This window comes from Callospermophilus lateralis, chromosome X (genome assembly GCF_048772815.1).
Source record: "Callospermophilus lateralis isolate mCalLat2 chromosome X, mCalLat2.hap1, whole genome shotgun sequence".
Lineage (NCBI taxonomy): Eukaryota > Metazoa > Chordata > Mammalia > Rodentia > Sciuridae > Callospermophilus > Callospermophilus lateralis.
The window spans coordinates 88,411,395-88,555,573 of record NC_135325.1 but is presented as its reverse complement, the minus strand read 5'-3'; the positions used below and the strand labels follow the sequence as shown (position 1 = coordinate 88,555,573).

At 34.8% G+C, this 144,179-nt stretch overlaps 1 protein-coding gene across 1 annotated transcript; it reads left to right on the top strand.

Annotated features, from left to right (window-relative positions):
• The first annotated feature begins 29,623 nt into the window (after positions 1 to 29,623).
• On the top strand, positions 29,624 to 142,649 carry Ammecr1 (AMMECR nuclear protein 1). The gene is made up of 6 exons (XM_077106706.1): positions 29,624 to 30,093; positions 85,315 to 85,425; positions 119,973 to 120,087; positions 134,463 to 134,553; positions 135,939 to 136,035; positions 138,317 to 142,649. Exons 1-6 carry the CDS (start codon positions 29,624 to 29,626, stop codon positions 138,429 to 138,431), a joined length of 999 nt encoding a protein of 332 aa, XP_076962821.1. The 3' UTR covers positions 138,432 to 142,649.
• Positions 142,650 to 144,179: the final 1,530 nt, after the last annotated feature.

Sequence of the window (144,179 nt, the reverse complement as noted above, 5' to 3'; positions counted from 1 at the left end):
TCTTTGACATCTTTCCAAAGAGAAGGGAGGAGGATGGGAAAAGGAAAGTGGAATGAATCTGACCTAACTTTCCTATGTACATGTATGAATATACCACAGTGAATCTCACCATTGTGTACATCCATTAGAACATGATATATTCCATGCTTTTATTATTATATTAAAATGGATTCTACTGTCATGTATATCTAAACAAAACAATAAAATGTGCATAAAAATTTAAAAAATAAATGTTAAAGAAATAAGACCATTCTTCTCAATGAATATTCACCAATCTGTGGGATGGATACATCAGTAATTTGCCTTTCAAAAATCTACAATCATGGGGCTGGGGCTGTAGTTCAGTGATAGAGCACTCACCTAGCACGTGTGAGGCACTGGGTTTGATCTTCAGCATCACATAAAAATAAATTAATAAAATAAAAGTATTGTGTCCATCTACAACTAAAAAATATCAACAATCATATTCTCAGCATAGTATCATGACACTCTAATTACACTGTGATTTTCCCCTAAAACCCAGATTTAGCAATACAGTATGTAAATTGCAGCTTAAAGCAAATTCATAGTTGGCAGAGATCATGATTGTTTTGTTGGATTCTAGGTTATAGGGGTGGAAAGGAAAGCTGAGTGCTCAGGCAGAAAGGGACTTCTTCAGATAGGTCAGAAGAAAAAGTAAGTCACCTAAATTATTACCAGCTTTTTAATTTTGTTTTCCTGATGGGTTATAGTATTAAAAGTCTAAATGAATAAGAGAACTGGAAGGGAAATCAGTTCCACAAAGACCTTGGGCCATGGTTTTACTAAATAAAAAAGTAACTTTGGATCTGGTGCATAATATACTGAACTTACTTTAATAATTAATCTTTTGTACTGAGATGCTACTATAATAATCATTTATTCTGAGAAGTTACTACAAAATTACTCTTTTGGATGATAAACTGGCCCAAATAAATGAGAAATGCCAAAAATGGTATCTATGTATTCAAAATTATTATATGCACACAAATAATCTATAAAGGAGAAATTAAATATAATACTTCCAGATTAAACAAAATACAATGTGTCAGTTTTCAATGGCCCAAATTTTATATGTGCTTCTGATAGAGGTGGCAGAATTCTGGGCAAGTATTCACAAAGTTCAAAAGTCATAACACTGAAGCATTGTGGTTCTAAGGGAAGAAAATGTGTATCAATGGAATTATGTGGTATAGATGGAAATGTCACTCACTGTAATATCTGAGCAGGAGGTTGTAATCAAAGCAGTTAGCAATTAGAAAGCACAGGGCCCTTACTCCCACAGAATTTTTGGTACAAGCAGCTGACAGCACACAGAACTGTTGTAAGATACTTTTTGAGAAAGCTTTGTCAGTGGTAATGCTGGCTTTAATGACATCTGGAAACAGCTACTTTTCTCCAAAAGACAGCAATATGTTTAAACCTGCCAAATACAGATAATAAGGTGCTTACCTATCATTAACAAAATTATGCTTTCCTTATTGATAGAAAAGATCTGTTCACATTGTGAGAATAATACATTACAGAACTAGTGAAGAGCTATTGAAAAGTATCATACAGATGGCTACAAAGCAGTGATTCCCAGCCCTAAATTTGCCACCCTCTAGGGTAGCTACAATTATCCTGAGGATCATCATGAGCTTTTTGAAAACTTCTCAAAACAAAATTAAATATAAGTCACTTTAATTTAAAAAAATATATGCCATCCAAGCATTTTGAAGAAAAGGGAGAGATGGCATAAAAGCAAGCTAATAATAGCAGGGTATTATAAACTCCCAGAAGGTTGGGAGCCAATGATAGTAGGGCTGTTACATTATATGGATTCAGTGGTAGTTTTTATGAATTCAGAGCATTGTACCAAGGCATATCATCAAAACAGTAATAATGAATTGCATGAGTTTTCTATGTGTTTCAAAACTGGGCACTCACAAAAATAGCAATCCATGAATTCTGTCTTCAAGTTTTGGACACATTTTGTAGTTAAGACTTTTATGAATGTCTAAAAGTGTATACCAATGCCAGAAAACATATTTATTCATTGAAGAAATATTTATTGATAACATACTATATACCAGGTACTGACATATACTTTCCTGCTGAAAAATTTGTATCAACATTGTATAGTTTTTCTTATCCATTTAACAGCATATTTTAAAATATCTTTAGCAATCTAATATTAGTGAAAATAGTATCTTATTATGGTATATTATTTCTTTGAGTGCCTGTAAGATTGGGTACTTTTGCATATGTTTATTGACTATATGGTAGTTTATAATTGTATATCAAATAATCTGCTCACCTTATGTGTACTTTTCTACTAGTCATTCTATTATTGATTTGCAACAGCTCTTTATATATTATTGTGCTACCTATCTGAAAATATTATATTCAAGTAGGCGCTTCTAGAGACAGATAAGTTTGTTCTGTAACTGTCAGAATAGAAGTAAAGTTAATATTAAATATTTTTTATATTTTTTTTTAGTTGTAGTTGGACACAATACCGTTATTTATTTATTTTTATGTGGTGCTGAGGATCGAACCCAGGGCATCACGCATGCTAGGCAAGTGCTCTATCACTGAGCCAAAACCCAAGCCCTAATGTTAAATATTTTTTAAGGCTTATGAATATACTGGAATTATTTTGATGCTGTTTATATGTTCTGTCAATACATTAAATCTAATTTTATGTACACCAAACTAGTTCATGCTATAGTCAAACAGATTCTGGGAGTGTTCAATATTGTTAAAAAATCAACAGAGAATGAACTGAACTATAATATTGCCAATTATTGAAAATAAAACATAATAAAAACATAAAAGATATTACTATAGTTGCCATCATCAACTTCTTCATCATTCTTTTTAAAAAATATTTAGTTTTTAGTTATAGGTGGACACAATATCTTTATTTTATTTATGTGGTGCTGAGGATTGAATCCAGTGCTTCACACATGCTAGGCGAGCGCTCTACCTCTGAGCCACAATGCCAGCCCCTCCATCATTCTTGAAGTTGATAGTAATAGTAGCATCTTCAGAATGTCAGCATTTTTTTCCATACTATATATAATTAGAAAGGTCTACACTGGCATCTAAGCCAAACTTTAACACTCTGCTTTACAAAATCTTAGCAGGCATATACAATTAGGTCCTAGAGCTTTGTGGATATGACAGCAATACTGACCTTTTCACAAGAAATGGCAGAAGCTAATTTGAGGCAATACCTGTGTGGCTCAGCAACTTCCGCCCTCATTCTCAGTGAGAGATAAGTATTAAAATCTCCATAGAATTATTTTCTCTCTGTGATTCAGAGTCAACAAACATTCAGTGAATGCCTAACATGTGCCAGATGCTGTAACATATAACTTTCTTCCATTCCTTACCACTGACTTATGACATAAGTATCCTCATTTCCATAGGAGGGAATTTTAACTCAGAGAAGTTACATGATTTGTAAACAGTCACAATAATACACTAGTAGCTATTAAGAGGGAGATATGGAACTTAAAGACAGCTTTTCCAACTCTAAAAATGTACTGTTCTTTTGATTTTGCCAGTACTATCCTTCTCAGCAACACTGATTAAACACGTGGATACTCCAAGTAGACTTGTGTTTTGGTGCCTCTTCAATTTTACATATCTACAATATTTGCTCAACATTTATTTAATGAGAGTAGGGAAAGACTGTGGATCTATTAATAGAAATGTAGACCTCTTACTTTACATTCAAAATAGAGAATTCATATACTTATAATAACAGACAGCTACCCTTTATTGAGTTCTTGCCATGTGTTGGGAGCTGTGCTAATAACCACTTTTTTCATGCATTCTCTCATGTATTCCTGAGAAGTTGACAGCATTATCATCATGGTTCCCATTTCATGTGTGAAGATCAAAAGTTTAAGTGACTTAACCAATATCATATAATTAGTGGCAGAACCAGTATTTAAGCTCAGGTAGGCTGACACCTGAGTCTATGGGCTTAAACCCTATGTTTGATTGCCTTCAATCACAGAAAAATCCTAAATTGGCATGTTAACCTACTGATTTCTTATTTTTATTTGTTTTGTTTTGTCACTCAAAACTAAATATGATGGTGGTAACTTAGAGGAATATAATTATAAAATCAGTTAAGTTTTAAGGATAGTTTGTTTATAAATCCACATTTAAAAGATTTTAGAATTCCCATCCTTTTTTTGGTTATATTTTCTTGACAAAAACAAAACAAAACTATTTTCCACTTTTCTCTAGTCATCGTTCTATCTTCAGTTTGTTTTTGCAATTTTCCAAACCAGGAGACTTGTGGGGAGGTGTATCAAAAAATTTAAAATTTAGATTAGAAACCCCTTGTTCCTGATAAACAGCACTGTGGCACACAATATTTTATTTCCTAATCTTAGCTGATTGTAGAGAGTTGTTTACTTTAAGCAACTCCTCAGCTTGCTAATCTCACCATTCTTGGCACACCCTCTGACTTGCACATGTTCATCACAAAAATGTTGTGGATGGCATCAGTGAGAGCTGCCTTGTATTTGCTTTTAATTTTTTACTCAAGAGCCCTAGCTTCTTTAGTGAGAAAGAAGGCCAATTTCCACCTCACCAATTACTTTAGTAAGGAATGACAGAAACCCAAATTAGTTAGCACCATATTTATGAATTATCCCAGAGATTTTTAAACACCCATTTTAAATTGACACCCCCAGACAATTCCCTTGCTAGCCCATTGCTTAATCCTCTTCTTTGTCTCAGAAAGGCTGTGGAGGAGTTGATGGGTCTAATGGCTTTCACAATTGTATGCAGAACACATGAATTGATAAAGCATTGAGAGTATACACTGGATAATAATATTAAAAGACTTTCTGTGCATTCTGGCTGAGCCTAGTGGGCATATAGATTCCAGGACAAAACCTATTGGGTGGATTTACCCATGCTGCCATTTGTAAACTAGTGAAACCCAATTATAATGAATGTCAGAGGGCAGCTGTAGCCTGCAGGTTGAATACTGATGTTGTTGGTAATGTAATTACAATGCAACTTTAATACAGAACATTTTATGCATATATTGATAATGAGGTTTGGATAATTCAGAAAAAGGAGTGTGAACAATGTCAGACCAACTACAATGTGAGCTTCACCTTTGTGTTAATTAAAGAAAACCTTTCAACTAAACTGGAAATGAAAGTTTACACCCAGTGAAAGGATTCCCACATTCTGGCTTCTAGTCTATCCCTGCATATGTACTTCTTTGGAAAACTCAAAATTTTACTAAGTATTCCCAGGATCAACATCACCCCTCTTCTTCTCTTCATTCTTTTTTTTTAAATGTTCATATTTTTAGTTGTAGATGGACACAATACCTTTATTTTATTTATTTATTTTTATGTGGTGCTGAGGATCAAACCCAGAACCTCACACTTCCTAGGTGAGCACTCTACCACTAAGCCACATCCTCAGCCCTCTTCATTCTTAATACATACAAATCTTCCTTAGGTCTTTTTTTCCCTCAAAATATTCTAATATGTTAAAATATGCACAAGTAAAATTTACCATCTTAACAAATTTTAAGAGTACAGTTCAGTGATAAATACATTGATACTGTTGTACAATTACCATGCCATTCATCTGTAGAACTCTTTAACCTTGTAAAATTAAAACTGTGTTACCCATTCAACAGTAACTGCCATTCCTCACTCTGTCCTCTTCCAAAGCCCCTAGCAACCACCATTCTACTCTCTGTCTTTATGAATTTGACTGCTCTAAGTACCTCATATAAGTGGAATCAAACAATAGTTGCCTTTTGGGGACTGGCTTATTTCACTTAACATAATGTCCTCAGGGTTCATCCGTGTTGTAGCATATTGCAAGATTTCTTTCTTTTTAAAGTTTGAATAATAAGTCACATTTTCTTTATCTGTCCATAAAAACTTGGGTAGCTTCTACATTTTAGCTATTGTGAGTAATGCAGCAATGAATATGGAAGTGTAGATTATTAATTAAAGATCCTGATTTCAATTCTTTTGGATATATACCCAGAAGTAGAACTGCTGGGATTACATGTGTAATTCTATTTTAAAAATTTTAAGGAATCACCATACTGTTTTTTAAAAATTTTTTTAGTTGTCAGTGAACCTTTATTTTATTTATTTTTATGTGGTGCTTAAAATAAAACCCAGCACCTCACATGTGAAGCCAGTGCTCTACCACTGAGCTACAGCCCCAGCCCACCATATTATTTTCCACAGCAGCTGTACCATTTCATATTCCCACTGCCAGAGTACAAGTGTTCCAAATTCTCTATATCCTTGACAACACTTGTTATTTTCTATTTATTGATATAGTCATCCTCTGCTTTGGGTCTTAATAAAATGTTTCTGACTAGGATTGAGGTTTTCAAACCATGTTTAGGGAGTTAAAGCAGTTTTATGTCTTGACACTTGAAAAAACAAAGTCTCCTTCAAATACTGAAGAGAAATGCACAGTGATCACATTTTGGAATTTCAAATGAGAACAAATAGTCTGAAAATGGCACAGAATATTTCAAATCAGGACTGCCCCAGAAAACTTGGATAATTATAGCTATAATGTATTTTGAGTACTTACTATGTGACGGGCATTGGGAAAGATACTTTCCATGTATAGTATCTCATTTAATTCTTTCAACAATCCTAAGAAGTTCTAGAAACCCTATCCCTGAAGGTGAGAAAACTAAAGTGAAGCAAGGTTGAGATTACTTTCCCAAGATCACATAACAATTACATGGCAGAGCTGGGATTCAAATCCAGGTCTGACTAACTTTGAGGGCCTTTCTCTAAATCACCAAAGGGTTGTGATATTCCTTTAGATGTTTATAGACTCAAAATAATTTCTTTGCCGAAGGGATTAAAAGGCAGGAATCAAATCAATATTTCCATTTGTGTACAAACTACACAAATGTTGCCATATCCAAATACAGTGTGGGGGTATGTTGTCTCTCATTCTATAGAACTGGAGATGGCAGCCTTCCCACTTTGGGAACCTATGAACCTAACCAGTATCCATTCTTAGTAAAGTTGGTCTCTGGAAAGTGAACTCCAATGGCCCTACTCTAACCTCATTTCAAGCAATAATAATAATGAAATCATGGGTTCGATATTAGATGTACTTTAAAATACATATCAAAATAAATATTGTACATCTGTGAGCACCTACAAAGTCATCTCATGCACCATGAGGAGTACACATACCATCTATAGGAAAGCACTGATATGGATGATATCTAAGTGAATTTCTAACCTGGACATTCAATGAAATAACCTCTAAAAATAATTCAGAAAGTTGGAGACTGGTTTGGGCAGGATGATAATTTGCCAACCCTTGCTCATTTTTCCCTCCTGCAGTCTCCAGTCTCTGCTTTCACTGTTCTCCATTTTATGGGAGATTTTTCACAGTTTTTCAGAAGAAACTGGGTACTTGCAAGACAGCAAGCTATTTCTATTTCCACAATTACTGATCTTCAAACTCTGGCTCAGGTGTCATATCCTTAGGGAAGCTTTTTCTGACCACTCAGTCTAAAGTGACCCCCCATAATGTTATCCTGTTTTATTTTTCTCACAGCACTCACTTATCACTATTTGAAACTGTCATGTCTGTTGACTTGTACACTGCCTGACTCCCCCACTAAATAATAAGCTTCAGGAGGTTTCTGGGAGCTAGCATAGCATAATGCCTAAAATGTAGTAAATTATCAGAGTCAAGTGAATGCACAGCATGAACTATGGATTCTAAAGTTGGGGTAGGGACATAGACAGAATAAAACAGGCAACACAAAGAAATATGAACTAAGGTAAACCAACTAAGGTAAAATGGGTACTGGAAGGTATAAAACTATCTGATGTATTTGCACCATTCATTTAGCATTTACTGTGTTTGGGACATTGTGTTTAGTTGTGCATTTGTGGACTGGCTGCTATTGAGTTCTGTAGCCTATGCCATTAATAATCTCCAGTTTGTTTTATTTAACATATGTTTACTGATTGCTACTATATGTCAAGCACTGTTCTACACTGAAATAAAGCAATAATCAGGACAAAGTTTTTGCCCTCTAATAAGGATCAAATCAAGACCAGGCAAGTAAATTTTACATCCTTTTTTTTTTCCATACATGGCGAATTCTAATGATCCTTTGACTTTCTGACAAAATCAGATCTTTGCTCTGAACATGGTCTTGGAATTATCCCCCCAACATTCTTATATTGATGATAGCTACCATTTTTGAAATAGGTATTATGTCAGCCACTGTGATGAGGCTTCACATGCATTATATAATGAATCTTCCCATTAACTCCACAAAGAAGATATTATTATTATACCCATTTTTCTAAGTGACCAAAGCCCACTTAGATCAAATTATTTGCCTAATATCATGTAATTGTCATGGTAGTATGGATTTGTGTAATGGTATCACTATCCAGGATCATTGTCCTTAACCATGACTATGCAATGGCACCTCTTATGTATTACATATATTGTCCCTTCTCTGAGGAAATGTAACTTTGCAGACACTCTCAGGTTGTAGCATTTGCCAGAGAATGGCAGTGAGGTAGGCAGAAGTTTCCAAACCCTTTGTGGTCTAGAACAGGAGATACCAGCAGATACAAGTTATGGAGCAGTTGGTATAGTTCATTAAACCCTAGAAATAACACTGTCCTCAGTAAAATTCTAATTATAGTAATTCCTTTTATCTGTAGAGGATATTCTTAGTGCATACCTGAAACTGTAGATAGTACCAAACTCTATGTTTTTTTTTCCTATATATACATACCTGATAAAGTTTAATTTATAAATTAAACACTGTAAGAAGTTGACAACAATTACTATTAATAAAATAGAACAAGTACCATATTGAGTAAAATAAGGATTATGTGAACACAAGCACTATGATATTTTGACCATCATTCTGATAACCAAATAGCTATTAAATGACTAATGGATTGGTAGTGTACACAGCATGGATATACTAGAAAAAGGGATGATTCATGTTCTAGTTAGGGTAGCATGAGATTTAATCATGCTACTTATTACAGTAAGCAATTTAACATTTAAGAGTTTTTTATCTTTAGGGTTTTTCATTTAATATTTTCAGACTTTAATTGACCTCAAGAAACTGAAATCATGGACAGAGCAAACTTGGTTAAAAGGAACAACTATAGTCAAAATGCGGTTTAAGAGGAAACAGTATATATTTGTACTTCTTTCATTTGACAATGATTAAACACAAAGCAATTAAAGAAAAGCTGAGGAAAACAACTACTGCATTTGTAGAGAAATATCAAAAACATATCTCAATATAGGAAACTCAGATTAAGATAATAAATATATATTTTGCTACCAGTTTTATCATAACATATCCTTTAGGTTCAATATAGAACTCAAAATTATAAAATATGTGTTGTTCTTATACTGATTCTGCATTTTACTGAATGTATTTATTTGTTAGTGACATTTCAAAGCAATTTTTCTTACCTTATTTCATTTTTGTTTCATAAAAATCTTGTAAGGTAGAGGAGGGAAGGTATTATCTTTGTTTTACAAAAGTATAAATTTAAGGTACAAAGTGAGCAAGTAAGTTGCCAAGAACACCAAATTAGAACTGTAGCAGTGAAACTTGCCCATACCACCAGGGTGCAAAAATGTCATTTTTCTTTATATCCTTACAACAAATTCAATCTGCTCTGTGTCTTTCACCTTCCCAGCTGAATAAAAATTCAATCTCACTCACAGTTATTAGAAGCCCTCCCTCTGCCAAGATTATGTGAAGGCCCTAGGAAAACCATACCAGGACCGGAAATTTCTGGGTAGGCTTTCTGCCCTTTTGTCTATACATGTCATTGCTGATCTGTTTGTCATGCAAATCCCCTTGAAGGTAGATGAATCAGCTGCTTTTGTCCATGCTTGCAAATTGTTAGTCATTGTGGAGTTTGTTTTTTTTTTTTTTTTTTTTTTTTTTTTTTTGCTGAGGTTAGCAGCCTCCTGGCCTAGTATCTAGCCTCCTTTACATGTGCCATGCTTCAATTCTCCTTTGAGAACTTGTCTCTTTGGGCATTAAAAAGAAACAAGGGTAGTCCTTGATGTTCATGGAATCTTCCATTACTCCCATTTCCTCTCTGGTTCTGGAGAAGCTAAATTTCTATGACAGGCACCCTCTGCCACTTCTACTCAAAAATACTTACCTATTAATTCTCTGGGACAAATCAGTATAATTTCCCTCAATAAACCTAGGATTTTGAAACCAAAAACTCTGGGTTCAGGTGATTTTTTAGGTGCTTGACAACTTTTGCTTCTGCATTGTAAAACAAAGGCTCCCAAGAAAATGAGACAGAAACATATGGCTATATTTTGATTTGATAGAGGGAAAAACTACAATGGGAACAAATTATTAAAATTAATATTGCAATATATAATCATGTCACAAATATTGTTACAATTTTTGCTGCATTTTTAAATTTTCAGAATGTTCCTCATAAGTCTGCAGTAACTATGGATCTACATTTTCATAGTTGATTTCAATTCTGCATGTATTAATAAATATACACAATGCTCCTACTACTGTATAATGTATTGTATGGTACATGTAAGAAGACAAGGTTGTGATCTTTGTGTATGAGATGTAAAGAAATGATCCATACAGTGTTCTTTGACAATCTGTTGGTGCTAAATTTCATATACCTCTACCTAGGATTTTCTTTCTTTCTTTTTTAAGTATTAAAGAAATAAATACTTTTTTTTTTGGTACCAGAGATTGAACAAGGGATGTTTAACTACTGAGCCACACCCCCAGTCCGTTTTGTATTTTATTTAGAGACAGGGTCTCACTAAGTTGGTTAGGACCTCATTAAGTTGCTGAGTATGACTTTGACCTCATGATCCTCCTGCCTCAGCCTCCTGAGCCCTGGGATTATCAGTGTACACCACCACACCTGGATAGAATTGTTTTTCTTTAAAGCATGCCTTTTATGGAGGATATCTTTCTTTTTTCTTTTCTCCTTCTTTTATTCACTCAATAAACATATGCTGGTCTTGGGGCCAAGAATATAAAGATGGATAACACTGGTCTTGCTTCAAGAAATGGAAAGTAGGGTTGGGGATGTAGTTCAGTTGGCAGAGTACCAGAGAAAGAAAGAAAGAAAGAAAGAAAGAAAGAAAGAAAGAAAGAAAGAAAGAAAGAAAGAAAGAAAGAAAGAAAGAAAGAAAGGAGGGAGGGAGGGAGGGAGGGAGGGAGGAAGGAAGGAAGGAAGGAAGGAAAGAAGGAAAGAAAGAAAGAAGAAAGGAAGGAAGGAAGGAAGGAAGGAAGGAAGGAAGGAAGAAAAGATAAGAGAAATAGAAACTAGGTGGAGGAAGCAAACATGTATAACATTATAGGGATCTGTTAAAGGAGTTAAGGTTTAACTTAGGACTTAAAGGATGACTTGTAGTTTACTAAAAAAGAAGTGGGAGGAACATTCCAGAAAGAGGAAACAGCATGGCCAAGGAAGGGAATCAAATAAATCCCTAAAATCAAAGTAGAGAAGTAAATGCACATAGCTGCTCACGAAACTGTCAAAAATCTGCTGGTGTACAAGGTAAGTGTGGAGACAATGGTGAGAGACAAGGCTAGATATTTTAGTCTGGGGTGTGTTTATAAATATTCCTATATGAAACGCTATAGCATTTGGGATTTCTATAGGCAATGGAAGAATCACCAAAGGTTTTTCAAGCAGAAAAATGACAATTTCTAAATAGTATTTTTTGAGTGTTTGATAGAAGTGCCAATGATGGACTAGAGGAAAGTGAGACAGCATACAGAGAAAGTAAGACATGTGGCTTTTGGTGGGAGTTGATGAAATAAAGCCAAGGAAATGTAATGCATTTGAGGTAATATTGGTAAGAGTAAGTACAAGAAGTGACAGACAAGAGTTAAAAATGATTCCCAGTCCTGTAAAATATAATAGACTTTAGCTAAAATAGAGAATACCCAAAGAGAGACAGGGTTGTGTAATACGGGTTTGTGTTTCAGTTATATTGAATTTCAGGTGTCTTGGAGATATCCTTGTGAAACTATCTAAAAAGCTATCTGAAAAATCAGCCTGCAGCTTAGCTATAGAAGTCAGGTTAGAGTTAAGGTATTTGGGAGTCATCATACAGGTATTAAGTAATCTGATGATGATACATGTAGATTAAAAATAAAAGGTTAAGGATAGAGGCCTGAAGGACAAGTAATTGGAATAAGAAAATACTCTAAAAGATAGGGAAGAAACCATCAGATGAGGGTTAGAAGAGAAACACAGGAAAAGTGATATCCTGGAAATTTTATCTGAAAAACAAATTCAGAGTGGATGTCAGATAGAATGAGGACTGGAATGGTCACTGTGAATTAAGAAATTTGGACTTCATTTATGACTTGTGTTGGAGCAGCAGTAGAGCATAAGGCAGATTGCTGTGGTTTCAGGGCTAAAGAGGAGATGATAAAGGGAAAACAAATATGTGAAGATTATTCTTTCAAAAAAGCTGATAGTAAACAGAAAGTAAGATATAAGATGTCAGCATGGCCAAGGCCGGTGGTGTATACCTGTAATTCCAGTAACTTGGGAGACTGAGGCAGGAGGATTGCAAGTTTGAGGCCAACCTCAGCAAATTAGTAAGACCCTGTCTCAAAATTAAAAATAAAAATGGCTGAGGGTGTAGCTCAGTTGTTAAGTGCCCATGGATTCAGTTCCACCTCAACACACACAAGATGGCAGCACAAAAGGCAGAGTTAAAAGAAAGATTGCTTAATATGGGTGAATGCCTATACAGAGTGAGAGGAGAGGCTAATATGTATGTGGAGTCTAGTCTCAGATAAGTTAGCAAAGGATGGGTTTTAGTCCACTACTTCTCAAATTATTTGTAGTGAAGAATCAACTTTCTAAATTTCTAATCTGTCACAGACTGGTGCTTCTGTAAAATATAATAGAAATTAATTGCTAGAAAAAATGCTGTGCAAAAACAAAGACATTCAAAATATAAGCCCCAATTTTTCATTATAAAATCCAGTGAACATAAAATTACTTTATTGAGTTGCTATAGAAGATTCTAAATTCTTATTCTCAATTTCAGTGCTTATATTGTTGTGGAACAGTATCGAACAGTTTGAGGTTCGGAAAGGACCCAAGACCATACTTTGAATAGCACTGTTTAAGTCCACAGGTAGAAGGCCCTGGAAAGAAGGAAAGAAAGAACTCCAAGAAAAGGGGAAAGTAGGGAAGGTTTGGAGAATAGAGAAAAACCCTTGGAGTGGATGAAGGGCTGTTGTGGGGATTCCCACCTGAATGTAATTTTTGATAGTGAAATAGGAAGCTTGATTTTCTGAAATGAGTAAGGATGAAGGGGTTGGGGTGAGAGGCTTGGAGGAGTGTAGTAAAACGTTGAAACAGCTGCTGTGGGAAAAGAGAAATGGAACTAAATAAAGAGGAATAAAAGAGTTGTAAAACAATATAGAAGGCTCAGCTAAGGCTGGAAAGCATAAACTTGTTATGGAGCCAATCAGTTCAATTTTGTGATTTTCCCTAGCAGTTTTGCAGCCTCAGAGCAGGGGGTGGAGAAAACAGATGGTGGGGTTCTAGTAAAGTAGTGGGCTAGGTATGCAAACTTACTCTCCCACAGAAAACAACTAAAAATGTTGGATAAAGTGCAACAAGCATCTTCTTAAAGGTATCTAAGGGCTAGAAAGACAGTAAGAAATCTTAAGCCCAGATCTAAAAGAAGGCAGAGATATGAAGTTACTTCTCTGAAAACATTCACCGAACCTATTTTAAGCTTCAGGGAACAAGCCATAAGAGACACAGAGCCAAGTGTCTATCCAAGGTGGGAAGTCTAATAAGATTCCTCCCCAGATAAAACTAGAGTGACTAAGAGCTAAACCATCAACACACTGATGAATCAGATATAACCCCCTACACACTCATCTAACACACGGGGTCCTTGAGGAAAGTAGCGTTGGTTCTAAATGAGTGGGAGGAGGTAGCTACCCTGAGAATTTGCAAACACAGTTTCATCTAATAAAGATTTGTAGCCTAAATTTATATTACCTATGTGCTCCCAAGTACCTCAAGCTCTGAATGTAGTCTAAAGTAGACTCAGATTGGCAGTATTACTAGGCACCTGGAAGAATGTAAATCCTCACTGCTGGTACTTATCCTCACGAGAGAATTGAAATAAGTTTCCAAAGAAATAAGGAGATCTAATTAAAAATTCACTAAGCATGCAATGAAATAAGGCACCATATATAAGACAAATATAAATTACAACATAAGATAAATTAAAATCCAAATATATAAGCAATTATATATAAATACAAATTCATTGAATGCTTGTGTTAAAAGATAAACTGTCATCTGCATGCTCATGTTTACTGTAGCACTATTCACAATGGCCAAGAGATAGAAACAACCTAAGTTGCAACTGATGAATGCATAAAGAAAATGTGATATTATGTATTATATATATACACACACATATACACACACATATATACATACATACTGGAATACTATTCAGCCTTTAAAAAGAATAAGATCCTGGGGCTGGGATTGTGGCTCAGTGGCAGAGCACTTGCCTAGCATGTGTGAGGGACTGGGTTTGAGCCTCAGCACCACATAAAAATAAATACATAAAGGCATTGTGTCCATCTACAATTAAAAATTTTTTTAAAAGAATGAAATCCTATCATTTGCAACAACATGGATGGAACTGGAGATCATTATGTTAAGTGAAATAAGGAAGACGCCAAAAGACAAGTAGCCCATAATTTCACTTAATGTGGAATCTCAAAAAATGTTGATCAAAGAAGTTGAAAGTGGAATGGTGATTACCAGAGACTGAGGAGAGTGGGGGAGGATGAGGAAAAGGTTGATCAATGAGCACTTACAGTTAGGAGCAAAATGTTCGAGTATGCAATTGTACAGTAAGGTGATTACAGATACAGTTTGTGTACTATATATTTCAAAAACCTAGAAAAAAGGTTTTTAAATGTTTTTGCCATAAAAAATTGATAAATGTTTGCAGAGGTAATGTTTAACCTGATTACATGATGGACACATGATTGAAACATCACATGGTACCCAATTAATATGTACAATTTTTGTGTTTCCATGTAGTAGTTAATTAACTAAATTAATTCATTTGGGCACAGTGGCCTGTAATCCCAGAAGCTCTGGGAACTGAGGCAAGAGGATCACAAGTTCAAAGCCAGCCTCAGCAACTTAGCAAGACCCTGTGTCACTTAGCAAGACCCTATGCCATTTAGCAAGACCCTACCTTGCTAAATGGGGGGAGGCTGGGATGTGGTTCAGAGGGTAAGCACTCCTGGATTCGGTCCCTGGTACCTAAAAATATATTCTAAAAACATAAGTCAGACTAAATTTTAAAAATCCTACCACATACGCCAGGGCACGGTGGTGCATGCCTGTTAACCCAGTGACTTGGGAGGCAGAGGCAGGAGGATCATGAGTTCAAACCCAGCCTCAACAACTTAGTAAGACCCTAAGCAACTCATCAAGACCCTGTCTCAAAAAAAAAAAAAAAAAAAAACAGGCTGGGGATTTGCCTCAGTGGTTAAGTGGCCCTGGGTTCAATCCCTGATGCAAAAAAAAAAAAAAAAAAAAAAAAAATTCCAATCATATACTCTTTATAATACTTACATTTGAAACATAAAAATATAGAGTAAAACAATGAAAATAGACATCACATGAATACTAACCAGGAGAAAGCTGGTACTGCTATGTTAATTCAGACAGAATAGCTTTTGAGGCAAAAACAAGTACCACTAAAGATACAAAAATATTAAATTGAATGAACCTAATAATAACCTCAGAATAAAGTGAAAATCAACAAATCTTACAAGGAGAAATGGAAAAGTTCACAATCATGAGAGATTTTAATACATCTCTCTCAGATAAGATAAAACAGTAGACCCCCCCAGAATCAATAATTATATAAAAGATTTGAATAACACAATTTGCAAAATCGATCATAGGGTATAGAACATGGAACCAAACAATTACAGGATACATATTCTTTTCAAGCCCACAGAGAACAGTCACCAAAACTGACTATAGATGGGGTCATAAAACAAAACACTGAAATAGTACAAATGACATCCTATGATCACAATGCAATAAAGCCAGATGACAGCAAAATAATAACTTGATAAACCACATATCCTTGAACATTTAAAATACATATTTCCAAGTAAACCATGAGTCAAAGAAGAAATTATATTGGAAATATAAAATACTTTGAATTGAATATGAAAATGCCACCTACCAAAACATGTGTGATGTAATTAAACAGATACTTAGGGTAAAACTATATCAGAAAATGTTTCTATTTTATAATAATTTAAGGATGTAAATAAAAGAGCTAGGCATCCATATTAAGGGACTACCAAAAAACAATAAAATAAATCAAAAGAAAATATATGGCAAAGTTGATTCAAGATTAGGGTTTATTTGGGTAGATGTGGTCAAAACTATGACTATTAGGAATTGAGGAATCTAGTGAAAATGTGTTCAGAAGGATTGGTAATGGGGATCAAGCTGAGCAGAAAAGGGGAGTGAAGTGGAGGTGGGGCAAGGAAGGAATATCAAGAAGATTGGAGACAGCAATGTGTCTAGGGACTTGAGGTCAAAAATCAGTTTAAGGGTAATGAGGGAATCAGGGTAGATAGAAGTCTTTGATCAACATGGAATTTTTCAGCTGAAGAGTTTAAACAGTTCTAAACAAACACATTTAGGGTGTGACCATGTGTGTGGCTGAAATGTGTGGAGTCCTCTTAATTATCTGTTTGTAAGTCATTTTACTGTATACTAGTGTGTAAGACCTTACAGGACAGGGAACCACCTTACTTATCTCTACATCCCTATTATGGGGTCTGGTACACAAGTGGATGGTAAGCAAATGCTTGTTGAATTGTATGAACTAAAGATGTTGCAATAGGTCAAGGAACTTGTGTCAAGATGCAGAAGAGTCATCCACAAGAATGTTCAAAATTTTCAGGGTTATAAGAGTCATTGCAGACACTAAGTTAGGTGCAAGATTCCCTCATAAATGGGGAAGACTAGTCTAGAGGTCAGGAGAAAACAGTAAGAAATTGGAAAAAGGTAGCATAACCCCATGGTGTGCCCTCCAAAGCAAGAGGGATTTCCAAAAAAGGTACAGTAGAATGAAATTGACCAAACTATCCTGTGTATGTATATGAATATACCACACAATTATGTATATATGTATATATGTATGCATATATGTGTGTATATATATGTATATACATATATATATATATATATATATATATATATATATATATATATGAAGCACAAGTTTTAAAAACTATAGATAAACAGAAGAAATATCAGTAGAGTCGAGGAAAGGGGTCAGGGAGGGGAAAGAAGGTGAGAAAGAGGAAGTACTGGGGATTCAATCAGAGAAAATTATATTCCATGCTGATACAATTATGTCAAAATGAACCCCAATATTTTATATAGCTATAACGCTCTAATAAAAATTTAAAAAAAAATAAAAGGAAGCTTCAGAACACTGTTGAGGATGACATGATAATATGGATCCTACCTCCTCACTGTAAGATGTTGGGATAATGTGTTTATAAGAAGCCTCTACTTAGAGAAGCTTGAAAGAAATAGACTTGTCAAGGTAAAATGAGATTTTATCAAGACAGTATTGAATGCAGTTAGAAACAAACAGCTTTGACAGAACAGGCATAACCAGCTCTATACTCACTATCTGTAAGATCTTGGACAACTATTTAGACTATCTGAGCCTTGGTTTTTTGTAAAACTGCAATGATGATAATTATAGCAATCTCAGAGAGCTATAATGAGAATAAAATAATATACTACACTAAAATCCTTAGCACATTGCCTTCCTGTTGAATATTAAGCACTCAATAAAGGTTAGTAAGAAAGGTTCCTTTGGTTGGGAACTTTGTCCAGACTTAAAGGTTCCAATAATAATAATAATGGCTAACATTTATTGAATTCCTACTCTGCGTCAGACACTGTGATAAAGATTCTATACATATGACCTTGTTCAATCCTTAAGATAGGGTTCTATGGGGAAAATATCATTATTTCCATTTAGTATGTCAGGAAACTAAGATACATAACACAGATTGCTTCATGACCTCCCTTCACCACCCCCATAATTTTCTCCCTTTCTTTGACTAGACAAACTGTAGATTGCATTTCCTACCCTTCTTTACAGTTAACATGTAGCCATAGGACTAATTTTTAGGCAATGTAAGTAAACACAAATAATATGTACCACTTGAACTAGGGCTTTTAAAAAGAGTACATCTCCATATTCTGCATTTCCTTCTGCCAGCTGGATGGCAATGGGGCTCACAGGGTGACAAAGCCACAAACTGGATCTACTCTGAGTCTTTGAATTACCCCATTGAGAGAGCCACCTGGCTGAGAAGAATACCCATTTAGGTTTGTTAGGTAAGAAGTAGACTTTCCCTTAATTGAGGCATTATATCTTTGGGTCTACTTGTTTGAGCATTTAGTCTACCTAATACAAACACCATGCTAAGCACTCTAAAACCATTCTTTAATTTTTTACAACCATATTATGAGGCACATACTGATATGCAGTTTAACAGACAAGAAAAGTGAGGCTAGGTAACTTCCTTGAAGTTGAGCAATGGATGATTGGGTGGTATGATCAAGGCTGAAGAATAGATGTTTGCTAAAACTCCAGCCAAGCTATGCCCAAAGCAATCACTAGACCCTGTTGTGATTCTGGGGAGAAAAAGTTTGAAAAAGAAGTAAAAACATCATGACATCAAAATTTTCACTGGAACCTCAAGGCCACTTGATAAAATTCATATACACATTCTTTGCTTTTCAGTTGTCTACTTCTCTGAGCCAAACACTTCAGAAACAGCACCAAACCAAAGCATCTTATTATCTGTCTTCTCCCTGTGCTCATTATTTCCATCTAGGTCAGGTCTCCTTTCCTAACTGGACCTATATTATTTATCTTCCCATTTATGAGATTAGAAAAGATAGATATTTTGAGATTTCAGTATTCATGCTTTTCAAGATAGAAGCGTTTCTGTCCAATAACTGCTTGTAAATATACTTCACTGAAGAATTTAATAATTACCATGAAAGAAATAGTACTAATAATGATAATAACAACTAGGTAAAATAGCTCTAGAAATTATCACTAGTTCAATAACAGCCCTTCTTTGATCCAGTGTTCCTCTCCAACCACAATCCTTTTTCTCTTTTTGGAGACAAATGTTTCAACAGAATTGTCTGTACACACTATCTGCAGTTCTTCAACTCCCCATTCACTTTTATTTTTTTTAATATTTATTTTTTAGTTGTAGTTGGATACAATGCCTTTATTTTACTTATTTTTATGTGATGCTGGGGATTGAACACAGGGCCTTGCGCATGCTAGGCAAGCGCTCTACCGCTGAGCCACATACTCCAGCCCCCTCATTCATTTTTCAATCCACTCCAGGCTGGTTTTTGGCCTCCAATGAAACTACTCATATCTAGCACATGTGAGGCCCTGGTTCAATCCTCAGCACCACATAAAAATGAAATGGAGATATTATGTCCACCTACAATGAAAAAATAAAAATTAAAAAAGAAACTACTCATATTATTGCAACCAGCAACCTCCATGTTGTCAAATCTAATAGATACTTTTCTATCTTCATTTTATTTAAACACCATGCAGCATTTTTCATTATTAACCACTCATTCCTTTAATACATTTTCTCTTTTGTATTTTGTGACACAATGCTCTACTGGCTTTCCTCTTAACTGACTGCCTATTCTTGTTCAGTCTTCTTGGGAAATTTGTCTTAATATTATTATGGTATCTTGGGGATCAATCCTGGTCTGTTCTTTTTTCTTTTTATTCCCTCTCTATGTCATCTCATTTAGACCAGGCCTTCTAAAACTATCTATATTATGATAACTCTCAAATTTATTTCTCTAGTCAAAGACTTGAATCTGAGCTCATGATATGCCTATTGTATATCTCCTTGATATCTCCAACTCCTTTTTCAATAGACACCTTAAACGTATTATGTCAAATATTCTTAATATTCCCCCTAAATGCTCCTGTCCTTGTGTTTCTATCTTTATGTCATTACTACTTACTCAATTACTTAAACTGGAAATGTACTCATGATTGTTAATTCTTCCCTTTTCCTCACCTCAACAACATATTTATCAGTAAGTCCTGCTGATTCTATCCAAAATTTACACAGAATCTCTCACTTCTTTTCATATTCACTGCTACCACCTAGACCCCAGGCCTCTACTAGATTATGGAAGTCCCTGACTTGTCTCCTTACTTCTGTTATGTTCTCCATCATTACATTCTACTCATAGTAGCAAAATTAATCTTAGAAATCCTCCAGTGTCTTCCCATTGCTCTTTGAATAAAGGACAAATTTATTGCCATGGCTATGCCTGATCCATTCTTGTTCCTCAATAAGAAAATGAAAGACTTGAAAAACACTATACACCAACCAGACCTAATATATACCTATGGAGCATTCTGCTCAATAAGAGCAGAAATAATTTTCTCAAGTACACATGAAACATTCTCCAGGATAAGACTATATGTTAAGCCATAACATAAGCTTCCAAACATTTAAAAGCATTAAAGTCATATAATAGGAAAAAGTAACAAAACCAAAAGTTGGCTCTTTGAAAAGATTAGTAAAATTGGCAAGCCTTTAGTTAGACTGATTAAAAATAGAAAAAGAATGAAGAACAAAATGACTAAAATAAGAAATGAATAAGGATATTACTAAAAACTTTTGAGGACATTACTATAAACTTTACAGAAATATAAAACATTATAAATGAGTAACTCAGATGAAATGGACAAATTCCTAGAAGCACACAAACTACCAAAGCTGACTCCAGAAGAAATAGAAATTTTCACAGACCAAACAGCAATAAAATTGAATCAATAATTTTCTAAAAACATCCCAACAAATAAAAGCTCAGAACCAGATGGTTTCACAAGTGAAGTGTACTACCATTTAAAGAAGAATTAACTTCCCAACTAATTTATGAAACAAGAATTATCCTGATACTAAAACCAGACAAAAACCCATAAGAAAAGTCAGAACATTAGCTCCTAGGAATATAGATATGAAAATCATCAAAAATTCTAGTAAATGGATTCAGCAACATGTAAGAAATGACTATACAACCATGACCAAGTAGGATTCATTCTCTGATTGGGAGATTAGTTTACTATCCCAAAATTAATCAATACAATACACCATATTAACAATATAAAGGACAAAAGCCACATGATTCTCTCAATAGATACAGAAAAGCATTTGCCAAAAAAATAAATAAATAAAGGAAAAAACCTGTCATGATTAAAATAAAAAAACCACTCAATAAAAGAGGAATGCAAAGGATGCAAAGGAACTTCTTTAAACTAACAAAAGACATCTATGACAAACCAACAACTAGCATCATAGTTAATGGTGACTTTTTAAAAAAATTTAGTCAGTTGTAGTTGGATACAATACTTTTATTTTTTATTTTTATGTGGTGCTGAGGATAAAACCCAAGGCCTCACGCATGCTAGGTGAGTGCTCTACTGCTGAGTCACAACCCCAGTCCTAATGGTGACTTTTTAACTTCAGCTTTCCTCCTTTAAGATCAGGAGAGCTGGGTGTGGTGGAGCACACCTGCAATCCCAGTAGTTCAGGAGGCGGAGGAAAGAGAATTGCAAGTTTGAGGGGCATTCCAGCAATTTAGCAAGGCCCTAAGCAACTTGGTGAGAACCTGCCTTAAAATAAAAAAATAAAAAGGGTAGGAGCGTGGCTCAGTGGAAAAGCACCCCTGGGTTCAATCCCTAGTACTACCTCCATCCCACCCCCCTAAAAAAAAAAAAAAAAAAAAAACCAGAAAAAAGATAGAGATGTCTGCTCTCACTCAATCTATTCAACATTTTATTGGAGGTTTTAGTGAAAGCAGTTGCACAAGAAAAAGAAACAAAAGGCATCCAGACTGGAAAGAATGAAGTTCAACTATCTATTTTCAGATAACGTGATTTTACATTCAGAAAAATCCTAAAGAATCTTATTTTTTTAAATTTTAGCACTAATAAATGATGACTTCAGCTAGGTTGAAAAATATAAGATCAATGTAAAAAAATCAGTTGTGTTTCTATACATCGAACCATCCCAAAGTGAAATTAATGAAACAATTCCACCTACAGTAGTATTAAAAAAAACACTTAAGAACAAAGAACAAAAGAAGCTAGCACAGTTACACACACCTGTAATCCCAGCTACTTGAGAGGCTGAGGCAGTCTGGACAATTTAAGTGAGACCCTGTCCCAAGATAAAATTTTAAATGCTGGAGATATAGCTCAGTGGTAAAGCACTTGCCTAGCAGGTAGAAGGCCCTGGGTTCAATCACCAGTACTGCAAAAAACCTGTGGGGAATTTTACTCTTATTCTAAAAACTGTAAAATATTGTTGAAAAAATTAAAGAAGACCTTTATAAGTGGGTTAGAGTTGTAGTGCTCAAATTGATCTACATTCAGTACAACTTCTGTCAAAATCCCTGTTGGCTGTTTTGCAGACAGTGACAAGATGACCCTGAAATTCATATGGAAATGCAAAGGTCCCAGAACAGCCAAAAACAATCTTGAAAGAGATGAACAAATTTGGAGATTGCCAACTTCCCAATTTTGAAACTTGCTGAAAAACTATAGTAATTAATAAGACAGTATGGTTCTAGCAAGAGGACAGACAACTAGATCAATAGAGCAGAATGGAGAGTCCTTAACAAATGGTGCTGGGACAACTGGATATTTGCATGTCAAAAAAATAAGTTTAGATACCTTCCTCATGCTATGCAAAAATAACTCAAAATGGATCAATTATCCAAATGTAAGCACCAGGAAACAGAGGTATAAATCTTCATGACCTCGTATTTGAGTGTAGTTTCTTACATATAGTGGCAGAATTATACACAACAAAATAAAGCACTGGAAATTGGACTATGTGATAAATAAACACTTTCTTTGTTTCAAAGAACACTGTTATAAAAGTGAAAAGACAACCCACAGAATGGAAGAAAATATTTGAAACTGATATGCCTAATTTAGGACTGCTAACCAAAATATATAAAGAACACTTACATTTAATAAGAAGACAACTCAATATAAAAATGCAGAAAGGATTTGAAGAGAAATTTCTCCAGAAAAGAAATACAAATAACCATAAGCACATGAAAAGATGTTCAACATTATTAGTCATCAATAAAATTCAAATAAAACCAGAATAAGACACTACTTTGTATCCACTAGGATGGCTGCAATGATAATAACAATATTTATAAAAGGTAAAAAAAAGTGTCAACCAGTTTAGAAAACAGTTTGGCAGTTCCTAAAAAGGTCAAACATGGAGATACCATATAACCCAGCCATTTTACAAGGTATATAACCAAGAGAAATGAAAGTATGCATCTATACAAAAACTGGTTCACAGAAATTCAATGCAGCATTATTCGCCAAAAAGTGTGAACACCTAAGTATCAATCAATTGATGAGTGAATAAACAAATGGGGCATATTCATATAATGAAACACAAATTATCCACAAAAAGGAAGTAAGTACTGGTAGACAGATGCTATAGTGAACTTGAAAACACTAAGTGAAGTAATACCTAAAAGAGAAAATATTTTATGGTTCCATTTATATGAAATGTTCAAAATAGGTAAATCTATACAGATAGTAAACTAGTGGTTGCCTGGGTTTGAGGAGAATGGGAAGGAATAGACAGTAACTTGTAATAAGTATAGAGTTTCATTTTGGGGTGATGAAAGTGTTCCAAAATTGATTATATTGATGGTTGCACAACTGAGTGAATATTCTAAAAAACAATGAATTGTAAAATATAAATGGGTGAATTATATACATTATGAGTTATATCTCAACAAGAAATAATGAGAAAACTTTGGGGATCCACAGGGCAGGTATTGCATGGGAAATTTTAAGCCCTTTAAAAAAAGCCATATATTACTATGAAACATTTGAAGTAGAAATGGCAGCTTGGGGGATTTAGTTAGAAAAATTCATGAAAGAAATCTAAAATCCCTTGTGGAATTCTGAGGAGGATGCAGAAGGCAGCTGAGGATTAAGTAGCAACCTACCCACCAGGCAGTTGCTGTGGTATAAGGAAACAGCCCCAAAGAAGAGTCTGTGGGGTGGATAGCCAAAGTAAGGGCCTGGATGGAGGATATGACTAAAGTTTAGAGGGTTAGCAGCAGCACTAGGAGTTGAGGTAGGAATGCTAGACAGTAAATGTGAAGAGATAGCAAAACTTCCTGACATGACCATTGTACATTAAATACGCTGAGAGAATGAGCCATAAATGATGGATATTTAAGTAGTGGAGAGTGTGAGACAAAATGAGCTACACTTCAGCTAATATCCAACAGAGGTTATGGGGCTCAGATTTTGCTCCTCAGCACCATGAGTGAGTTGGAAATTTAAATTGAATGTTTGCATAAAAGAGACTTTTAATTCAGAGCAGACTTTTACATTTTAATTAACAGTTTTAATCCTCACCCTTCCCAACCTGTGCCTCCAATCAACGGGAAGAGGTAGGTGTTCCAGAACATGATGAGATTAGTTGTAGGAAAACAACTATATTTTTATAATTAAATTTGGAGGTGGAGTATAATAGTATACACACCTCAATAGATGCATAGGGAATAGTAGATGAATTCTTTAATGAAAAGGGACAAGACAAAAACAATCAAGAAAAGATTTTCCAAACTATAGTTGACACTGTCATGTTTTTGTTGCTTACAACTCTTCCTTTGTATCATCTCCTCACTGAAAAGCTTTCTTTTCTAATGTACAACTAGCTAGCTCTGTTATATCTTTCACATTCAGTGAAGATATTAGCTTATGTAAATCTCATTAAAGAGTTTATAAAACTTTGTCTCAAGGAAACAGATAGCAAAACAACATTCAATTAGTTTGTATTCAAGTTGATGATAGAAGATGTAAATTAAACAACTAGAAAACCATTCAAGGCAGATCTTGGTGCTTTGGCTCATAAACGTGTTCATTAGATAAAGCAGGGGTTTAGAAAGGGAAGAACTGCTTCATATGAGGAAAACAAAAACTGATGCATCAATTTGAATTGAAAAGTAGGTAAAGAGTTTCAGAATTTACTCCAATATTCATTAAACATAAAGTGAGCTAATCACCACCTCTACCATCATAACTATTGGTCATATGTGTATAAGGTTAGATCAAAGTAGTAGTTAAGAATATTACATTCTGCGGTTGTTCATGGATGACAGTTGAGTAAGTTTGATGACAGAAGATAAAAATAACACTTGTTTGAACATAAATGGCAGATTTAAAAAAAATTTAAACTATGTGAACGTTTCTTATCTCACCTACACCCCCAGAAACTGAAGAAACTAATTTTACAACATTAATATGTTTACTATCTCATCAAATTATAATTATTCTTGTTTTCTGAAATTCAATTTTCAGTTTTACCACATAGTAAATAATGTGCATAACCTCTGATCAAGTAGCATTTCCACAGTTGTAAAAACAAAGACTTTGACAAGAGTTAATAGCAATTTAGAGGTAGATGCAAAAGCAGAAATGCTTACAATTTGAATGTGCTTTGTTGACAAAGAGACTATGGCCTATTTATGTTTTTATTTAAAAGAAATGTGGATTCTACTGTCATGTATAACTAAAAAGAACCAATTAAAAAAAAAAGAAATGTGGAATCTTCAGCTGCCAGCTTGACAGTTACAAAGAGCAGAAGGCACCTTAATGTCTCCTTTGGAGGGTATTATCACTGCACTCCAGTATCAGCAAAGGGTAGAAACACATGTGCTCTATCATACTTTGACCTTTATACTTCAATAGTATCCTGACAAGGTCAATTTTCCTATGTAGTATGCATGTTGTATAGTTGTTAGAAAACATTTTCACAGAATTTGTTCTGTGGATTTCATTTATGTTTAAATGAATGTTTGTTTCTATGCTGGAGACACTGCAAGAAAACAAGGCCGGGAGAGGCGTTTCCTCAAAGGCTAGAAAGAGGTATTACCACCACCACCACCACCACTGCCACTTCTTGCCAGGGGATTTATAAAGTTTCTTGAAACTCAAGGTTAGGATGGGAGATGAGCCAAGCTTAGGAGAAGTTAACATAGAGGAAAAGGCTAGTAGTTCCCATCCCCTGCCTTTTAGCCAATCTGTACAACAGAGCTTTTCAGATGAATAACCCCTAGCGGTCAGGTAATGATGTCTTTTCTGCAATGATTACATTTGGTTTGTCTATTTTCTTTATGCTAGTGAGGTTTGAAATCAGAATTAAAAATCCTTGGGAGAAAAGCTATTTTTGTAATTCAGCTGTAATGTCCTTGTCTTTGGGTTTCCCATTGCATCAGTCCCTTAGTCTGGTACCATAGCTATGATAGTGTTTTGTCTTTTAGATTAAATGCAGAACTAAGGACATGACTTCTGGTGCTTATTAAAGATTCCTTGCTATTTTCACTAGAGTAGGGGCGTTAGACTCTTGTCTACTGGCCAAATTCTAAATTGGGAGATTACATTCTGCTTTCTTAAATTCCCCTTGCAGAAGCAGCCATCCATGGTATCCTACTTTGCTTCCTGTGCTAAACTGCAGTGTGATGTCATTAAATGGCTCTGGTTTTCTGCTCTACAAGTGATCACTTTTTAGTGGGGTGGGGAGAAAATCGGTTCCTATTGTCTAATATTGTATTTGATCCAGTTTCTTTTTTTCTATCTTTATTGAGGTGCAATTGCCAAGTAAATTGTATATGTTTCATGTGTATGACTTGATGTTTTAATATATGTATATATACATTGTGAAATGATCACCATAACCAACCTAATTAAGGTACTCATCACTTCAGAATTAACATTTTCTTTTTCTTTCTTTTAAAAATTTATTTTTATTTTTAACTGATATGTAATATTTGAACTTATTTAAGGAGTACAGTATTGTATTTTGACACACATATACAGAATGTAATGTTGATCCAGTTTCAAACAAATTTAAGAAGTACATTGTGATAACTAAAGATAAATTACAGAACACCCTAAAAACATATCAGTTATTGTGAAAATTTTAATTTTTGAAACCAATTTGCTTTCTTTTCTGAAAAATCAACAAGAAAATAATGCATTGTTTACTCCAGTAGTAGTTGACAATGAATTGTTTGTTATTTGCCTCAAACATAAGGCTAATTCTAAAAGTGATGACAAGGTTTGAGGAGATGAAATCACATTTCACAAACCAGTTAAACCATCTTTATTTGTCTTTATGCTACATCTAATCATTCCAGACAGTTGATCTGTTTCATAAAATCTTTTTGGAAGGAGATTATTCATCTTGGCTTAATAACATATTTTAGTGTCTCTCACTCTTTTCATAAAAACTAGGTTCTTATTTTTGTTTAACCTCAGTTCCACCTACTATAGTTTAATGTCACTATCCTTTGCCCATCACTAAACTTGTTATTACATATTGCTATTGAGAGGCAGTTTAACATAAGGCATAATTTTTAGAATCAGACATGCCTGCATTCAGATCTCTAGTCTGTCAATTTCTAGGTGTGTAACACTGGACAACTTACTTCTGAGGTTTAAATGAGCAAATTCATTAATTTGAAGGACTGTGGAATAAGACAAAGCATGGTACTGGGCAACTAGAAAGCATTCAATAAATAGTTGCTATTTTTCTGATTATGTGCTTGAATCTGACAATTTATAAACTCCTCAAGAGTGGGAAGCATACTTCCTGTGTATGCCCTGGATTTCAACAGAAATGCAGTGTTGTGAACATAGTATGGTGCAGAGGCACAATATTTACTCAATGAACACGCTTTTTTTTTTTTCAGAGCAGAAAGAACAGTCCCCAGCTATTTGCAAGATCCCACACACTTAGATCAAAGATGTCAGAATTAATCAATCTTTTGCTCTGTAGAAATATGCAGATACCTGACTTTGTGGAGATGTTTTGGCATGGTATAGATAGACACAATGTAAATATACTTTCTGTCAAGTTTATTTCTATGAATTTTAACATTCAAGTTTTTTTGTAGTTGTAGATGAACAGCATACCTTTATTTTGTTTATTTTTATGTGGTGCTCAGGATCAAACCCAGTGCCTAACACATGCTAGGCAAGCTCTCTGCCGCCACTGAGCTACAGCCCCAGCCCTGAAATTTAACATTTTATTATTGTAATTTTAAACATTTTTTTAGTTGTATATGGACATAATACCTTTATTTTGTTTATTTTTTATGTGGTGCTGAGGATCCAACATATGCTAAAGTGCTCTACCACTGAGCTACAACCCCAGCACTTATTATTGTCATTTTAAAGCTGCATCGAGGTGTCCAGAATGGGATTGACTCATATGCCTTCTCATTCATCCAAGCATTTTTAAATTGAGAATAAAAAAATGAATATTAAGATTTATCTAATTAATACTTGAACAAAATCTTTGAACTGGTGACTAAATATATTGCCTTCTCTATTTACCTCTAAGATCTGTACACTACAGATATATTTCGAATTGCTTTGTTCCAAAGCCATCCCCCCCCCCCCCGCCAAAAAAAAAAAAAAACAGAAAGCCCACTGATACAAATCTCAAAGCTCAATTAACACCTTTGAACCAACGAGGTGTTGTTTAGGACTTTAATTTTTACTTTTGAACGCTTTCACAGGGCTAGGAGCAAAAATTGGGGGAACGAGGACAACACATATAGATTCACTGGGCTTTAATATTTGCCAATTAGGAAAGAGTATTGGTTTTTTTTACCACAAGCTAGGAAAACCCCTGGTGTACGCTTAGGTTGGTATTAAAGACACCACATTGTGGCTTTTCCCGGGTCTGCTTAGTATATACTCTACAGGGGCGGTCTCAGGTGTGGAGCTCTGAGGAGCACCTGCTTGCTCACACCCCAACAGGTCAGAAACCAGCGTATTTGAGGCCAGGTGGCTCAGGTTCCACGAAACTGGGCTCAAATGTCACTAGCACTATGGGCAGTAGGGTCAGCGAGCTGTGCTTTGGGACTTGGATGCTCACTTCGGACTTTCTCCTTTCTTCTCCCTCCCCCTCCACCATTAGTTTTCCTTTCCCTCTTTCCTCCCCCAGCGTGCCCACCTCCTCCCTTTGCTCCCACTCTCCACTGTCTTGCTCTCGTCTCCTTCACCTTCCTTTCTATCTGGTTTCCTGTCTTCCATCCTCTGTGGGCCCAAGGGCTTGGTCTCTGAGGAGGCGCAAGTCGGGCGGGACAGGCGTGAGGCACCGAGCCACGAAAGTGCGTGGCGCGCGCCGAGATGGGGGCGCGCGCGAGCAGCCGCGTGGCTCGGCAGCCAGGCCTGGGAGCGGCGCGCGCGCACCTCGCGAGCCCCCAGCGCGCCCCCGGCGGCCGGGGCCGCAGCGTGCTCGCCCCCGCCGCCAGCTCGCCTCACTTATGGGTCGGAAGCGCTGCGTGGGGGAGACTGTTCCAAGATGGCGGCGGGTTGCTGTGGGGTGAAGAAGCAGAAACTGTCCAGTTCGCCCCCCTCTGGCTCGGGTGGCGGTGGTGGCGCCTCCTCCTCCTCCCACTGCAGCGGAGAGAGCCAGTGTCGAGCTGGGGAGCTGGGACTAGGAGGCGCCGGTACGCGGCTCAACGGGCTGGGCGGTCTAACCGGAGGAGGTAGCGGCAGCGGCTGTACCCTCTCTCCCCCCCAGAGCTGCGGCGGCGGCGGGGGGATATCCCTGTCGCCACCTCTCAGCTGTGGAGTAGGGACCCTACTTTCTACCCCGGCCGCCGCCACCGCTTCTTCGCCCTCCTCATCGTCCGCCGCCTCGTCCTCATCTCCGGGCTCCCGGAAGATGGTGGTGTCAGCGGAGATGTGCTGCTTTTGCTTCGATGTGCTCTACTGTCACCTGTATGGATACCAGCAGCCCCGGACCCCCCGGTTCACCAACGAGCCCTAGTGAGTACCGTGCCCTCTGTCACCCTCTCTCTTGCGCTCGGGATGGGGCTCAGAGTTGAGGCAAAGTGCGAGTTCGCCTCCCTGCTGACGGCTGCCCCTACCCCTCTCGCTGCCCGGGTCCCCTGAGCCACTCGTCCTAAGTATGGGCACCCCGCGTTTTCTTCCCCATGAGGCAAGCACCCCACACTTGGAGCAGGTTGCTGCTACTAGAGATGGCCCCCTGGCTTCCAGAGGTGTATGCTTTCTCTTTGCGATAACTTCGAGGAGTTTTGACCCTTTTCTTCTCCCTCACTTCCCACTCTGCCCCGTTTTGGGAGATCTGGATTACTCAAGGTGCTGACCTCTCCTTACTTTGGTTTCCTTAACCCCATGTGAAAGCCTCGCCAGTCTTTCCACGCCGCGTACCTTGCACATGGAGAGCTACTATCCCAATGCAGGGAGAAAAATAGCTACCATCCAAACTTCCATTCTGCTAGTGATGGAACTTGGCTCTGAAGCTTGAGAGGGTTACCCTTCTTTTCCTGTAAGTTCCCTTGTGCCCTGGGAGCGGGGAGGTGTTTTTTTTTTTTTTTTAAACACATTTCCCCTTACTACCTATTTTTATCCGAACATAACCATTAAAATGTGTTTCTAGTGAAGTGAGGGCACCGCCGGCTTCCTCACATTTTAAGAGTGAGACCTTTTTTTTTTTTTTTTCCCTCCCTTCGTTCCACTGTCTGGGTAATAGCTCATTCAAAGAGAGCTGTCCCCACAGAGCCACTGTCAGTTTGTACATTTAGCGTGCATTCGCTTTTGTGTTGATTTCACTTTTAAGAAATCTATGTTATACTTAACGATTCGAGAAATAAACAGTCCAATAGTGAATGTGTAGGCATTTTTATGGTTTCCTTTGGTTTTGTATTTTACTTTACCCTTCAAGTGTGTGGTTGGAATTGTTTAAAATAGCACTCTTACCACTAAAAGCCAGGTTAATTCTAATCCCTGTCCATTTGGATGTGTGGGAGATGGGGCATATGTTTTTTTTTTTTTTTTTTTTTTTAATGTGTAAACTGAGCGTAAACTGACTTTTTGAGTTAAATGCTAGACAGAATGTAAAGACCAAGAGAGAGCAGGATGGGGAAAAGGACGATTGTTTTAATTATAAGTACTTAGCATCCACAAGAAAAATAAATGAAAAATTTTATTGGAACTTATATTGAAAAGCATTAACCCTTTTTCTAGTTAAGACAAGTGCCCCTTGTTTCCCATATCATAAATACCTAAATTGATGTTCTTTTTAAACTGCTTTTTTTTCATTTTGTGAGATTTGAGGATTGAACAACTACTGATAAGTATAAACACTTCTGCCTAAACTAAAAATATTAATATGTAAAGTGGAAATTGCAATAAAATGTCCTGGAAATTGTGCATTTGTATTTGTTTTCTTTGGCTTGGATACTTTAAATATCTTTAATTTCGTATGATTCCTCTGTGATCTGTGCACTTTCTTTTAGACTTGGTTCATCTTGGGGCATTATTCATGAGAAATGTATGAAAAAGGCATCCAGGTGGATACTTTTTTTCAAATAAATAAAATATCTTTATAAATTTCAGTGTTAATTCTAGGAACTTAAATGCTAACTCTACACCTTAGCCTATTTATTTTTTGGTTGAGAAGCAAAATTCATTTTGAAAAGACTGCCATGTAAAAGAATCTGTGAAATCTTTATTAGCTTGAGTCACTTATTTGTGACTTTTCTGTCGTCTCTTGGATGTCTGTGATGTATCAAAACTAGTCCTGGGATGATAACTTAGATTGACTATGCGAAGTCATGGGACTGTAAAAATTCACTCCTGTTTAGTTCTTGAGCTGTTACATGAGTTTGGCAAAGGCTGTTTTAATATTCACGCTCCATTGCTTCAAAGCATATGAGAACACACTTTCAGAAGGTGCTATTTTCACACGTTTTAAAGTGAGTTTGGGTTAACTGAATGAGTATAACAAAAATTTTAAGAGGAAAGTGAGCTTGACCAGTTCATACGGAAAATGATCTTTGAAAATATCATTATTTGCTTTTTTAAATTTTAAATACCCCAGCTGGTGAATTTATTTTTCAAGGGATTAAGCAGATAAAGAAAACACACTTTTGACCATTGTGTATATGTTGAAATGGTGCTGGGAGAATAACTATTATCATTCAGTAGATCTTGAGTGTGTAGTGTATTTTATAGAACAGCTAATTTTGAGTGGACCCTGAATATGCCCAAGCAGAGAAAGGTCACTTATGTGGAAAGAGGGCTGTGTCTTATTTTCATTTATCTTAAGCTTATTTTTGGTGTGAATTGTGTAAAATTCAGAAATATTTCTTGATTATGGGAGTTACATAACTAATCATTCGGCAATGTCTTAGAAACCACCACACATTTTTCTGTTTCACATACCTAATAGTATGGTATGCTTATTAATGTAACATTGTGCTAGGTGCTATAAGGCATGAATAGACATATTAGGCTTATTTCTCAGAGTTATTAGTATCACATCTTGAGTAGTGTGTTTCAGGTCCTCTCTCTGTCCACTAGAATATGTGTTTTTGGCAACTTCCAATTCTTATATGTAAAAGCACACTATTTTCATTCCTTCCCAGGACCTTTTTGTCAGAATATCTGTAACGGTGAAATCTGACTTTTATAGGTTTTGAAGTTATATAGATCCACTAGTTACCCTTCCATTCTGAAAGATTAGTAGAAATTTCAAGCCATCTATGTTTTTCAGGGTTGAAGGAGATGTAAGTATATAAACAGACTGTGTAAATACAAATTCTTCACTGTTGCTCTTTTTGAATGCATACCCTATTACAGAGAACATATTGGACCACAGAAATCAGGCTGCAGAATGAGAACAGCATAACTTTAGGTGCATTTTACTGTTCAAAAACCAGAGCTCTTGAATTTATATGTGAATGAGCTCAGTTAGCATTTGGAGGGAAGTCCTGGGGATTGAACTGAGGGGTGCTTTACCACTGAGCTACATTCCCAGCCCATTTCGTTTTTTTTTTTTTTTTTTTTAATTTTAAGACAGGGTCTCACTGAATTGCTAAGGCTGGCCTTGAACTTGTGATCCTCATGCCCCAGCCTCCCCAATCGCTGGGATTACAAGCTTGTGCCACCACGCCTGAGTGGATAGCCATTTCATAGGAACCTGTTTTTTACTAAAAAGAAATCCACTGTGCCAGGTGTTGAGCCAGTTAGATTCCATAGCAGTCATTCTCAATCTTGGCTGCACATTGGAATCACTGGGAAGTTAATATAAATATAGATGCCTGGGTTCCAGCCCTAGAGATTCTGATTTAATTATCTTGTGGATGGGCCTGGGAATCAGGATTACTAAGAGCTCCCCAAGTGATTTCATTGTGTAGCAAGGGCCGAGAACCTCTGGTTATCTTCTGTATCATTCTCTTGAGATTCAGATTAATTTGGCCTAGGGTAGTATCCTGGAAAGCTGTGTTTTATGAGCATCCTGGGTAATTTTGCTGAACAACTGATTTGTGTAACACTTGTAACTGGTCTGCGAAGATGTCACCTGGGAGCTTGTTAGAAAGGTAGGCTTTCAGGCCTCACCTCTGACCTGATGAATTAGAATCTGCATTTTAACAGGCTCCCCAGGTGATTCTTATGCTCATTAAAGTTTTAGGAGGACTGGCTCTCAAACTTTAGCATACATAGTAATCTCCTGTAGTGCCTGTTAAAACAAATTGCTGGGCCCTATTCCCAGAGTTTCAGATTCTGTTGGTGTGGGGTGGGACTATGAATTTGCATTTCTAACAACCTCTATGCTGATGCTACTGTTCCCAGGGCCACAGGTCAAGACCACTGGGCTAGAGAGAAGTGAAGGTCTGAATAAGTGTTTGAATAACTGGGAATGGCAGTTTGGGCTGCCAGTTTCCAATATAAAAGCTTCCATTTTCTATATCTTTATCCTTTGCCATGTTCATTCTCATCTATCATCTGGGAAGTTGAGTGCTGCCAAGAGCATAAGAGTCTGAGGTTCTGGGGATGGTTTCCATTGGGGGATGGAGGGTAGGATGACTCTTGGGAACCCTTGGTATGATTTTAGTTCCTTTTTCAGAAATCGTTATATGTGAGGAGTACATTTCAGTAGTTAAGAGCAACATAAATAGGATATCTTTAAATGAGTTGTGTTGATTTTGATAAGTAAAGCCCCCTCCTGTTCCTACAAACTAAATAACTCGATAATATGTTAAAAGTGTTTTATGTTTGCTAGGTTTCATTTTAAGAATTTTCCCTATTAGCAAAGAAATATAAAAGAATCTTGCTTAAGATTCAGTCTCCCCCCCACCCATCTTAATAGTTTATTTTTAAAATACTTCTGAGTGTGTCCTTTAGTAAGCCTCTTTCGCTCCATAGAAAGAAGATGGGCCATAAATGAATTAATTTAGCATTTATGCATAAAAAACATAAAAATATTATCTACTGAAATTCCACCATTAGAGAAAACCACTCTGGAGATTTGACAGTGTTCCTATTGCTCGATGAGTGCAAGAACCATCTTCAGGAGGGCGACACCACATGCCTTCAGTCTTATATTTTTGATGCTGTGTTGTGTGTCACATATCCCATGAACCTTTCATTTTAATCCTCTTACCACCTTTGAAATTAATGCAGTGCATCATTTCATGTAGACTATAGCACATAGAAGGTGCTTTACTGTTAAATACCAGGAAGTGTGGTTTACTATTGCAATGAATAAATCATTTTTAAAAAATATACTTAGGGACATGGAAATTTTGAGAGATTCAGATCAGATGTTTGAACAGTTAACTCTTTCTTGTCTTGCCACATTAGTCAAATTACTGTTTTCAGTGTGCTTGGGAGGAGTTGGGTTGTTAGGGGAATAGGCACTTTGTTTCACCAGAACAGTAGCCATCCTATTGCACTATCAAAAGATGATTTGATAATGCAGCTCAGGTTAAAGTAATATTAAATCAGCATCTTAAACAAGAGTTATTATATTCCTATTATGTCTTTTATTTTTTTTTTTGACGAAGACTGGCCAGAATAACTGGAAAATTTATCTTGTCAATTGCAGGTGATGCTACAAGGCCATGACAAATTTCCTTATCCACACTAACATAATGGTACTGACTTCTATTCTGTGGCCATAATGTATAGTTTCTCCTAATTTTTTTTTCTGAAAAATCATTGAGCCTTTTTGAAGGAATAATATAGGTGTTTTTAGCTATGGTGATTTACATTGGAAGACAATCTGATATCATCTCTTAGTGATAGAGAAGAAGACAGGCATGTCCCCAGTTATCATTTATGTCACAAAAACTGACAATGGCTGACATGGAAGGATGAATAAATACAAATTATAAAAATTATTTATATATCCATACATATAGGTGTATGTAGGACAAAGTATATTTACTTAAAAAGAAAAACCCAATGCTTATTTTACCTTCTCCCCCATGTGGCCAAAGGGAGTGATAATTTAGTGCATAATTCTTCCTGCTTATGAATTGTGTTTATGCTGTTCAGGTTCCAATTAATGGGTTGCAGCTAAGAGGGAATCTGATGGATCTCCTAGTCCAATGTGAAGAAAGACCACTACTGAAAAAGTAAAAATGTTTTGTTAACCCATGCATGAGTCTTTATTTCTAAGTATGTGTTTCTCAGAAACATAGTCCCTTTCACGTTGCTGTCTTTCAGAACCTGTACACTTTTTGAAATTGAATTTGTTATAAACACTGAAACATTTTTGCTGCAATGGATTGTTTTTGAAGTTAGTTGTACTTCTCATTTATAGATAATTTTACTTTGAGAATGTATATGCAGGAAGCACTAAAACTTGTGTTACAAGATTAGTCAAAGTTCCTAAGTTTTGTGATTTCAATGGGCATTATTCTGTTCTCTCCATGTCACCCAGGCTTGCCTGTTTTAAAGCAGCACAATGACCAGGGCTTTTACATTTAAATTTTCTTAAGTAGTCTCTTTTTCAAACTTGTGTAATAATGTCTCTTTTTGATACTGTTCTGAATCAATTAAGCTAAGTGAGGACCAGCAATAAAACCCAGTAGCTGCTGAGAATGGACCTTCAATGTGTAAGCTGTCTTTCCACAATCAGTAATTGGGTAGTTGCTCACAGGACATTGGAGACAGTGTGGGAAGCCAGTGGTTGTATAGGTGGAAGAGTAGATTCCCAACAGTAAATTTATTTAGACTTTAAATTCTGTAGTTAGTGTTACTAAGAGCAAAAATGACCTACAAGCTTATGTAGTATAAAGAAAAAAAAACAGAGGAAGAGAAGTATGGTATATAGTATAGTTGGTTGGGTGGAGCATGCTTTATGTTTGGTCCAACTATAAGTGGCATCTTTTATATCATGTGTGGGTGTGTTTTCTACAGCTCTTAATGTATCATACTTTCAAACTTGCTCAACCTTAAAAAAAATGTTAGTGTTGAATAGCTGAGTGGAAATTATATGTCACTGTAAAAAAAACCCTGTTTTTTAAAATATATACATTATGCTGAGTTGTATGGTTGGAAATTAGAGATATAAAAATGGTCCTCTTCTCATAGAGGTTACAGTCTTTCAAGCTATGACACCAATATAAGGTTGCTTAAAATACCTACAATGCAATATATACAGAATTATAGATTAATAAGATGTAGATAAAATGCGTAAGTATGGATGTGACATGGAATAAAAGAGTGGTAAAGAAGAAGGCCTTTGGTATGGGATAACTTGAGTCAAGTTTTTAAATGGAAAAGATACAGAGATTACTGGTTAAGATACTATGACCAGTAGTTCTTGAAATCTCGCTTGGTTGTTCTCAAACCGGTTGTTGTCACCACCACACCCCTTGCCACAGCACTTGGGGATTCCCAGCAGCTGTCTTCAGTCAGCAACTTGCACTTTCAGCATTCTTCACCCCACTCCCTTTTGCTTTGGTTTCTAGGATTGTAAAACTTCAAGGGAATTAAACATAGCCTTTGTCTTAGGAACCCTCTGAGAAGACTGGATGGGAGATTTTGCATCTGATTATTGTTTTTACTCAGAAGGGAATGGCACTTGCAGAAGAGTCCTCTAGAATGAAGGTAGATTGGAAGATTTTTAAGATAGATGAGACCAGCTAGGCTTCAGGTTATTAAGGTAGTAAGAAAATTGGCATTGGAAAGTGGGAAAACTGTCCTGGGACAGAGTTTGTGAATATAGGAATGTTGCAAAATTAAGAATTGGAAGAAGTTATCAGCATGTGTGGGGAATCCTGCTCCAGAGCCAGGTTTTGTGTAGGAGTGGAAAGATTGCAGCTCACCTGTTTTTTGGCTTCCATCATTGCCTTTTCTTTTCTTGGCTCTGTGCCTAGCTATTCTTGTGCTCAGGAAAAGTTTGTTAAACAACTCTGTTGGAATGGCTATGAAATTTGATCACCAGTATAAGAACCCTCCTCCCCACTCTTCACCTATTCCCAACTGCATCTAATTTGGGAGAAAGAAGAAGACATGTTGGCTTATAGAATTTGTATCAAGTATAAAGATAGTGGGGATAGCTTTTAGATGAGGGCCTACATGTAAGAGGCATTGCAGGAAAATGAGAAAAAAAAATCCCACTTTACCAAATTCCCATTGCTGGGGGGAAGTGAAAGAGAGGCCTTGAACGCAATTTCAGTTTATAAGGCAGGGGAACCAGGAGGGTGGTGGTGCCACTGAAGGAAAATGGAATAAAACAAATGGTTGGGCAGGTGAAATCAGAATTCTTAATATGAGCAGTTCCAAATGTTGGCAGATACTAAATGTCATTTCTTTTTAAATTAGCAGAACCTGAGAGCGGTAACAGAGCTATTGTGGTGTTTTGGTTGGTCTTTTGGGATCACCTCAGTTACTCTCCCTGCAACTAACATTGATTGAATTGCTCAGATGGGTAGAGAGTTTTCAGCTTATTACTGCTAATAAAAATAACTGGCTTATAAATTTGTAAAGCAGTCAGTGATTCTTATATTTCCTTATGTGTGTATCATAAAATAGCCTTCAGCAAAATAGAGCCTGGTGGAGGACCATCTTAGGAAATTTTTAAGTGCATTCTGGTACTAGATTCTAGGTTCTGTGGTTCTCAAGTTTAGAAATTAAGATAGATTGAATCACGCTTTATCTGTTTTGCAGCTTTGCTTGATAATGAAGGATGGATGTTATCAATAGATAGGATTAGCCATATTGCTTTATGGTCTTTGCGGTCATCAGTGGATGGGCAAATGTGAGTTCTGCTGGAGTCCAGGCCTTACCAATACTAGTTTTTTTTTTCAATAAGGTCTGTGATAGTCTTGATGATTCTTGCCTTTCCCCTATCTGTTTGATTTTACAGATAATCCACAATGTGACCCAAAGCCACATGCAATGCTGGGAGAGCACAGTTGACTGTTTTATGCACTATCCTGCCAGAAGATGCTGACCAGCTCTCTAGTAATGGAAAGTAGTGAGATTGATTTAACAGCCTATATAGTTTATCTTGCCGTTCCATATATTTTAATGTGATTTGTAAGCATTTGACACACAATTCTAGAAACATCTTCTCTTGGGATTTTGGATTACTGTAGGGTGGTAACATCTTTAAACAGCTATTCTGCTTTGCTTCTAGTGTTAGTGGATTTACAGAATGGACTCTGAAAAATTAATTTTGGTGCTATTGTCCTAGGGGGGTCTCACAGCACTCTATCTGGTCAAAGAAATGCTCATGTGCTAGTCACATTACTGTGCTTCTTTTCTGTGACATCATTATTGCTTAGCTACAGGCAATTATAGGTGGTTTGGGGTGCAAATTAAGTTAGGTAGCTGGTAAAAGTTGGACCTCAATACGCATCTCATTGTCATAATGCAAATATCCTGTGTGTGCTGATTTTGAATGGAGGTGAGCTAAGTGGTCAGATGATGGGTGCTCTTTTTTAATATATTTTTTAGTTGTCAGTGGATCTTTTATTTATTTATATGTGGTGCTGAGGATCGAACCTAGGGCCTCATGCATGCCAGGCAAGTGCTCTACCACTGAGCCAGAACTCCAGCCCCTGATGGTGCTTTTTTACATCATTTTTTAATGTGGTAAGTAGAAGATGGTATTAGTGATTTAGTGATTTATTCACCAAAGAAAAATCTCATGAAATCTTCTGACCTTTCTCCATAGTAGTGTTTTTAGTACATTCCATAAATTGTCCCATGATAAAAACAGAAAATAAAAAAATCTTGTGATGGCTTCTTTTGTATTAAAACAAACAAAAAACTTGCCACTACCTTGGCCAGGTACTTGATTTTGTGGAATAGCTCTTTGTAGTTAGGGCTAGATGTGGGGCAGTCAGTGGTTAACATTTTGTGTTCAGCTCAAGGATCCGTCTACTCCTACACTTTGCCACTTGTCAGCTCAAAAAACCCTCACAAGAACAAATGGGAATGATATGGCTTCTATTTCTCTGACACTAATGAGGTGATATGTGGTTTGTGGTGCGCTTTACTCCACAAACTCCTCCAGCTACTGCCCTGTCTAGTGAGTTGTTTTGCAGAAGTCTGCTCTTCTACACTAAAAGCATTGGCTAAGTAGAGAGAGTCACACAGGACTGGAGGCAGGAATAGAGGGCACCTGGGAATCAGGGAAGGACAACAATGAATTGTAGTTAAATGAGGTGAAACACAGATTCAGGGCAGAAAGGGATACTGAACATATGACCACGAGAGGAGTGCTCTAAGGAGCATGTTTTATATTATATACACCTAGATGTCCCTTCTTTAGGACCAGTGGCCATGACACACCTGTTACAAAAATAATTATTTCTAGCAAAAACGAATGTACAGCCTGAAGTTTAAAAACATAAAAGGGCTTGCTATGGTCCTTTGAGTACTTCCAACAGACCACCTTGAAAACCATTTATATGGTGTCATCAGAATGAGGCCTGTACACAAGTTTGGGAATTATGAGACAAATAAATTTAGTATACCTCAAACAGCATAAATATTACTGGTCATTATAATTTCTTATTTTTCTTAACTTGTCTATGAACAGAGTTATAAATTGTCAGTTATTCAGACATATCTAATTTTAGGCTGTTGTATTTATTTATTTATTTATTACTTATTTATATTTTTGGTACTGGGGATTAAACCCAGGGATGCTTTACCGCTGAGCTACATTCTCAGCCCTTTTTATTTTTTATTTTGAGACAGTCTCACAGAGTTGCTTACAGCCTCACTGATTTGCCAAGGCTGGTTAGAACCTTGCATCACCCTACCTCAGCCTCCTGAGTCATTAGGATTATGGTTGTGTGCTACAGTACATGACCTGTGCATCTATTATTAAGTTTATGTTATATAATTTGCTCCCATTTATTTGTAATAACCAAGATTATAGAACAGATAATATTAAAGGATAGCTCCACTTATAATTTCTTCTTCTTTCTTTTTTTTTCGGGGGGGGAGGGGTGTACTCAGGATTAAACCCAGGGCTGCCCAAATGTTAGGCACGCATCTACCGCTGAGCTATAGTCCCATCTCTCACCTGTTATTTCTAATTGGCTGTTGAATACAGTTACACAACGGCCCATATCTATATCTTCTGTATTTTGTCTCTAGTGTCTCTTAACAGGACTTGCCATTACAGATTACATTGCACACTACATTCTTATGAAAAATTAGAATTTCAGTCATTTTGATTAAGCAGTTTAATTATATACATGTATGCTGATTTTTGTTTATTTTTTTATTGTGGTAAAAAATATGAGATCTGCCCTCTTAAAGTGTACAGTGTTGTTAATTCTAAGCACAAAGCTTAGCTTACTTTTTAAAGGTACATGATATTGGCTTTACCCAAAGCAATTTATCTTTCGTATGAATTTTGGGAATTCTTTAAAAATTAGTCTCACAAACATGTACTAGAGATGCATAGAGCCTGCTTACAAGAAAGCCTAATTTAGGCTTTGAGGTATTTTTTCCAAACTTACTAAAATTATGAATAAACTAGATTAAAGGCATTAGAATCAGAAATTGCCATTTTTGAATGTGTTTCAAACTAGTAGCATTTCGATTAGTATTTACCCCACATTTATCATTTACTTTATTAGTATACTTAATAATAACTGCTTATATTTGAGAAGAACTTTTCTACCTTTTGTTCTCCTTATCCACTGTTCTTTAGGGCTTTCTGATGAATTTACTAATAATAATGTAAGGAAATATCTTTGACAGATAGAAGCTTTTGCCTTTGTTCACCTACTTTTAAAGGTGGAAGGACTAAGGCATTAAAGGAGAACATTATTTTTGACAGTTTCTGAGGAATATTTCTGAGCAAATGTACTTTCTAAAGGGATGGAAAATTGGAAGATAAACTGCATAATGGATATAATAGGTAAGACCTTTAAATCCTTGCGTGTGTACATAAACCACTTTAGTTAAGCACTTCTTGAAATTGCTGCTTATAGTCTACATACTTGTTTCTAATGAAAAGCTTCATCTATATATGACAGTGGCATATGTGAAAAAAATAGATGTGGTCAAGTCATGGATCTTGAAAGTTTTTTTTTTTTTTTTTTTTTTGGTCTTTTTGTCTGTATAACCAACACGAAGTTCTTTGTCATTAGCAGGGATGCACATATTTTTAAATATTACCAGTGAATTGTAATGCATCAATTTTGGTTTTGGAACATTTTTTAACTTCTTCCTTTCAGAGATGGCTTTACAGTTCTAAATAAGAAAGTAGAATTTCCACCACGATTGTTCCTGTGCTTATAGACTTTTAAAATGAACATTTATTCAAGCCAAACATTTATTTGCCAATATTATCTTAAGATGGTGTGTTTTACATCAGTACTTGCCTATTATTATAAGCTAATACTTTCTTCATATTATTTCTAGTTCAAATATTTTCAGCTCAAGTAATATAGTTGTTATGGGCAGAACACTCTGCTTGGCTCCCTTTTGGTTATAAGTGAGAGGCCTATAAAAGAAGCATAAACCATACTTCCTGTCCTTAAAAAAGCTTACAGATATGTTGAGGAGACAACATTCATTAAACAAATTATGAAATCATATATGATTCTATGGCTGAATGAGAGTGATAGAGACAATGAGTTCTGTAGGAGTTTGAACAGATGAATGTAGGCTGGGGTTACATCGAAGTGCTTCAGTGACAAAGTAGGAAGGATTCAGGCTGGGTAGAACTTTCATCGATGGAAAAGGATTTCTAGGCAGGGAAACAACAGAGGTCAGAATGAGCATTATACAATGGTCAGTGGGTACCAATCAAAGGTAGATTGAAGTGATGGAGAACCTAGCAAAAAAGGGCACCTGTCAGGAGTTAACTGTAATTCAGGCATTCGGAAGTGAAGTTCTACCAGTTGACAATTTTCAACTAGTAATGGCCTGTGAATCACCTCTTTCTTGGTAAAGTTTCCTTTTTGTTCAGTTAATTATGCTTCAGCAGTTCCTTTAATGTCATGAATGTTGTGAAGCCTGGACAAGAGACGGGGAAATAACACAAGCAGGAGTCTGCTATATAGACAGAGTTCTTTCATTCATCGGTACACATTCAGGACAAGTCAGTTAGAGTAACACTGGTTGTATCACACTTGCCTGAGTGCCTTCTATGTTCAGTGTTCTTTTTTTTTCTTCTAAACTCGGTGTCTCAAATATGAAGTTGGAAAAAATGACTAGCTACGAAGATTATGTAATTTAAAAAATTATTTTAGTTATTATAGACTTAATAGTTTCAACTACTTTTTTCTCCCTAAATTAATAAAGAAAATTTACTTGGATATTGAAAATTTAGCAACAAAATGTAGGTACTGGAAATTATAATAATTATGTTAGGATTGTGTACTAATTATTGAAAAATACAATTTATGAAATTAGTTGAAACATCAATTAGTGTAATGGGTATGTTCCTCCTGGTTCTTAGCATGCCCAATTTATGATTGCTACAACTCTCTCTCTCTCTTTTATTTTTGGTACCAGGGGATTGAACCCAAAATACTTAACCACTGAACTACATCCCAAGCCCTTTTTATTTTTTATTTTGAGACAGGGTCTTACAAAGTTTTGGAGGGCATCACTAAATTGCTGAGGCTGGCTTTAACTTGGATCCTTCTGCCTGATACACACTATATCTAAGCAAAATGTGTAAAGGTTTTATACTATTATTTAGGAACAAAATTCTAAAATAGTTATTGAATTATAATAAAACAACATTTTTATTTTGTATTGAGTAATGATTACTCTTTAAAGAGAAAAAGAACAAAATTCTGAGTCCATTAGCTAATGGTATATCTTTAATTATATTAAGACATAAGGTTAAGACCTAAAATTTTTTTCAGTTATGACTGTAAAATATTATTTTAGTAGCTCCTTTTTATTCCCCAGAATATGATTCAAAATATAAGGAAATTACTTCCTAAGTATGGAACTGATGATGGGTTCTAACCACATAAACATTAATGTTTTGTCAACATACTTAACAGTATTCTCTATAGTCTATGTTTATAAGTAAATGAACTCTTCTTCATGTCAAAGGCTAGAATTATGAATAATCTGTGATATGAATTATATAGTACTATAATGAGATGAAGAAATGATATGTATTGAGAAAAATAGTGAAAATACTTTTTAATAGAAGTTGATGAAGATATGGATACTGACCTAAGCAGTGATTCTGGATCCTTGCTATGTAATGGGATAGGAGGCCAAATGGAATCTAGCAGTTCTCAGTACAGACCATACAAAGGTTCCTGATAACTCTTATTAACTCTGGTTAATGCTGTATTAACAGAGGCGGTTGCCTCATCAGGGAAGAGGGAGGTAACTTTGTTTACACAGGGTTGAACCATTTAGATGTCAACTTCATTTTTCTCAGGCTTAAAACATTGTGCATTTTAATTTGGCAGTGACCTCCATAGAGTACAACACAATTGTTGAAAAAAGTCAGTGGCTTTCCATTTTGGCTGTGGCAACAGAACAAGTAAATCTTGTTTTAAAGTGGAAAGAAATGTATGTGGGTCCTCCCTCTATCAAGCTGCTACTATTAGAACCATAGTTTGTTTATTTCAATTCAGTCTAGAAAAATTCAAATCAGTTCTTACAAAGAGGAATGGTTTTAGTCTTGAAGCTTTCTTTCACTTTCATGAAGTTATAATTATTGAACGTCTCATAATAAGCCCCCATTAACTCTTTGCTAACTAATCATTTCCACTAGCCTAGTATGGTCTCTGGTGCTTTAATTTTCTCAGAATTGTGTGTGTGTGTGTGTGTGTGTGTGTGTTTATGTATTTTGTGGTGGGTACCAGGGATTGAACTCAGGGGCACTTGACCACTGAGCCACAAACCCAGCCCCATTTTGTATTTTATTTAGAGATAGCATCTCACTGAGTTGCTTAACACCTCACTTTTGTTTAGGCTGGCTTTGAACTTGGAGTCCTCCTGTCTCAGCCTCCTGAGCCACTGGGATTGCCACCACACCTGGCAGAATTGGTATATTTATTTTAATACTTTTCTCTCCCAATCTCTCCACCTCATATTTGAGGAATAAATGAAGGAAGAGCCTTCTCTTCCCCCCTTCTCAACATAATTTCTCTCTGGAACTTTGCCATTTTCAAGAGCAGTAGTATTGAATATCTGAAAGTCTGTTAGTAACTACATTATGGAATTTTTGCCACTTGAATTCTAACAGTGTTTACCATATTATATTACCTTGAAAGTTATTTACTGATTCTGCTTGTTTTCCATTTGGGGGAGGTAGTGGAATGGGGGTGGAGAGGTTGTAAATTTATGATTTCCAAGTGTTTTCAAATAATGCATTTTATTATCTAAAGGCGTATAGACATTGTTTAACTGGTTCAATTTTGAATTCAGGGAAACACAAGTCTGAAAAGTTTCTAGGATTTTTTTCTAGAAAATGAGTGATATGTTCCATTTTGCTCCTTCCTGTACCTTACCTGAAAGTGATTATCTCTTTCTGTGTGTTTAATTGAAACCATAACATCTTTTTGAATTTATTTGATATTTGGGTACTGACTTGGATATATGTAGCTGCATGCAGAGAGTAAGGGTATGTGTTTATGGACCTCTGTGAGATATAGGATAGGCTTTAATCATGCTTATTTTTAACTCTGATTCCATTTCTACAGAAAATTGAAATGCTTGGAAATTTATTGATACTATTACTTCTGCTTTTTCTATTGCTTGTTTTAAACTATATGTTCTCATAAGTTTAGATAAATGCTTCTTCCTTTCTTAATATGCCTACATCTTTTGTGTCTAAGAGTAGACTTTAGGGGTTTGGCAAATGTAATGATATTTTATGCAAAATTTTGAGGGTAAGAGCATTTTTCTGATATGAAGTTTTTATCTTTCATCAAGGTTTCATAGAAGCTTTCAGTAGTGCTGACTCTTAACACAATAAGTCCCAATTTTTTAATTCTACAAACAAAATAAATATTCCAACATTATTTCAAAGTTACCATAAGTGGTATATGTGATGTTCAATTTGAATTTTCATAGGTGTTTCACATCTGGGACAATGGAACAAAATGGGTTAAGGAATGAGTTAAGAATATTCCAAGATTATCAGCTGACACTGCCTGGGAAAATCAAGGTCTGCTTCTCAAACTGGGGCATTCCTGCAAACTCCTAAAATCTGCCCTTGGACTTCAAATGATGACTTCCTGACTGTGGATATCCTAGGGAAGAAAGAAGCATTTGTCTAAACATATTGGTGGTACCTATAAATACATGTGATGGTGTGCTAGAAGATAAATGAAAATACAGGGTAAATATGGTATCTTTCTATGGAATGCCAACTCAGAAATAAAGCTTAGAACATAAATTTGATATTAAAAGAAACACAAATATACTATGACATAGAATGTAAAAGTCACAAAGGTAAAGTATGAAACAACAAGAAATTTGTAATTTATGATGGGCCACTGCTATTGTTTGGAACTGGATTGTTCCTCAAAGCTCATGTATTAAATGCTTGATACTCCACTTGTCACTCTTAGGAGGTATTGGAACCTTTAGGAGGCAGGGCTTAGTAGGAGGGAGTTAGATCATTGGGACATTCCCTTAAAGGGGATCCTGAGATCCTCTCCCCTTCTTCTTTTTCTTGGCTTTCCATGAGGTGAACAGCTTTGCTCTCTACCACACACTCCCTGCCATAATATACTGTGGTGCCACAGGGCCAAAGCTATAGGGCCAAGTAGCCATGGATTGAAATCTTGAAAATCATCAGCCACTATAGAACTTTCCTCTTTTTAAGTTGAATATCTGAGGTATTTGTCACAGCAATGAAAAGCTGATGAACACAATCACTGATGGCAATTCCTACCCATATGTACTTTTAATCTTCTTTTCTTACATGGTACCTGAGTTTGAAAGCCTAATGAATCTGTTGGCTTAGTGATTGTGGACCACTGAGAATCAATCCTATGTTATAAACAAATGAGTATTTCACAGATAAAAATAACTGTAATAGAAAACTGATTTCCATGGTATACTTATTAATTCACTATTATGTTATTGTCACGTTGCAATACTCTACATGGTGGAAAAAAAAGGAGTACCTCTTCCCTTGAACAGACATCTCTCCAGGTAGGACATACAAATGGCCAATAGGTACATGAAAAATGGTGATTGATATCTCTAATAATCAGAAAAATGCAAAGCAAACCTCAGTGAAAAAAATCACCTCATACATGTTAAGATGGCTGTTAATCAGAAAGACAAATGGATAATAAGTGTTTCCAAGGATTGGAGAAAAAGAAACACTAGTACTCTATTGGGTGGAAAGTAAGTTGGTACACCCATTATGGAAAATAGTATTGAGATTCCTCAGAAAATTAAAAATAGGACTACCATTTAGCAGTCCCACATCTGGGTTTATATCCAAAGCAAATAGTATGTTGAAAAGATACCTGCAGTCCCATATTCATTACAACATTATTCAGAGCAGTCAAGATGATAACCCAAGGATCCACTGATAGGAAAGTGGATAAAGAAATTGGGATACACATGCACATACCTACACACATACCCAACAGGGATATAATTTAGCCATTAAAGAAGGAAATCCTGCCATTTGCAAAAATATGGATGAACCTGGAGAATATTATGCTAAGTGAAATAAGCCAGAGACAAAAAGATAAACACTGCATGATCTCATTTATATTTGGTGTCTTAAAAAATTCAAACTGATAGAAAAAGTAGAATGATAGTTGCCAGGGTCTGGGGGAGAGTGAGGGAAATCGGGAAATATTGATCAAGAGGTATAAACTTTCAATTATAATGTGAACAAATTTGGGGATCTAATATACAGCTTGGATGGTGATGGATATGTTAATTTCATCATGATAATCATTATACAGTGTATGTATATCAAATAATCTAATTGTATGCCTGGAATATTTACAATCTTTATTTTCAATTAAATATCTTCAAGAGGGAGTTCCAGTTCTTTGTTTTTATGGAAATTTTTGATGTGTCTGTTCTCACATTAATATAATTTAGATGAAGGAAAACAGATTTGAGGAAGTCTGACCCCAAGGGATTATAAGGTATCTTTGAAAGCACAAATAATATTTTAATATGTAATTTCCTTCATAAAATGTTTTATGGCAGACTTATTTATTTCGTTGGTCTGAGTTGAAGCTGAATTCAACACATTAGTTTTTAACTTGTCCAAAATTCATATATTTTGGCTGAGAACCAACTCTGCTTTACAATTCTTAAATCATTTCCTTATATTAATCACCAGCACTAGAAATTGGCTTTATTTGGAGGGGCCTTCTTTTAAAAACAAAAGTTTTATCATTTCTTGTGTTAATACATAGTTTACAATGTGAAGAAAATATTCAAGCCTAGTCAGATGATAGGATAGCCTTGCTAACCTAGTAGATCATTCGTACACATTAGCCTTAAAGTACATGAGACTCAAATTCTTTAATGTCTTAGTAAAATGAGAAATTATTTGATCAGTGACCTTAATGGTTGGCTATAAGTTCTTGAAATTGCATATTTCAAATCCATAGATTCTGAAGACATATAGTAATAAAAATTACCATGTTATATACCTTTATTATAATGCTTAGGCTATTTTTATAAAATACATATGATGGAATAGAATAGTGAAGATGTGAACAGATGACAGCATCATAAATACCACTGAGGCTATTGTTAGTGTTGTTTTATGAGTGATATGCTCAATATTAAGTATCTGCTCTATTTAAATTGGTTTCCCAGAAAAACCTTAATGACTTTGTAATTAGTCTTATATTCTCAACATTTTTTCCTCAACAAAACTTTATCCGCTGCAGCTTAAATCCCAAACTTAGACCTCATTACAATTCTAAGTGCTACGTTGAGAGTTGCAGAGGAAGTATGTGTTTTCATTTCCTCTCTCCCCCTCTCTTTCTTCTTTCTCTTTCTCTCTTGTGTGTGCTCTCTCTCTTCCCGTACAACCACACGTTATTATTTTGTTGTAATACCTGCAACCAAAATCATTCATCACCCCCCAGAACTCTCCAAGTGGCAAGTGACTTATACTAGGTTTGACATCTCCTAATTATTAGGAAAATACTACTATTGTTGTCAAATTTTTTCATAATTGAATTTGACTTGCCAACATTATGGTAAATAACCACTCAGGATAAAGTAGTAAATATTTAAATGAGTTAAAAATGTTTGTGATTCTTTTAAAAGTCAACACTTAGAGCTTATAGTTTCCATTTCCCTCATTTCATCAAAGAAATACATTGGAACCTTAACAACCTTTCATCTGTTTAGTTATGACTCTTAGGCATTGAACTAGATGCTGTGCCATCAATCCTACCATGACTAGGATTAGTTTCTCATCTTCTTTTATTTAAAATTAAAAAAATATGAATCTTTAAAAAGAAGCAGTTATTTTAAAAACATTTGAAATGCAGCCAAGTGTTGATAACAGTAAATGCATTTTTATTGCATCTGTTATCAAAAAACACATTATTTTCTTGTAGCCACCAAAGGTAAAAAGGAATGCAAATCAAAACCAATCATATTTCTTCTAATTTTATACTTCTTGAATACTTTAAAATAGCAGTTTATGTGGAGGTATCAGGGATCCCATGTATTTTGCTGGGCAATTTTAAAAGCTAAAGATTATAGTCATTTTTGGTTTGTTTGTTTTTAAAAAGACACCAATACAAGAATTATTTTCAAACTCAAGGAGGGGATTTCTGGAATAGTGGAGTAAAGACTTCAGAAAATAAATCTCTATAAATGCAATGTGGAACTAGCAAAAATTGTCAAAAACAAACTTTTTCATAGATCTAAAAAATTAACCAAAGGCTTCCAACAACCCAAGAAACATTTTTTTTTCCAGTAAGATAATTGATTTTTGCTAAGAATAGTGAGCTCTGTTGTGTTAAATCCTAATCTACTGCCTTAGTCCTACCTCCCTTTTCTCATTTCCACTTTAGCATCAAAAGCCATCAAGCTGACCACCATTGTAGCCACGAAAATATGCAGTTACTCGGGGGGGGGGGGCACCTCCCTGGGATATCCTTATCCCAAATAATTGTCACTATTTGAGCTATCTGGAAGCTCTCTGGAAAGTTTCTATTCACAAGAGTTGTCTTTATTTGATCTTACTCATCCTCACTCAGTGGAAAAGCCCAGAACATTTGTTGAAAACCATCAGGGACAATTGTTTAACCTTGTATCTGCCTGAGGTGTCTGACTTTGAGACCCTGGGCAAGCAGGAAGTAAAGGACAAGGCAGAATTATAAACTTCCAGAGCATTGAAGGCACACCCCAACACATGGGCCCCTTGGCAAAGGGTGAAAGGTCTTGATTCAAAAATTTTTCAGAAACCTGTCTAATCATTAGCTGATAACTAAGCTTAGGGAAGAAAGACTTCAGCAGCAATCCATGAAATGGAATATAAACTTTACAAAATTAATCCAGGAAAGTCACTAAACAGCACCAATAAAAAAAAAAAAAACCTGGGATGAAGAAATCTAATTTTCAAACTTGCCACATTATACCATATAAAATGTCTAGTTTTCAATGGAAAATCAATATATAGCTGAATAAATATGAAAGTATGGATAGTAAGTAGTCACTAGACACTGTCTCTCACGAAGCTGACATTGTACTTACTAGACAAAACTTTAATTCAAAGAACTAAAGGGGCCCATGTCCAGAGAATTAAGGGAAAGTATAGTAATTATGTCTTACCAAATATCAAGAGTCAGAAATTATGAAGAACCAAATAGAAAATCTGGAATTGACAGTTACAATAACTGAAATGGAAAAAATTTACTAAAATCTGACAGTAGAGGTGAGCTTCCAGAAGTAAGAGTCAAGAAATTTGAAGATATGTTAACTGAGATGATCATATTTAAGGAAAAGAAAAATGAAAAACAAGCAAATTTTAAGAGACTTGTGGGATAACATCAAGTATACCAGCATACAAATACTATCCCAGATTTGGGGACAAGGACAGAATATTTGAAGGAACAACAGCTAAAATCTTCTCAAATTGGTTGGGAAAAAACTGCAACCTCCAAGCTTAATGAACTCAAATTAGGACAGACCCAAAAGGATCTACATCTAGACACATGATAGTCAATTTGTTGAAAGAGTTTGAAACCAGCAAGTGAGAAGAGACTCAACATGAACAGGGTATCCTTAATAAGATTATAAGCTGATTTCTAATCAGAAATTATGGGACCAGAAGGGCAGTGGGGTGAAATATTTAAAGTGCTTGAAAGAAATGAACTTTCAACCAAGAAAGTTCATTTTATATATGCCCAAACTATCTTTCTTAAATGAAAGAATTAGAATATTCCCAAATACATAAAAACAGAATTTGTTGCTATTGACCTCCTAAATAAGAAATACTAAAGGGAATCCTTCAGGTTGAAATGAAATTACACATGGTCTCCAGCTTATGATGGTTCAATGTATGCTTTTTTTATGTTATGATAGTACCAAAGGGATAAACACTTAGTGCAAACCATACTTCAGATTTTGAATGTGGGTCTTTTCCCAGGCCAGTGATATGCAGTATGATGTCCTCTCATGATTCTGGGCAGTGGCAGTGAGCCACAGCTCCCTGTCAACCATATAATCATAAGTGTAAACAACTGAGATCCTATTTACAGTGTACTGTGTTGCTAAGCTATGATGTTTGGTAGGTTAGGTGTCTTGAATGCATTTCAACTTACATTTTCAATTTATTATGGGTTTATTGGGATATAACTCCATCATAAGTTGAGGAGCATTTGTAGATATTAAATTCACATGAAGAAATAAAGAGCAATGGTAAAGATAAGTGTATAAATATAAAAGACAGCATAAAGTTACTTTTGTTTACAACTTTTTCTCCTGATTTTTAAAAAATCAGCTTCATAAAGCATTAATTATAAAACTCTTGATAGGTTTATCACTTATAAATTTGTAATTTGAATGACAATAATAGCACAAAGGAGAAGAGAGGTAACAGCTGTGGTGTAGAAGTTTTTTTATACAATTGACATTGGTTGGTATTAATCTGAAATAGATTTTTAAAAGTTAAGATGTTAACTTTAAGTCCCAGGGCAGCCCTTAAGATAATGATTCAAAGTAAATAAAGAATTGATAGCTTTAGAAATCTCAATGCTTTGGCCAGTGTGCTCAGAATCTCAGATTGGATTGTGAGTGAGGTTATAGATTATTTCCAAAGCTAAGCTTTATTTAACAATTTTTTCATTTGTTGTGAGCAGGTACATTATATTGCTAAAACAGACTATTTACTCTCTAAAACTATTTTAAAACAATACATAATTATCAATTCTAAGAATATTCAAATGAATATGAGTTTGTTCTTGTTCCAATTTTTAAGATGATAAAACTGCTAAAGAGAATGTAAAGCTTTGCCTACTTTTTCCCAGTATGATTTTTAATGTTGTTGAAGTTGCAATACTCAAGCATTGGTTTAGTAACATATCCATTTTTCTCCTAAAACTGCTTAATGGCATATATTGGTTATCTGATATTAAAATTAACATTTAAGAATTTCATGATACCCCTAAAAATGATGACAAATATTTAAAATCTCTCTCTGAGCTTCCTCTTCTTTCAGAAGAATTTCAAAAGACTTTCAGTTTTATGTGAAGAATCTGTCACAGAATTTGTACATCTAAGACCCAGAAAGTTGTTTTTAGATCAGGTGGAATCTCTGAGGAAACCCTGGAAATGTTTGTTTCTGAAATAAGAATGTTACATCAATAAAACAATGTTTGAGTTTTTTTCCCCCAGTGCTTGGGATGTGATCAGGGGCTAAGAAGTGTTGGGCAAGTGCTCTACTACTTATCTACACCCCCAGTCCCAATGACAAGTATTTTTAACAGAGGTATCTGAATTTTAGAAGTGAGTTCTGTCAATGAATAGGTAAATGTATCCTTGGAATAGTTAATTCAAATACATATTTTCAAAGAATTTTCTGTATCCAAGGAAGTATGAGAGATTAAAAGATAGTTAAAATGTGGATTTTGCCCTCATCAAGACGTTATTAAAGACAAATATGGCCAGGTGCAGTGGCATATGCATGTAATACTAGCAACTCAAGGCTGAGGCAGGAGGATCTCAAGTTTGAGGCCAGCCTCAGCAACTCAGTGGGAACACTGTCTCAAGGTTAAAAAAATTGTCTGGGATGTAGCTCAGTGGTAGCATGTCTGCCTACATGTGAGTCCTTGGGTTCAATCCCCAAAACTATCAAAAAATAGAGATAAGTGTGAAGGGTTATAATGTGAAGAAAAGGGATTGTTTTATATAAATGCTTATTTTAAAAATCAAGAATTGTAATGGAGTTTTAGTATAACCTAACCTTTTTGAACTTATAACCTAACTCACTCAATGAATTACAAAATAGACTAACAAAGATCCATATCATAAATGCTCTTATAATTTGCATTATAACATTGTAGAGTTATTCTTATGAGGAGAAAAATCAGCTTTCCTTTGATTCTCTTTCTGTTTTGTTTATCTGAGAAAGAACTGATGTGATAGACAAAATGAATCAAAGCTCTGAACAGTTTTGAGTGTATCTTAAACCGTCTGTAAGTAGCATCAAGCAAGGATCTAATACTTCTGTTGCTGACTGTCAGGACCAGGGATATCCACCAGACAATTTCTTCTGAGTTGGAAGCTGTTGAACTGGTACTCTCAGAAGGGACTACCATCTTCTTCCCTCTCCCCCTAGGGATCTTGGTCTCCATATTTAGCATTTGTTTACCAAGTTTGGGGAAAGAGTAGCTTAGCAATTTTGTAGTAATATTTCAGCTTAGAGGGAGGCTATATGTGGTAGAAGGAGGGAGAAAGGAGCCAGTTTTAGTAAATAAATTGAATTCTGGTCTCGAGTCCATGAAATCAGAGCAACATCCTTAAGATGTGAGGCTTGTTATAATAGTATCATTTCTTTCTACAATATGTTTGTAAAAATATTTTCTTTACCTTGACAATATACCTGTACTATTTTAAGCAAATTCAGTTTAAAATTAAATTATAAAGTTATTTAATTTTTAAATTTGTGAAATGTTAATTAAATGAAATAACTTCAAAGATAATCGACCCAAATAATAGTTACTGAGAGAAATATGTGATATATAAGCTTCCCTGTCCTTAACAGGTTTATACTCTAGTAAGAGAACTTATGTTATGCACTCAGATAACTGAAATATGAATAAATAAGTGCCTTGTAGAGGTACAAAGCCTGGAGAAGTTAGAGGGTGATGACTGGATGGGAAATTTTAGCTAAGATGACTGATGAGTCATCTCATTCAGATACATTAAAATAAAAAGAAGATTGATAAATCATATTTCCGCAAAAATTCTGCCCTCACAAGAATAAGCCTACATCTTTTTCAGCATTAATGTTTAGGAATAGGCAATTATTGATCTGGGAATGAATTGTGCTAATGAGAAGTTAATATTTTAAACATCATTCTGTGGACAGTCACTGGTAAAGAGTCTTTCTAGGTTTGGAGTTGTAAGAGTAGGTCAAAAGGAATGATCAGAATAATAGGTCAAATTAAAAATTTGTGTTTATAACTGAGTCAGTCATTTTGACCAATAGGGCTAATAACAGTGGTCCCTTGCCCTTAATTAGTGCACAGTCTAACAGAACACACAATGCTGGATCAGTGGAAGAACTTATCCCCAAATCCCATCCCATGTTTCCTGGACCTTATAAGCTGGGTGAAAAGAATGGAAGGGATACTTAAAAACTTTTTGGCAGGGAAACTGTATGCCTGGAATGGACTTTTCTTTTGAAGAGTTAGTATAAGTTTATGATGTAAAAAATAGCCTGTTCAAATAACACGAGGACAATTGAGATGTAAATTTTCCTCCCACCAGTCCCTCCCCAGAGGCAACCAATGCTGCTACCAATTTCTTGCATATCTTTAGAGTGGTCTATGTATATACTAGCATTTAAGTTCACATACCTACCTTTTAGTTTTGCACAAAAGGTAGCATCCTATATATACATTTCTTTTTTTTAATTTGTTCTTATTAGTTATACATGACAGTAGAATGCATTTTGACACATCATACATAAATGGAATATAACTTATCATTCTTCTGGTTGTACATGATGTATGGTTATACAGGTCATGTAATCATATATACACATAAGGTAATAAATGTCCAGTTCATTCTACTATCATTCCTACCCCTATATCCCTTTCCCTCTTGTGATTTCCCTCTATCTAATCCAAAATAACTCTATTCTTCCCTAGCGCCCCCCTCCAATTTCTTTTTTTGCAAAAAACAGTCAATCCTGGAGTTACTTTTATAACATTTTATATTTTTAGAGCACTTTTAGTTCACAGAAAAAGTGAGAGGAAAGTACAGAAATATAACATATTCTCTGTCCCCATAGATGCATGGCCTCCCCCACTATCAGTATCTGTCGCTGCAATGGTTTATATGTTACAGTTGATGATCCTGACACATCATTATCACCCAAAACCAATAGTTGCATTGTGGCTCTTAGCATTGTACATTCTGTAGGCTTGAATAAATGTATAATGATATGTGTTCATCATTTTATCAGAATAGTTTCATTGTACTAAAAATCCTTTGTGATTTGCCTATTCATTTTTCCATCCTCCCAAATCTCTAGCAACCACTGATATTTTAAAATAAATTAGTTTTTCTTTCCTGGTACTGATAATTGAACCCAGGGACTTATGAATGATAGGCAAGGGCTCTGCCTCTGAGCTACCTCTCTGACCCTTCACTGATCTTTTTAATGTTTCTATCATTTTACCTTTTCAAGAATGTCATATAGTTGGAAGCATATGGTATTTAAGGCTTTTCAGATTGTCTTCTTTCAGTTATAATTTGTATTTAAGTTTCCTCTGTGTCTTTCCTTGGCTGCACATTTCTTTTTAGTGTCGAATACTACTTCATTATCTGGATAGATCAGAGTTTGTTTATCCATTTACCTACTGAAGGATATCTTGGCTGTTTCCAGGTTTTGACAGTTTTGAGTAAAGCTTCCATAAACATCAATGTGCAGGTTTTTGTGCAGACATAAGTTTTTTTTTTAAGTCATTTTGGGTAAATATCAAGGAGGTGTAATTTCTGGATCATACAGTAAGAGTGTATTTAGTTTTATAAGAGACCACAAACTGTCTGAAATGACTACCATTTTCTGTTTCTACCAGCAATAAATGAGAGTTCCTGTTGCTTCACATCCTTAGAGATACTTCAATATCAGTGCACCTACAGATACCTGGTCTTCTATTTTTTATTTTAACTTCTTATTTTGAAATAATTACAAGCTTACAAGAAGTTGCAAAAATAGTACAGAGAGATCTTATGAACCTGTCTCCCAGCTTCCCCTACTTGTGATATTGTAACTATAGTATGTTATCAGTACCAATCAATTGATTGGCAGAGTATAATAAACTACTAGAATACAGTGTTTTTTTTTTAATTTTTAGTGCCTACAAGATATTTCATTGCCTAGGTACACCATAGTTTTTTTTTTTATTAACCTGTTCTTTATTAATGGGCATTTACATTGTGGCATTGCTGATAGAGAAGGACAGGAAACAATGCAAATCTCTGTGGAGCCACTTCTAACATATACTTTGCCTTTGTGTGAATTAGAAAAATGATACTCCCTTTGGGTGGATGTAGCCCCATAGGCACATAGCTTAGAAAGCAGAATACAACCTGGATAACTGTATGTAGCACCTCTGTGTGTATATCTGTTTGCACCTATGTGGGAATTCACTTGCAGGATAATGGAGTGTATTCTGAATTCTGAAGCATGATATCATCGTTCCATCTTGAAACATTGAATTTGTCCCTTTCAGACTTGGCACATCCCTTCCCCTCTTGTAGCTTTGATGACCTCTCCTCAATACTTCATGCATTGTACATTTTCTATTTGTATATGTTTCTGTCTCTCACATTGGATTTTAAGCTCCTTTGACAGCAGAGACATCAGGGCTTCATCTTTATGTTTGCCTTTCTTTTCTTCCCTGCTCCTTTATCTATCTAGAATTTTGTTTTGTAAAAAGGTACAGTGAATTTTTGACCAATTTTTTCTTAAGGCAAAGAAATTAAGAACAATGAATGTAAAAATCTGCCTCTCAGTACTTCAAGAAGGTGTCTTGAAAATTTCAAACTCAAATTATTTTGAATTAAAATGCCCACACATATCACACTTGTAGGAGAGAAAAAGGGTGTGTTATGAAGTTAAGCAACTAATGATAGGATACTGCAATTTCAAAAATATTAAGCATTATAGTATTGAGAAGAAGAAAATAGAACAGCTGAACTCCTTGTGACATTGTAAGCAGGTTATTGGGCTTGGTTCCACTGAATTTTTAGACATGGGAATAAGAATAACCCTTTGTAAAGATGTTTTAAGGATTTAAAATGTGCAAAAGAAATGCATACTGGTTTGGATAAAATAAAGCATTTTGAAATGCAACTCAGAATTAAACTAAAATATTTTATATGTAGTATATGCATTTCTTCAGCAAATACAATTCTGAGAAGTTGCATAAATCTTGTACCCTAAAAATATCTAATTTCATCAGATCTTAACTTCTATATGCCATTGATTTAGGAGGGAAATTGTCCATTTTTAACACTGGCCTTTTTTATTACTGTTAAGCACTAGAAATGTTTTATGAATTTTTAATTATATTAAATATTTCATTAAAGCTTAAATCATTGGAACCATATGTGGTACATGTCAGAACTGCTACATACATACAAAGAATAATGAAAATGTACTGTTTTTTAATGCATCTTTTTATTGTGTAGACTTTATATTGGCAGTGTAACTAAATAAAATTGACAGGCCAACCATACAATCTAATCAGTATAAATTTTATACAAGTGAAAAGTATAGTTATAAAAATAGTTTGATCTGCAGATTAAGCCCATGATGAGGCAGTGAATGGCTTGATGTCCATATTGGGTAATTAGGTTTGCTTGTGTACAGTATTTAAGGAAGTACTGCGGGATCTGTGCTGAATAAAACTGTGGAGGAAAATGTTCTTTAGTTCTAATGTTCACAACGAATTACCAAGTGAGAATTACTTTGCTTAGAATCCCACAAGCATTTCTTCATTATAAGGAATGACTGTTACTCAAAGAGAATTGGAGAAAACATTTGTATTCCATGATTATTTGATGTAAATATTTTAGTAACAAAAGCAACAAAGTACTGTGGATTCACTATGAGACAGCATTGTTTTATAGAAGTTCTGTTTTTCTGGATGTTAACTATGATGTGTATTTATTTTAAGAAAGATGGGTTGATTCTAATAGCTTTTATTTTTCAATGTTAGTGCTAAAATCAGATTCTGTACAGCTCTGAATCATGGTTCTATAAATTCTTGGCTATACTAAGTAAATTACAGTATATCTTCCAGTACAATTATAAGAATGCTGTAAAATGCAGGTGCTTTTCTTTAGAGTTTTTATGATTGAAAATTAATTTCCTTCTGAATTTGGCTGATTGGATTTCCATTCTGCTAGTATTGAAGATCGCTATCAACTACCATTTGAGTGCCATTTATGCATTTAACAGTTCACTAGGGACTAACAGAAGTTTGAAGAATAGAACAGTGCCTCGTTGGTTTACCAAACTTTCTTACAGGGTTAAATAGGATAGACGCTATTACCTTGTGCATATGTGTGTTATGTACATGTATTTTTATATTTATCTTGAACTATGGACTTCCAATATATGTAATAATTCACCAACTTACTCTTTCACTGAAATATATTAAAGTAAGCTAGTTTTCTTTTCATTTTAACTAAGCAAGTATCTATTTCTATGACTGTGAGGTATATTTCAATTTTTAATATAAATTGTGGGGTTTTATATACACAAATCTAATTTCTATCAAATGTGTGCTTACACACACACGCGCATGGCATAATCCCTGCTTCTGTGAGGGACCCTAATGCAAATGGTACAAAATAGAAATATCCTTACCTCCTTTTTTTTTCACTTTCCCCTTTATTCCATGAACTGACTTTATATACCTTCTTTGCTCCATTTACTTCTCTGTAGTGGCCATACCATAAGTGGGCAACTGAAAGAGGGGAAGTGCTACATGTGGATAATTGGGAGTTGGGTATTTGCAATAATACATGGTAATGGAGAAGGCATAGTAATCATTTTTAAGTTAATTCTTATTTTTGAAGGAAGGACTCATTTTGAATTATGTTTTAAATCTTAAGTAATTAGAATTTGGTTTTGAGGAAAAGGTGTAGACATTCTAGTCAGTGAGGATCATAAACAGCTGGGTGATTGGTTTTGTTTGGGTAACTATCATGCAATGAATATTTGAGAATTCTTGAATCAGGAGAGGTTAGACTGGAGTGGTTTGAAATTAAAACATCAGCTCATTTTGACTTGATTTTCTCACTTATTGGGTAATACTATAAAAGTTATATAGTTGGATCACAGCAAGGAATGATCATATTTAAAACACACTCATTATTGAAGAGAACATAGGACTAGTTTGTCCCAGAAAGGACTCTGATCTACATAAGGATTAACTATGAAATTAGATTTGAGATGAAAGAATAAATACAAATAGTAGTACAGGAAAAACATGGCATGGTTTGCTATTTGACTGAATAATGTGGGCAGTGATCTAGAGGTTCCTGTTAGGCTAGCACTATTCATCCAAAGAGGACTGTGCTGTTACCAACTGGAGTTTGGAGAGTTTGGTCATCCAGACACTGATGAAGCTCTGCAGAATAGGGTTTCTACTTTTGCCTCCAGGAATATTTTTAGTAATCTCCAGTTTTCCAACAGTTCCTGGGAGTGCACAGTCTGACTCTTAGAATTCTGGTAGAGCTCATGGGGAGAAATCCGGAGAGATCAAGTTTGCTGAGAAACTATTATGTGGCATGTACTCTATTGTTTTACATACTTGCTTTTCTTCCTGTTTCCCCACCAAATAAGTTCTTCTGTATACATACTAGTGGGTGGGTGAGTGGACACTGTGCTGAGAGAAATCTCCCCACACTGTTGAAGCCTTTGTCACCTAAAAAAAGATCAGAAGCCACAGTGCTCCTTTGCTGGTTGACCAGGAGCTTTCTAGCCTTTCCACTTCCTTTTACTGCATTTTCATTTATACTACAATGACATAATACATTGACATAATGTAATTTATCCAGTCATGGGCCTCTTTTTTTGCTTTCCGGAACTTCCAAATTGGGTAAGTGGCTCTCCTCACACTCCTCATTCATGTTTTGCTTTGTATTAAATTCTCTTCATGTGTTTCTCTCCTTAAGAGAGACTACAAATTCCTGAAGAGGTAGGGATGATATTTCTCATTTCTGATCTCCAGTATATGGCACATAGTACAAAAGGTGCTTAATAATGCTTTCTTAAACTAAATTAACTGTGGTCTGGATTCTCATCTTGTCTGTCTGTCGAGAATGAAGGGGGCAAGGAAAAGTTTTTAGCTTTCTTTGTAGTTTTTCTTAATTTATTCAGCTCTATTCTCTGGAATACCTAGTTCTGACTGGCCTCCAGGTGACAGTCCTCCAATGGCATAGTGCCCACAAATGTTCCCTCTATTGGATAGTGCCATGTAGGTTATAACTTGAAAAATGGAAGTATAAGACATAATGGAAGTCAGAATTCTGAGCAGCAGTATACATACTAATTTCTCCTGCAGAATGATGAAACTCAGGAAACAAGGGAGTCCCTGGTCATCTAAGAAGTTTGTGAACTCCAGATAGAAATTAAAATGTCATGCTAATTACTGTCCTTGTGACTGAGACCTGATAGGCAGGCATCCTCTCTACAACAACAATAAGGTGGCCTCTCTCTTTCAGGATTGAAGAGGAAAACAGAACAACTTGAAAGTTCTTGCATAACTAGGTCTGGAAGCACAGCCATTTCTCTGAAGGCAAAGATCCTCTATTTCAGCAACTCCTTCTCAGTCTTAATCACTTTTTGTGACTGTACCACTTTGAACATCTCTGCACTTTGATTCTATTTGGGAAGGAAAAGTGACACAAAATTAAGAGATAGTTTATCCTTCTTCCCCTCTTTTGGTACCCTATTCTTGAATTCTAGTAAATGGAATTCTTGTGTCTTTCTCAAACCTGCTACCTTCACAAGAAGGTAAATTGTTTAAACTCACTTGTCTCTTATTGACTGGATAGCAGCAGGTTTCATAATTCACAGAAACATTGGCAGTAAGGTTAACCCTTCTTAACAGTCCCATTTTTCTGATGATTGAAAATTCTACTTAGCTGTCTGTCAGATCTCAAGAAACTATCAACTCATATACAAGATTCAGTGTTCAAGAACCTTGTGTCCCTCCTTGCAATCAAGGGTAACCAGATAGTCCTCAAGAACCCTTGAAATGATATTGAAGTTTAGTACATAGTAGCTAATCTATAATTCTAGGGATAAACCTGGTCCTTAAAAAAAAAAAAAGACTCTTCAGGTTATGATCAGTGAATTTGTGAAACCAGAAGAACCTGGTGAAACAGGAGGACAGAGATTACCTTAAGAAACTTTTCATACATGCTCTAATTTTTTAAGGGTCATGTGCCCATATAGTCTTCATTGTTCAGGGTGAGTTGTAGTAAGAGACTGTATGAGGATATCGTTGAAGCTTTTAGCTCTGCTGGTGTTGGCTTCTTTTAAAATTAGACCATTTCCAGACGGCAACTATATATTCTGGATTTCCCAAGATGGCCTTGATTTCATTTTGTCCCATTGTGTCCAGAAGTAACTTACATTCACAAGACTCAATGCCAGCTTTTGGTTTGGAAAATGTGGACCCCAGGTGTGTATACTTCCTTCTTGCCACCTGAGAAAAGAGTTCATCACAGCCTATAGCTTTGCTTGGAAAACTCTGCTGTTCTCACTGCTAGCAGTTCTCACCCACTGTCAGCAGTCTCTAATTTGCTCCCATCTTGTTTCCTTAACCTTCATGAGTTAACTAATCTCTTTTCTTTGGCATCTCCTTGCCTCTGGAGTCCAGTAAATAGTGTATCTTTTCACTCTCACAAAGCTGCTTGGATCCTAGCATTTTGGTGATAAGATATTGCCTTTTAAAAATAAGTATACTTCCTTTTTCCCAGAGTACCCTTGGAATTTGAAAATTGTTCCTGTGACGTAGTCATCTTCGGAGGCCTTGAAAAACAGATTCAGTAAGAAGCAGCACCATCACTATCACTTACTGAGTGTTTACTATGTATGAGAACTAGAGCAAAATGTTTTTTAACACTCATTTAATCCTAACTACCCTTCTTACAGATAGGAAACATACTTAGAGAGGTTGATTGTTCAAGATCCACTGGAGATAAAATATTAGCTGTGCACGTACTAACTTAGATTATGGATGACATGACCACTGGAATGCTTGGTCAGGTCATCCAAAATTCTAAGTCTGATTCCAACCCCATAATAGAAGTTTTACCTTTATACTTCCCACCACCAGGAAATACATATTTCTGCACAGTAGGTGGGTGAATTTTTGTACATCCTTATACACCAGTGTTCTTCAAAGTTGATCATGTGTGAAAATCATATGGAGGACTTAAAACACAGATTGCTGACCTCACAGTCATAATTTCTGATTCAGTAGGCCTGGGGTAGGGCCTGACACTTTAAATTTCTAGTAAGTTCCCAGTGGTGCCAATACTGCTGGTCTAGGGACACACTTTTAGAATCATTGCTACACTCCAATAATTTTTTCATTCAGCATACTTAAGGCATTACTTCATACTTAAAGCATTCCAGGCACTAAAGTTCAGTCACAATTTTTGTTCTCATAAAGCTTATAGTCTAGATAAACGACTGAACTAATTTTATTTGGGAGAAGTAAACAAAGTATTGATGGGTTGAGAAAAATATGCACCTAGGAACTGAGCTCATGAACCTGCCTTTGATGGCCACCTCTCTTACCTTATAACTATTTGTCTGTGATACCTTAAGATCTTGTCTTAATTGCCAGGTAGCACATTTGCCCAGAAAGGGGTATCTGTGTGGAAATCCATACAACTCCCTAGCTGTCCTAATGTTAGGTTTCTCCAAGAAAGATTCCCAAATTCTTGTAGTCTGATGATGCTTTCTGTTAGCAGAGCAACAGAAAACTTATCTTGCTATTAGTTTTGTTGACTAAAGTTCAAACAATTTCAGGCATTTTAAAAATAATAAATTAAAATATACCTCCTTGTAATTACTTTTTTCCTTTGATTTGTCATAAAGTCCAAACCCTGAGGCAATCATTTAGTTTTTTTCTTTTAATTTAAAAAATTTTATTACTGTTATTTTTGATTGTTAAATCACGATTGTATCATTGGATTGTGGGGTAAAACACAATGTTTTGATATATTTATACATTGCATCATGATTAAATAAAGCTAATTATCACCTGGTTTACCTATCATTTTTGATATTTAAAATTTACCCTCAGTTACTTGGAATAATAATAATTATTATTATTTTGCTAGGGATTGAACTCAGGGGAACTGTACCATTGAAGTACATATCCAGCCCCTTTTTATTTTTTATTTGGAGGCATGATGTCACTACTTTGCTTAGGCTAGCCTTGAACTTGCCTCCTAAGTTGCTGAGAATATAGGCGTGCACCATCATGCCTAGCATAATATATTGTAATTGACTATAGTCACCCTGATGTGCAGTAGATCTCAGAAACTACATCTTCTATCCAAAGTTTTGTACCTTTTGATCAAGAAGTCTCTATTCCCTCCCTTCTCCCTCTTCTACTCTCTGGTAACCATCATTGTTCTACTATTTACTTTTATGAGTTCAACTTTATTAGATTTCACATATGAGTGAGATCATGCAGTATTTGTCTTTCTATGTCTGGCTTATTTCACTTAGCATAATGTCCTTCAGATTTCTTCATGCTGTTGCAAATGACAGGATTTCCTTTTCCACCTTTTTAAGGTTAAATAATATTCTGTTATGTATATTATGTATATGTACTGCATTTTCTTTATATTTATCCATTGATGGACACTTAGATTGTTTCCGTATTGTGGCTGTAGTTCTACAATGAAAATTAGAGTTCAGATATCCTTTTAGCATACCAATTTCATCTCCTTTGGGTGATATACACAGATACACAGAAGTGGGATAACAGGGTTGAATGGTAGTTAATTTTTTTTTTGGGGGGGGGTGCTGGGGATGGAACCCAGGGCCTCTTTCATGTTTAGCAAGCACTTTACCACTGAGCAGCCCTGCATTGTAGGTTTTTTTTTTTTTTTGAGCCACCTCCATACTGTTTTCCATAATGGCTGTACTAACTTATATTCCCATCAACAATGAAGTTCTCATTTCTTTGCATCTTCTCCAAAAATTGTCTTTTCTCTTTTTGACAAAAACCACTCTAATAGATGTGAAGTAATAGTTCACTGTAGTTGTTGATGCACTTCCCTAATGATTAGTGATATCAATCATTTTTACATGTATCTCTTGGTCATTTATATGTCTTTTGAGAAATGTCTGTTTAGCTCCTTTGTTCATTTTAAAATCAGATTGTTTTCTTGATATTGAGTCAAGGTCCTTATATATTTCAGATATTAACCCCTTATCAGATATATAGTTTGCAAATATTTTCTCCCATTACATGGGTTGTCTCCTCACTTTGTTAATTGTTTTCTTTGCTTTACAGATGATTTTTGGTTTGATGACATCTTATTTGTCTCTTTTTACCTTTGTTGCCTGTGCTTTCAAGGGTCCTATCCAATTCATTTTTGCCCAGACCAATGTCATGGAGATTTTGCCCTGTGTTTTCTCCTCATAGTTTTATAGTGTGAGGTCTCATATTTCATTTTGTAGTTCTTTTGAATTTATTTTTGAATATTTTGTAAGATAAAGGTCTAATTTCATTCTTCTGCATGTGGATATCCAGTTTTCTTAAAACGATTTACTAAAGAGACTATCCGTTACCTTTTATTTGTTCTTTGAAACTTTGTCAAAAATTCTGGGATTTCTGTCTTCTTCCTTTGGTCCGTGTGCCTGCCTTTGTGCCAGTACCATGCTGTATTGATCACCTTTGCTTTATAATATGTTTTGAATTCAGGGAACATGATGCCTTCAACTTTGTTCTTTTTGCTCAAGGTTGCTCTTGGATATTCAGGTTTGTGGGTGCGTCTTTGTGTGCTGGTGTTATTCCATACAAATTTAAGGAGTTTTTTTTCAATTTTCTGTGAAAAATGACGTTGCTATTTTGGTAGAAATTTAATCGAATCTGTAGATTGCCTTAGTAGTATGAACATCCTCATATCAATTCTTCCAACCCATGAACGTAGGATATGTTTTCATTTATTTGTGTTTTTCAACTTCTGGTATCAGCATCTTAAAATTTCAGTGGAAATGTCTGTTACCTCCTTGGTTAAATTTACAATAGTATTTAATTTTTTATTGTCAGTGGGATTGTTTTGTTAATTTCCTTTTCAGATTGTTAATTGTAAATATATAGAAACACTACAGATTGATTTTATATTCTGTAACTGAATTCATTACTGATCTGTACTAATTTTTCAATTTCTTCTTTCTTGTAGGTTGTGAGTGTCTAGGAATTTATTGGTTTCTAGGCTATTCAGTTTGTAAGCATATAATTGCTATAGTAGTCTCTTAGGGTACTTTGTATTTTGGTGGCTTCAGTTTTAATGACTCCACTTTCATTTCTGATCTTATTTATTTAAGCAGTCTTTCTATTTTCCTAGTTAGTCTAGCTCAGGGTTTGTGTTTTGATAATCTTTAAAAAAAAGTAACTCTGGGTTTCATTGATTTTTTTTTTCCCCTCTATTATTTTTTGAGTGTCTATTTCATTTATTTCTGCTCTGATCTTTGTTATTTCTTTCCTTCTGCTAAGTTTGGCTTGATTTGTTCTTTTTTCTAGTTCCTTGAGGTGTAACATTAGATTGTTTATTCATGGTCTTTATTCTTTATTAATGTAGGCATTTATTGCTATTAATTTCCCTCCTTGGGCTGCTTTTGATGTGTTGTATAAATTTGCTATGTTGTGTTTCCATTTTTTTTTCTCAAAATATTTTTAAATGTTTTAAATTTTCTTTCTGTGACCCACTTGTTGTTTAATAGCATTTTGTTTAATTTCCACATATTGGTGTATCTCCCAAGATTTATCCTATTATTGGTTTTTTATTTCATGCCATAATGACCCAATTCAGAGACTTTCTATACAGCTGTCCTTATCTTTTGCTCTCAGATTGTTAGTCCCGAAGTTTGGTGACTTAATCTTTTTCACTCTGGGCCTTCCCTGCCTTTAGCTTTTGCTTAGAACCTTCCTGTATCTGGAACCATATTCTTGCTGTTCAGTTTTACTTTGTTTTCATTGAACATTTTCTTTGGTATTCTGATTCTATGGAGGAAAATGATCTTTTAATAGGTGTTATGATATAAATGTTAGTGTCTCCTCAAATTTCAAATAATGAATCCTAATTTCCTGTGTGATGATATTAAGAGGTAGGATCTTTGGAAGGCATTCAGATCATGAAGCAGAGCCCTCATGAATAGGATTAGTGCCCATATAAAAGATACCCAAGGACTGGAAATGTTGGTGCATGCCTGTAATCCCAGCTGAGGCAGGAGGTTTATAAATTCAAGGCCAGCCTGGGCAACTTAGTGAGCCCCTGTCTCAAAATTTGGGGATGTAGCTCAGTGGTAGAGTACTTGCCTAGGTTTAATCCTCAGCTTCCCCTCTCTTTTTCTCTCATGCATGCGTGCATGCACGTACACACACACACACACACCCCAAACCCAAATGCCTAAGCCCAAGAGAGCTCATTCATCCCTTTCACCATGTGAGGATACAGTGAGAAGGTGCTGTCTATAAGGAACAGGCCCTTTAATGATGCCTTTATTTTGGACTTTCCAGTCTCTAGAACTATGAGAAATAAAATTCTGTTGTTTATAAAATACCCAGTTTATGATATTCCATTGTAGCAGCCTGAACAGACTAGGACACCAGGTATTTCTCTAGGTTTATTCAGGTGAGCATTTTCTTTGGCTTAGGGACTTTTTTTGGATACCAGACTCCCTTAGTCACTTACCATAACTTTCAGAATCGAAGGATGTTTATCAGATGGGGAATAATGAAAATTGATTTTTCTGATTTGCAAAGATGACTTTGAGTTTCTTTGAGAAGTGTTTTGAACAGTCACCCAGTACATGCTTAACAGGGATGATATCTCCTACCCATCTACACCTAGGAGCCAGATTTAGATACTTTATCCAGCCTGGGAAGCACATTCCTTTGTGGATTCATAATTTTCTCCTTAATAATTTAGTTCCTGATGGTATTGAATGGACCAGCATATTTTGTCAACACATATAACTCATATAATCCACAAGAATGACTGAAATAACAAAAGAAATGATGTACAAGCTTATTCATATCTAGAAATTATACATTTTCTGAAGTTTTGGAGTCAGATAGCCCTGGTTAGTAGTATCATGTCTATCCCATACTAGCAGTGTTTTGGCAAGTAAACAAGGCTTTTTAAAATTTAAATGATTTTACACTGGTTTATAAAATCATAAAAAATTGCACATATAAGTAAACCAATCTTGCTGCTAAAATTGAATTCCATGTGAAAGTATCTAGTAGTGTTTGACTTGGTGTAATCTCACTGACTGTTAACTCTGACTTTCCTCCTTGATGTTCTTAACTTCTGGACCATTTGATTGGGCAAGGCAAAATCTCTCATAGTATATCCCATCAGCACCAGAATCTTGCATTTCCTAGGTATGGAATCCTTTCAAGAACCACCTATTGTTGATGGAACCACCTATTAATGCTTATTATGATAAATTATAATATGAAGAATATTCCTACATCTCCCAGGTATCCAAGGAAGGAAATTAACAGTTATTGAGAAGCTCCCCAGTAGAGATCTCACTGACTAAAAATTGTGATAACATTAATAATTACACTTTTATTGATAGGTATTCTAATTCTTGGAAGTTTTCAGGACAATTGTAATGGATAGTGTTCTTAGATTCCTATAGCAATCCATTGAGCATGCAGTTCCCATTTTGCATGTCTGAGGATGAAGATAATTGTGTGACTCCCTCACAGCCTTCTAACCGGATGGTGGAGTTGTTCCTTGGGCCTGTGTCTTCTGGCACTCCTCCACATCGTCTCCTTTTCTAACACTTTTACCTACTGGGACACATGGTTTGAACTCTAAGGTTCTGGTACATGATTTATTTAATAACTAGACTTTTATGAGCAAAGTATTTCTTAGGTTTCCCCTAATTTTATCACTGTTTATCTCCCTAAGAGACAGCTCTAAAATGTGGAAATTTTGAACTCTATCAAAGGGTCAGAGAAAATTGTTTATCCCTTTGATGTAAATTCTGTGTGCTTCTAAACACTAAACACTCAAAAACAGTTTTCTTAGGTGTAGACTTAGAACAAAACTCTTTTTGAATGTAACATATTCTCATTGTATCTTTTAGATTAAATTATTTCATTAATTTTTCCATTCAACAAACATATATTTAGCCCATAGTAAATGTGCCAGGGGCTGGGGATACAAATTGGTAGTGAGAGGTACTGTGAAGAAAAATAAAACACTTTTACATTTTTCTCCAAGCTTTGAGATTACTAAATTATAATAGATATCAATGACATCTGATAGACCCTTTTAAAATGTTAGCTGTTGGGAAGATGGCCTTAGACAAGGAACATTGTCTCTGATATCCCTCTGCTGTTCCTACCTTCTTTTCTATTATTTGGGCCAAGCCCTTGCTTCCTTGTATGGTTGTGACAACCTTGATCAGGATGGAGTGTAAGGGAATGGTGAAAGTCAGATTGTAAAAGAAGGCTGTTAGGAATAAAACACCTTTGGAGTAACAGTCTCACAACTAATCCTTTTAGAATTGTGTTTATCATCTTTTATCCTTTTGAATGTAATGTCTTGCCTTATAGTATGTTATATCAAGAACACTGAAAATAGATGTATTTTAAAATATCTACTTATGCTGTCTTTAACAAAACAAGATATAAAAAGCAACCTCCTCGGATGCTTCCAGTTTTATGGTGTTAAGACCATAGAGTAAGTTCTTTTTGACTTAAGTGTTTTATGAGTTTTGAAGAATAGGGAGTCTGCGAGTTGGAAAGAAGCCATTCTTACCATGAGGCAAATATATACTTGAGTTTAACTTTTAAACTATTACTGCCATTTGACCTTAAATTAAGACAGTCTGTTTCCATTGTATTTTACTGATTGAACAATGAGAATATTTAAAGCTGCTGCCACCAATTAAAATAATTCATAAATGCGGGTTATAAATAAATAATCTTGAAGCTTTAACTCAATGAAGTCAATCTTTTTAGTGGCACTATCTTTCTGGAAAACAACTTGGTAAAATTCATCAAGAGCTTTAAAATGTTTTATTCACTTTGATCTGGTCATTCTGTTTCCTGAAAGTCTATCCTTAGAAAATAAATTCAAGATCTGGATAAACCATAATGCACAGAGATGTTCCCCACAGTTTAACAAGAAGGAAATGATTATCTAAGTTTTGGTACACCCATATGATGAAATATCATGGAGCCATTAAAATACTTTTGAGGAATACTAACCAAATAGGAAAATATTTATACAGTTCAGCTAAAAAAATACAAAACCATATAGTATGATCTTAACTATGTGAAAATATTTCATAAAAAAGACTCAGTACACATTGTAAAATTTCATTTTCTTTGGGTTGTGGATTAAATGTGGTTTTTATTTTCTTTCTACTTGTCTGTATTTTCCAAATAGAATATAATAAGCTTGTATTAAATTCATAGTGAATAAAAATGTTATGTAAATGTTTTGATCTCTCAGTGAGATGCTTTTTAAAAAATATCTAGTCCATTTATTATGACTTATTTTTACCATATTTAACCTTAAAATACTTTTTTCTAGTGAATTTTCATATTTTAATCTTATAATGTTTATGTTTAATTTTTGATATATATATATGTCAACAGTTTGATGTCTGCTGCCTCTAATTTCTAAGTGTTTTTAAAAGCCAATATTTCTTTTTTTAATAATATACTTTTTTAGTTATGGATGGACACAATACCTTTAAATTTATTTATTTATTTTTATATGCTGCTGAGGATTGAACCTAGTGCCTTACACATGCTAGGCAAGTGCTCTATCACTGGGCCACAGCCCCTAGCCTTTAAAGCCAATATTTCAATTCCACATTGGGACTACTTTTTTCAGGTGGTTTATATTAAACAACACACAAATATTAATAATATATGATAAAGAGAGTTGGCTCAGGAGCTACAATATCTGATTTGGGCTCACCACTAGTAGTTATGTGATCACTGACAAATTAACTGTTCTTCCTGATCCTTGGTTTTCCTATCTTTAAAGTGGGATATAATAATAGTATCTACGTCATTGGGATTGTATGAGAATGTAAAAGAGGTAGTACATGTAAACATTGTTATAAAAAGGCCTGGTACATAGTAAATGGTCAGTAAAAGTTTAACTATGTTTAGTCTGTATTTATACACACACACACACACACACACACACACACAAACATATCATCATCATTTGCAAAATTGTCCTTTATATCTGTCTTTATTTTTTACATAATTGTAATTTTTATGTTTATACTGTGTTTATACTCACAAATATTGCTGTCATTTACAGAATTCTCCTTTATATCTGTCTTTATCTTTTATATAATTGTATTCTTTTCTTTTTATGGTGCTGGGACTCAAACCCAGGACCTTATACGTGTTAGACATACTGTCAGTCCCACAATTGTAATTTTAAAATGAAAATTTTTATTTAATTCTCAGAGTTAATTTCCTTTTATGCTTTAAAAGCATTTTTAAAATTTCCATATTTTTGGCAGTAGAAATTTTGTTGATTTGTTTTCTAATCATATATTCCTTTCCTTTATTGGAATTGATCATCATTCATGTGGAATGGATAGATTAAAGGCTGGCTTCATTCAAGGCATAAAAGAATTTATATTTAAATACAAAAGTTGATATTTTTATTTTCACCTATTATTTATTTTAATAAAGTACCACTTTAGTAGAGAAGGAGGGATTGGGCAGGTAAATGTCAGTGTATCTAAAAGTGATAAAACTACATTTGTTTCTTTTAAAACTCTAGAATTCACATTTAGCTAATTCAAACTGATCTTCCCAGACAGATTTGGGGTGAAAGAGCTGTCCTTTATTGAATCAGGCATTGGGCTAGACATTTAAATGTATTATATAATTTTATAGCCTAATATGAGAACTATTTTAAGTAAAACAATCATTTGAGGATTTTACCTTCTTACCTTAAAAAATCTACAAATGTGTTTCTATTAAAAAAAGCAATTTGGATTTAACTTATTACCTCTTCCTTTTAGACAATTACAATACTTTTACCATTGTTCAGCTTTACTGCATTGATGAGGTGCTTTTGTGGTATATTTGTGTTGGCAGAATAAGACCCTGGGCCACTTTGAAACCTAAGCAAAGATTTTTTTCATCACCCTTAGAAATATTTAACTGAGACGTATGTAGTTCATAAGTCTGCATCTTTGATTGGAACGGGTGGAAGAGGTGGTCCCTACAAGAGATTATGCTTCCCCTGGTCTTTGATTCTACAGCTGTATAGAGATCCTGGGTAGAGTATGAAGTTCCTTATGTGCATTTCTGATATAACGGTAGAGAGAATATAGGGAAATTGTTTAAAAAGGAATTTTTGGATATAATAATTTAATGGTAGATACCATATTGTTTTTTCTATTCCATTATAAAAGGACTTTGGATATCTGCTGTCATTATTGTACAGTTCTGTCCTTAAGTGACTACTATTCTGTAGATATGGCATTGTTATTGGAAGATTTGTACTAGTAAGACTACGTTAAATTCAGTGTTTAGGACAGCAAGTGAGGTAAATAGCTGTGTCATGAGAGTGTTTAAATTTTCATAGCTTAAAAAAAGGCCTTTAAAAATAGCAATAACAAAATATATACCTCAGACATAGTCCATGATTATCAAGTAATTCCTCAAGACTTTTTGAGTGTTGGTAAAAAGGTTGTTCAGATTGCATTTGCTTTTTTTTTTTTAACTCATGGAGGGAGAATAAGAGGAGTGAGTTATTTTTGGCATGGACTTAAAGAAGGAAATATCAGTGTGACTGTTAACTGACAATTTTGTCAAGTTCAGTTTCTACCTGACTGCTTTGATTTTTTTTTTTATTTCATTACTTTGGACGTTAGAGTTCTCGATATGAAATTTCTTAAGAGTGACATCTCTAACCTTTGGGTTTGAGTAGTGCGTTGCCCCTGAAATTGGTTGAGTCACTTCATATTCTAAGAGTTCACCACCTGTCAAAGCTGAAGAGATCTGTCCCTTTTGCCTTCTGCTTTCTGAACCATTTTCTTGCTGGCAATAGTCTTCTATTATTTGTGGCAGGTTTTTCCACATTTAAGCTGTGAAACCTACCATGGAGTTTGACCATTAAAGTGACTTAGGGTTAAAATAGGCTTTGAGACTTACAATTCAGTCCATGAAAGAGTAACTGGTTCAAGACTCTTGTTCACTTCTTTCCAACTCATATCTCTTACAAGCAACTAGAAACTGGGCAAAATTCAAGAAACTCAAGACTAGGGATATAGCTCAGTTGGTAGAGTGCTTGCCCTTGCATGCACAAGTCCTGGGTTCAATCCCCAGCACCACACACAAAAAATACATGAAACTTTTCAGACATTGGGCAGCAGGCAGCTTAGGCATGTGATTTCTGAGAGAAAAAGAACAAATGAAGTGAGCTCTATATTCATCCTAAATTTTTTTTTACTGTAGGCAGTTTTTAGATCACAGCCTTGTGAGAGGGAACCAAAGCAGAGGTACAGTTTTGCTGAATTGATGAGACAGAGAAGAGAACTCAAGGAGGTCTAAGTGGCAGGAATTAGTGGAGTAGCATACTGGACTTGGAAAAATAGCTCCAGAAATCTGTGTAGATGTTCCCCTTATCTTTTCCTGAATATGAATCTTTGCACTTGTCAAGTCATCAGGCTGGCAAAAAACAAACAAACAAAACAAAACAAAACAAAAAACCCAACTTATTAGGAACTGTAGGCTGAAAGCTACATAGATGATCCTCTTTGGCTGAATATGAGTCTGTACATTTGTCAAACCACATGCTTATTTGTATCTAGGAGACATTTGAGTTCCTACAGCAAGAGTTGTGAGACCTTGTTAAACACCCAGTGCATACAATAGAGACCTTAGAAAGGTCCCCACTTAGTCGTATGACTAAACTAATCCTAGACTGAATGCTACTCTAAATCAAAATTAACAAGCTACATCTTGAAAAATAGTCATCCACAAACAATTTAACTGCATGACAAAACTTCAATACTCTTTGAAGGAAGAGAGCAAAATTGACTGTCAACAATGTAATTATTATAATATTTGCATCCACAAAATCACTAAACATTCCAAGAAGCATTAAAATGTGACCTGTAACCAGGAGGAAGTCAGTCAATAGAAACAGAACCAGAAATGATGCTTATAGAATAACCAGACAAGGACTTTGAAGTAGCTATGAAAATATGTTGAAGTTTTAAAAGAAAGACAAAAATATGGTGAGCAAAGAAATGGAAGGCATATAAAGAACCAAATGGAACTTTTGCAACTGAACCATATGCTATATGAGATGGAAATTCTGTGGATAAGATAAATAGCAAATTAGACACTACAGAATGAAAAAATCAATAAAATTGGATGCTTATGAATATAAATTACCCAGTCACAAACAGAATGGACACAAAATGGAAAAGAAAAAAAAAAAAAAAACCGTCAGTGGATTGTGGTACAATACCAAGCAGATTTACATACACATAATTGGAGTCCCATAAGGAAAGGAGAAATAAGAATAATCAGAAAAAAATAGTTGAAGAAATAATGACCTAGAAATTTTCCAAATATGAAAACTATGAACCCATAGATCAAAAAATATCAATGAACCTCAAACAGGAAAAATACAATGAAAACTATACTAAGAGTATAATAAAATTGCTGAAAACCAGGAGTAGAGCATTTTAAAAAGCTACTTGGGGACTCGAGATGTGGCACAGTGGTAGAGTGCTTGCCTAACATGCATGAGGCCCTGAATTTGATTCCCAGAACCAAAAGGTGAAACATAACAAAACAGGAAAATCTGTTAGGGAGAGAAATAAGGACACATTACATGAGAACCATGTGTTTCTCAGCAGAAACGTTGAAAGCTAGAAGATAATGGAATTATATCTTTAAAGTGCTGAAAGTAAAAAAAAAAAAAAGAAAGAAGGAAGAATACTGCCAATTTCAAATCCCAAACAAATGAAAATATCTTTTAAAAATGAAGGTAGAAAAATGAGGTTCAAATATATTTTTCAGACAAAACCAAAATTGTTACCAGCATACCTGGACCACAAGAAAATTAAAGGTAGCTCTTTGGGCTGAAAGAAATGATACCAGATGGAAAATTGGCTCTCTACAATGTACTGAAGAGTACCAGATAAATAAGGAAAGTGTAGGGTAAATGTAAATGACTTGCCCCTCATTTGAAATTTTTTTTAAAAAGTTAAGTGATTGTTTGAGAGAAAAATTAATACTCTGTCATGGGATTTATAAGGTATGTATATGTAAAGGGTGTGAAGTCCCAAGGAACAGGAGGGATGAATTGGACGGATATTGTTAAGGTTCTTAAATTATATGTGTAGAGCTATAATATAGCTTGAAGGTAGATTGCAGTAAGTTAACAATGCATCCTGTAAATTCTACAGCAACTAGTAAAAAAGGCATAATAGTGAACAGCAATAATAAGATAAAATACTAAAATATACTCATATAACCCCAAAGAAGATGGAAGAGAGAAGTAGAGATTACATGGGAAATATCAAGAAAAACTATCAAAGATGGTAGATGTAAAACTAACCATTCCAATAGCTAAATTAAATATAAGTTATACAACCACTCTTATTAAAAAGCTGCATAAAAGTACAAGACCTAATTGTATATCATAGATAAGAAACTGACTTTAATGATAGGCACAGATAGGTTAAAAGTAAAAAATATGGAAATATATATGCAAATGGTATCATAAGCAACAGTGGCTGTGTCACTAAGATGAATTAGTCTTCAGAACAAGCAGTGTTGCCAGGAAGAAGAAGGACCTTTCCTTAATAATAAAGTGATCAATTCCTTAAGAAGGCAATATCCTACATATAAGAGTCTCAAAATGCATGAAAAAAGATATATCTGACGGCATAAATAGACAAAACCACAATTATATTTGGATATGCCAATATTCTTACTCAGCAGTTGATAGAACAAGCAGGAAAAAAAATCAGCAAGGAGATAGAAAACATGGTCAACACTACTAACTCGACCTAATTGACATTTACAAACACTGGATCTAACACTACCAGAATACATTTTCTCTTCAAATTAACATGTTACATTCACTGAGCTAGACCATATTCTGGGCCATAAAACAAGTCTTCAATAGATTTAGAATGACTGAAATAACATAAAATATATTCTCTGACCAAAATAGAATTAAAATAGAAGTAAATAGCAATAAATACCTGGAAAATCCCCCAATATTAGGAAATTATACAACATATCTTCTAAATGAATCATGGGTCCAAGCAGAAGTCATAAGAGAGATTAGAAAATATTTTAAATGAATGATAATGAAAATATGAAAATTTGCAAGATGAAACCAACAGTGTTTAAAGGGAAACATGGCTTGATAACAAGGAGGAATTAAGTTAAATACGCTTTCACTTTAAGAAGCTAGATAAAGAAGAGCAGATTATTCTCAGGTAAGTAAAAGAAATAATAGAAAAGTAGAAATCAGTAAAATAGAAAACCAAAAAGTCAATTAAAAAATCACCTTATAGAAAAAGTCAATGAAAATGATAAACCTATTGCTACACTGATAAAGAAAAAAAGAAAAGACACAAGTTAATGTGAATTTCCATTGTCAGGAATAAAAGAATAGATATCCACAGATACTATAAGCATTGAAAGGATAATAAAGGAGGGCTGGGGTTGTGGCTCAGTGGTAGAGCACTTGCCTAGCACAGGTGAGGTACAGGGTTCCATCCTCAGCACCACATAAAAAACAAATTAAAATAAAGGTTAAATTCTTTAAACAAGCATAATAAGGGAATATTCTAGAAGACTTTATGCCAGTGTATTCTACAACTTAGATACAATAGAGAAATTTCTTGAAAAAAAAACTATTTACCAAAATGGACTCAAAAAAGACTAGAGAATCTGAATAGCTTTACATCTATTAAAGAAATAAAATTTGTTATTAAAAACCATTCCACAATTAAAATTCTAGCCTACAAGGAATTCAGCGTTGAATTCTGTCAAATATTTAAGAAACAAATACCCAAAATTTATAGAAAATAGAGAATAGAATTCTTTCCAACTCATTCCATGATTCCAGCAAAATTGGAATCCTTGAACTGTGTTGGTGAGAATATGAAATGGTTCAGCAACTATGCAAAACAGTATGGAGATTCCTTTAAAAAATTAAAATAAAACTGCCATGTGATTCAGCAATCTCACTTTGGGGTCTATATCCAAAAAAAATGAAATCAGGATCTTGGGGAGATATCTCTACTCCAGTGTTCATTGCAGCATTTTTCATAAAGCCAAGATATGGAAAAACCCAAGTGTCCATCAGCTGATAAATAAAGAAAATATGGTATATACATACAATGAAATATCATTCAGCCTTTACTAAAGAGTAAATCTTGCTATTCACAATAACATGGATGAACCTGGAGAACATTATGTTTAAATGAAATAAGTAGTCACAGGACAAACACTGCACGATTCCACTTACACTGAGACACCTGTAATAGTTGAAGTAACAGAAGTAGATAATGCAATAGTGGTTACCAAGGGGTTGCAGAGGCCCCTGGAGAATTGTTCAGTAGATATAAAGTTTTTTTAATGCTAGATGAATAAATTCTAAAGATTGCTACACAACATATTATGTATAGTTAACAATATGGTATTGTGTGCCTCAAAATTTAAGAGGGTAGATAATCATGTTAAGTGTTCTTACCATAAAACACACAAAACCAAAGGAATAAAAAGACAACTTTTGTGAGGTATTGGATATGTCTGTTACCTTGATGATATCACAATTGTTTGCATATATCCAAACTCATTAAATTGTACACATTAAATGTGTGCGTTTCTTTGTATGTCAATTATACCTTAATAAAGCTATTTTAAAAACTTGAGCACAAATATTATCATAATGCAGATAGCCCCACACTGAAAGCAACCCAAATATTTATCAGCAGTTCAGTGGATAAAATATTGTGATATAGCCATTCAATGGAATACTAGTCAGCAATAACAGGACCACACAACATGAAAGAATACCAAAAGCACTATGCTGTGTGAAAGAAGACTGATGCAAGAGACTGCATATTGGGTCATTCTATTTATGTGAAATTCTAGAAAAGGCAAAACTATAGTGACAGAAAGCAGAGTAATGTTTTCCAGGGTCCAGAACTGGGGGGAGGGTGCAGGTTGATTGCAAAAAGGTATGAGGGAACTCTTTAGGGGAATAGAAATGTTCTATTGTTCCCAGATCCTCAGTTAGGTTACATGTATGTGTATATTTCTCAAAGTTAATTGACTTTGACACTTAAAGTGGTTGTTTTTATTATATATAAATTATACCTTAATAAAACTGACTTTTAGAAAAAGCAGCAGCATTTTGGAGATAAGGGTATCAATTCCATCTAAAAATACCTTGGACTGGTGGTATAGCGCAGTAGAATACTTGCCTAGCATATGTGAGGCCCTGGGTTTGATCCCCAAAACCACAAAATAATAAGAATGTCAAAATTAAAAAAAAAAAAAAAACACCTCAACCTCTTGGATATTTCATAGTAGACGTTTTTGAGAGATTGAACTATTTTCTGAAAGGTAAAAGAAGGAGAAGAAAAAAATCAAAAGTATATCCAAGCATCCTTAATAAAATCTCAGTTGACTACTTGTCCCTAGATTCTGTGGTTCTTTTTACTCCTAAAATAAGAAGGGCTTGCTGAATTCCTGCTCTAAAGCTGAGTCTGTTTGGCTCTTTTCTTCCATGGAAGCAAGTAGTACAATACAAGGACCTTAGAATCAAAACAATTACTTTTCTAAACCCAGAAAACATGTGAAAAACAAATATATCACAGTTTTATTGCAAGTCTTACTAAGTTGGCACATTGCATCAGATCTCCTTGTAATGGGAAAAAGATAAAAAATCTAGAATGAAGAAGCTGAATATTATTTTTCTAGCTCTTTTTACATTGGTATTTCAATCAACCCACATATTTATTTCCCATCTACTCCTTTTCTGCTAATTAAGTGGGCTCTGCGGGGAAGACAAGATAGTAGAAGATAGGTATTAGCTGAGAAGGTAAGATATAGGTACAAAAAACAAAACAGTACTCAGTTGTTTTCACTGTTTCATTTAAAGTGTTATGAATTTTCTGACCATCCTTTATAATCACATGGAAGTACCAAAAACTAAGTTCCATAAAAGTCTTTAATGACATACAATCCTAAGGCACAACTCTATCAATAAATATTCATTGTAAACCTACTTCTGTCTTTGCTAGTTTTATTTACGTTGAGTTTAGGCACCTTATCATTTCAATAAGAAGTCTTTTTAGGCTTAATCTTATTTTATATTAAAATAATTAATTCTTAAGTAAAAGCTGAGTGATGCCTTAAAGCTGTTTGAACAAATAGTTTAAGAATTCCAAGTAGAAATTATTTCATTTTTGAAATCTGTAGCAAATTGTTACTTAAAATTTGTTAGATTTTTAAGTAATAAAGATTTGTGGTGTACTCCTATTATCAGAAAAAAACAACTATTTAATAACTAAAATGTTACCATATATTAAATTAAGCACTCACTGAAGTATACATTAGGAAAACACATGCAAATATGATATTTTTTCATTTAAGATAGTTTTTATCTTTTAGGGATCTAAAAGAACAAAATTATAAGACAGATTATCTTTGTATATCAATTCTGTAACTGATTTTTTTTAAAAGTCTGCTGAAAACTGTTGCTTTATTCTTGCGAAGGGGGAGCAGTGGTACTTTCAGTTAAAAATTGGCAGAATCACTCTAATCCCTTAAAGTATGCTTGTGATTTGGGTGATTGTATGTCAGTGGTGATTACCCTTGATTTACAAAAAAAAAAAAAAAAAAAAATCCAGCATTCCAATCATCTGTTAGACTTTAGTCTGCTTCTCTTCGCTTCTCTTCCTCTGGCATTTACCAGTGAAATTAGAATTATAATAATGGGGAGAAAAAAAGAGTATAATGCCACTATGATTGAATTTCTGGGAACACAGGCGAGGAAAGGTATTGAAAGATGGTAATTCTTAATTCCCACTTTCTGATATTTGTGGTCTTCTATACTAATCCATGCTGTCTAAGCAGTGTCTTCTCAGTTTCCTGAGCCCCATGGGATATAGGATATTTACAAAGGTTGGAAGAAGTGTGATATAAGGCTATAGTGGTTTTTGAGTGTATTTTCTTCATATGTGGTAAAAGTATTTTGGTGATGAGAAAGCATCAAATGCATCTGAACTTTACCTTCTCCACCCTGATTCCCCAAGATTAGCTCCTTCCATTTTTTTCTTATTGATTTGGATTTCAAATTATCTGGAAGAGTTAAGCTTCATTCATTCCATAATATGAATAACTTAATCAAACAATCTGATCCCATACCTAGCTGAGTAAATGATAACCAATGTAAGTGGAAATTTTGATTTGGAGGACATTTATAGATAATAGAAGACCTGGGTTTGATGAAGCCTGGCTTAGTAATAGGAAGAGTGAAGCAAGAAGGCTGAGAGGGAGTAAGAAAGGGTGTTGGCAAGTCATTAAAGATAAAATGGTAGGTTTTGCTCTAAGCTTCTAATGGGAATAGTGTAGGACATTGTAAATTATAAATTGGGGCTAGCATTTCTAGACAGATCCGAAATTTCTGGTTTGTCCTTGATATCTTTTCAGCAAATCTTTCTTCTCTCTGCCCTCCTGAGAGGAGGAGGAGTAGGAGGAGAGCTTATTATGCTCATCTGTATGGTAACTGTAACATTTGTAGGATTTTCCTATTATTTGGTCTTTTAGATAATGGCTAGGTTTAATACTCACAACTTTTTCCTGTATCAGGGGAAAACCAAATTGAATCTGTAGTAAATTTGTAGAACTTGCCAGATTCTAACACTAACTAGCTTGGTTACTCTACTTGGTCTTCTTGGATTGCTTTTCTTTTTCCACATGTAAAATGAAAAGGAAATGGATCCTCTCTTAAAGGCTCTTTAGTAAATGGCTTTGTTACACATGTTGTCATGTAAACTTTAAACTATGTACTAAATTTTTTGGGGGGGATTTGTAGTAGATGGAATTTTGTCCTATACTTCAAATTCATTTGTTCAAGTACCAATCCCCAGTGTGACTGTATTTGAAGATAGGGGCCTAAAAGGAAGTAAATATGATAGAACAGTTATAAAGGTGGGGCCTTGATCTGCTAGGATTAGTGTCCTTATGAGAAAAAACACTGGAGAGCATCCTTACTACCACATTCCCCCTTCTACCACATGCACACAGGAAAGGCCATATAAGGACAGAGTCTTTGTACAAGCCAGGAAGAGAGCCCTCACCAGGATCCAAACCCTGCTATAACACTGATCTTAGTATTTATAGCCTCCAGAACTATGAGAAAATAAATTTCTGGCATTTAAGCCCCCCAGTCTATGGTATTTTGTTATGCTAGACTGACTGACTAATATACGATTTTACCATATTAGGTATGTTTTTATGAATTGAACTAGTAGCTGATATGGTTTAGAAATGAAATATATAGTCTTCTTGAAAACAACTGTAAGATTTAACCATATTTATTATGTTTTTATGAACTGAACCTATAGATTAGATAGTTTGGCATTTTAACCTGATGGTGGAAAGAATACATCATCATTTAATCATATTAGTTATGTTTATGAACTGAATTTGTAGCTTATATGGTTTAGAAATGAAATATATAACTTCTTGCTAACTACCACAAGATTTAACTGTATTTTGTATGTTTCTGTGAATTGAACCTATAAATTATATGGTGTGGAAATGAAATATATCGTTTATTTTTATTTAAATAGGAAGTGAAAGGTTTTAACCTGGTAGTAGAAGATACCATCATTTCAATTTTTATTTAATCTTCTGGATCATGGAGAATTATGATTTTGAGTGTAGTTAGAAGTCATGAGTAGTATATTTAGATTTTTGTGCTAATTTGCTAAGTAATCCAAGTGCAATTGAGAAACAACTGTTATTTGGTACTAGAAGAAAAGAACCAAGCTGTAGGGCTTCTTTCTTATCCTGTATCTACCTTTAATATAAATAACCTAATTGAGTATACCTATTTTAGTAAATTATTACTGTATCGGTATGTTCCTATATTATTTTGTTAATGTTACTTATAAATCAAATTCTAAAGAATCTAACTCTAAATATAAGCAAATTGCTAGAGCGGGAGGTTGCAGTAGTCCAAGACTATTTTTTTTTAACTTCCAATTTTGCATTGGTATGGCAGGAGAGAAAGGATTTAAGACTTATTATTTAAGTATATATTTATTTTAGTTGAAAATGGACCTTTATTTTATTTATATGTGGTGCTGAGACTCGAACCCATGGCCTCACACATGCTAGACAAATGCTCTATCACCGTGCCACAACCCCAACCCCTAAGGCACATTATTATTAAGTAAATATATCTTTTTCATGGTCTTGTTCAATTTTACTCCACTCCCACAAACATATTTCTGATCTGTTTTGGTTTGTATCACTAGTACAGTCTTGGAAGGAAGAGCATTGGAAATGGCATGCACTTGGACTGGGGAGTGTCCTATGCAGATTTATGTTGCTTTTTATACTTTCTGTGATTGCCTGCATCTAAATTTCCCTGAGAGGTACTGTTGACCTGCCAATACTGACTGCCAGTTGGCAGACAAGATTCATCTAGGTGGTTACTTCCTGTTCCTGTCTACAAACTTGAAAAAACGGATTCACTTTCATTCAAAGGCTTCTCTGCACATAATGGCACAAAATGTTCAGAAGTAGGATAATTCCTTATAAATCTATGTCTGGTTACCCTCAGATAAACATTTCCATTATCTCATTTTGTGCTCCTGTCTAGTATGCCACATTTTTCATTGTATGTAGGTGGCCTTAAACCATATAGCAGAAGCATTTCCCCCAAACACTGAATCTTCTCTTTACTATGAACCATTTTCCTCATTTCCTTGTCGTTGAACAGTTCCTCTCAACAGCCTTAAAAACCCTTTTCTACTTTGATTTTTTTTTTCTGATTATGCTGGTGTCTTACATCCTTTTAGGAACTCATACATGTTTTATTAGCACATTTAAGAATGAAATTACCTATTTTTCTTCTGTGTGTTGGGTGAAGAAATTTTTTTTTTGCTATTTTTAGATAATACGTATTTAATGTTCTTATAGTCATTGTCCTGTACAAAGTAGTTATCACACACAAGATGCAATCTCTTGTGCTCAGTGATGTTTATTCTGTTTCAGTCTGCTTTAAAATTCTTAACTTCCTGGGTTCTTTACCCCATTAAATGTTGCTTTTAAACCTTTTGGTTAATTTTAGTTCCAAGTATGTGTTTTTATAAAAGATGTTGGATGAGCATTTGTAAATGAGAAACCGGAGTTCCAGATTTTTGAGTAATAGTTTTATTCTGTCAACTAAAATCTGATTTCTTCCCTCTTCAGGTGTCTGTCCTAAACATAATAGAGTTTCAGTAGTAATTCATCTATCTTTGACACAGCTATTTTCCCATAATTGCAACTATAAAAGTGGATGTTGCCTGGGACAGGCAAGGAACAGGTAGGGTATAGACTATTATGCATCTACTTAGAGGGTTCTTAACAACACACACTCAACAGCTCCTAAAATTCAAAGAGTATTAAGTATAAAAGACAGCATAACAAGTTAACAAGACTTGTCAGACAACTTCTTGTTACCTGAATATACTGTGCACTTTTACATTCCCATGCACTTACTTTGGAATGTCTTTGCTCCCCAGGCTGCCTTGCAGAAATGCAATTTACCCTCTAGCACTTTTATGCCCCAAGTTAAATCAATGATAGCATGGTATTATAGGAAACTGTATATAATTCCCCCTATCATATGTTTGAACACCTTCCATCATATTTTATAGTACAGTATATTCTTTAGTTTGTTTACTTTTTCTGCTTATCCTTTACATTTTGGGTATTTACTTGAGTATATAGGGTTGTATTGTAGTATGAATGTTTATGTATAAAATTTAGTGGGATAAATAATAGAATGAAAGATAAAGTACTTATAAAAGACTTTTATTTCTAGTGGTTATCATAGGAAATAAATTCACATTTTTTAGAGGTTTCTCAAGTCACTGAGGAAAAGACTATATAACATAGTTCTGTTATCAAGAAAGCCATCATTGCTATTTTAAAGACCTGTTATTATGTATATTAGAGTCTGATTCACTTCATTCTGAGGCTGCAAAAGCTGAAGGACTTGTCTTACATAGAAATACTATGTATAATCTTTGTGATGGGAGAGGATTGATTTCTTAATATCCATAAAATTGTTTCTGATGTTGACTCTACCAAGTTAGAAAGTGCAAAATGAAGAGGTAAAATTCAACTTTAAGGTAATGTATACATATCAGTATACTAGTATGTAAAAGAATGGATGAGAAAGTAATCCTATCTAATTCTTGTCTTCTGATCAACACTAGAGAAGAGTTTCCAAATGGAGCATTAATTAGAATCTTATCTAAAGTTATATTTTGTACTTATAATATAGGAAGCAGAAAACCTGGCATTTACTTTTTGCTTTTCATTTTCATAACATTAGCATAGGTTATCTACTATTTGAATGCTAACTTTGATGTTATACTTTAGTCATCCTTTTCCATGCTATTGGACATTTGGCTGTTGGTAGAAGGCAACTCTTAGTATTGTGTCCATGTTTATGTACTTTATTCAATTGGGAACCTAGCTACTATTATGCCTGTTTATCAGAACATGGCATGATTCACTTGTTTGAGGATGGTGATTGAAATGCTTGAATGGAATATCTTTTTATTCTAACTGCTGATGACTGACTGGAGTGTTTTAAAGAAATAATTTTCTTTAACTCACCAGTGTATTATAAGAAATATGATATGGGATATCTCTCTAAAATTTAAATTCTTAGAAAACAGTAATGTAGCAAATTATACCAGTTTAATGTAAATACTCATATTAGTACATATCATCCCCATCTTGGGATATTTATCTTTTTATGAAATGTTCTAAAATATGTAAATTAATTTATTTCATAAAAAGTAACATATAGGGGCTGGGATTGTGGCTCAGTGGTAGAGCACTCACCTAGCATGTGTGAGGCCCTGGGTTCGATCCTCAGCACCACATAAAAATAAATAAATAAAACAAAAGTATTTTAAAAAACTTGACATATAAAGTGGCTTCTAATTAGAACACATTCGCTTTTGGATTTGACCATTAATTGAGTCTGTCATGGTTTACTGCAGAATCCAAATATACACTGTGTTAAATTTCATTTGAAACCACATTATACTTAGGCCATTTTTTTTAAAAAAATGTTTTATTTTTTAGTTGTTGATAGACCTTTATTTTACTTATTTATATGCGGTGCTGAGAATTGAACTCAGTGCCTCACACATACCAGGCAAGTGTACTACCACTGAGCCCCAGGCCCAGGCCATTTTATTATAACTGCCACTTTGCTCTTTGATACTTGATGAATTGTACTTATAGGCAATATGTTTATATAAAAATTAAAGTAAAATTTCTAATTTATGAGTAGTAGTTTAATGTTTGCTATTGCCCTTTGCCTCTCTGAACTCTACTGATTTTTCTAGGCCAAACAAAATTATCAAGTTTGATGAATTTTTTTTGTACACTAGTGGCTTGACTTGTGGAATTTTGTATATGGTTTATAGTAATTGTTTCCTTCTGCCTTATATTATTAGTTAGCTCTGAACATGCCTGCCTCCTGTACTGGCTCCTGGAGAGCAAAGACCTTTAGGCATCCATGTATCTTTCATAACCTCTTTATAGTACATATATAGCCCCTATATTGTCAGAAAATGTTTATTGAAGTATTGAGGTTATTGATTTCCTCCCTATTTTCCAAATTGGAGATATGTATCAACAGTAACTTGAGGTTTAAATGAGGAATCAGTCTTCCATCACATAGAGTTAAGGCTCTATAATTGATGTTGCCCAGGTTTAAATAACTAATTTATTATATATCAGCTGTGGGACTACCTCATCTGTAATAGGGATGTATCAGTCTCCTAGAGTAATTGATGAGGATTAACATAAATAGTTGGCTAAAACATTTACTATGGTACCTATCATATAGGACACACTCAATAAAATGTACAGTTTTGCTAAATATAGTACTATTGAGTTCCTTGAGGGCCTGTCTTTTGGGCACCTAACCTAGTGTATGCTAAATACTCAATAAATACTTGCTTGAGTTGAATTGATTGATTTACCCTATTTTTATCTTCCATTACAGCCCACTGTTTGTAACATGGAAGATTGGTCGAGACAAAAGATTGCGTGGATGCATAGGTACTTTTTCTGCCATGAATTTGCATTCAGGACTCAGGGAGTACACACTTACCAGGTGAAGACCAATTTTTGTTACCTCTGCTTCTACATTAAAAAAAAATCTTATGGAACTTGAGCCTGATATTTTAACTCCTTTTCCTTTACCGAACTGTCAACATTCTTGACTTCTTTCATGTCAGGTTTTTCCTTCTCTTTGACCAATTACCTTCTCTTATAAAATGTTGTTGATATATATTATCATATTATAAAATACTGTAGTTACATGTATTATGCCATAGATACTTTGAACTCCCCACAATGGCCAGCTCATTTTTTATAACTTGAAAATCAATGACCAAATATCCATGGGTTACCAAAAATATTATTCCTATACTGAGTCATTCATTGTTTCTTTCCTTTTAAGCTTTTAAAAAAATAGTTAATGTCTCTTTTATCTTACATATTTTGTATACTTTTATGTATTTTTGACTTTGAAGGGAGAACCTAGAAAAAATATAATGCCCCAGCCTGGCAGATAATCATTCACATTCACACTTTAAACTACAATTACCCTGGATTAATTGTAGTTTGTTTATTTTGTTTCATCTAACACAAGGACAAAGTAATGAGAGCCTCCATACAGTTGTTAAAACTTTGTTCTTAATGTCTGATCTCACAAAAAGCTACTAGAATGCCATCTAATTTATTTGTTCAAATTTAGATTTCTAGCAAATTGTGTTCCAAAATTATTTCAAAAGAAGAAAATTCCTTAAATAATAAGCTATTAGTAAAGGAATTTACTGTTTTTGTTCATTTTTCAGGACAACTATATGACACCATTTCTATAGTTGTAATATGCACAGTGTCTATCCAACAAAAACTGGTCCTTGCTAACTGTTGGTATTTGGGGCAAGTTGCTTAACCTCCATAGGTGAAGTAATAATTATAGCATTTTGTTTTACATACTTAATAAGGGCATTAGGGGGATCTTGAAGGAATGAAATAATTACAACTTTGCGTCAAGATTAATGTGTGGACATTCATTATTTTACTGTAGAACTGTATAAATGCAAACTCCTAATGAGGCACTTTAACTTAATATTCTCATATTTTCAGGTGCACAGTAGCTCACAGCTGCAAGATTTTTTCCAGTGGACTTACAGTGAAGTCCAGGGAAAAAAAAGCAATGGTTTAGAGGGTCATATTTGGTTTTAGCTTTTCACAGGTATTAGAAACTGAGTGTTTGGGTTTCAGTAAATAGCACATAGCCTATAAGGCTTCAAAATATGCATCCTAGAAATAACTACAACTTGTTAGAGAGAGTGCAAGTGTTAGCCTATTTATGTCAGTTTTTAATTTTTTACATGAAATACAATAGGCTCATTTTGAGACTTAAGTAAATTCTGCCAGTGACTACCTTTTTGGGACAGGTACACATGAAATGACATGTTTAATAAATAATCACAGGCAATTTATTGCACGTTTCCCAAAAATAAGTTGAAATGAGGCACACTGGTTCCTTGGTATTGCCTGAAAAAGAGAATTCTGTGGCCAAGTAAGTTTGGGAAACACTAATTAAAAAATGTAAACAGTTCTACTCATTGTAGGATTTCCCAGAAACTTTTATTTTACTAGTGTTTTGAATCTCTAATAGATATAGAATGAAGCATTTTCTAGACTACAGCTTTTTTGACTACAGAACCCCTTTTATCCTCTCATTCCAGTGTCTTGTGCCATTAATGTTTAAAGGAACACCTTTTTGGAAATACAAGTCTGTTATGAAACTTGAATTTCAGTTTATATCTGGGTAGTAAAATATATATATATATGTGTGTGAGTGTGAGTGTGTGTGTGTGTGTGTGTGTGTGTGAGAGAGAGAGAGAGAGAGAGAGAGAGAGAGAGAAACCCTTTGTGTTTTCTAGTGAGATTGTGGTAGAAATTCCTTATCAAATATTATCTACTTTATTTATTTATTTACTTATTGGTACTAGGAATTGAACCCAGGGGCTCTTAACCATTGAGCCCCATCCCCAGCCCTAAATATTATCCACTTTAGAAATCTTCAGTAGTAATAGCTGGTAGCAACTTGGTTTTAAGAAAAATAAATTATTTTGTCTCCATTGATACGGAGGGATGAGAATATCCAACTTTTCTGCATTTTTTAATTTATCACTAAGGGTATTACCAGAAGAATTGCAATGTATTTTTCTGACAATAATAGGATCTGAATGAATTGTTCGTATAGTCAGACTTGGACATTTGCCTACATTTGTATACCTTGTTATTTTTATTTTAGTCTGTGGCTCTTCCTGTTTACTTTCTAACTTTTTTCTCATGTTTCTATACAACTTCCTCAAATCGTATATAGCACATTAAAGAGGGATGTGTGTGTGTGTGTGTGTGTGTGTGTATGTATACACGCACATTCCTGGTTTTACTATTCAGTTTTGTTTAGCATAATGTTATTTGATTAACATATTAAGAATCAAATTATTTGGAAGAGATGAAAAAAGAAAATAAGTCTTATAAAATGCAATTAATCTTTTTTTCCTGGGTTCATTTCAGAGTCACAAACTATAGAATTAATTTAAGAAGTTTCAATTTCCTGTTTTTAGTCTAACAGTGTGCTTATTTTCTACATGTTATTGCTATGACTATTATTAGTGGCTACCATTTATTAAGAATTTATTATATATTAGACATTGCTGAGGAGCTTTATATGTACAGTCCTCACAATTCTTAGATATTTATAGCCACAATTTTAAAATGAGGAAACTGAGATTAAATAATTTAAATAATTTGCCCATAAAAGTTGATGACAGTATACAAATTAAGGTATTTATCAGATCTCAAGACTTCAAAGTGCAAATATTCTTTGTCTCAGTTAAGAAGAATATATTATTTACCAATATTTCTTGTATTTACTTATATTTATGGCTTTTACATGTTAGAAAGCAGAGAGATTTTTCTTCTTTTAGTACTTATAAAACATATACAGAAGAGAGTTATTATTAATAGAGATAAATACAAACATATCAGTCGAGGAAGATTCCTTAAACATTGGGCTCAGAAGTTGTACCACAGACTACAGATCTGTTTCTTCATGTAAATTCAAGTTGGTAGTAAGTTTTCTAGAATACAAAACTGATTAATAGATGTGTTCTTATTTAGTGAAAACAGGAATGTGGTCTGTCACGATACTTAAAAGTCTGTCTTTCCTGACTTCTCATTTACTTTGTCATGTTTAGACCTCTTGGCAGTGAAATAATTATGCAGGTGCTAGCAGCGTCTGGAGCTTGATTCTGAACTATGCTACTTTTGTACTGCTTAATTCTGAGATATTAGCAATGGAGGTTTAGTCCTTTCTAGGGAATGGGGTAACCACATAAAAGCTGATGTGTTTGCTTTGTTTTGTTCTGTGTGAGTGAGTAAGTGAGTGGGGTGTTTTTATATGTGTGTTGCACTTTACAAATGTTTACTTCTGCTGGATTGTTTAAGATACTGAAAATAACTAAAGGTCTTAGATGGGCTGGGCACTTCTGGGTGACTAGAAGCATTGTAAACCAAAATTGCTTCTGTATTTTGGTGGTGTACTCTGACCTTTTTCTAGAGCAGTGTGTGTTTAAAAACCATTGTAAGCAGCATGATTATATTTCTCCCATTGGAGTAGGCTATTATGTGATAATTCTTATTCTTCATTTTTTTAAAGTAACTACACTTGGCTCATTATGAGTAATTATATTAAGCAAGTCCCCCTCCTCATAAAATATTAGTCCTTTGGTAGCATCACTAGCATCACCCAGATCAATTTTTCTTATAAAAAGAAAAGCTATACATGAGTCACTTCTGACTGTACATTATTGTCATGGAAGCTCATTTAGAGATGTTAAGGTTAGACTATTTTTGGCAAGTGTCTCTGGCAGGACTTCTGGCTAAAGTATGCTTTTGGGGGAAATAATTTAGATGTATTTGAAACACAGTGCTTAGTCTAAAACCTACATTTTGTTGCCTTTTTAGAAAAAGGAGGATGGCCTGAGTCCTAAAAATTTTTATCTAATTTGATAGTTTGTTTATTGATTACCAAATAACTAATTAAATATATGTCGATTTTGTAAGCATTTAATTTAAGGTGTAATTGGAACCTGTATTGTTGTAAGCTATTTACTTCACATTATCCATAGGAAAGCATAGTGAAGCTATTTATTTGGAGAAATTGGGAGTCTTCATTTTAGCTTCTAGGTTAATGCACTCCTTCATTATCCCAAGACTGTATTAATTTGCCAAGAGGTAGCCAAAAAATGGCTAGCAGAATGTGGAAGGAGAAACTAAAGAGCAAGAAACTTTCCCAGTATGAGTGGTGGCACTTGAATTATAGAGAATTGTCTGAATTCATACAGCACTTACTGCCCAAAAATTAAGTGTAGTAAGTGTATCAGATTCTTATTCCTTATCACTTCTTTCAGATCTTCAGTCTCCAGTTGAAATGTCCCTGCTGCTTTGATTAAGAGCCACAGGCACAATGCTGTTGGACAAAAAAGTAGAAAAGACCATCTATAAAAAGGTGTGAGGGAAGCTGAACATGTTTTTTACCCCCAGTGTCAAGGCTATTGAATTTAATCAGGAGGGGGTAAAGTACAAGAAATTAACCCTATTCTTACATATGTCTATGAACTTTCCAAAACTCTTTGCTCTGAGGAGGCTGCTATTTCCCCCTTTTAATCATGTTTAAACAGTGCATCCTGCAAATCTTGTCTACACTTTGCCTCAGGAGTTAATAATATAGTAAGAGAGAAAAGAAGTTATATAAATAATTATAGTCTTAGGTAGAATGTGATTTTTGCCTAAAAGGCAAAGGAGATGATACTGGATGAATACAACTATGCTTTTTCTGTAATAAAAACTGGAATGTATTTAAAGCAATTTACAGAATTATTTCATCAATCCATCCATTGTTCACTGCATGTAAAATCCAAAATTGTTTTTGTCTACGTGGTTAAAAAAATCAAAATGCAAGAGTGTGTTTAAATTATTATCAGAAGTAATTATGTATGAGAAATGGGAGATTCTGAGAGGAGAAAGTGAGCTTATAATGGAAAAAGTCCTCTAAAATAAGACTCTTGAAAATGGGTGTGCATGTGCACACACACAGAGCCCACCAAATAGTACCTAGAACCAAGTTGAATTTTAGCCCTGATGCTTGAAGAATGAAGAAAATTAAAAAGTTAATGGTTTAGATCTACTTTCCTCTTGTCTAAATAATGTGAATTCACGTTTTGCTTTAGTACAATGAAACTCATATCTATCTCCTTTCCTGAGAATCATTGTTTCAGATAGTCTTCATTTCTTCAGATGTAACTCTGAAATGGTAAAGCTAAATTAGAACACAAATAATATATTAAATTATTATATGTGGCCTAAAATTATATTGTAGACAGTAAAATATATTTATTTTTGTCTGAACATCTGCATGATAAATACTGTGTCTATCCATAAGTGTCTAAAGCAGTTGAGTCCTTAGGACTTCAATGAACAAGAGAAAAGATTTTTATCTTAAAGTGTTCTGGAAAAATAAAGTGGTTATACCAGTGTGAGCTCAAGGCGGTTATTCCTGTCTAGAATATCACACAAATAATATGCTTTTACCACTTCGAGGGGACAATGTTACTAGTAATTTGAGTATTTTAAAATAATTGAATGTTGAGATTTTTGTGCAGCAATTTAATATTAAATTTTTAGTTATGGTTTTATGAGCATGAGAAAATACTTTTGAAAATATTTCCTTAAAGGGTAAAAGAAAATAAGCCTGTCTCTATGATCTTTGTCCTTCTCTCAAACTTTAAAGTACCTCATGTGTATATTAAAAGTAGTAATCTTTGGAAAAAATTTCCTTTTCATTACTGATAATAATTTGGTATTCTATAAAGGCTAACTATTTACTTGTTGGCCCTTTACTTTACATCATAAATTTATTTTTCATACAAATAACTTCTGGGTTTATTTTATACTGTCTCACTTTTTAAATAAAGAGCAAATATTCCATATAAAAATCTTGTCCTAAAGAGTTGCATTATCTGAGCTGCTTATTGTTAACAAAAGAAACTTCATACACACATACACATAGACACACACACACACATACCACAGGTTAACAAAATAAACTTGGACAAATGGTAGATTTTTAATATTTTCAATTAGAATAAAGATTTTATAAGTGCTAGGAATTTTTAAAGATGGAAAACTATTTAATCTCCTCTGTTGAGAACAATGCAGTTATTACTGATATCAAATAAGCAGTGAACTTTTTAGTATGTTTAAAATCTAAAAGTAAAGAAAATATATTTAGATTTATGAAGTATAGTTACAATTGGTCTTATGTTTAGAAAACTCACTTTTATGGCTTATACAATCTCATTTCAACTCACATTATCCTAAAAATATTTACATTAAAACTACAGGCTCATCATATAAATTAGATTACCATGTTATTGGCCCCATTTTTAACCCTTGTTTTTTAATCTACATTGAAATGCTAGCTTGTATCCTTTCTAGTGTTAAAAGAGAAAATTAGAAAAGGCCATAAAATAAATTCTTCAGAAGCTTTAATTAAATGGACTGCCCAGAACTCAGCTTCCTGCTGCTAGACACAGCTATCTTCAGGATTGCTTTCTGTGTTCCACAAAGCTGATTTAAAAGGATCCAACTGTAGCCACTTCACTAGGGTTGGCAGGAAAGAGAATCTCTTTTTAATTTCTTCAGGCCGCTTTTAACCTAAGCAGTTCTTCTAACATGACCTTTTGCTGCCCCTGTAAAGGGTGATTGATTTGCCTACCTAGGTCTAGAGAAGTAGTGAAATGAGTGGAGCTGTGTTGCATATGAAAAGCAGTAAACAACTATATACTGCTGGTTAGACTTATACTGCTAATGAGGTCATGAGTTCAATTCCCATTTGGACCAGTTCACTTTGTTTTCCTCCACATCTTAGACTTCACCCTGGACCCCAGGCAATTTATACAGCAGGGCTCAGACAGAATAAGTGGATGATTCAGTACCAAATACAAGCTTTAGCACCAACTCGGCATAGGAAGCATGCTGCATTTGGAGTACCCCAAACTTAGCTAGCTCATGAATAGTTAACAATAGTTGTAATAATAATTGCTTTGAATCTACAAGAAAAACAAGAATATTTAAAATTTTTAATTTATTTTCAAGTGCCCTCTGAAGAGAAACAATGTAACATTGGGGGTTTTAAAAAAAAAAAAACAAAACTCTTTGGGGATCAGTGGCCAAGCACTTGCCTTTCACATGTAAGGCACTGGGCTTGATCCTCAGCACCACTTGAAAATGAATAAACAAAATAAAGGTATTGTGTCCATGTATAACTAAAACATTTTTTAAAAAAGCTCTTTGGATGGCAGTAGAACTGAGAACGCAGGTTGGACTTTAATAGTCCTGAAAATGCTATGGACAAAAGCGATTTCTGCTTGGAAACTTGGCCTCAAAGCAACCTGAAAAAAATAATTCATTACTCCCTCTTTCCTGAGTTTCTATCTCTAATAAAGTTGTGGCTAGGAATGGGAGTCATCTAAGATAATACTAGATTTCAGCTTAAGCAGATCTTAAATATTTCAGTGGCAAAAGGATGACTATGTTAAATTCACAGATTTGTAAATATATGTTATAAAATGTAATTGATCTTTTTGAAAGCACATTTTTAAAAGATTTTATTTTAAAGTTCTCACCTATTATGAATTGAGGTATTTCCTGTGCCTCATATATCAGCTCACTAAGGTGTGTATCTATTGTCCAAGTATATGTGCCCTCCCATGCTGTTGCATCTTCCATTTCATAGGTTTCATTTTTGCTCAGAGCAGCACACTTACCACATTAGTGAGCATAAACATGGGCGTAAACATACTCATTGGCATGATAAACTCCTCAGTTGGTGTTAATCCTTATATCTGACACAAGCCCTTCTATATATCTGCCTTTCTTGCCTAAAGCAAAAGCCAAAGTCATTACAAGACCTGTATTTCACTTGGAGAAAAGTTAGTATTCCACATTGCCACTATGTTTTGCTTTGCCTCTGCCTCTTTCTTAACTTCCCACTCTCACTTCCCTTCATTCACTTAGCCTTAGCCATGACTGATTCTTTGTTTTTCTTTTAACACACCAAGTATGGTCCATTATCAGGGCCTTTGCACATTCTATTTTCTCTACCTAGAACAATCTTTTCTCAGATATACATATACCTTGGCTCCCTACCTCCCTTCAGATTTTTATTAAAATATATGAGAATATTATAATGATGCAGCCATTCTTAAAATAATAATATTTGCTTTTTAATTTTATTTAAAACCTTTTTCTATGTTCGTTTTTAAGAGCAGTGTGAGGTTGTTGAAAGAGCATGGGCTTTAAAGTCACCCATACCTGGGTTTAAGTGCTGGTTCCCTTAATTCTTAGCTTTGTTACCTTAGAAAAGGGAATGAATTTCTGCCAATGACTGGTTTCCTCATCTGTAAAATGAGTATAATATCAACATGGTAGGTTTGTTGTGAGGATTAAGAGACATATGTATATAAAGTATTGGCACATGCTCCTTATTTCTACTTCAGAAAGGAATTCAGCAGTGAGCAAAGCCAATAAATGAAATTTGAAATAAATTTCTAGCAATTTCAGTTGTTCTTTTTCTCTTGGACACATGTAGGTTAACAGGGATTTTCATAATATGAGAAGAAACGAACATCGTCAGAAAATAAATTGGTCACCCCACAATCTGTCACCATATCTTTTGTGTTTATGTAATCCGTTGAAAAATCCACACATACATAAAATTGACCATTGAGTGTAATGCTGTCAGTCAGTCAATATTTTCTGTCGGTTTTATCTTCCAAATATCTTTTGAATCCATCCTTTCTTCTCCAGCCTCAATGTCACTTAGTCTGAATTCTCATTGTGGCTCGCCAATTTACCTGCTTCCCCTCAAAACTATTTTATACCAGTCACCAGAGTTATCTTTGTTGACACAAATCTATGTCACTGTCCTGCTTAAAGGAGCTATTATTACTTCCCATCAACATAGAGGAAAGCCTATTCTTTTTAAGCATGGCCTCCTTTGAGGTCCTAACCTCACAATTACTATACAATTACTCACCACTTCCTAAAAATATTCTTTCATGTCTCTCTGACTTTGAACACTTTTTTCTGCCAGTCATGCCTCACCCCATTTCTACCCAGTCAGCTCCTACTCGTCCTTCAAGACTCAGCTTGCTTGTTACTTCCTCTATGAAATTTTCTTAACCCTCCTCAGCAAAACTGGCCAGTCTCTGTGTTCCCACAGAACTTTTTATGGGCCTCTATTTTAATACATAACACACTGGGTTATAATTATTAATTTTATATGTTTGTCTCTCTTTTGAAATTACCCTCAGCAGTAGTTTACCAAGCTACTTCAAAGCAGATAAACAAAAACTAGTCTCATTGCTTCATAGCAACTTTACTTGATCCTGATAGCCATTTCTGTTCTCTTTCCTTTCTGTATGCTGTAAATTCTGTCACCTTTCTCTGCTGCCAGTATACTTGAGCCAATAAGAATTGCTGATGTTGATTAATAGTTAGAGGGGTGATTTAAGGCCAGTTGGAATTAGACTGAGCCAAGGGACAGGGAATTCTTATACAGGACACTTTAGAAAGCAGATTAATATAATGTTGATCTCTTGTTATAGGAGCTATATGTGATTGAAAAAACACGATGTGAATTGATGTTTGCCATAGAACTGTAGAATTAAAAGAGATCCTTAGAAGTAATCTCGCCCAACCCCAATCAGATATTTTAATCAGTCTTAAAATCTCCCAAGAAATGATCATCTAGTTTCTATCTGAATATCCCCATTGACTTGGAAACTTAACTACTACAGCTCAAGTTACCACAAAGTGTTAGTTGAAATGCCAGAAGGTAAGATTGTCTGTATTTGTTGCTTCATTCTTTATAGAAAACCTCATTAACCAGGAGTGGTTAAATTTACCCTCTGAGTAATGTCTGAGTCTTTAAAACTTCAAGAGTGGTAAGATATACAGCTTTACAATTGACTTCCATCCATCCACCCATAACAATTTTAACTGACCCTTTATTAGTGAAACCTTTGAAGCTACTGCCATCACAACTTCTTTTCCTGCCTACATTGGACTTCTGGAGTTGATTGAGCCATAGAGCCTAGAGATTTCAAAATAGAGCTGGTATCAGATATTTTAGTTAGATACTTTATGACACAGAAGAAGTGGAAGTAGGGTTAGAACATAGATCTCCTGTCACTAAAATTTCCAAAATAGAAAATATACATAAAGTATGTGAATCTATTTATTTTAGTTTTATGTTAAAAAGGGGGCATGGGGGCAGGAAACATGGTGGAATGAAATGGTCATCATTATTCTAGGTACATGTGTTGCACATAAGGTGTGACACTATATTGTGTATAACCAGAGATATGAAAAGTTGTGCTGCAGTTGTATACAATGAATTGAAATGCATTCTGCTGTCATATATCCCTAATTAGAATAAATAAATAAATGTAAAAAAAGAAACATATAGTTTCAAGGAACCCTGTGATAAAATTATCATTTCATAATGTGAAAAATAATTCTTAAGATACCTTGTTTCAAGATGGCATATTTCCATAAAATGAAGAATACCCTTAGAGCTTTTCAATTGAAACTATAGGAGTAACAGAATGTATTGTAGAAACTCAAAGCAAACCTAAATTTATTCTTGTATTTCCCTTTTTTTCAAACATACCTCCAACATACTACTGGTTATATATCCTAAGCATAATAAAAACTTCTATTTTTTTGTGTTCTTTCCCTGCCCTAAGTACTTTATATAAGTTACCTCATTTGATCTTTTCAACAACCACATGAACATTTCACTTATAGTATCATTAGGAAAACTGGGGCTTAGAGAGGTTAAGTAATTTGCTTAATGACAGCTAATACAATACAGAACCTGAATTTGAACTGGAATCTATCAAACTCCAAAATCTGTATTACCAATCACTGTGCTATACTGCTTCTCTCTAGCAATGTCACTCCCCATTTACTTTGAAAGATTCTTATAGATGTTTTCTTCATTAGCTCAACTGGATCTCCTAGTCTCAGCTCACAGGAAAAAAAAAAATTAAGTAAGACTTTTCATTATTTGGAGACTCAGTTTCTTAACTTAGTTTTCCAAAATTTCCCTTAAACCTACCCCAGCCCATTAATTCTAGTCTCACTCAAATTCTCCTTGATTCTCTTTTCTTTTATACTCTAGAGGCACTGTGTTCTTGAATGTATATTTTCTCTTCACATCTGTCTTCTCAGTCCATCAGAATTTATAATCTCTGCATGCACACACCCAAACTTTGATTTCTTTCAATACATTTGCATTTAACATCAGCAAATTTAAATGGAACATTAGTTTGGCCCTCGAGTTGTAGGCAGGCCCAACTCTCTGAAATGCACCATGATTATTGGAGGACAGGGGGAAATTTTACCTCAAGGGGTCCTGTGGATAAAAGTCCTGACTCTGCTCTTCTCTATAACTGGTCAAAGGGAGTCATCATTCAGAGCGTAAGAAGTTAGTCTATCTGTTAGAAATCAAGGAAACAAATTCCAAATTTCTAAGTAATTGACACCAAATGTACTGCCTTGGTTTTATTTTAAGTTCTTGGGGCAACTTCCCATAAAATAAGAAATCATTCCATATATAAGAGGACAAATATATCCATGACTGACATTTTTCTCATAGAAATAAAAGTAATTTCAGGAAGGAATTGCATATATGTGGTCATAGGCTATTTGTGTTTTATATACATATTTCTTAGAATAGTTCAATTTTTAAGAAGACAGAAAAATAATCCAGATTGTGTCTTGCTATAGCTGAGATTTGGGAATCTGATTATTAGAAAGGCAAAGGAGATTTTTTAAAAAAAATGTATACAAGTATTTTATGGATGCATTGTCTTTTCAAACTTTGAAATAAACAGTAATAAAAACTATTCAGTATTAAAGACATAGGCATTATTGAATATCTCCTGCTTTTTGCCCCTGATCTATTTAAAAGCTTTGTTTTCTGAAACAAATAATATTATTTGGAAGCTTGTTGTTAGGGATAGGTATTTTTAAATTTGACAATGAAAACACCTTTCAATTTTTAATTCACATATTGCCTGTTAATTAGAATAAAATTAATAGCAGTGTTAGTTGGGACATTGTCCATGCCACATCTTTCTTATAGGATTTCAAATAATTTTACCAGGGCAAGAAGTTGTCATTTCATATATTTCATTCTCATACACTTGATCATGGCAACGTGGCAAATTAATGATGCAGAGGAAGAAAAACTAGCAAATAGCTGGAGATGTAGCCTAGAAATTTATAATACTTTTAGTCTTTCAAGTGAGACTAAACAATTTTTTTTGATACCAGGGATTGAACCCAGAGGTCTTTAATCACAGAGCCACATCCCCAGCCCTTTTTTATATTTCATTTAGAGACAGGGTCTTGCTAAGTTGCTTAGGGCCTTGAGTAAGTTATTGAAGCTGGCTTTGAACTCAGGGTCCTCCTGCCTCAGCCTCCTGAGCCTCTGGGATCACAGGCATGTGCCGCCACACCCAGCTTAAACAATGTATTTAAGTGTCTTTAGTAGGCTAAGGAGGTGTAAGTAAAGAGTGATAGGGCATGGAAGAGCCAAAATTCTGAGTATTTGAGTATTAAAATTGATTGCTGCAGTTCTGTTGCTTATATAATGTTTCTCCCACTTTAAGTTCAAGACTAAGAAAATCTTCCAGAAAGGAAACTAAAACTTTCCAGAGAAAATCAATCAGTAAATATTCATGGCTTTACACTTTTACACTACAGATTTCTTCTTCTCTTTCCAAAAAGACTTGCTGGGAAATTTCCTCACACTGCCCAGAGTGATTGCTTCTTTTTCTTTGTATGTTCATAAAACATTGCTGGTCCTTCTGCTATAGCCCTTGTTTTATCTTGCCTAGTTAGTTTTTCGCATGATTGTCTTCCCTATTTAGGTTGCTAGTCCCTTGAGGATGTATGCTAAATTTTTCACATCTTTGCATTCCCTAAGTAACTGTGGGGGTTTGGGCATAGATGAAAATAGTGTTTGGATAAGCAAGTCATTTCTTTCAGTGTACTGAAGTATTTGTTTACAAGGTTGGTAAAGTAATTAAAGAAAGTGTTGGGAAACACAGCCTGTATAAAGGAAGCAAAAAGTTAAGAATAAAGCATCTCTGAAAATGTAAGTCATAGGAAAATAAAATAAAATGATTTGCAAAATGATTTACTCTCATTTTTAGTGAATTATTTCTAAAGTGAGAAGTAGTTGTATATTGTCATCTATTTATAATTTTAAATCAAGGAATTTTTAAAAATTTTAATTTGTTATATATGACAGCAAAATGCATTACAATTAAGGAAATTTTTATTCATTGCTTAGTTTGTAACCAAATCAGTTGTCATTTAATAAATGAGTGGAATACTCAATTCTTATGGGAGGCTTTAAATAGATAAATTATTTATATATTCTAGTTGGATTTGCTAACATGAAGAAACCTAAATATATGTACACTGATTATTGGTTCTTTTTAGTTATACATGACAGTAGAATCCATTTTGACATAATTGTATAAGTATGGAGTATATCTTGTTCTTAATCAGACCTTTCTTACCTTTCCTTCCTCCCCTACCCCCACCCCATGCTCTCTTCCCTCTATTGATCTTTCTGCCACTTACCCAGTTATTTTTAAAAGTTAATTTCTTATGGATGACACAATAGTGAGATTCACTTTGGTATGTACACTAATTTTAAAAATAAGATAGATGAGAAAAAGAAATAGCCTGAAGAAAAGAAATAAGGATGCTATTTATCATTCTATGTATTAAATGTAGCACATGATTGCAACTTAAAAGCATTTATAAGATGCCATGAGGTTACTTATTAGAATTATTTCACAGAGGACATTTTATTCACAGTAGCTCTGCTGTCTTTCTATATATTTTTAGTTGTAGTTGGACACAATACTTTATCTTATTTATTTATTTTTATGTGGTGCTGAGGATCAAACCCCTTGCTCTGCCGCTGAGCCACAACCCCAGCCCCCCCCCCCATCTATATATTTTTAAATTCCCATCAGAGATAGAAAGTGAGTCATTTCTGCAAAGTTTGTTTATGTTTCCTAATCCTACAGAGGTTGGATGAGTGATGATGGCTTTCCAGAAATGATCTTTCTGTAATGGCAGAACACTTTGGGAGGACCAAAGTTTCAGGTGAGCAAGCAATCTTTGGTTATGGCTTCACATTGTGCCATTTATTAACATCTAGTTAATTATGCTGTTAATGGATGAAATCACATGGAGAGGGCTATGTTAATGAAGAAATAAAACTTGAATTCAATAAACAAAACAGAACACCATATCTTTTTCCAAAGGAAGAGTGTTGGGCTAGGGATTGGGACATTATATTTAGCAAGTTCCAAAAAGTTCTTTTGAGAAGCAGCCTCTAAGGGCTCCTGTCAACAGTCATATACTGTGGGATCCATTCCCAAATGGATCCCAACCTATTCTGAGCTTGACTTTCCTCCTCATTCCCCATGCAATAAATACCACACAGTAAGTGTCTGTGTAACAAACAGTTTGGAGGTCAAATGGAATGCTTAATATAATAAAGCTCAGTGGGGAAAAGTCTTTTTGATATGCATTTGATAGGAATGTATAAATTTCAACAAAACATTTGGTGTAAAAAAAGTTGTGAATGTAGGACCTTTGAGGGGGTTATAGAAGGAGAAGGGATTTACTGTACTTAACAATTGCCAGTAGTCAGGCCGCTTCCAAGTTGTGATTTTGTCAGACTTGGAAATTAAGTGCAATCAGATCTACTCAGCCCTTCAGTGGGAGAAGGTCCAAATCCAGCTACAGCAAGGAGCAGTGAGTGAGTCAGAATTAATGCACTCTATCCAGTGTCTCCTAACTAGTTTTCATTAATATGCTTAATATTACCCTCTTTGTATTCTGAGTTAAAACAAAAAGAAGGCCTTTATGGCTTATTGGTTGAACTTGTACAGCTGAATCTACTCTAAAAGGTCTTTTTTCATTGGCATCATAGTACCACAGATTTCAATGTTTTTGCTGTTCTAATTTTCTTTTTTTAAAAAAATATTTTTCTTTTAGTTGTAGATGGACACGATAACTTTATTTTATTTATTTATTTATTTATTTGTGGTGCTAAGGATCGAACCCAGTGCCTCTACTGTGCTAGGCGAGCACTCTACCACTGAGCCACAACCTCAGCCCCTCTACTAATTTTCTTCATAAGGTAATTCAAACTTAGAATAGTTACTATAGTTCCAAAGATTGATTGAGAGATGAATTCAAATTTTCTCAATGAAGCAATTACAGCAACACAGATGTAGTTAAAGATAGAATCCTGACAGTCTTGCTTCTCAATTACATTGGGCTGAAATAAGGTTTATTCATTTCAATTCCACATTTATTGGTTACTTAACTCAGCAAGTTATTGTATTAGGTTCTATGGAGCTACAAAGTTGAACAATATATGGTAGCTACTTTCAAGGAACTTGTGGTCTTGTAAGGGGGATTGGCATATACACAAAAGAATTATAAGGAGGTATAATATAGTAAGTACTACAGAAGATATAGATACAGTGCAGGTGCACATGGAAGAAATTAACTGTGGTTGGAAATATTTGGAGAAGACTTTAGAGAAAAACTGACATTTAAGTTGAACTCCTATTCATTTAAAATTAAGAATCAATTTCAACATTCAAAAGTGAAGAAATGGGGCTGGGGTTGTAGCTCAGTGGTGAAGCAGTTGCCTAGCACATGTGAGGCACTGGATTCGAGTCTCAGCACCACATAAAAATAAATAAATAAAAGTATTGAGTCCATCTACAATTAGAACATTTTTTAAAAAACAATGTGTGGAAATAGGGGATGGGGTTGTGGCTCAGCGGTAGAGTGGTCACCTACCTAGCACATGTAGGGCACTGGGTTCTATCCTCAGCACCACATAAAAGTAAAATAAAGTTGTTGTGTCCAACTACAACTAAAACAAAATATTTTTTAAAAAGTGGGAAAATGGAGAGGGTGTGCATTATATGTCCAAAAAACTACCCTGAGCCAAATATAAGGAGAAAGAAACATGCCATTTGGGGGGAACTGTAACCCTGCATGATTTGGTCTCAAGGGGGGACAATGGGAGAAAAAAAGATAGACTGGGGGGCTAGATATTTTTCTCTAAAGGCATTGAGTTGCCATTGGAAGATTGTCAACAGAGGAATAAGGTTATTAGGGATGACTCAGGCTGCTTTTTTATATATATATATATGAAGGGAAAGGCTAGAGATTGGAGACAAAAGAGGAGGCTAATTTTAAATATTTCAAATGAGAGATGGCATAGGCTTGAATTAGATTAGTACCAGGAGGGACATAAAGAGACATGTAGCAGAGACAAGGTAGTTATCAGATTAGATAAGACTGTATGTGGGAGCTAAGGTGAAGGGAGGAGTTGAAGATGACTCCAAAAGTTCCTTCTTACATGACGTGAAGGGGGGAATATGATACCATTAAAACTAATAGACAACACAGGAAGAGGATTACACTTAATACATTGTAAAAGACTTATTTTAATTTCAAAAGTAATTTTGAAACCGGGCACAGTGGCGCACACCTCTAATCTCAGTGGCTTGGGAATCTGAGGCAAGAGGATCACAAGTTCAAAGCCAGTCTCAGCAAAAGCGAGGTGCTAAGCAACTCAATGAGACTGTCTCTAAATAAAATACAAAATAGTGCTGGGGATGTGGCTCAATAGTTGAGTGCCCCTGAGTTCAATCCCAGGTACCCACACCCCCCAAAAGGGGAAGGGACCCTTGATGTTGTTATTCTCTTAACCTGTTCTACAAGCAAAGTTTGTAAAATAAAAGATATATATTTTTTTAATTAGGTATATATGACAGCAGAATGCATTTTGACTCATTGTACACAATTGCAGCACAACTTTACATTTCTATGGTTGTACATGATGTAGCATCACACCATATGTACAGTCATACATGTACCTTGGGTAATGATGTCCATCTCATTCCACCATCTTTCTTACCCCCACACCCTGACCTCCACTTCTCCTTCCTCTTTGCCCCATCAGAGTTAAAAGATAATTTTATAAGCTTGCAGGAACATTGATATTGGGACATTTGTAAAAGTATAGCAGAACTCTCAAAATTCCTCTTTGTAACCAAAAATACATTTGGTGGATGAGATATCTATAAAGAAATAAATGTTTGTAAACATTGGGTGGTTGTTATGGAATTTAAATATCTGTACTTATTACCTAAGCACGTCTGGGTTTCAAGGTTGAATTAAAATAGATTCCAGACCTCCTTAAAGGTAAATAGCGCATCTGTTGGTTTGTCTAGTACAATGGAAACTGACTAAATTTTGATTATGATAAAAGTCAGTGTCTTCTGTTCCATCTATTTAGCAATACTTTTGGGTAATCATTCTCCTTTGGGGAACTTTCCAGATGTTTTGTTAATATGATTTCAATTTACAAGAGTTGTTTTTATATTGTAGCTGAGTGATGTCCTAACTATGAAACTCAGACTGGGTGTAATTCTTTCCAAAGTGTCCTCTGCAGTGTGTGGAGGAGTGCCCTGTGATACCTTGAGTTTTTCAACTTGCCTAGATTCTCAAAGCTGCTGGGAGCAGGCTTGGGGGGGGGGGAGCAGTTTCCTGGAGGCAAAGAATCCAGCTCCCATTGTAGTAATTTGTATTAACAAAGAAAATAACATTTCTAGCAATCAGCTGGCATTACTAAGTTTTGAGCAACATTCATATAATGCAGTGGAAATGAACAACTAGTACCAAAACATGATTTAGATGGTTCCTTGTAGGTACAGGAACTTTTTAAAGGGAAGATAAGCCCTGAAATTTAGTGTAAATGACATGGTAATTGCCACTGTATTTACATTATCAAAAATAAACATTTCAAATAACAAATTATAAATACTTATTTTAATGAAAATATGTTGTAATGGTTTAGTATTGAGTATAGAAACGAACTTTACACAAGTATCCAAATCATTTTATGACTCCATTTATTTCTTAATATTTATATAGAAATCTCATAGTCAATGCATAATTTTATGCCTGGTATGGATTATAACTTTTATATTTCATAGAAAAACACTCCCTAACTCCCTAACTGGAAGAACTCTGAACTTCCTCATTCTGCCCAGCAGCTGGTTTGTGCCTGTGTTTGCTGACTACCTTAAATATTTGCCCAAGGCAAGCATAATTTAAAAGGCAAAATTCTCATTTAAAGAGTCACATACTTATGGTGTCCAATTGTAGATTATTTTTGAACTGTGGGCTCTTTTTCCTTTTTGTTTACACTAACCATACAGAAGTGACACAGATGGTTAACCCAGTTCATAAAAGAGACATTTTAAAAGAGAGGAGACTTTTTTTGTGACTTCGTTGCCCAACACCATTTTGAAGATTTTCCCCGCCATAAATAAATTTACTGGCTAGCATTTCACTTTTGTCAGAATATTGGCCTATGATTATTTTATTCATTATTCCTGTATAGGCCTTCAAAACGATACCTATCAATTTTACTGTCCCAAATTTTCTTAAGTAAACACATTTGGTGGTTCTGGTATTTTCAAGGTTTCCTTAGAAACAAGAAATTTTGGAGCCATTTTTTATTTTATTGCTCAGATTTACAATTCTGTATATGAAAAGGAGGATTATCTTAAACCAAGCAAAATTAGTAAAGCACCCATGATGTTCTAGTTTGGTGTGTCTTGTGCTTAAGGGAAACCTGTGCAAACCCAGGAGCCTACAATATGATTAGAATGACCAGACCTTGCTTTATGGCAAGGTAATAACTAGGCCTTGGAGGCAGTGAGCCATGCTTGTAGAGGGAGTGGTTGTAGAGAGCTGGAAGACTGCCCTGTGCTAATGAAATGAGGGTCAGTGTTGATGTGTGAGGATTGCTTCCTTTGGACAGTGGTGATACTTGGTTGGACTTTGATTTTATATTTATTTCATAATGACTAGGTATTTAGTACATAACTTATACACTTCTGAAGGATTTTATTTGATGCTTTTGCTTTTCATTTTGTTTGAGTGTATAGATCTGTAACTTCAGGGGTATAAGCCTTTTTCTCCTTTTCCCCTTATTTTATGGCTTGATGTATCCCAAGGTACTATAACTTCCTTAAGTGATACAGGGAGTAAGAATCAAACTTAGTCAAGGGGCTTGAGCTGTATTTCTGTTGCAGTTATTAGTAACCTTACAATAAGACTGAAACTTAGAGGTCTTCGTCACTGTAGGCAAGTAACTAACGACACCAAAGTGAAAATAAAAGCTGTTATATTCAAAATAATTGTAGGACGTTCAGTATAATGAATAAGGGATTAATGAAATATTTCTTTAAAAATAGTTTTGCATGGTTTAGTGACCATAGATATCTCAAAATGAGCCCAGTGTTATCAGGTAGAAGTCCTCCAGAGACTTGCTTCTTAACAGACATGAAAGATTTATAATTATGATGTTATAGTGCCTGTGGATGGATAATTCTAAATTCCAGAAGGTAATTTGTTGTCTTTAAGCAAGTCCTATATTTCTCTTATAACTTTAATTACAAAGTTGATTTGTTTCACAGATCTTCTTTTCCAGACTTGCTAAGGGAAACCTTTAGTCCAGGTCTGTTTGAATTTTCCCAAATTTTGGAATAGTGAAGCTCAAATTAGTGAAGTTTTACTCTGTTACAAAAAGGTTATTTTCCATCACTGATAATTATTTCCAGGAAAGTTATGTCCACAGAAATTATTCATTCAATTTCCTTAATGTTATTTACGAAAGTTTAAGAAGTGGTTTTTAGTTACATGTGGGGGGCGGGCGGGGGGTTGAGAGGACATGGCAAGGGTAAAGGAAAACGAGGTGCTATAACCTGGTTTCTCAGATTTGTGAAGCAAGCTCTGAGCAGTGTTCTAAACCAATATAATTTCTTCTAAAAGGCATACCAGACCTTGGAATTTTAAAGTCTAATGTGATTGAGAGAATGTGTGCTGGTGCATACTAATGCTTTAACCCCGCCCCCCCATCAGCCTGGTAAGTTGTAAGTTGACAAAAATTCTGACAGCCCCGCCAGATGTGCACCACTCCCACCTATCTTCATCAAAGTCAGCCTCTTCCCACTAGATAATTCTCATGGCTTCAGAGGCCTGATTTTCAACAAGCCTCCTTTCCCCCTTGGATACTTACTAACCTGCAATCCCACAGAGAACAGGAAGTGTCCATGGGACTTTTTGAAAGGATTTTTTATTTGTGAACTAATGTCTGATTTCCTTTAGGCCCATGTTCATTTAGCAAGACTGTTACTTATGCTTCTTTTTTTCTGTTGCAGCCCTTGATGTTTTATGATTCATCCAGTTCTCCCTTTGTAAGAAAGTGAGAAAAGCACAAAAATAGGCTGGTAATATGGACCCCTGTATGTTTTAAGCTACAATAAAATAGTAATAATAACACTACAAATATAAAAAGCCACTGGGCTGCTTCAGGATGCAGAGCATCAGTGTTTTCCTTAGGGGGAAAGGCTTGTGAGATCAAAGCAACTCTGTGACTCTATCATGGAAGACTATTATCTATTTATTGTCTAATTCTATGAGTTTTAGATAGAAAAATGTTGCCAAACTGCTGCACTGTGAATGCACAGTAATCTAGCTAAAGACTAAAAAGACCAGTTATTGCCTTCTAAATGAACAGCATTTAATAGATATAAACAGAGGAAGACACACTTTAGTGGAACAGTTTTTAAGCTGATGAATGAAAGATAGTCAAAGACTATAAGAATAAAGGAATTTAAGGGAACATTTACCATTTAATAAAGTATAACTGGTAAGTTCATCTAAATGCTTATTACACTACCAATAAATGTTTATTAAATATGAAACTTATGTTCCCATGTTCTTTCATTCATTAAATACTTATTAGATATATATACTTACTAAATATTGATTTATATTAGGCATTGGGTACACAATAGTGAGCAAAAATGAGCAGTCACTGTATTCATTGGGCTTATGGTCTAATGAGTTACACTACAACATGTACATGAGTATAAATAATCAAAAGTTAGTTTTTTATAAGGATATTTTCCTACAGAAAGGCTAATATCCATAAAATCTAAGAAGTAAAGACTTGTGAGCTTAGATATCTTACCCTTTTTGTTTTGGTGTTTTTTAAATATTTTTTTTTAGCTGTAGATGAATGCAGTATCTTTATTTTTAGGTGGTCCTGAGGATCAAATCCAGTGCCTCACGCTTGTAAGGCAAGCACCCTACCACTGAGCTACAACCCCAGCCCCTTTTTTGGTTTTGATTTAACCTTTGAAAAGTAACTTAGTTTATAAGATCTGAACTTGTCATTAAGTGCTTTGAGTAGCTTGTATGAACATTAGTTATGTTATTACAGTGTATAAAATCTTTCATGCTCAAGGTGTTCTGCAGTACTCAAACTGAACATCCTATGTCCCTGGATATATACTTGTGGTAGGCACATAGCAGGCACTCAGTAAATAATTCAGTTATATCTATAGATATTCCTTTCTATTAATAATCATCAGGAGTGTCTCTTACTTTTTTTTGCTGTATGAGATAGAGCTATTGTAACATGACTGTAATTCAAATCACATGGCTTTTATTCATTGCATTTTTTCCATCCTCAAATGATTTCACTATCTATTGTTGTTTTCCTAATATGTACCATAGTACAGAATCAGCAATAGCTATTATTTCAGCAGCATATCATGAAGCTTTTTCAACATAGTTTATTATCCCATGTCCTGGTCTGATGAAACAAACTTGAAGTAGAACCTTTTCATTGAGAGAATTAAGTAATTTTTAATGGTAACAGAGTGGAAAACTGTACAGACAGAATTTTTCTTTGCCTTTGGAAAATTAGGTTCTTAAGACATGAGTGAATAAGAGATGAAGAGTTAAAGTGTCCTTTTCTGTTTCTCAGGCTCATCTTAAACATATTTGTTAAAAGAAGTAAAGTAAAATTTGTTCCAAGTTGAGAGATTGGGAAGTCGGATAGATTAAAGTCTGAGAGCTTTAGCAGTACATCAAGAACCACACATCGCTCCTGCACTGATTCTGCACATGGCATCGTGCTATTTACTTGAAAATGAGCACTAAGGTTATCTTGCCCTGACCACTTTATAATTTTGACATATTTATACACATAAAAGCAGAACCTACCATGTCGTTTATGTAGGGACAGATTTTCTAGTTGTTGAAGTTTTATAAAAAGAATTTAATACCCTGGTTTTTTAAATGTGTAAATTTTGGTGCCACATACCTGTAATCCTAGCAACTTGGGAGGCTGAGGAAGGAGGATCACATGTTTGAGGTCAGCTGCAGCAAAGCTCTAGCAACTTGATATGTCTCTCAAAATGAAAAATATATTTTTTATAGTTGTAGGTAGACAGCATGACTTTATTTATTTTTTATGTGGTGCTGAGAATCGAACCCAGTGCCTCACAAATGCTAGGCAAGTGCTCTACCACTAAGCTACAGCCCTAACCCCGAAAAAGTAATTTTAAAAAATGGTCAAGGGGAGGCTAGAGTTGTGGCTTAGTGGTGGAGCACTCGCCTAGCATGTGCAAGATGCTGGGATTGATCCTCAGCACCACATAAAAATAAATAAATAAAATAAAGATATTGTGTCCAACTACAACTAAAAAATAAAAATTAAAAACAGATTTAAAGAAAACTTTTAAAAGGACTAGAGATGTAGTTCAATGATGAAGTGCCCCTGGGTCCAATCCCCAGCACCAAAAAAGGTAACTTTTCTATTGAATAATTATTTATGTAACTCAGCAGCTAAGGAGAAATGATGGGATAGAATGGATGAACTATAGGGTAAGAATAGAAAGGGACATGCAAAATGAAAAGAAAAGGAGAGTGATCCTCCTATTAGGAGTGTGTAAGAAACATGTGAGATAAAAAGAGGAGTGGATGAGAAATGCAAAATGGGGGACATATGTTAAGACTGAATTTCTCACAGGCAGTGTTGGTAGTCTGCTTCTGCCCTACCCTTATCTGCTCAGTTTCTAGGTTCTATTTGACTTTAGCATACTGACAATTGCCAGGTGCCTGACAGTGTTGAGTTATGCTGAGCAGCTCACTGTTTTATTGTTCTAGCAATTCCCTTGTGCCCTAGGCATCATTTTTTTTCTTTACTTCTTGAACATCCGCTCTAGAGTGTTATTGGATTAGGATATCTGGTCAAGATATTTATGAAAGAGTAATGGAAAAATCAGTGGATGAGGGAACAAGGGAAATAAGGAAATGTAGCATGTGGTCCCAACTGTTATTAATTACTTGTGTGACTTTGTGGACACACCATGTTAAATGTCAAATGAATGGTGCAGATAAGTTGATCTCTAAGCACTTACCTCATGACTGAAGGGGGCCTTGTTCTTGGAGGACACATATCATGGTGTCTAATATGATATATTAGATTTGTTTACTTTATGGGGCTATCTTATGGTTCAGCTAAGATAAAAGATGTGAAAGTACTTTGGAAACTCTGTGAAGTATTTATGTAAAATGAAGATGATATGAATGGTTAAAAGATACTTTGCCCCAAATATAAAATATGATAAAAATTGAAATAGTTCCTTTTAAATGAATGTGAGGCAAGTTACAAGAGGGTTTAGCCAGGTGCAGTGGCACACATTTGTAATACCAGTTACATGGACAGCTAAGGTGGGATGATCACAAGGCTAGCTTTGGCAATTTAACCCTATTTCATAGTGAAAAGTAAAGAAAGGACTGGCTGTGTAACTGTGTGGTAAAGAGTGTCTCTGTGTTCAATACCTAGTACCTACAAATTATAATATAAATTAAAACTACAGAGCCCTTAAACACAGATGCATGGTTATACATGTTGTAGTGAGATATGCCACTTAAAAGTACACGGATCAAGGAACTGATTGAATAAACTTTGGTTGATATTAATTGATAAAGCAGCTAGGCTGTGGGGCTGAGGCACTCTACTTTTCTTTCAATCCCCCTCCTGCCTGTAAATGTTATCCTAAAATCCCTAGAAAAAAATACATTCTGGATCAAGTACTTTTCTCTGTCATCATTCCCCAAAGACTGAAATAAAATATGACAAATTGTAACAAAGGGAAAGGGTCATCTTGATTCAATGATAGAGTGTGAACACATGGAGCTGCCTCATCATCTGACTTGTTGGAATTATCCTGAATAGCAGGGCAGGAGGCCACTGTATACCTTTGTCTTAGTGATTGCCTCTTTGTAATTCATGTCTTTCTTTTGACATTTTATTTTTCTTCTTCATTACCTTATTAAGGTAGAAAGAGAAAAAAAGGAAGGACAACATCTAGAACTGGGAGTGAGGAAGAATTAACAAAAATAAAGTTGAAAACCATTGCAGTGAAGTAGCAGGGAGGGTTGGGTTCCTTCTCTCCCTCAATATGATAGAGTTGGTAAGTTTACTTTGTACCTCATCATGAATTTTGACTTCAGTCTTTCCCTTGGTTACCTTTATTCCCCACACCAGTGACATTTGTAAAAATACAGACAATACACACAATAAGAAGCAGACTATCTTGCAGCAGACCCATACCATCTAGGACTAGCAATAGTTTTAGAAAAGACAAACCAGTAGATAAGAGCCACCCATCTTAACATGGCATATAAGTTAGAGTGACAATATATGTTTTGCTGGTGACAGAGTTCTGTTTATACATTTGCTTTTCATGAAAGGAGGGAAGGAAAAAAAATTACATGATTTTATGACAAGCCTTTTAACTTTGTAAAAGCAAAGTTAAAAATCAGAAACAGACCCACCAGCCTAGATATGTCCAAATTCTGGTACTTTGGTAACTGTATTACGATTTTCAATAGATTAAATTTCAAATTGTGGAAAGGCTTCAGAATAAAGGAAGGCTTAGTATCCCACTAATAGAGCTTATTAAATTTAGATAAAACAGATGTTTTTCAATGGCAGCAGCTCTGAATCACCAAGATCAAAACGTAGAAGGAAGAGGAGAATGAAAACAAGCTGGTACTTAAACACACACACACACACACACACACACACACACACACACACACACACACACTACCATTTATATTAGACAGTTTCAGAATCTGCTCACACTTGTACCTAAAGCTTTCTTTCAGTTAAACTTCATGAAAGAAAACATGAAGCATGGAATCCTTAAAACGATTATTTGTGTTGTTTTCCTGACATTCTGGAAGTGATTCTGGGAAAGCAGACTAAGCTTTATAGGCAGACAGTGCTGAGATCAAACATCAGCTCTTTTACTATTTTTGACCTTTGTTAAATTGCTTATTCTCACTGAAGATCACTGAATCTCAATATCCTTATCTGCAAAATGGGTGTATTTGAGGACTAAATAAGATGATGCATGTATAACACCTGGCTAATAGTAAGTACTCAACAGATACTGGCTTTTTGTTATTTAAAATTGATTTTGCTCATGATGTTATGTGCAAATATATTAGGAAAAGTCTTCTAGAGCTTGATTAGGAGCTTTAGATTAGCAGTCTTCCAAGAGGGATGCACTCAGCTAAGCTATTGTAGGGTACAAAGAAAATATTAGAAATTTTATTTAGGAAAATTTTATCTAAAATATAAGAAACTATTTAAAATCTACTAATATTTAACATTTGAATTGACCCTGGTACTTTAAATTGGTCCATGTGAGGGTCACTATCACATACTCTAAATGAAGGACTGTGAGGAAGGCATGAGATCCACCAATTGGTGGGGTTTGAGAGTGGCACAACATTCATTCACTCATTTTCAACATACTGCAGTGTATTTCAGTTTATATTTGCTTGGTTAAGTAGATTCATAGTTCTTAATATTATGTTCAGTTTGTAGTATCTTTGTGTAAATCATCTTAAACCATATGACCATTATTAATAGGTTATCTAAAGTTAGATAAATTAACCTATGCTGAATGGAAAAGTAACTTAAGAAGATTCCTGTAAAGGAAAAATGAGTTGATGGTCATTCTAATAATGGAAGCACAAGGCAAGGGTAAGAAAATGGTGAAACTAAGTAACATTTCTCCTACCTTATAAGTTAGTGGCTGAAGTTATAAAGTAAAAAACAAAAATAATCTAATCAGACCTGAAAAGATGTCAGCCCCAAAACAAGAAAGTAAGTGTCAAGTACATTATTTAATTTTTATACCTGCTAACTTTAAGAACAAAGCTTCCTCTGAGTATATTGTGCTTTGATATATTAGCTAATGATTGTACTTCATAAACATACATAATGGGAATATGTGCTCAACTTTCTTTGCTGATAAGAATGCTCAAAGTAGATTGGAGACCACTGGTTTAGCTGAGGAAGGCAGTTGCTGCCTTTGGAGTCTCTCATCTCGTACTGTGTGCCTGTCTCTTACAGAGTTTGTTGTTTGGGTTTCTAAAATATTTTTATTTTAATTTTTTCCTAATGAGCTTAGTGTATGTAGGATGATAGATGATAATATATCTAAACCCATTGAAGAAAAATTGAACAGAATTTAGGGAACTTCATTTCTTGATAAAAATTCATTGCATAGAAGTAAAAATCCAATCCCTGCCTTAGAGATTTTAAAACTCTAGTTCAGAAAACCTAAGAAAATGTTTCAAAATAATATATGAATGGGTTCTTGAGAAATAATGGAAATTCTTTATGAAGGCACACCTTATGTGATGAAATAGATTTGTTTCTGGGAACAAATATGTATACATTTCATTTATGTAAAATTTACCTGCAATTACCAGTAAGCTAATAGCAGAATGTGTAAAACAGGTTTTTCTAAAATAGGAGCTCATATAATCATTCCTCATAGCATTCCCATTATACATGATTTTAATAAGTGTTTTATACATGTCCATTTATTATTTAGTATTCTCTTTACTACATATTGAGTATCCCTTAGCTGAAATGCTTCTTAGGACTACAAATGTTAAAATTTTTTTTAAATTTTCAGATTTTGGAATATTTGCATAGTCTTGGGCGTACCTGTTCTGAAATCCAAAATCTGAAATGCTCCCAAAGCCAAAACTTTTCAAATGTCATGTTGGTGCTCAAAAAATTTGTAATGAAGTAAACAAACAAACAACAACAGCAGCAAACAAACAAACAAACAAAAACAATGCTTTCTCTGTGGAGTTTCTGAATGTACTCTCTCCTTTGGACTTTTTGTAGCTTATTATTCTTTTATTGTCACAGTAGCACAATGAATTAGGTACTATTATTATCTCCACTTTATAGATGAGTAAATGGATGCTGGCATAAGTTAATACTTGCCTAAATGTTGCATAAGTACTATGCAATACAGCCAGGATCCAAATAAAATTATGTTTGACCTCAGAGCCCAAGCTCTTGATCATTCTGCTGTGCTAGGTTCTATAGAACTGTGAAATAGTGCTTATATATTAATGATTAATTTTTCATTTTTAGGTGCTATTATTGACATTAAGTCACAGGAAGCTGTTATTATACCTGAGAGACATAAGAGACATGCTTTTAATGGCCATTAAGGAAATAATACTCATTCAGGGTTGTAGATGAGGTTTCTAAATTCCAATTCAGTTTAAGAGGTAGTTCCTTAAGTTTTATAGTATTCTAACTTAGGGAACACAAGGATAAGATGCCTGGAAAATTTGAAAGTATATGTCAGGTTATTTTGTGTTAGTTTTTTAAAGGTAGAAACAATCTCACGTTTTCAGATTTCCCCAGATGGAAATTGTGAGTGGCCATGCTATAATCTGTTTTCCAAACCCACACATTTTTTTTCCTTTCCAACACCATGACAGTACTGTTCTTATCACATAGAGTAATGAATGACTCAAAATCATATTGAGTTTTAAAGATGAACTTGAGTCATGAAGAAAAAAAATTATGATCATTATACTCTGGCAGAATATATTTTAAAGGATTTTCATCTGAAAAATAATTAAAGCAAACATGGGTTCTAGTAGTTCATTTCTAAAAACAGAATAGAGTAAATCTAGAAATTCCACAGAGAAAGCATTATGTGGAAGGAAATGAGAAATATTTGCCATATACACATTTAGCCATCTGTCCCTTTATGTATCTTATATTTTCCAGTTTTAGTTCTGCTCCACTAAATCAAATTCACAACCAATTCCTTTAATTTAGAGGGGAAGAACTTGTGGCCTAGGAGGCAGATTCTGATGATACCACTTTGGTCATCACAGCTTGAAGCCCAGAAGGCATTTTTCCTCCTGATGGGCAGTGTAGGCTGTCTCATAGAGAGTAGAGGCTTTTAAGAATTGAAGACTTGAACAATTCAAGAACTGTAGGCTAATCAGAGGGCAGTAGGTGATAACACCCTTAAAGGCTAAGTGAATCTCACAGGAGGCAAATAATAGAAAAATGTACTGAACCCATTGCCCTTTATCTCCCTCTCTCTCTTATCCTTCCATTATTCCTTCCTTGCTTTCTCTCTTTGTCCCTTTGTGCTTGTCTCTATTTGCACCCTTTCTAGGGGTCCCTCTCTTTTTGTACTTTCTTTGCCTCCCACTTCCTTATCCTGCTTCTTCCTTTTGTCTTCATCTACATCTTTTTTCTTTGTCTATTTTTTCTTTTCTTCCTTTCTCCCTTCTCTTCACTTCATCCTATCCCTTAGTTCTTCCCTCGGTTCCTCATGAATTACTCATCATGTCACATTAAATATGCATATATCTTAAAATTAATAGACATTATTTTCATTGAGCAGCAAGTGGGTTGTATTTATAACTGGAAAGGGAAAAACATCTCCCAATTAAGTAACACTGAACATATGGCTCGCAAGTGAAATTTTTCTTTGGAGTCACAGTCCTCACCAAAATAAGGTTCCTATTCTTTTTCCCTTTTCCCCTAAATATAATTATGTTTTTTGTTGCTCCTCTCTACCCTTAGGTTTGGTGAATATTCAAATTGTTTGCATTTTGTTTTGTATCCCTTATTTCTTGAATTTGTAGAAGCCAATATTGCTTCTTAATGAGTAAAAGAGCTTATGTAGCTGGACATGGTGGCACACGCCTGTAATCCCAGTGACTCAGGAAGCTGAGGCAGGATGATTCCAAGTTCAAGGCCAACCACAGCAACTTAGCAAGGCCCTAAACAACTTAGTGAAACCCTGTCTCAAAATTAAAAAAAAAAAAAAAAAAAAAGAAGGGCTGGGGATATGGCTCAGTGGTTAAATGCCTTGGGTTCAATCCCTGTTAACAAAACAAAACAAAATAAAAACAACAAAGCAGCAACAAAAAAACCTCCACAAAAACATATTTTTAATTTTTCAGATGTAGGTTTGGGATTCTAATATTCTGAGTTTCTGAGGCTCAAACATGTCATGGGTTTTTACTGTTCCATGTGCTCTAATGGGTAATGGCAGTTTATGAGATTTCCTGATGACTGAAACCCCCCATGAAGAAATTTTATTTTTAGACTGATGCATGGTTCATTTGCTTTACTTTGCCTATATAAACAGTGATTTTTTTTTAAATTTTGGTTTTAATTATTTCCTTTTCCTGAAAAAAATGATTGTATGTAATATGAAGTCCCTCTGAGTTTGGTAACTTTCCACGGGTTAACTGATTAAGGGCATCAAAGTTTTAGAAAATGAATGAACAAATGAATAAATGGCTAGACAGATTCACTTAAATCATTCCTGTTGCATGCTATGTTGTTTATGATGAGCCTTGTAATAGCTGAGGTTTTGCCTCTTTTCAACTAGTGTTTTTTTTTTCTTTTTAGCATATTTTCCAGGGACTGTCACAAACCCTTTGATTCTTTGATAGCTAAATTCTTAATTTCTTTTCTTAAAATGTTCATTTTCATTAGAGTGCTATTTAACATTAGACATTAACTTTGACAGATGTTATTGCTGCTTCTCAATTAGGTGAAGTGTATTCTTGGGAAGGTGCCAATTTGAATTGAATATATTTGAATTTGGTATATGAACTAAATTGTTGTTTAAAACCTTCACCCATCTATCATTGATGGAGCAGGCAGCTAGTTTTGTACATAAGTGTTTTGTTTTATTTTTTTCCTAGTAAAATTTGAACATTTAGGAAATGACTTCCTATTCTAGTAAAGAGAATTTCATATGAATTTACTAAAAGATCCACTTGACAGCTCCTTAGATTGCTAGAATTTAAATTGGCAGATACTACTTTGGTATAAAATACTTTCTATGGACAATATTAATATTTGAAAACCCCTTTTTATCATGCAGATTTTGAATAGACAGGAAGTCAAGCTCTATTTACCCATTGGCTACTAATGAGTGCCATTGAATTATTATTTATCATTTTCAGGCAAAAACACTGTGGTTATGAGATCAGAATTGCCAATTAAAGCAAGCATTTAATTTTAAAATTTAAAAAAGAATCCATTCAGAGGTGAAAACTAAAGTATGGATACTCGAAAGAATTTTGAACTTGAATCAGAAATTCTGGATTGTATCCCTACTTCTATCATTAATTTAGCTGAGTCACCTCAATCAAGTCACTACCAACTCGGAACTGCAATATCCTAATGGTTCAGCTTTAACATTACATGTTCTATATACTAAAAAAGAGCTTGGTTGAGGAAAGCTGAATCCTCTTGTTTATCGTCTATCCACACCAGCCCTGCAGCTCAGAGGTCAGTCTCCAGCTGCATTTTTGTCATTTTATAATCCCTTAAATCCTTGCTAGGCTTTCATTGCTAGTTCAGTTCCCTAGGAATTTGCATTTAGAGACAAAATTCCTACCTTTGGAATTTTTCTATGCTTGTGAGTTTAATGAAAAGTTACTTAGAGTTGGATGAAAATCCCAAGAATCAAGTCTTGTTTGAATGTTTTCTCTAAAATCAGACTGTTATGACTAATGTTTCTCTATTGTTTCTGAGCTTTGAAGTTACTATGTTGAATCTTAGTGTAGTGAAGCATTGTTGTCATTTTCTCCCATTATCTGTTATCATTTTCTCCCTTACTCATTATTCTAAATATTCTTGTTTTTGAAGCTTACAATGATTGAGCAACAAGGTTTCATATCATGAGAAAAGCTTGCTACCCTGATTCTGTTATGTTAGGTATTTGAAATCTTTATTGATTAGAAATAGGTTGAATTGCATCAAGCTAAAATTAAACTTTCCTTGGTTTGCTTAAGTAATAGAGTAAACAAAATGGGATTTGCATCAAAGAGATTAAAAAATTAATTGTATGGCTACTTTAGAACATGTAGTTTTCATAAGAAAGCTAGAGCTAGATTTAAGGAGGCCTAGCATGATAATAAAAAAAGGCAGTCAATACTAAACTTTGGTGAGAATGTAGAGAAAATGAAATGCTCATACATTGCTGATGGAAATGTTGTGTCATGCAGCCATTTGGGAAACTATTTGTTGGTTCCTCAAAAAGTTAAAGATAGAATTACCTTTATAACCAGTAATTCCACTCCTAGGTGTTTATATAAGAGAAATGAAAACATATGTCCTCACTAAAACTTCTGTGCAAAATATTTGCAACAGCATATTCAATAATAGCCAAAAAATGGAAACAGCCTAAATGGCTATCCATCTGTGAATGGATAACAATATATGATATATTCATGCAATGGAGTATTATTAGGCAACACGAAGGAATAAATAATGATACATGGTACAACATGGGTGAAACTTCAGAAACATTATGCTAAGTGAAACAAGCCAGACGCCAAGGCAAAATTACTGTAGGATTCTACTTATACAAAAGGTCTGGAATAGGCAAATCCATAGAAAGTAGATTCTTTCCCAGGCAGGACCTGTGGATTGGGGCATGAGCAGTGGTTGCTAATGGGAAAAAGGGATTTCTTTTTGAGGAGATGAAATATTCTAATATTGAGAGGTGGTGATTCTTGTACAACTCTGAATACACTAAACATTTTTTTTAAAGAGTGAGAGAGAGTGAGAAAGAGGGAGAGAGAGAGAGAGAGAATTTTAATATTTATTTTTTAGTATTTGGCGGACACAACATCTTTGTATGTGGTGCTGAGGATCGAACCCGGGCCACACGCATGCCAGGCAAGTGCGCTACCGCTTGAGCCACATCCCCAGCCCCACTAAACATTTTTTAATTGTATACATTAAATTTACTGGTACATAAATTATATCTCAATAAGACTGTTATATATATATATATATATATATAAAAATAGGCAGCTGGGCTCAGTGGCACATACCTGTAATCCCAGCACCTCCGGAAGCTGAGAAGTGAGGATTGCAAGTTCAAAGCCAGCCTCAGCCATAGGAAGGCACTAAGCAGCTTAGGGAGATCCTGTCTCTAAATAAAGTACTAAATAGGGCTGGGATGTGGCTCAGTGTTTGAGTGCCTATGAGTTCAATCCCCAGTACCCACCCCCCAAAAAAAATCCCCCAAAGCACTAGTGACTTAGCAGTATAACTAAAGTGTATTTAAATTGTTTTATGCTAGGGACTGAGGGAAGCAGGATCGGGGAATTAGTGTTTAGTTAGTTGTTGATACTAGGGATTAAACCCAACATTGCTCTACCACTGAGCTACATCCCGAGTTCTTTTAATTTTTTTTTATTTTGAGACAGGGTCTTACTAATTTGCTGACACTGGTCTTAAACCTGTGATCCTCCTGTCTCAGCCTCCTGAATTGCTGGGATGACAGTAGTGTTCCACCACACCCAGGAGGAGTTAGTAATTAATGAATAGAGTTTCAATTGAGGAAAACCAAAAGGTTCTGGAGATGGATGATGATGATGGTGTGAATGTACTTAATCTTATGGAATTGTATATTTTAAAATGATTAAAATGTTAATTTATGTATATTTATCAAAATAAAAATACATAACTCTAAAAAATTGCATTTCATATTATTGTAATGTACAAGGCTTTTTTCCTTTATTTTTAACAGGAAAATAAAAAATGTGATTGGCCTTTTTTATGCATGGGATTCTTCTGAACTATGTATTAGAATTTCTCTCCAGTATGTGTGTATAGGGGAGATGCTTATATACATGTCTTTATCTTGACTTTGAATGAGAGCTTAAAAGTCTTTTTTAAAACTTTATTTGCCACTAGAAAAATAAAAGAAGCTAAACCTCAGGAAATTTATGTTGTTAAATTATAAAATATTGAAGTGCTGATTTTAGAATATGAGTTATCACAATTTCCTGATTTTCTTGGTTAATCCTGGCTTCTTGAATAGGAGAAACATTTATACTTTACAAATATATAACGTCTCTATATCTTCCTAAAATCATTTTCTTTTGTATAACAAGAGAGAAAGAACAAGTACTAAAATGCATTGAAAATATAAACACAATGGATTAGTTTCAGAATACAAATGAAGGGATGAAAATGAAAAAAGAAGAAAATTTAGTAATAAGAAAGTCACTGAAAGGGGAATTAAATTATTTTCAAAGGCCATGGAACTTTGTTATGACCAAACAGTTGGTAGGGTCTAAGTTTTTGGCCTCTAAGGATTAATCTGTGAAAACACTTTCTAAGCCTGGCTGCTATATAGGACATTGGAAGAAGAATGACTTGAATGCCCATAGTGTCATTAATATTTTGGACAATCAGAGGTGTGCTTGTTTTTCTTGATCAGGAAATGGTTTCTTATAAAAATATAAGGAACCCACATAGTGTGTTATCTATCTACCTACCTACTTACCTACCAACCTATCTACTATATAAAACATATATATTTCAGTCTGTTCCACTATTGCAGGAAGAAGTATGGCCTTACAAAATTTTTGTCCTTTAGAGTGGGATCCTTCCATAACTTAGCACTTGATTAATGGATCCAATCAGATTTTGTATACTCAGAAATTCATTGCATGGGATTAATGATCTCCTAATTGTAATTTTATTTCCCAGATTAGCCTTATTTCCTATAGTTTCATAATTTTTGAGTCATCTTGAGTTATCATTTACAAGGGACATGAAATTTTGTATATTTAGTCTATAACTTGTATGATTTTTAAAATCTTTTTTGAATTGTGAGTCTTCTGTGGTATCTGGCCAAACTAGTATAAACTATTTTATTGTGTACAATATGATTATTACACACATAGCCAGAAATATATTACTTTTTGTATACTTTTTTTTTTACTTCCATTAACACTAGAGCCAGAGGTCTTCCAATAAGTTTCCATTAGTTTGGTTTTTATTCCCCTCAAAAGAAAAATAGAACTTTCTCAGATTATACAAGTAACACAAAGAGACATCAAGAAATCGATGTACAGGAAATTTTATTGTACATCTACTCTTTATAATCAAAAGTGGTCACGGGATTGGCTGACAAACAATCTAGTCAATGCAAAAAATGGATGACTTCTAAAATTTGGGAGGGCTTTGAATATATTTAAAGATTATTTGTACCTTTGATATTTCATGGATTCTTTTTAATCTCTTACCTTTTTCAAATGATTGCATTTGAAATTAGGAAATTTCGTATTCAGTGATTGTTTTAATATTTGCTTTGTTTTCAACAGTGCCCTTAAAGATAGCCGTTTTCCCCCAATGACAAGAGATGAGCTGCCACGGCTTTTTTGCTCAGTGTCTCTCCTCACTAACTTTGAAGATGTCTGTGATTATTTGGACTGGGAGGTAAGATTAAGAAATTTTTAAAAGAACAAGTGAAAGTAACCCCTGATAAATGTTAAAAGCTAGTCCCAGAAAATACCTCATTTGACCCATTCTTATGAATAAATAAATTTCGCCATTGAATAGTGAGATTTGAATAATGGAATTTTTAAAAGGCAAAAGTGCCATGTGTTGTTATAATCCATAAACTGAATTTGGCTTTCATTTTTGTCCTACTACCTCACTAGAGCATCTCATAAAAGCTGTTAATAAGTAGTAAGAAGGACTGAATGGAATTTATTTCTCCTTCTATTTTTATTCCAATGCACTTTGTTGTAGCTGCTACCAAGTGATTAGGTGGTCAGAGGATACATCTCAGAAGCAAAAAGCAAGAGTTATTTAGGGTAAGATATCACTTGGAGAAATCAGCTCATCATGACAAAGCACTGGTTAACTAGAATTAAATAATAAAAATCATTCTTGGCTACCTCAATTCACACACTGAACACACTAACAAATTTATATTGAGCATATTTCTGTGTTTTGGCATTATCAGAGAACCCTGTGTCAATCATATTTTTATTCTTCTTTTGTATGTGGGGTTGGCTTATTAAGTTCACACATTCTCATCCTAATTTGCTTTAGTGGTTAAGAGGAGATGATTGAGTGTAGGTCTATGAAATTTTGCGTGCACACACATACCCATATTATGGAATGCCTACTGTGTTCCAGGCACTATACTACATATACAAAAGTGGTACAATTTTTTCCTTACTATAAAGCATCTTATGTTGTATAGTAGAGAAAAAATGTGTATAAAAAGGAAGAAATAAGTGCTATCAGAATTAAACAATAGAAATTCAGCCATAGACACAGCATTTTCTCTCACGCCGCTCATAAATGGCATTACTATATCATTATGATATAACATGTTTTAATTCTAATGCTGTTTTAGAAGAACTGCCCCCCCATGGCAAGTAATATTTTGCCTTGTGGCCAAATCACTGTCTTCACAGTTAATTGAACTCGAGTTTTATTTCTGGCTTTATTCTGATTTCTTCTGAGACTTTGGGCAGTTTATTTCACTGTGATTCACTTTTTCCATGTACAGAATAAGACATTTATAAAGTTCTTGATATTCATTTGAAAAAAAAATCTTTGTTATAGAAATTATTGTTGTTTTCCCAGACCTATTTAAAAACTTTTCTGCATAGGATGAAGGGAGTTCCTTCTGGGTTTCATGGAACATTATCAAAATATGAAAACATCTTAGTATTTTGTGAAGAAATAAATTTGGAAAAGGAAGGAATAAAACAATCCAATAATGTTGATCCTAACAGAGTTGGCATGTGTAAAGAATTTTGTATAATTAAAAATTTCCTATTTTATTGTGTTTCTAAGTTTGTTGTTCCTATTTGATTTTCCTTAAAGAGAAGTTTACCAATATTATGGAAATATTTCCCAGTTTGTCTGTCCTTCCTTCCTTCCCTCCCTCCCTCCCTCCATTCCTTTCCTTCCTTTCCTTTCCTTCTTTCTCCCTCTCCCTCCTTCCCCCCCCTCCTTCCCCCTCTCACTCTCCCTCTCAATTTTGGGGACTAGGAATTTAACTCAGGGCACTTAACCACTGAGCCATATCCCCAGCCCTTTTTTATTTAAACAGGGTCTCAATGAGTTACTTAAGTCCACGCTAAGTTGCTGAGGCTGTCTTCGAACTCGTGATCTTCCTGCCTCAGCTTCCAAGCTGCTGGTATTACAGATGTGCACCACTGTGCCCAGTCCTAGTACTTTATTTTTAAATGGTCCCAAATCATGTCCTCCTTTTATTAATATATATGACAGTTTAGAGGCTGCTTTTAGTTTTCAGACTGCCACTTTTTCTTCTGTAGCCAGAGTTTCAGTTTTGCTTTCTAGATTGCAGGGTGCAGTGTATGTAGGGGTGGGAGTGATCATAGAGGCAAAAGCCCAAGATCTAGGGGATGACCAAGCTAGAAAACACTTCTGTACTTACTAGAAGCCACTGAATTGGAAGTACAGTTAAGGCACAAGCTCTTGCATGTATATTGAATGTATAGTGTATGAATATATGCTTGTATTTCAAGAGAAGGAAAAACAGGAGAATCTAATGGCTGTTAAATGGGTACAGATAAGCTCAGAGTACACCATCATCTTTTTTGCCCATTCCAAGAATTATCTACAGCTAAAATTAACCTTGATGTTATTGGGCTTTTATGTTCATGACATGGGTACGTTTTCTGTTAAAAGGGTAGGAAGTAAAGCACATAATAAGAACTGTGTGCTCTTTCATTTATCCTCTTTGAGCACCATCTGCCAGCTTGAGTTTCTGGAAGAGTCTATATTGCTTCTCCTTGATCTTGTATATTTAATATATTTAATATTCTTGTATATTTAATATATAGTCATATATTTAATATAATCTGCTTGGACTTATATATTTAATATTTTCTTAGTCTTGTATATTCAATATATCCTCTTTGGGTACTATATGCCAGCTTGAGTTTCTAGAAGATTCTATATTGCTTCTGCTTGGTCTTGTATATTTAATATGTTCTTTAAACAGGTGTTGAAACACAAACTTGCACACAAATGTTCAAAGCAGCACTATTCATGATAGGCAGAACCTGGAAACAACCCAAATGTTTATCAGTACATAAATGGATAAATAGGATATGGTATATCTTCTTACTCACCTATAAAAATAAATGAAGTACTAATGCTTGCTACAACATTAGTTAACCTTGAAAACATAATGTTAAAAGAAGCCACATGCAAAAGCCCACCTACTATCTGATTCCATTTATACGAAATCTCCAGAATGGGCAAATTCATAGAAATAGAAAGCAAATTCATGGTTGACAGGGTTTTGGGGGAGGGGTGAATGGAAAGTGACTAATGGGTATAGGGTTTCCATTTGAAGTAATGAAAAAGTTCTGGAATTAAATTATGATGATGTTTGCACAACACTGTGAATATAGTTCATGCCACTGAATTGTTTGGTTTTCTGTTATGTATATTTTACCACAATAAAACATGGAAAATAAATTTTATACATATATAACAATGGTCCATGATAGTAATTTTAATTTATTGAAGAAGAAAAAATTTAAATCCAAAGAGTATAAATAAGGAGATGCCAGTTATTCACAATTACACTATTCTGTGATAACTATGGTTAATATTTCAAAATACAGGCAGAATCTCCATATCTGTGGGTTCTGTACACATGGATTCAACCAACTACATATTGAAAATATTTTGAAAAGGAATTGCATCTGTATTGAATAATAAACTTTTTTCCTTGACATTATTCCTGAGACAATATAGTATAATAGCTGTTTACATTGTTCTAAGTATTATACATAATCTAGAGATGATTTAAAGTGGGAGGATGTATGTTGGTAACATGCAAATACTATGCCACTTTATATAAGGGATGTGAGCATCCTAGGATAATGGTTTGGAGGCAGTGTCCTAGAAAAAGTCCCCCATAGATACCAAGGGATAGTGGCATTTCTTTGTATCTGTGTTTTTGTATCAGTAAATCTGCATATTTGATTATGAGATCATATTTAATATTCAGTTATAATTTAAAAGAAAATTCAGGGAAATCTTTGTTTATTATTCATCTGTATGTGTAAGTTTATTATTTATATTGTGAATTTCCTTTGTGAAAAATCAATCTATATTTATGAAAGTATACCTTCACTTTGGGGAATTTTATACTGTCAAATAAGTACACCTTTTCTTTTAAGGATAAAATATCCTATTCCCTATAAGTATTTAATTTTAACCCAAAATACAAAGTTCTATATATGTTTACACTACTGGTGGAAATAAGAAGATTATTTTGAAAATTTGATAGAGAATTTTTAATAGAGAATTTTAAAGTCAAAGTTAGATAATGAACATGTTTTATATAAGCAGAAGCCTCTGACATAGGGATTTTCTGGTTTGAAATTTGACTTCTATTGGTGAAGTGTGTTATAGTGGTGGAATCCCTCGTTAAAGGGACAAAAATGCACACAGATCAAAGCAAAAAGAGGGCAATGTCTAGAAGTCCCAAAGCATAGAGGTAGATAACTTTGCTAAGAAAGAGAGACATCCTTGTGTTCATGAGGGTAAGGGACATGACTGGTGATAAGCCGACTAATTTTCAGATGTTCAGGAAAGAAATGGACTACCACAGGTCTGGCTACCATCTTATTGTCTTTTTCATCAAAGGTTAAAAGAAATATATTTGAACTCTCCTTTGGTAACATGTTTCTAGTTTTATAATGGAAGTTAGTAGGAAAATAAGATTTTACAATATCTTTTGGGTGCTTGTTTTATAATGTAAGAAATGTTTGATAAATGGTTTCAAAAGTGAGTCCAATTCTAAGTGAATATTGAATTGTCCATATGTTGTATTTCCACAAAGTAATAATTATAACATTTGAAATGAGTGTCTATAGATAGCCTCTCAAGGAGTCTAAATAGTAATTTAAAGACAACAAAATTACCCATAGAAGGCTATAAATTATAGATAGATTGGAACAGTGGCCTAACTCTTCCAAGAGTTTCTGATCATCACCCACATAGTGATCTATTTAGTAACCTGGTAGGTCTACAAGTACGAAGAGTGAATAATTTGGAGAAAAAATTCATTAACTGATAAATTACAATATCTACCTAAAAGACCAAAATGGTTCTGAAATGAGAAGAATTGCTGCCCTAGGGAGAAATCCAACATGGTGTGCCTTATGTTTGAACACAAAAACTAATCACCATTGTTCTGAGCTCTTCAGTGGACATTATCTTAACTCTGAATGACAGGATGATTGACAGACATGGAGCTTTAGAAAGAAAAATACAACAACTCATGAGTATGTTGGAGCCCTCCATAATGACAAATAGCTTGGAACTAGTGTAGTTAAACTGTTTGGGCATCATGTTTCCTTTTAAGAAATCTGAAAGGGTATTAATCCAGTGTCATTACTAGAGTTTGACTTGAGGGGTAATTCTAGGTGTGTCATTTCATAGCTGCTCATTTTCAGGATGATATAAATGAATAAGCTTTTTGTTTGTAGAAGAACTTGTATAGCAAGTATGATACCAGTGATTTTGTGGGAGCTAATATAGCACTTTGTTGACAGAAGTCAAAATATTTCCTAAATTGTAATCAGACATCTTTTACTTTGAAGCTATAGAGACAAGATCATTTAAAGAAAGGCATGAAGAAGAAACATTTTCTGTATCCTAAAGTAAATGTTTAGATCATATTTTAGTATATTAATGACATCTTCCCAAACCTGAAGACATTTTTCTTGTATCTAGCTTCCTGCTCACTTGTCTATACAGCCATCACCTGGGCAATACATTGTTGTCCTAAGACAGTGTGTTGGTTCCTTTTTAGTATATGACATTTACATGGAATCGACCCATTCAGGTGGGACTAGCCAGTATGTTTCTTCTGTGGTGCCAAAATCTGTCCCTGCAGTATAAAACTAGATCTCTGAGTCCCTAGTCTTCTGTCCCTAAAGTACCAAAGCTTGTGTCATTTTGTATGCGCCTTTTAGACTCCTGGTACTCAGAGAACTGCACTTCACTTTAAAAGCAACCTCTAAAGAACTCCTCTTGAGCAATTGCAGCTCCATTTCTGACGTATTTAGTTGCAGTAAATAATAGGACGCTTTTATAACAGCCTTTATGAGAGTAAACAGATGAGATGAACAAATTGGCTACCATCATTATCTCCCATATATTTTAAAAGTTAATGTTCTCCTATTCACCCTCACTCCCCCAAAAAGGTTTACTTTTTTTTTTAGCTCCTTTTAATGTACCACTGAAAGCAGAGTTCCCATTCATACACAGATGGTTAGCGTGACTCATAAAGTCAGCAAATGAAATGACTTCTAGCTGTATACGTTCTGTTTCCTCCCTTGGTTATATTTTCCCAGCTATGAGGTATACCATGTTTTGCTCTCTTATAATTTAAAATTCCCGCCTCACTAAAAAACATGGGCCTTTTACATCTAGAAAATGTACATCTATTTTCCCAGAGGCCTTGATATTTTTGTGTAAAACATCACTATCATGGTAATTTAGTCTTTATCTTGATATTCTAAATGTTGGTTCAAGTGCTGTGGAGCACTGGGAACGTGCTTTATATTTCTTGGCCATCTAGAAAGAATTTGTGAGCATCAGTAAGTCAGTGTATAAGAAGCCTAGTGGAGAAGCAAGCTGTACCATGTAACTTTTTTGGGGATACAGGGATTCAGCCTAGGGGTGCTTAACCTATGAGTCACATCCCCATTCTCCTTTTTATAATTTTTATTTTGAGGCAGGGTCTTTCTAATTTACTTAGGGCCTCGATAAGTAGCTGAGGCTGGCCTGGAACTTGATAAACTTCTGCTTCAGCCTCCTGAGCTGCTGGGATTACAGGCATGCACCACTATGCCTGGTGTAATGTAACTTCTTAGAAGGTGATTTAATGCAAAGAAGTTTTCATTAGCTGTTAGTACCCTTAGAAATGGGTAGCTTAGAGCATTCTCTGGCTTCCTGCTTTCCTATGTTCTTTGGCCAGGGGCGGGAGGGAGAGGGGGGTTCTGCTTCTTTCCTCATAATACACAAACTCTTTTTATGCTCCTTCCCAAGGAATGCCATTATGATCTATTCTTTTATGTAGTGTTTGCCTATGTGTGTGTAACCCCAGCATTTAATAAAAAGTGCTGAATTTTGGGAATAAGAAGACCTGGTTTTGTTCCTGACTATCACTGCCCAGCTTTGTGACTTTTCCAGACCTCAGTTCAGTTTTGCCAGGAAGCTGAAAAGGTTGGACTAGTTAATACCTCAGGTTTCTTTGGACACAGAATGCGGTTCTATGACGGACTTCCTTTAAAAAAAAATTGCTTCTGTTTCATTTTAAATCCAGAGACTGAATCATCAGTAGTCATTTAGAAATAAGTCATAAGAAGAGGTCCCTAACTTTTAAAATGGCCATTGTCAACCTAAAATAGGCAACAAAAGTGAAAAACGATTCAATTTTTAAAATTGTTTATATTCTAGATTTCTTTTCCTCAATAGAATTGTCTTCGGGAAGGAAAATACTCTAAGCCATTAAGGCCTCTATTTTTATTGCATCATCCCTTGTTTTAAGTCAATATTATATATTGAAATGAAGCAAGTATATTAGGGAAAGATTATTCACATTACAAGTAGATATTTTGCTTTGCATAAGGACTCATTCTAGGGTCTCATTTTTTTCCTCATAACTTCAGGATTAATTCATTTATATAAATAAAATGCACATGTAACTTTTTTTGTAGTACTGGTGATTGAACCCAGGGGTGCTCTACCACTGAAAGGTATACCCACAGTACTCCCCACCCTGTTTTTTTTTTTTTTTTTGAGTCAGAGTCTTGCTAAATTGCCAAGACTAGTGATCATCCTGCATCAGTCTCTCAAGTCACTGAGATTACAGGTGTGCATCACTGGGAGGTGTGCACCACCATACTGAGTTCCCACATATAACTTTTTAAGAAACAAATCTCTTTTGTAGACTGAGTTGAACCATTTTGAGTCAGATACTCAATGTACATCTCCAATCTGAATATGATTTTTCTTAATTTCCTATCAGGTAAACATTACTACATATTGAGTATGTCTGTCAAGAGATGGTTCTCCCTAGCATTTGAAAAATGAAATAAATCTTTCTAGATTCTGATAAAATTTTATAACTTTGATTTTCTTATATATAAATTTACCTCCTTCCTCATCCCCTTTTTTAAAAATGGTATGAATGTATTTTTCTAACTTCTGATGAAAAGAGGCTTTTTATTTAAAGGTCACCTGTGTTGCCTGAACTTTGCTTGGGAAACATCAGGATGTTCAGTTTTCATGGAATGCTCATTATAATTAATCATTACCGAGATTTTTTTCCTTAATTATACTCCGAGTTTTAACTTGTTCTCTGCAAAACCTTAGGGTAAGAACAGTTTCTTTGATTGCAAATGATATATAAACATGTTTGGCTTCATAGCTTCTCAAAGCACCTCTTCATTAACTTTGCTTTATTTAAAATCTTACTAATGCTTTAAAAGTTTGTGGGGGTGATTATTAGATAGTTCAGGTATTTTAGAGCTATGTGTCAGTTGTTATTTAAATAAATGTTATCAGGTTGTTGTTCAGTAGCCATTGTGAATAAATTGGCAGGCTTGTGTTCCTGATAGACAAGATGTCTAAATCTCCTACATGAATCAAAATTGGTACTAATTAGTCCTTTGATAAGCTCTGCAAAAGCCAAGAACTGGTCCATGGAGACTGAACTAATTTCTAAGCTAAAGGTGACTAATTTGCAGGGATTTTAGAGAACAACACACAAATGTATCTTGGTCAAGGGAACCTTTGCAGTTGTTTTCACAAAATAACCAAGGGAGAAAAAAACCCTTCATCTGAGGTAGATGATGAATCAGAGTTTTCATAATAGAATATGTTAAAAGGTTACTGGTGTCTAAGTGATGGCTTGCAACCAGTTATCCTCTTTGATTTTTGTTTCTAGTGTTTGTTCTACATCTTCTCAAAGACTATTTGAAAACAAAGATAGCTATAGGAATGGGTCAGATAATGGATAAAAACAACCTAAAATGTATTTCTTGGTGGTGTCTCAGTTGGTTCAAGAGAAAAAATATTTTTTTTTAAGTCACTAAGAATTTTATCTAGGTAGTACTAGGATTACAAACCATCTTTATTTTTCCCTTCATAATTTTCTGAAGAGATTTTTTTTCTTATAACATGTACAAACTATTTCATGAACAGATTAAAAATAATTCATGGTTGAAGTTTACAAAAGTAAAAGTTACTGAGTCAAAAAAAAATAGCAGAATTGCATCAACACTCTTTAAATTTTTACAATTTGGCCCAGTTCTGAAGGAATCATGTTCACCAGATGGGCACCTGCAAAACTTCTGGCTAGCTTCTCAAATTGGTGGGTGGAATGAAATGACACAGTCATGACTGTGAGGATTTGATGGGCAGATCCTAGATAGTCTGGAGTCCAAAAAAATTGGGGGGGTTGTGTCAGGTTTAGGAGGAGTAGTGGTTTATTAGAATCTGTACAAATAATTATCAGCCTCTCTGATTAAAATCTCAATTTTTCTTGCCCAAAGAGTTGTTACTTAAGAGTATAAACTTGGAGTAGACCCAAGTTTGAAGCATTTTCCACTCGTGTTGAACTTGTGTTCACTAGGCAAAGGAAGAGATACTATTTTCACAAGGCTGAACTGGGGTGGAGCAAAAGGTACTGTGCAGTGACAAGCATAAAAGGGGGATATGCTGCACTGGGAATTTTGTATTCTTTAGGGCAATAGCACATTTATTTATTTCCTCTATATAAGAAATGCCAGACTCTGGCTCAGAAGTTTGAACTATCTGATGCAATGTTTGTTTCTGTCTGTGGTAGCCTGGATCATTTTGTGACAGCACATGCACATCTTCTATGATGCCAGCATCAAAAGGTTAGGGTGTATGCCAAACACCCTGAGCTCCTCTTATAAGGAACCAGAGACCTTCCATTCAGTTCAATGGTATTGGCACATTGAACCTGGCAGGTCAGTCTTATGTGAATGGCCAGTAACTGACTGTGTTGTTAATTACATAGTATGTTTTGTCAAATTATTTTGTCCAAAAAGCATGTTGAACAACTTTTGCTACTTTGACCTCCTGTTTTTTTTTTTTTATGTTATTCAAGATGAACTCAATAAAAATGAGTAGAGTGAGCCATGGCAATATTTTTATTCTTTCAGGGAAACCCATCATTTGGTTTTGAAAATGGGGATGAATGGGACTGATTGTGGCATGGACTAAGACAGGATTCCACCTGAGAAAGTAGACTGGTTCTGTTGGCTGTCCAGAATATGATCAGAGGCAGATTTGGCATTGAGGATCATGACTTTGGAAGTAATTGTGGACCCACATGGTCACAGGTTTGCATGGAGCCTATTCAACTTAGCCAGAGCACATTTTATACACATTCATGTTGTTAGCCAGATGGTTTTTGTTGTTGTTGTTTCCGCCTATTCAGATCATAGGCTTGCAGGCAAAAGTTAGCACCTTTTGTAGTGCTGCTAGTGGATCACAGGACTGACACTTGCCTTATAGACAGATTAGGTATTAAGCTTTGACTATGCAATTGTGAGGAACATAATATGAACCGTGTATTATAATGGGGTGGGAGGGGCACTCTGTTTTTTAATGTTCTTGTGTTCAGGGTCACTGCATTAGAGGATAATAGTTTTAAGTGAAGCCACATTTCTAACAAGGGGCCAGATAATGAGGATAAATGAAATCTGCAGACAGTCTCAAAGCTTCATTTTAACCATTATTTATAATCTCTTCTTCTACCAAACCTTTTATTATGTAGCAAAATTGATTAATTTGTGTGTATCTCTACTTTCTCTGCCTACATCCACTCTAATAGAGAAATGAACAAGAGGAAAGAGGATGGGCTGAGACCAGGTGGAGTTGGGGATGTATAATCCCCAAACTAGATAATCAACTCCAGAATAATCAAGATATATTTTAGGGTTTTAATATTAATCTTGATATTTAATCATTCTGAACAATGTTAAAACAAAATATTATATAATAGCATCAATAAAAATCACTTGTGGAATGGTTCAGAATAAATATGGCCTTCTTTTTAGTATGAAATAGGACTCTGTTGAACTGGTCTTAATGTTCTCTCAGCACACACAGATACAGCTCTATTTAATTCCATATCCTCTTATCTATAAGTCCTACATTTAATTTACTACCATTAGAATTGATTTATAGCTTTGCTTAGCAAAAGTACAGTCTTGATTAAAAGAATATTATCACAGCTGATGGACCTTGAAAGCATTTTTTTCTTAAGACTTTCTAATAATTTTGAAAATGATCTGCAGACTCCCATAAGGCTAGATTTGCAAGTAACCATTTGTTGCTCACCTGCCTCTACTTTGCACAATGGAGGATTAGTTAAGGGTTTGTTTCGTGACATAGTTTTCCCAAATGCTGCCTTCCTTCTTCATTCTTAGAAAGTTACTGTGATAGCATTTTATAGCAGGTATGCAACTGGGAATCCCACTTCCCTAGTCAGTTGATCTCTTATCCAGCTGATAAATGCCAACTATAGCCTTTGCTTTCTGGGATGCTGCTGGACTAGGATTCTACAATCTATAAAAGGGGGGATTAAATTACTAGGCATGAAGATTACATTTTGGAGTTGCTGCTATAACACGTGCCTCCCTGAAACAATATGGAATCTATTTCTGATGCTCATTTTGGTGGAGATGACTTAATTTTAAAAGCCAGTGATTTCCACAAGGTGGCCAGAATCAGTCATTCTCCACAGCAGGCCATTTTCCACTCTCCTGTTTTGATTGTATAGTGTGACTATTTGGCACCATCTGTGATTCTGAGAGTGAATAAAATGTTATTGCTCAACAAGTGACAAAAGTTATTATGCTTTTGATCCTGTTAAGAATGTTATTCTCTTGATTCTGATGGTTGAAAAAAAAATGAGTCACTCTGGTTTTGGCTTTGTGGAGTATATATTTGACCTATGAAAAAGTTATTTTTCCCAAAGGATTCACTTTAAAATCACTATATTTTCATTTCAATTTATAGGGCTTTCAATTGTTCAGAATCATAGGAATCCAACAAAAATTAAAAGTTATAAATGTTGCAAGAAAGAAAAATGGGATAATTTTGACTTTTTAAAATCAAAGTTGATGGTGGAGCCTTCTTAAAATACAAATAGAGCACTCTTATTTATGAATAATTTTCATTTTGCTTAACATGTCCTTAGACTTTGAGTTAATCTCATATAAACACCTTTATTGAGATATAATGAACATACCATACAATTAGTAAATTGTTTAAAATTATTTTTTTAAATTACTCTTTTAATTGTTAAATTACTAGGCTTTAAAATCTCTGACATTTTTGTTGAAGAACACAGGTTGTACTCCTAAGAAGAAAGGATTTATGTGTCCAAATTACACCCCCATTTGCCTAAATCACTTCTCCTACTCCAGTACATAGCCACAGTTTGTCAGAGCTAGGATGGTTATTAGAGGTCACTTCATTCAAGTAGGATAAAAATCACCTGGTGAGTTGTTCTTTTTCCAAAGTCTACTTGCTGAAGTATAAAACCTCTTGAAATTCTGATAAACTTTTCAGCCTCTTCCCCCCATCATGCCAATTAAATATTAATAATTTGTGTGACACTCTCATCTTACAGATAGACATTCTTCCTCTCACAATTTTGACTAGACATCTTAATAAACACCAAAATTCTTTGCAATTTCAGCATGACAGATTTTTGATAAATAGAATGAAAGATTCAAGATTCACTTCAGTGAATGAAGGGGCATAAATTACTTAGGCTGTATATTTTTTATAAAAAACAAATTATGAAGAATCTAATATTGTTGAAGGAAAAAATTCAGAGTCACTGAACAGGAAGTCAGTATACAGAAAATGTTGCAAATTTGTCATTGCCTCTGTGCTATGTCAGGCACCAGAGAGATTACTAGATGTCTTTTATCCTGGAAATGCCTGATAGCTAAACACTCATATTTCTTCTCAGCTGTCCATAGTCATTTCCCACAGGGTATGGGAGGTCTTATTGTGTTATTTTTTTTAAACAGCTGCCCTGGTTGCATTTTTAGTAGAAGGAGATTCATAAGAATGTTGATATTAAATAGATAGAAGAAATAACCACAGAGATATGCTTTAATAAAAAAAAACTCCTAAGAAGATCTGACAGGCTGTAATGGATGGATGTTTGGAGATCTGAGGATCAAACGAAATGGATTTCCCAGAGGAATTTTTATTCCCTGAAAAATTAGAAAATTTCATGCTAGGGGCAGAAGCAGGAAAAAAAGGTTTTCATTCACCCCTTTTCTTCTTCTAAATCTTTACTTCCATACAGATGGAAAGATTAAGGTTTATGACTTAACTCACCTGCTCTGACAAGAAGCCACCATCCTGGGGGATAATGTTCACCTGGTTTTACATCTGTACCCCACAGTACCTTGGATACTTCACTTAGTAAACATTGATTTGACTCATCCACAGAATTGAGAGAATGTAGTGGGGTGTTTATGCTTTTGAAATTTTATTTTTATTGTCAGTGTTCACAAAGAGATTAAGAACTTTGATCTTTTGTTAGTGTACACTATTCTATGTAAGATATGAGGGGAAAGGCCAGTTTCCTTTTGATTGTATGCTAATCAAAGGACAAGCATATTAGTTTTTAAAAACATTAGCAAGAAAGAGCCCACTCTTACTTAGAAAATGATCTTTTTTAGGTCATCACCAAAAGTTTGTTTGACATTTTAAAAAGTTAGACTAGGAAAATAGAAATGCTGGGCAAAAATACCTTGCTCATGAATTAGTTGAAATCTTAATTGCTCTTAAATGGAAAGGTGATGTGATGTGTGATGTATGTCTGGTTTTCATATTGTTTTCAGTTTTATCTGACAGTATTTTTTTGCCTACATATAAATCAAGGTCTCAAAAAGACTGGACAGCAGTGCATGGTGGCACATGCCTATAGTCCCAGCTACTTGTCAGGCTAAGGTAGAAGGATCACAAATTCAAAGCCAGACTTGGCAACTTATCGAGACCCTGTCTCAAAGTTAAATAAAAGAAAAAAAAAGGGTTGGTGGGGGCTGGGGTTGTGGCTTGGTAGTAGAGTGCTCGCCTAGCACATGCGGGGCCCTGGGTTCGATCCTAAGTACCACATAAAAAAAATAATAATAAAATAAAGGTATTGTGTCCAACTACAACTAAAAAATAAATTTAAAAAAAGGGTTGGAAAATATAGTACAGTGGTAGAGCACTTGCCTAGCATGTGCAATGCTTTGGGTTCAATCCCCAGCACCACACACACACACACACACACAAAGAAAGAATAGACCATTTGGGAAGGGGGTCAACACAGGAAGTTTGGGAATGTAACCTGAAATGGTGAGTGTACCTGCAAAATAGGGTGATTGTTTGTCATCTCTTTAAAGTCAATTCCCTTTGTCTAGTTCCTTAGTGTCATGAGTCACAATTTGAGAGTGGCAGCAGGATTATTGCCATCAACTATCTTACTCTACATCCCCAGAATGGTTGTTCCAGTTTTCCAAACAGAATAGCATAGCCCGCTACATTTGCAAATCAATATTTTCAGTCTCCATGGCTATCATAACAGCCTTCAAATCTAAAGTCAAAATTATGGAAAGAGAATTGATATGCACTTCTTAAAACATGGGGGAGAGAAAGAACAGCATTCTCTTGAAAATTAAATTATAACCATTTCTTTCTGTTTCTCTGAAGAAGACTGTACTAATAAAACTGCCGATTTCTTTCAGGTGGGTGTACATGGCATTAGAATAGAATTCATCAATGAAAAAGGATCAAAACGCACCGCCACCTACCTACCGGAGGTTGCAAAGGAGCAAGGTCATTATTGTACTTTATTTCATATAATCTGGTGAAGAATTTAAACAAATATACAAATTGAAATGCGATTTCTGACCTTGCAGTTATGCCCAATAATTGATCAGTGTCAAATTATAAGAAGCAACTCTTCTATCACTGCCACTGCAATGTCTGTATCAAATCAGTGAATTACACTCAAGCCAAATCTCTGTACTGTAGTTTGAAAGCATATACTCAAAATATATACTTTTCAAAACAGCAAAGATTTATAAAAGTTGGTTTTGATTTAGGCAATAATTTGCTACTAATTTGAAAGACTCTTCTCCTGTATTCCGTTTTACTGTAAATAGCCTTGTGGAATAAACAAGCCTTTAGTTTGACAGCCACATAGTTCATTATCACTGCCAGAATCTAATGTTTCATTATTAGATGGTTGCCATTACTCATCCTGCTAATATTAAGATGGTATGTTTCCCCTTAAGATTGGAAGCATCATGAATACACAAAGCATTCATGTTTTATATGCTGGGTCTGCACTTCCTAACCAACAAACATTTTCTTATTCCATGAATGTATCTTTATGAACCAATACTGCAACACAATATAACTTTGTAGTAATTTGTTTTTTTCTAGCCACTACTAAATTCTGATCTCATATAATTTGAAATTAATCTCTATTTTTACCTTGTTGAGCTTTTCTTTTAATCACAAAGCATTTAAATTTGGTTTGATCATGTTTGATAATACAAATATAAGATATCTAACAGCAAAATATAATGAAATTAAACCTCCAAATGAGAAAAGTTAGTCTTTAAGTCCATTATCTAAAGAAAATATCCTCATCCTCTAGTATTACTGACTCTATAAAGCATACATAAGAGAGAAGGGGGACTTGAGATATTAGGATATCATCCATGTCAGAACCAAAAAAACATATCTTTGGATACCGCCCACAAATATAATTTATTATAGAGATACCATTCACACCAACAGTTACCATGAGGTAGTGTGAGAATCTTATACACTACTGAGTTGGCACAATGAAATGCGGGCTTTTCCCTCTCTTTTGAAGATTTCACTGTTGGAGAATACAATGGATGTGGTTTGTTATAGACTAACTGAGCAGATTCTCCCAGTCCCTTAGACTACGTACCTTCGAATATAGTTGAGAAAAGGAAGCCAATGTTGTTAGACATGTGCACAACTAAAATTTAAGGTGTGTGGTGATGAACCTGCCTTTGTATAGGATGCAATCTTAGCTCTTCTGTATGATTGTTTTAAGAAACAGAGCAGTTGATGGCATTTGGAGACAGTGATAGCTGACATCAACAAAGTCATTTTGTATTTAACCAAAGGTGCTTATTACATGTGCTTAACCAATATTTTATCTGGTCAACTCTTCACAGGATGGGACCATATTCAGACCATAGACTCCTTACTGAGGAAAGGAGGATACAAAGCTCCGATTACTAATGAATTCAGGAAAACCATAAAACTGACCAGGTACAGAAGGCATTTTCTAGCACAAGGCTAACCAGTACATTTCAATGCATATGACTGTAACCTTTTTATTTTCTTGGTCTCTCTAACTTACCCTTGCTTCTCTTTTCTGAAACAGTGGAAATGAATGGCAGGGCTATACTGAGGGTGAATACAATGGAACTCGACTTGGCAGTAGAGCCTATGTGATGTATGAGCCCATCCTTCCCACTTTAGCTCTCTGTGATTACTCTGGCTGTGTATGAGTAAGCCCTCTAAGACTTTAGATTACGTTATTGGAGAAAGTGCCAGAATTAGCTATTGACTAGCTTTTGACATTGCTTAGCAGAACCCCAGGATTCTGATAAGCAGTCTTCAAGTTTGAATTTAACCTTAGCATTTTGGCAGTGATAAAAGTCTACCATGAAGGCTTGTTGAAAAACACAATTGAGCTAAACTTGAATGCTACATAAATTTCGGCATGGAATAATAGGGATACTTATTTTAAGAGGAAAATATCAAACATTTTAGGAAAATGGGTTGCTGTTTCCATTTATTTTAATGCCAGAGAATTGCATTGAATGCCTGTATTCTAAAAATGGACTATTCTCAGCTCTAAGCAGTCACAAATTTGAAAATGCCTCCATCTCTGCTCTCCCTGCATTCACAATTGAGAATAGAAAGGCATGTACAAAAATAATTACTATTATAAAGCAGAATATGTTGGATGATGTAAGATCATAAAGTAAAGAAAGAGGAATTCCAAGAAGGGATGGGGAGGGAACATAAGGTTTCAAAGAGGAGGTAGATTTAGGGATGGGTTTGAGGAATGGGTAGAATATTTGACAGGTAGAAAATAAGGGAGGAAAGGGATTCCCCAAAGATTTTGTAAGTCAAGGCATTCTAGGTGGCAAAGTGCAAAGTACTGAGGAATGTGAAAGTTGGATTTGGCTGGTCTTTCAGTGACACACATAGAGAAGGTAGTCATTAGGAGAAAAATAGGGCCCAGAAAGTAAGTTCAAGTCAGACAGTGGAGGGTCTGACATTCTAGACTAGGAAGTTGGACCTGATTCTATAGGCAATTAGTAGCCCTTGTAGGGTTTCAAACAGATGGCCTTGGAGAAGTGTAAGATTGGAATTGGAAACAGGAAAATTGAAGTACTGCTAAAATCTAAAATCTATAGAAGTTCAGTGGGGCCCTTTAACTAGAGTGGCAGGTGGATGAGAAGAAAGGGACAAATATGAAAATATTATGCAAGAAATGAAAGGATATAGTCACCATTTAGAAGCAAAGAAGTCAAGGCTTTAATGTACATAAAAGGGACCACAATCATCCCTTGAAGCAAGATAGGGACCATAGGAAGAGTTAAGTTTTATGTGTCACTTCTAGATTTGAAGTACTTCCTTGGATATCTATCCAGAAACATCTAGAAGGTCACTGAAAATGTACATGTATAGTACTGATGACTAGAGATAATGCTTTAAGATCAGCTGCACAAAAGGTCATGGATGAAGCTATAAGGATTGGGTTCACTGAGAGGTTCAAAGTATAGAGTCAAAAGAACTAAGGATAGAAATAGAAAATCCTACAAGATATGGGTAGAGGAACACTCATAGATAAGAAACAGAGGGAGAAGCAGAGGCATGTGGAGTCACTGGGCCTCTATGAAGATGGGACTAGAGAGCTTCAGAAAGAGTATGAGGGGTATCAAATTGGAAAGGTCAAATAGAATCAAGGATAACTTTCAGACAGTTGTTTCCATGGAAGAGAATCCAGGGAGCACTGGGCTGCAGAGTAATGGAAGAAAGAGATTGAAGGCAAAACCCACATATGACATTTTATAGAAGCTAGATATGGGGAAGAGAGGGTTCTGGTACCAGCATTAGGAAATATTGTCAGTTAATAATAACACCTAAGTAGATGTATAGACAGAGAAAGAAATGGCAGAAGAAGGAGAGATGGAAGATCTCTGAAGGAAAACCATCAAATGAATGCAATGTATATATAATAGTAAGGTTGGCCTTTCATTGTTCCTTCCTGTTAGCAAGCCAGGGCTCATGGGACAATAAAGTTTCTAGAAAAATTTAAACAAAGAGGAGTAGAGTGGGAAAGAGCATTAGACTCAGAATTTGAATACCTGCGTTCTGAAATCAGCTTCACTTTCTAGCCACATGTCCTTTTGCAAGTCGCTTGTTCTCTCTAGGCCTCCATTTCCTGACCTATAAAATTATCTTATGCCCTTCCTATCTCTGACAATGGCATATCACTTCGTGTTAACTTTTCTCTTCCCTGACTTTCTTTCAGGTACCGTAGTGAAAAGATGACCTTGAGTTATGCTGAATACCTTGCTCATCGCCAGCATCATCACTTCCAAAATGGCATTGGGCATCCCCTTCCACCATACAACCATTATTCCTGACACTGAGCCGCACAACCAGTCACTGGGCCTCTCTGCAGACCTCTTCCCAGGAGACCCTACACCTTCTTGGTCTAGTTATCTCTTTTACTGTACCATTTTATGATGATAGTTTCCGTTGCCATGGTGAAGCTTCGACATCGTCAGTTAAGATCATCATGGTAACGGGTAGGAAAGTGGCATTTGTTAAGAAGATCCTGTTTTATTATTTTAGATCTTTGATTTTTTTGCAGCATATATAAATTTTTGGGTTTTCTTTTCTTACAATATGAGATAGAATTTTGCTTTGCTTTCTTAGTCAGATTTCTGTTCTTCCTGTGTTCCTTTCTGCCTCTTCTTCTTTTCTTTCCTTCCTTCGTTCCTCCCTACCTTCAACTGTGGATGGAAGAAATTGTGCAGTTTTTGAGGGTTTTATTTAGACTTGTCTTTAATTTTTCTTAGTAAGATAGTTATTTCTGATAGCTGAGTTTGGGAGTAATTTATGTCAAATTCAGGTATTCATATATTACCGTTGGATTTGCCTAAATTTCACTTTGCTATGAGAGCTTAATATTTGAGTCTTCACTAGAATATGTTTTTCCCATGGTTAAAATAGATGAACTTTCATTCTAATAGTGAACATTCAAGGGTCCATGATAGGGCTTGTCACAAAGACAAACCATTTATGCCTACTTTGCTGGTTATTGTAGTTAGGAGAGACTGCCTCATCACTTTTTACAGAACCAATTTACAAACTAAAATACTGTTTTAAGAAAGTACAAACTATCTTTCAAATAGGCTACAGAAATCATTTTGAAGAGCAGCAAATATTAGGAAGAGAACAGATGCAGAATTTAGTGCCTTTGAGAAGACTATAATTAAGTGGAATCAAGAGGGGTTAGAAAAAAGGCAATTTAGAGAAATATTCTTGTAAAATTTTATTGTTTCTATATGTGAAACAACAGATTAGACAAATTCCTTACTCTGGAGTATTTTTTTAGCTGAAAAAAAATTTATTTTGAGCAAATAACCAAAAAGACATTTGTCTATTTTGTATTAATTTAAATTTGTTAGTTTTAGGTTTCAATAAGTCATAATTGGCTAGAGACAATTTAACTACCATCTAAAGATATGGTAAAGATAATCTAGTGAAAGAAAAGTTCATACATGCCATTTCACATATGGTTTGTCTGTCATGGAGACAATACTGAAGATACTAGAAAATAGCTTGAATCTCTTTCTGCACTACATACTTTTGATAGAAACACGTTTATTATGTTGCTAAGATGCTATGTTATACCTATAAAGATGGAGTTGGCATTCAGATAGGCTTCAATTAGAGTCTGGCTTATTTGCAGGGCCAATCTTCCTGATTCGTACAAAGAGAACTTACTGATGTCGATAGGAGGTACATACATAGATTCCCCAGGAAAAATCCCACATGATTCTGGAGAAAGATGACCTTCATTTGATGGTAGTATATATAGATATATATAAGTATATATATTTGGGAAAATATATAATTTTTTCAAACAGGAAATCAATATATCAAGTGATGAATAAAAGTATGCTGCAGAATATATATTCTAAAACTATGAGAAATGTCACTGAATTCAAAAGGATATACCTTATACATGTACTTGCTTGTGACAAGTAATGGACTGCTAGTTCAGAATTCTAAAATTCTTTTCTAATTTGTGAAAAGTGCGTAATTGGCTTAACTCCTTCTGCTTGCCACTAAGGCAAAGCACACTGCTTTAGTTTTTGATGAGAGATCTTAGAAATTTGTTGGTATTCCTTCATCCACAACATCCATTGTTGAAATAACCATTTTCAGTTGTGATGCCTTAAACTAAGAAGCCAATTGTTAGCCTGAAATGCAATCTTGGTAGCCTGTTCCCTCGAACTCCTAGAGATTAGTCAGAAAAAGTTAGCTGTTGGGCTTTAGAAAGAGATTTGCAATCCTGTTATTTCTACTTGGAAGCATTTTGGAGTAGATTAGTCTTTCATTATAAAAACAAATGGCTACCTGATGGAAACTTTTTCTTACCCTTATGGGGAAACTGAGCACAATGCTGAATGATATTGTCTGCTGCAAAAAAAAAAAAAAAAAAAAAAAAAAAAGGTAAATGAAACAAACTGAAGAGAGACAGAATAGACCAATATTGTTGTGAAATCCATCCTTATCCATCATCTCATCAGTTCAACAGGCTCCTCGTCCTGGGTGGAGCTTATGGTTAGAAGTTTTTTTAAAGAAAAGATCTATTACATACATATATATGTGTGTGTGTAAACATATACTTACACATACATGCATAGATATGTGTGTTTATGTATTTAACGGTGCTAATCAATCTTGAGCAGGTCACGTGACTGGTCATGCGGACTCTAAAATCATATCAGATTTTTTAAAATCCTTGATATATGCAGATGTTATACAGATTTTCTTACCAGTGTAATAATGTTATACTGAAGAAATAACCATCCTGCAGGCTTCAAAGGACGAGGTCAGCAATATTTCCCACCATGGCTTGGGGGAAAAGGATAGTTTTGTCTCCTTTTGTATTCAAGTTGATGAACAGTGCATTTTTGTCTCCTAAGTAGCTGCTGACTAAAAGATTTTGTAGTATAAAGGGTGTTATACAAACTTTAATGGTGTGCTTCAAAGAAACAATTGCTAGATCCTTTCACCTTTGTCGTTAATATTACCAAGCTGTTAGATATGTGGTTTGAATTAACTTTGAACATGTTGAAATATGTAGCATGTGTCTTTAACTCAGACGAAGATTCTAATTGCACAGGTTGTGTTCTAGCCAGTTGTGGTTTATTTGTTCAGAAACACAAATGTGAACTGCACTCTTATCACCAGAATATTGTACATGTTCAGTGATCTTTAAACAGCTCTGAAGTAATACTTGAACTTCATTTGAGTAGCACAAAGTTTACATAGCCCCTTTTCAATGTTCATTAGTTCTATTTGAGTTTTCTGTTTTCAAACACATGGGGGGTTCCTCTTGGAAAAATAGTATGTATTTTACTTTGGTATGTAGCAAAAGGCTTCCACTTCTGGAAGGGTTTTCTTGTTCTTAAACAGGGTCAGCCAGGTACCAGATTCTAAAAGAACACTTGTCCCCCCACCCCTCAAGTGGCCTTCTGACTGCACAAGAACGTGCTACTACCCTCTCTAGTCTCCCCTACTGTGAGAGGTCGGTGAAGTTGATGGAGGAAGTGCAAGGCTTGCTCTCTTTCCCACACCCCACTTAAAGCAGTTTTAAGATTTTCGGTCCAGTGCATACAGTCCCAATGCCGGCACACCGGAAGTTTGTATACTGGCCTCTTCTTGTCTTGTGCAGGAAATTTGAAACTGTCATCTGGAATAGGTTCCATCTCTTATGTGTGTTAGATCAAACCAAAGAAGCCCCCAGCCATGCCCAAATGCTGCTCCAAAAGCCTGCCTTCCAGTCCTTACAAAAACCTTGCAGGATTAAATGTGTTAACTTTTTTATTTTTGTACAGTTTCTAAGTGATTTTTGCTAGTGATGTTAAACTGAATTAAGTTTATTTGAGGGGTGTGAACACCTCCTCCATTTAAATAAACTGGTGACTTTCCTTTTATTTTTTAAAAGCAGAAACCCTTTGTGTGCCTCTCAATTTAAGGGTTTCTGATTACATTATTCTTAAGACCAGCATTGATTCTTTATATACAAAGATATGTTTTCCTTGTTTTTTTATTACTGTTTCAGAAGAAAATGAACTTTTTATTTTGCTCTGGACCCAGTAACTGCGCTGGTACATAGAAGCACTGAGAAAATAAACTTTTGTAACCACCTCTGACTGCTTTTGTATATCAAAGTTGATTACTTTTGAAATATTTGGATCTAGTTTCTAAGTTATTTTAGTGTTTTATATGTTCCCCCAAATTACTTTGAATCGGTCACCAGCATAAAGAGTTCTTGGTGATGCAATGGTGAGACTTGTAATGAGCAAAAAGCTACCTGGAGTAGCTCTTCTTTTCCTTCTTTCTTAGTAACCTGTTTTTTGATTACAGTAAGACATCACAGATTACCTGAAACCCCTTCCAGTATAACTAGGTCCTCCTTCCTTCCACATATAATTGCTTAATAGTTTGAAGAAACTGTTGGAAATGGGCATTTTATATGAAATGTATGGCTTTAAAATATCAAAAATGAGCAAAAGGAAATATATGAGAAGGTTTACATGGGTCTGTAAGGTATGGCTGTGGAAAGATATTGTAGTAGTTTTGACACTATTGTTATTACCTTTAAAATCATTTACCCAATAAAATGTTAAAACCAAGCTATTGTTTGTTGTTTGTTTATTTGACCTGACTCATCATAGGATCTTGGTCTCATAAATACTTCTGACTCAAAGGTTAACAGCTGAAGACTCTGAAATAATACAGTTAGGAACTGATATTGATTAAGTTCCAAATAGCACACGGGAAGTCTTACATGCCTGCAGCTGCTCCCTACTGTCTGATTTGTAGATGTCATCCTTTTGCCTAGTCCTGAATGCTACCTTGGTGATGCAGATTAACTTTTATTTGGACAATCTAACCTGGCCACAGATCTGAGGCAAGCATAAGACTTGAATTCCGGTGGGAGCTTAGCTGTGCTTAAGCCTGATCGGATATCTTCCAAATCAGTCAGTGGTTATTGGGCGTTTGCCCTTTGTGAGCTGGTGGCAGACAGTAGCAGTGCTGTCCATGAACACCACCCGATGAAGTGGGAACCCTTTCCTCTGCCATTAAGGGAGTCTTGGTCATTTTTTGAGTACAGGACAGACTCTGAAAATGTCCAAGTTGTGGCCACCCAGAGCCTGCATGCATTCATATACACACTAGGCACAACACACATAGACTTAGTACCAGTTACTTTTCAAGTTCCGGATTGGTACCTCCAACTTCAGCTTGAGGGAAATGCCTGAGTGTGTGGTAGGACAACTAGTGCTACTGACTTGCAAGGGCCAGATAAGAGCCTGCATCCAGAAAGGAAGCTCTTGGGGTGCCACTGCCGGCAGCTGCTGTTCTCTATGGACATTGTTGAAATACTTCTGGCTCTTTCTAAATCACTTGCTGTCTCACTTTCATTGTGCACATTCCAGGGTTAGTTGCTAGTTGAATATATGAAGGACAAATTTTCTGTTACATTGCCCCAAACTCCTGGTGCCATATCAATTTTATGACATGTGCTTATCTCAATCACGGTGGCTAAAATCAGCCATCTCGGCTCCAAGAGGACTACTGTGAGTTTGAATAGTTCTCCATTAAGGCAACCATCTGCTCAGGGTTTATTCATTTTCATCATTTGTGTTTAATGGGATGTAAGATTTTTTTAAATGATTTAGACTATTAATAGGTTCAGGTGGAATTAAATAATGAGGTCAGCATTTTATATATATATATATATATATATATATATATATATATATATGTGTGTGTGTGTGTGTTTGTGCATAAAATATATATAAAAGAAATATATATATAATATACATAAATATATAAAATAATATATAAATATATATAAAAGAAATATATATAAGTATATAAAATAATATATAAATATATATATGTATGTATGTATGTTAGTGGTTATGTTGAGGATATAATATTAGTGGTTCCCTCAATGATCTAGACAGATTTCAACTTCACTAATCACTTCACCTACCTAAATTCTTCCCAGAGTTTCTGCATTTCTTTTTAGATTTTATGCCCCACTGGACACCTTTTAAATAGCTCTACTGCTTCAGAGG

Excerpts from the sequence above, each read along its gene's own strand:
- Ammecr1 (XM_077106706.1), top strand. The coding sequence starts at position 29,624 with ATGGCGGCGGGTTGCTGTGGGGTGAAGAAGCAGAAACTGTCCAGTTCG. Across the intron at positions 30,094-85,314 it reads CGGTTCACCAACGAGCCCTA|CCCACTGTTTGTAACATGGA; the intron begins GTGAGTACCGTG and ends CTTCCATTACAG. Across the intron at positions 85,426-119,972 it reads AGGGAGTACACACTTACCAG|TGCCCTTAAAGATAGCCGTT; the intron begins GTGAAGACCAAT and ends TGTTTTCAACAG.